The 144179-nt window shown below is 44.0% G+C and overlaps 3 protein-coding genes across 7 annotated transcripts in view; 1 reads left to right on the top strand and 2 right to left on the bottom strand.

Moving 5' to 3' along the window:
* Positions 1–41261, bottom strand: part of Map3k19 (mitogen-activated protein kinase kinase kinase 19) — a 42088-nt gene extending 827 nt beyond the window's left edge. The window contains exons 1-13 of the mRNA XM_028874935.2: positions 40998–41261; positions 36951–37146; positions 32421–32609; positions 26728–26882; positions 25604–25719; positions 23442–23554; positions 19416–19506; positions 16903–16975; positions 14233–14462; positions 13100–13143; positions 5796–8279; positions 3612–3761; positions 742–1439 (exon numbers count right to left, since the gene is read on the bottom strand). Coding sequence (XP_028730768.1) covers positions 742–1439; positions 3612–3761; positions 5796–8279; positions 13100–13143; positions 14233–14462; positions 16903–16975; positions 19416–19506; positions 23442–23554; positions 25604–25719; positions 26728–26882; positions 32421–32609; positions 36951–37146; positions 40998–41062 — 4604 coding nt within the window. The 5' untranslated portion in view covers positions 41063–41261. The remainder of the gene's footprint in view (positions 1–741; positions 1440–3611; positions 3762–5795; positions 8280–13099; positions 13144–14232; positions 14463–16902; positions 16976–19415; positions 19507–23441; positions 23555–25603; positions 25720–26727; positions 26883–32420; positions 32610–36950; positions 37147–40997) is intronic.
* Positions 41262–54234: 12973 nt separating this feature from the next.
* Positions 54235–116266, top strand: Rab3gap1 (RAB3 GTPase activating protein catalytic subunit 1). Of its 3 annotated transcripts, XM_028874937.2 has the most exons (25): positions 54235–54285; positions 54389–54444; positions 61145–61220; positions 69093–69225; positions 71489–71567; positions 77099–77218; positions 79170–79335; positions 81978–82077; positions 84577–84658; positions 86857–86925; positions 89259–89332; positions 91739–91831; positions 92288–92454; positions 94944–95033; positions 95584–95756; positions 97121–97175; positions 97434–97787; positions 101313–101450; positions 104328–104555; positions 110143–110239; positions 110334–110437; positions 110710–110825; positions 111232–111334; positions 113970–113990; positions 114722–116266. In XM_028874937.2, exons 1-25 carry the CDS (start codon positions 54268–54270, stop codon positions 114956–114958), a joined length of 2949 nt encoding a protein of 982 aa, XP_028730770.1. In that variant the 5' UTR covers positions 54235–54267; the 3' UTR covers positions 114959–116266. The 3 variants fall into 3 exon arrangements, 2 of the variants coding, with proteins under 2 accessions (XP_028730770.1, XP_028730771.1); XM_028874938.2 differs by lacking the exon at positions 113970–113990; XR_005093033.1 differs by lacking the exons at positions 111232–111334; positions 113970–113990; positions 114722–116266 and having other exon boundaries at positions 110143–110226; positions 110710–110801.
* Positions 116267–129098: 12832 nt separating this feature from the next.
* Positions 129099–144179, bottom strand: part of Zranb3 (zinc finger RANBP2-type containing 3) — a 154641-nt gene continuing 139560 nt past the window's right edge. For all 3 annotated transcript variants that reach the window (XM_028874939.2, XM_028874940.2, XM_028874941.2), the window contains 6 exons: positions 141042–141143; positions 139686–139828; positions 136104–136214; positions 134919–135315; positions 130837–130968; positions 129099–129739 (listed from right to left, as the gene is read on the bottom strand). In XM_028874939.2, coding sequence (XP_028730772.1) covers positions 129629–129739; positions 130837–130968; positions 134919–135315; positions 136104–136214; positions 139686–139828; positions 141042–141143 — 996 coding nt within the window. In that variant the 3' untranslated portion in view covers positions 129099–129628. The remainder of the gene's footprint in view (positions 129740–130836; positions 130969–134918; positions 135316–136103; positions 136215–139685; positions 139829–141041; positions 141144–144179) is intronic.

Genomic DNA, 144179 nt, shown 5'->3' with positions numbered 1-144179 from the left:
ACAAACCTTGCTCCCCTCTAAAGTGAGGATTAACAATACCTATAGACTGGGGCTATGTGCTTGTCTAGCACACACAAGGTCCTAGCAATGCACACATTGGGCTTGGTGCTCACCCATCATCCAGTACTTAGGTGGAAGCAAGAAGATGAGAAATTCAAGGCTATCCTTGACTAAGCATAAATTTGTAGAGCTTGAGACCATCCTGGGCTACATGAGACCTTGTCTCAACTTTTAAAAAAATTGTAAAACCTAACTCATTGGAAGAATTAAATAAATATGTAGCTTAAAAAAAAACTCACTGGGTAGTGGTGGCACATGCCTCTAATCCTAGCACTCAGGAGGAGAGGCAGGTGGATCTCTGTGAGTTCGAAACCAGCCTAGTCTACAGAGTGAATTGCAGAACAGCCAGGGCTACACAGAGAAACCCTGTCTCAAAAAAACAAAGAATTCATAGTTTAAGACCTTTAAAAGTAGGTATTTATACCGTTTGGGTGTGTCGATTTGTTGAGACAGGCTTTCATGTATCCCACGATGACCTTGAACTTCTGATCCTTCTACCTACATCCTGAGTGCTGAGGCTACAGGCATCCAGCATGCCCAGTGTGATGTTGGGGATCGAATCCAGGGCAAGCACTCTGCCGACTCAGATACATCCCCAGCCCTGATACAGAACTCGGAATGGGCCCCACGTTGTGAAGGGAAGATACACCAGGTATCTTCTCCCTTCTTTGACTCTCTTACCTGGTCAGGCACAGGCGCACAAAGTCTGCAGCGGATTCTGAGAATCGATCAGGTAGAGGAGGCATTAGGCCTCTGTGGGCTCCAATGTAAAACATGGCTGCCATCCTATCCATGGAAGCCAGGGGAGGCTTCCCAGTGGCCATCTCAAACACGGTACAGCCGATGCTCCATATGTCTGATTTCCTTCCATAGCCAGACTCATTGATGACCTCAGGGGCCATCCAGTATGGCGTCCCACGCATGGACTTCAGCATGTCACTGTGGGTACCGTTTAAGCCTGCCCAGGCCAAACGCTTGGCACAGCCGAAGTCAATCAGCTTTATTGTTCCGGTTGGCATGAGCATGACATTGTTCCCTTTGATGTCTCGGTGGACCACACAGTTCTCGTGGAGGTAAGCCACACCTTGCAGGATCTGCCTTGTGTATTGACAGAACACCGTCTCAGGCAGGGGCCCGAAGCGGTTTATAATACTAGAGATGGAGCCACCAGGGACAAATTCCATGAAGATGCTCACCGTGTTTTCCTCCAGGCATGTCCCTAGGTAAGCCACGATGTTTACGTGCTTCAGTGCCTTCAGCAAATCCACTTCCTCCTGCAGTTTCCGGTACTCTTTCTCAGTAGCCAATTTGTCAGAAGTGTCCAAGGCCACCTGCTTTACGGCTATGAGCTGCCCTAGGCTGGTAAGTCCGCAGTAGACCTACAAACAAGCCAATGCATATTACTAAATTTACAATAGAGCAATGTGTTCAGAAGTGCCCTGCGCTTCCCAAACACTTTCTCTCCTCTTAAATCAGCCCATCCCCAGATGGATGACTCATAGTTAAGCCAACTCTGCATTGGAGACGGGATGATGCACGTTGATTTATAGTCCCATGATTAGATCAATACAAACTGATCATCATCCCCTCCAGACAAGCATTTTTAGGTAAGTTTGTATGTTTTGTTTGTTTTTTGTTTTTTGCTTACTTGTCTTGCTTTTTAAAAAACCAGATATCTTGGCACATGTCTGCATCTTAGCCCATGGGGGCTGAAGCAGGGAGATCTCAGTCAGTTCAAGGACAACCTGGTCTAAGTTGCAGGTCAGCCAGGGCTACAGAGTGAGACCCTGTCTGGAAAAAAAAAATGGTCTTTTTATTTTCATTTATGTAATTATGTGTGTATCTTATTTATATGTATCTCTTTGTGTGTGTGGACAGAAGAGTTGTTGAGTCACCTAGAACTGGAGTTCCCGGTGGTTATGAGCTGCCCGGTGTGGATAGATGCGGGGAATGGAACTCAAGTCCTCTGGAAGAGCAGGGTATGCTTTTAACCGTGATCCAGCTCTCCACCCCTGCTCTTGTTTTTTGAAGACCATGCCTTCCGTAGCTTAGGATGCCTCAGACTCACTTTGTAGCTGACGATAGCCTTAAACTCCTGATCCTTCTTCTTTTTTCTCCTGTGTGCTAGGATTCCAGTGTGTCTCACTACAGCCAGCAGGAGTCAGATGTTTGTGTGTAGTTGTGGGTGCGAGTGGAAGCTGGGGCTTGACATCCGGTGTCTCACTCCATTGTTCTCCTACTGATTTATTTATTTATTTATTTTGAGACACAAAGTCTCTCTCTGAACATAGAGCTCCCCAGTTAGGTTAGCCACTGAGCCCCGGGGACCCTCCTGCCTCTTCCTCTGCTCTGCTGAGATTGTAGGTGCACGATAGAGCAAAAGCACCCAGTTTCTGTCGAAGCACCGGGGATCGAACTCGGGTCCTTGTGCTTACGCTTTACAAACCGAGCCGTCCCTCCAGCCTGCCATGTACGATCTTTTATCAGTTGTCCTTATCTATAAAACCGATAGAACATTTGCATCACCTATTTCTCCGATGAGAATATCAGATGCTGGTCTGGGAGAGAAGGCCCCGGGGCTAAGTCAGAATGAAGCTCTCCAGCAGAGGGAAGCAGGTCCTGCCGCCCCCCTGTAATGTGCTCTAGGGGATTTATCTCCTCCTCTTGTGCATTTCTGAAGTGTCCCCGGCTAGAGACTCCACAGATCCGCCTTAGGGTTAGTCTGTTCTTCACCTGTCTATTCAATACTCTTTAGACCACCAAAACTTTAGGGGGTCATTTATGCAAGTCCTCAAACACGAAGAACAGCACTTGACTTTGCCCCTGTGTGGTAAGTCTTCCCGTTTCCAGTGCTGTGTTGAGCCACGGGAGGGAGAGATTTCTTCCCCAATGGACTTACGATGATGGTTAGAATTGACCGTCAACTTGACAGAATCTAGATCGGTCTAGGAGACACACATCGGGGCATGTCTGTAAGGGAATTTCTACATTAGGTTAACTACGCTGGGAAGGGCCATCCTGAACGTGGCTGGAACCATCCCATGGGCTGGGGTCCTGGACTGAATAAAAAGGGAAAGTGAGCTGAGCACCAGCGTCCGTCTCTCTGCTTCCTGGCTGGGTGCCCTGTGCACAGCCGCCTCCCCCTCCTGCTGCCAGGACTTCCCCATCATGATGGACTGTGCCCTCAAACTGAGCCAGAACGAATCACTGTCTCCTTAGGTTGCTTCTGTCACGCGTCTTGTGGAAGCAATGAGAACAGTTAATGCAGGGCTTGAACTGGGAATGAAGAGAGGCTGGAAGTGCGATGGGTCGCTGCCTGAGAGCAAGAGCCAGGGGGAAAGCCTGTGAGACAGTCGATCTTGAGGAAATGGTTAAGCCTCTAAAAACATCAAATCAACTCCACACCTTTCCAATGCGTCAAGAAAGAAACGTATCCCCCCTGAAGCAAGTTCGGGTTTGTCTGTGGCTTCCAGCTGAAACTGTTCTAAGTACAGGCAGCAGGAAAAAGGACAGGTGGAGAGTTCTGGTTTCGGGGTTCAAAGTGGACTTACTGTGCCATATGCTCCTCTCCCAAGGATCTCACCCTTGGTCCAGAATATAGCCTCTTCATGTTTTAGACTCTGGTCAGAAAGTGTCTTCTTTTCATTTGAGTTAAGAAAGTTTTCCTCCTTGTCATATATCCTGAATCCATTAATACACCTCTGGGATAATGAGAAAAAAAGATCATTAAACTCTGATTTGTTATGGGGAGTTGAGAACACAAGAGATCTGTCTCCTCTTCCTCCTCCTCCTTTTTTGAGACAAGGTATCAGGTAGCCAGACTGGCCTCCAACTTACTATGTAACCAAGGATGGCCTCAAACTTCTGACTCTACTGCCTTTATGCCCCAAGTGCGGTGACTACAAATGGTGCGTCTCCACATGCAGCCCGGGGCACCTGTGTGCAGCCCACCACACCTGAGTGCAGCCCAGGACACCTGCATGCAGCCCACCATATCTGAGTGCATCCCAGGATACCTGTGTGTAGCTCAAGACACCTTCATACAGCCCAGGACACTTGCATGCAGCTTACCACACCTGTGTGCAGCCCAGGACACCTGTATGCAGCCCAGGACACCTGTATGCAGCCCACCACACCCATGTGCAGCCCAGGACACCTGCATGCAGCCCACCACACCTATATGCAGCCCACCACATCCATGTGCAACCTAGGGTAGCTATAAGTATATATGGTCCAATACAAAATCATAAACTTACTTCAAACAAAACGGGGGTTTAGTAGCTTGTTTGTTTGTTTGTTTGTTTGTTTGTTAAGCAATTGTGAGGCTCTAGAGCTGACTGTCAGCTTTGCCTGTAACTGTCTGGTGATCATTGGAAATTATCTGCTGTTGACTGAAAGTGTCATCATTGAAGAAAATACTGACCTACTTAAGTAAATAGTTTTGTTGTGTTATTTTACCCCAGGTGATCCCAAGGCCGAGAGTCAAACTAGCTAAATTCCAAAAATAAGAGCACAATGAGACCTGGGGATTTGGCTCAGCAGGTAGAGGGCCTGCTTAGCATTCACAAAGCCCTGGGTTCCATCCCCAGCACCACACAAACCGGGGAGAAGCAGGAGGTTTAGAAGTTCAAGGTCTGGAAGCCTACACGGGACCGACCGAAGTCCTCCGCACGTATGTGTCAGCTGTAGTTTGGTCTACTTGTGGGTCTCCTAACAGTGGGAACAGGGGTTGCCCCTAACGCTCTGGCTGGTTCTTGGGAACCTCATACTGGATTGCCTTGCCCAGCCTAAATACAAGGGGAGGTGCTTAGTTTTATGGCGACTTGATATGCCATGCTTTGCTGATACCCAAGGGAGGCCTGCCCCTTTCTGAACAGAACGGATGAGTGGATTCTGGAGGAGTGGAGGTGGGGAGGGAATGGGAGGAGAGGAGAGAGGGGAAACTGCACTCGGGATATAAAATAAATAAATTAATTTAAAAAGAAAAAGAAGTTCAAGGTCATCCTCAGCTACATAATGAGTTCAAGGCTAGCCTGGGCTACAAGAGACCTTGTCTCAAGAAGAAAAAAGACACAGTAAAGAATTGTAGCCTAAGCCTGGCTGTGGTAGCACACACCTTTAATCCCAGTACTCTGGGAGGCAGAGCCAGGCGGATCTCTGTGAGTTCGAGGCCAGCCTGGTCTACAGAGCGAGCTCCAGGACAGACAGGGCTACACAAAGAAACCCTGTCTCAAAAATCCAAAAAGAAAAAAATTACTATTTGGGGTTTATGATTCCTTATTTAGGAATAAGGATTTTAGGGGCCAGCAAGAAGACTCAGTGCAGTGGCCTCATATCGGATATTCGCATTACGATTCATAGCAGTATCAAAATGACAGTTATGAAGAAGCAACAAAATAATGTTATGGTTGGGGGTCACCATGACATGAGGAAGGGTCACAGCATTAGGAAGGCTGGGAACCACTGACTCAGGAGGAGGCTTTACGCCTGACGATCAAAATTTGATCCCAGGAGCTGAAGTGATGGAAGGAGAGGTTACCCGAAAGTATCCTCTGACTTCTACCCATATGTCATGTCACATGCGTGTGCACTCATGCACCCGCAAGCACACACACACACACACACACACACACACACACACACACACACACACATAGTTAAAATAAGGGTTTTGACCCAGATCGTCTCTGGGGTCCTTTCCACCCCACTGCGCCCCTGATTCTACTCAGACCGACCTGTAGTTTGACATTTGTCGTCTCTCTGTCCAGTTCTTCGATGGTATTGCCTCTCCTGCTGAAGACAAGGTTCAGGTTTTCGGCATCTGCCTCGTTTGTCATTACTTGGCAAGAGCTGTTATCTGTCTCATCGAGTGCTAATAGTTCTTCAACTAGACAGCCTAGCAACTCGTCCGTCAATTCTTCCTTCTTTCCCGGGTCTAAGATTTCTTGGGAAGTCCTTCCAAAAGTTCGATATGTGACAGAGTTATTTTCTAGGCTATCCTGATCCAAAGAGCGTGTCCAGTGTTGTTCTGGCGGGGAAGGTACGCTTTCTGGGTTCTCATGGAAAGAGAAACTTGAAAAGCTCACAAGTGTTTTAGACTTATCTGAAAGGCTGTCGAATTCTAGGTAGTCCATGGACATCTGGCCAGCATTTACTTTGTCAAGAGGTTCTCCATCCCGCTTTTCTGGCGACACGCGATGCTTGCCTGAACCCTCGTTGCTGAGCACAGCCCAGCTGTCTTCTGAAGGGACAAGCAGGGTCTGGTGGTGCAACACATGCTTGCTTGAGCTGGTGTTGCTGAGCACAGCCCAGCTGTCTTCTGAAGGGACGAGCAGGGTCTGGTGGTACAGCTCCTCAAGGTCTTTCAGATCTCCAAGGCTTTGGGTGAGTACGTCACCGTCATCCGCACACTCCTCCGTGAAGATTTCTTCAACAATGGATAGATCGGAGACAGGAGGGGTTTCTTTCTGTTGGGGGGATTGCTCAGGGATCAGCGTCAAGTTCGTGAGCTGAACTTCATCCTCGGGAGACAGAAAACCGTTTCCTGGAGATTTCACCTGCCAATCTGGTTCCGACACAGCCTCCTCTGAGTGGCTACCCATCGCCTTGCAACCTTTTTCTTTGGAAATTAACCCTCTGTGCTTTGGCTTGAGGCCAAGTGGAGGCTTTGGGGGCTTAACATGTGGCCTCTTCTGAAGAAGTCTTGCTCGGCCATTGCTGCTTCTGTCGCTTTGGGAAGACTGGCGTTTGCTGGTGACGCATCGGCCCAGGGGAGCTGTGCATACCTCACGGTGATGTCTGTGTTCGAGCCTTTCTGCCTCTCGAATGTGACTGTAAATAGGAGTCCCAAACATCTCGTAGATCCCTGGTCCGTTGGAGGTGGAATTGATTTCTTTGAACATGTCGCTATACTTCAAGTCCAGGAAATGCAGGCTTGGACCTGTTGCTTCAGCCGAGAGGGGAACACATGGCTTCTTTATACCTGAATTTTTACAGATTCGAGGAAATGCTTGCTTTTTAGGTTTCTGGGTCTGGTGCACTGAGTTCTTCTTTTCTGTCAGAGGCGCTCTCCTTTGAAACTTGGGGGATGGATGAGGTCTGGGGTCCATAAGTTCCAAAGCAGGGAAAACTTGAGTTTTTATGCTGCTTTTATGCCTGTTGGGTTTAGTGGAAGCTTGAATGGAAACCGTGAGATTAGGAGGTGGTCTGTTTCTCGCCTTCGTCCTTGAATCCAACTTGGCTCTATGAGCATTTGCCTGGAGTTTGTCCTGTTCTCGTTGCGCAAGCGTGTTGAGGTTGTGGCTGTTCGGCACCAAGGGCTTTCTCTTTTGGAGGTTGGCTTTGGCTGAGGCTGGCTCCTTGGGTGTCCCTTCTCCAGGGAATGTGATTTGGGTCGGCGGCACCATCCCATCCATTTCTGGTTTGGTTGATTCCTCTAGCGGTAGGTTTTTGTTCCGTTCCGTGTCTCTCTCACTTTCTGAGAGCTCTCCAGCACAGCCATCGGAGTCCACACCGGAGGCGTGCTTAGGAAGGCTGAGCTCTTCTAACACAGTGTGCAGTTCCTTTGCTACAGCTTGGGGTAAAGAATTGCTTCTGGAATCGGGAACTTTCTCATTTCTGACCTCTTTTTCCTCAGCTGGGGTTATTTCTGCATCCGAGGCTTCCTGGAGCTTGCCGAGCATGGGGTACACAACTTCGGGGTCTTGTTCCGCACACACTCCGACTGTTGAGCCCTCTTGTTTTCTTAATGAAAGACACTGGGAGTTCTCCTCCCCTTTCCTCTGGCGCCCACTGCCCCTTTCCCTCTCTGTGGGAATGTTGCCTTCCTCGACACTCTCACAGGAAACCACAGATGGCCCTTCTTCCAAGCCAGAGATCCCAGTCTTGTCCCATCCTTCCATTTCCCGGGGTCGCCAGCTCTCCGCCACTCCCCCCTGTCTTCTGGGATGGTTCACCTTCCGGAAAGAGCACATGTTTCTAGACCAAATGGCACTGTCAGAAGCCCTGAGGGTCTGTTCCGCTGGTCCTTTCCATGTGACTCCGGGATGGTTCTTTGATGAACTAAGCTCAGCTGATCGGCTAAGAGGCTCCAAGAGCTTAGGGCCCGAGGGGATGAGGCTTAGGACTGTTCTCTCCCTGGGTCTTGGGAACTTGTGACTTTTTTCCGCATCGAGGACACAAGACCTCATGGGCAAGAGTGATGGTGGTGGCAGAGGAATCTGAAGAGAAAGCAAGAAAGCAGTGAATGCAGAAAAATACCTAAGTACCACATTCACTGGTTTAAAAGCAGAAAGTTCTTTTTTGTTTGATTGTTTTTCTCGAGACAGGGTTTCTCTGTGTAGCTTTGGCGCCTTTCCTGGAACTCACTCTGTAGACCAGGCTAGTCTCGAACTCAGAGATCCGCCTGCCTCTGCCTCTTGAGTGCTAGGATTAAAGGCGTGTGCCACCACCTAGCTTAAATCAAAAGTTGTCATACTCATTTATGGAAAGCCTTTTTAAAGTATAAAGCCACCCTAAGATCACATTTTTTTCAGAATTGGAGATCAAACCTAGGGCCTGTGCATACTGGGTAAATCTCTACATCCAGCTACATCAGTACATCAACAGGCCAGAAAGATCATAGTTTTTAAAACCCAAATCTGTCACTGGGGGTGGAGCTCAGTTAGTAGAGTGCTTGTCTGTTTTGCACGAAGCCCTGGTTGGATCCCCAGCATCATATAAGCAGGGCACCAAGTGGACACCTATAACCTCGTACTGGGGAGGTGGAGGCAGGGGAACCAGAGAAGGGTAAGGCCATAGACTATGTACAGCCTGGGATAAAGTACTTGCCAATAAATAAAAGAACAAATAAATAATACATGCAGAAAGAAAATAAAACCTAAATCAGGACGGCAAGATGACTCGCTGGGTAAAGGTGCCTGCCACCAAGTCTGATGACCTAAGTCTGATTCCTGGGACCCACATGGTGGAAGGAGAGAGCTGACTCCCCCAAGTTGTCCTCTGATTTCTACATGTACATAGCGCCCCCCCCCCCCCTCCCCCCCCTCACACACACACACATGCAAGCAAATTAAAAACAAATACGTTAAAAAATAAATCTCAAAACTTGGGATTTGGCTCAGTGGTATAGTATATACTTAGCATACACGAAACCCTAGGTTGGATCTCCAATACCAAAAATGAGGGGAAAAAAACAACATAAAATTAAAATACCATCCTTAGTACCCTTTCAAAACCAAGATTAAGCAACTCTTTTAAAAGATACAATTAGGGGCTGCAAAGATGGCTCAGGGGTTAGCAGTAAGGATTGCTCTTGCAGCGGACTTGAGTTTGGGTCTCGGCACCCACACTGGGCAGCTAATAGATGCCTGTAAATCCAGTTCCAGGGGACCTGATGCCTCTGGCCTCCTCAGGCATGTGCGTGCACACAGCATACATACACAGATGTATATATGTAAACACAATTGAAAATAACAAAGCTAATCCCTTTTTAAAGCTAACATTAGGGGACTGGAGAGATGACTCAGTGGCTGAGTGCTGGCCGCTCTCCTGGGGCAGCATCCATAGTGGCTTACAGTCTATAATTCTAGTCCCAGGGGATCTGACACCGGCTTCCACAGGCACTAAGCATGCACATGGTGCACAGACATAAATGCAGACAACATGCTCATATTTATCATTTTTTAAAAATCAAAGCTAAAATTTATGTCAAGACTCATGGTTTTATATATATATATATGTGTATATATATATATATATATAATTTATTTGTTTGTTATTTTGTTTTGTTTTTTGTTTTTTGAGACACTTTCTCTGTGTAGCCTGACTGTCCTGGAACTCACTCTGTAGACCAGGCTAGCCTCTAACTCGGAGATCCACCTGCTCCTGCTTTCCAAGTGCTGGGATTAAAAGGTATACAGCACCACACCAGCTTAAATGTTAAGTTTTAAGGTGAAAAATATTTTCTTTCTCTTTTCCTTTTAGTTTCCAAATGATTGATTAAGATGTTTTGAAACCCTCTTGAGATCACTTCAAACTTGTTGTCACATGTTTGTCACAGTCCTTCTATGACTGATGAACTCAGGGTTTGTGGAACAGAACGCTCCTCATTGCTTTGCCGAGTTGTTTGGTTGGGAACAGCTTTAGACTTGGAAAATCAGTGACCCTACGAGCTGGGTAGGCTGCTCAGTTGCTAGTGTTTTCCTAGAATGTGCAAAGCTCTGGAAATCCCTAGCAATCCACAAATTGGATGTGGTAGTGCCTGCTTGTGATCCCAGGACTCTGGGAGTGGAGCCAAAGAATCAGGAGTTTAAGGTAATCCTCAGCCACATAGCAAGTTTGAGGACAGTCTGAACTGCATGACAACCCCTAAACAAACAAGAACAACCTCAATAGCTTTGAAAAAAAAAAAGATTTATTTAATGTCTACGAATGACCGCTTTGCCTGCATGTGTGTATCTGTACCATGTGCATGCCCAGAGGATGTCTGTTGGATCACCTGAAACTGGACTTCCAGAGGGTTGTGAGCTACCATATGTATAATAAACACTGAGCCCAGGTCCTCAAGAGTGACAGGTGCTCTTAAGTGCTAAGCCGTCTCTCCAGACTTCTCCTTTGCCCTCCAAACCATTTCAAACTCAGCTCGTTTTAATTAGTACTAACCTCTAGGGGGCAGTGTAATGCAAAGTATAGCATTTCACTTTGAGCCTGCTAAGCTATAAAGTCCTCAAGCGGGGGTTTCTTTTCTTTGTGGTGTTTTCTCATGTATACAAACTCCATACCTAATTCTGTCAGCTTATTTATAGACATGAATTGTTCATAGTGATTGAGAGCTAGAACTTGAGTTTTCAGTTGCCCGCTAGGTGTAAGCAGGTAGGAAAAAGACCCAAATATTAGACATTCAGGTGTTAGGTGATGCATCTTCCCCTCGATTTCACTGCCTGAATCTTCCCCCCATTTCTCAAAAGTAGGAAATAAAGAATGAGGGGATGACTCAGTCAGTAAGGTGCCTGCGTTGCAAGGGCAGACACCTGAGTTCAGTCCCCAGACCCCACATTTAAGAAGCTAGCCATGGCAGAACAAGTTTGGAGTCCCAGTGTTGGGGTGGGGGTGCAAAACAGAGCCCTGGAGTTTGCTGGCTGATGAGTCTGGTATAATTGGCCAGTGTCTCAAAAATCAAGGTGGATGGTGCCTGGGAAACAACACCTGAGGTTGACCTCTGGCCACATGAACACCTACACACACACACACACACACACACACACACACACACACACACACGAGAGAGAGAGAGAGAGAGAGAGAGAGACAGACAGACAGACAGACAGACAGACAGAGGCGTCTCCCAATGTTAGGAAGTCCCTTTCAAAAGCCTTCTCACATGCTGATGCACAGGTATACAAGCAGGTATCTCTCATATGTTGATGCACAGGTGTAAGGTATCTTTCATGCTGATGCACAGGTGTGCACAGGTATCTCTCACATGCTGATGCACAGATATGCATGGGTATCTCTACTGCATGATACACAGGTGTGCACAGGCATCTCTCATGTGCTGATGTACACATGTGCACATGCTTCTGTCATGTGCTGATACACAGGTGTGCACAGGCATCTCTCATGTGCTGATGTACAAATGTGTACAGGTATATCTTACATGCTGATGCACAGGTGTGCCCAGTTATTTCTCGTGTGCTGATGCACAGGTAGGCACGGGTATCTCTCCTGTGAGATACACAGGTGTGCACAGGCATCTCACATGGCTGATGCACAGGTGTACACAGGTGTCTGTCATGTGCTGATACACAGGTGTGCACAGGTGTCTGTCATGTGCTGATACACAGGTATGCACAGGTATCACTCATGTGCCGATGCACAGGTGTGCCCAGTTATTTCTCGTGTGCTGATGCACAGATGTGAACAGGCATGTCTATGTGTCCTAGGACACTGAAGGCCAGGAGAGCTGAGAAAACTGAGCAATAACAACTATCTTTCCAGAAGCTTTCCCTTTAAATTACAGAGGCAGGAAAAACTCTCCCCCATGGGGGCAGGAGGTGAACGGCAAAGAATTATCTGGGATTTGGACAAATGCAAGGTTAAGTGGTGTGGTGAACCACACACACCTTTCATTCAGCACTCAAGAGGCAGGAGGAACTGGATCTCTGTGAGTTTGAGGCCAGCCAGGGCTACATACATAGTGAGACCCTGTCTTAAAAAGTTAAATACATAAATAAACAAAGAAACAGACAAACAAAAAGAGTTGAGTGAATGAAAACCAAGAGGCAGGAAGCACAGCTTCGAAGAAGCATTGGAGAAACCAGGACTGTCAATCATGTGGGCCTGTTTTCTTCAATGGAAAAAAATGGATGACGCCTCGTCACCTGGAATGCCAGAGAGAAAAGTGTCCTCTCAACCTGGTGGCCACTCGCTATTCTATGAGCCAGCCTTCCTGAATCCCCCACTATCCTGAGCGTTGTGTAGGCCCTCCCTAACCCTGAGCTTTGTCTCTCAAGGGAAAAGAACCCATCCCTATGAAAGAGGCGCTGTGAATTTTGCATCCTCCAGTGACAGAATCCATCCTTATGCTTATCACAGATCCTTCTCTAGGCCCTAGCTCTGAGCTCTGCTTAGCAGCCAATGGAATTCCTTCTCGTTGTAAAGGTAACTAGTCACAAGTTCTACTATGTTTAAATGTGGGAGGAAAATAGACCGCGGGGTCAGTCCCTGGATGACCTGACCCAGTATGCCCAGCTTTAATTCTTACCTCTCTTTGGTCTGCTTTCCTGCCAGTGGCAATATCCGTAGGAACCCCTTCACGCTATAAGACCTGTTCATCTCACCAAGCAGGGGACAGGAAACTGCCCAGAGAAGCAACCCATAGAGCATGGGCCAATATTCTTATGAGTAATTGACTTCCCCATAAAATAGTCATTTTTTAATTTTCCTCCACACGATTGTTGCTAAGGATTTGACACCGAATAGCTTGGTAGAGCTTGTTGGTGGTTTTTAATTAAGTCAAAAATGCTGGAACTCATCTTACCTCGATTCTCCGGCTACTGTATCTCATGTCAGAAGTAGGAAATTCTACAAGAAAAAAAACAAGAATCGGGTGTTCTTTGCAGTAGGGTGAGAAGTCCGTGGACAGAGCCATGTAGATGCTAAGGTATGTGGGGAAGGGTTTCAAAGTATTTCCCCCCGTGCAGTGGCCATAGTGGTATGGAATATTCCAGAAAATCTCAGGCCAAAGACACCAGGAGGGATTGTTGTTGTGGGTCTGTTTGGTTGATTCATTTGTTTTTGAGACCTGGTCTCAAGTGGACTGGCCTTGAACTCCCTAGGTAGCCAAGGATGACCTTGAGTGTTCGGATTATGGGTATGTGTTATGTCCAGTCAGTACTAGGAAACAAACCCAGGCTTCATGCATGCTAGGCAAGCACTCTATCAACTGAACCACATGCCCAGCTCCTACACTAGCTTTTTTCCCCCTCCCCAATGAAATACTCTTCCCTGAAATATACATAGAATGCATCCCCTCTTCTTCATTTGTATGCATGTACATGTATGTGAGCATTGTCATGTATGCGTATGCGTGTGCATGTGTGTGCATGCGCCAGTGAAGGCATCCTTATTCCATGTTGTGCTTGTAGACATCAGAGGACACGCACAAACATTTACGCAAACAATGACCTTGTGTTTTGAAACAAGACCTCTCACTGGCCTGGAACTTGTCAAGTTGGCTAGGCTGGCTGGCCAGGGAGCCCTAGAGATCCTCCTGAATTAGCCACCTCTGGGCTGTGATGACCAGTACATGTGAGCATATTTGGCTTTTTAAAAAAACAAAAAAACAAAAAAACATGGGTTCTGGGGAATTGAACTCAGATCTTGTGCTTGCAAGCACTTTACTGACAAGTTATCTCTCCAGCTCCACTGTAGAATTAAATGCTCAACTTAATGTTTCCTCTTATTTGTGGTTTCTAGATTTTTTTTATAGAGATACATAAAATCATATATGTCTATATTACATAAACAGAAAAGTAAAACTGTGTAGGGTACAAAGGGGACTAACAGGAAGAGATGAGAAAAGGGAGAGCAGGGGATGGTGAGGGGATGTGGTTACCCTAGAACAGATTCTCGTATGGAAACTGTAAATGCATAAACAAATGCTTGGCTCACCTTCAGCTGTCCTTTGCTGCACGCTCGGGTCCCGAGGAACCTCCTCCCTGGCTGCAGACGTAGCAGTACCTGGGTCTAAGCCAGGTCTTGACGGGAAGAGGGCCACATCTGCACCACGGAGCTCCTCAGAACTTCCTTCCCTCTTCAGAAGGAGGCCCACCATCCCCACTGCATGCGGGGGAGAGACAGGGTGCACCTGTCCCCACTCCTGATGCACTGACATCACCTGACTGAGAGGGGAGAGATGGAGAAAAACTCATCTGCTGGCATAGTTTGTATCTCGGATGGTCCCTCTGTGTTAAAAAGTTTGGTCCCTACCATGTGATGGTGTTGGAGGAGGTGGCCTCTAATGGAAAGAAATTAACTCATTGGCAGAATGCCCTTGAAGGGGGTTTGGGTACTCCCACCCTGCCCTGGTCTCTTTGTGGTCACCATGAAGGAAGTAGCTCTCCTCCATGGTATGCTGCTGCCTGACCAGGAAGAAGCAAAAACAACAAACAAACAACAACAACAACAACATCAAAAACCCAAGCGACTGTGCTGGAACGAGCCTCTGAAACCAAAACAAGTTCCTCCTTGTTCGTTAGCTTGAATAGTCTGTCAGCTACGGAAACCTGGCTGGTCCATTCCCCCACCTCTTCCAGATCTGCAGTTCTCAGGTCAGTCTGACCTCACTGGGAAGTTGGAAAATGAGTTACCCTGTGGTCTGGCTGAGCGGGGGTGTGGAGTCCTAACAGGACCCCTGTTTCTAGGAACACAAAAGCCAGAGACAAAAGGCCGGGGCAGGAGCGGCACACTGTGTCTCAGAAGGCATGAATTAGCCAGCCCGGTCCTCCCCAGACTGTCTGCAGTGGGAAGCCAGTTTCCATTTTTGTTAGTTATTTTTATTCCTTTAGTCTTACTTTTTGAGACAGGGTCTCATGTAATTAATCCAAGCTAGTCCCAAACTAGCTCTGTAGCCAAGGGTGACATCGAACTTCTAAACCTCCCGCCTCCACCTTCCAGGTGTTGGGATTACAGGCGTGCAGCACCATATCTGGTTTACGCAGAGCGGGGAACAAACTCAGGGCTTGGCGTAAGCGAGGAAAGCACCCTGCCAGCTGAGCTCCGTCCGCGGCCCTGTTGTTTGGTTCTCTGAGAGAGCTGGGGTCTTGCTAGTGCTGTTGTGTTATCTCCCAAGCCAAACCAGCCGACATTTTCATCAGATTGGCGGTGCCTGCTTGGAAGAGGCCATCACTAGCCAGCTTACCAGGAGGGTCACGGAGCCTCACTTGAGAGTGCAGCCAATCCTCTGACCATTTGTATGCCAGGCTGCCCTGACTGCACGGGATCTTGGGAGTTGTCTAAAGTCTGGGGAAGGTTAACTCCACAGGGCTCTAGCTACCTGACTATGGGGAAGCCAACGTCTATTCTGCTTGAAGACTTTCCAGCGTGGCTGCTCTGGGTTCCCACGCTCCTGTAAGCCCCTCACTGATGCTCGGTAAGTAAACTCCCTGAACTCTTGTGGAGTTATACTTGAGTTTGTCTGTCATGGGAGCCTTATAAGGAGAAGGTAGACACTGTTTACATCTCCCCAGGGAAGGAAATTTCCCAACAGTGCTGGCTGACCTGGAACTTGATGTGTAAACCAGGCTGGACCTTAAACTTGTAGCCATCTTCCTACCTCTGGCTCCTGAATTCTAAGTGCTGGAAGGACCCCCTAACCCCCCCGGTCGCCACCTTAATCCAGCACTGGACAGACAGTGATCTCTTGAGTCGAGCCTCTGCTACCAGTGATTCCAGAGGCGCAAGCTCCAGAAACCTGTCTGAAAAAAAAAAAAACAAAAAACCTTCTAATTCATTGCAGAGTGATAACTTTGTGGACTATAATGAAAACTAATACAGAATGAAAAAAAAAATCTTGTGTTATCAAATTATAACTTTTCAGTGTTTATACTCATGTTTTATATTAACATTATCTTGTGCAGGACACAGGGCTACAGAACCACATTTGGGAACCCATTTTTCTGGAGCACTGTAGGTATGCCATGGCCCTGGAGTTAAATCAGACCTTCAGTCTTGGGGTGGCTTGAACAGGTATGGCCCCCATAGACTCATGTATTTGAATGCTTGGCCTATAGGGAGTGGCACTGTTAGGAGGTGTGGCCTTATTGGAGGAAGTGTGTCACTGTGGGGGCGGGCTTTGAGGTCTCATATATGCCAAAGCCACGCCCAGTGAGATAGTTCACTTCCTGTTGCCTGCAAATCAAGATGAAACCCTAACTAAGGCAAGCCTGTTTCTAGTGTGTGTGTGTGTGTGTGTGTGTGTGTGTGTGTCCCACCCTGACCTTCTTTGCCTTATTCCCTCAAGATAAGGGCTTTCACTAAACCCGAAGCCAGGCTGGCAGCCAGCAAGTCCCAGCAATCCTCCTGTCTCTGCTTCCCACAGTGCTGAGGTTATAGGTACACATATACACCCACGCCAAGCTTTTTACACGGATGCTGGAGATTTGAACTCTGATCCTCAGGCTTTCGAAGCAAGTGTTCCTTCAACCTGAGCTCCATCATTACAACAGACATCACCTATAATGTCTGTTTATTATCCAGCCCCTCTTCATAGCATCCATTGCCACACAACTCTCCTATCTTCTGCTTAAATTACAATCCAGTACCTTGGAAGATTTCCCTTACTTGATTTCTTTCAAATCTTCTTGGCTGGTTTCTTGGGGAGGATCTGGTGGAAATGTCACTATAATCTCGACACCTGTAAAAAGTCATGCCAGGAGGAGAAGAAAGCAAGAACACTCGTGGGTGAGGGAGAAACAGTCTATTTAGATAAGTCTATTTTTTTTTTGAGGGAGGAGTTTTCTGTGTAACAGCTCTGACTGTCCTGGAACTCACTCTGTAGACCAGGCTGGCCTTGAACTCACAGAGATCCACCTGCCTCTGCCTTCTGGAGTGCTAGGATTAAAGTCATGAGCCACCACCGCCTGGTGATAAGTCCACTCTGAATGGTTATAGAGTAAGCGTTATCTGGGGATGGAGTTTGGCCGTTTTCTCCATCACGTGACATGTTGTGTCTGGTGCACCTCCTCTCCAGCCCATGGCCTTGTGTATCGATGGACAGCAGTGACTGTGGCCATGAACACCAAATACTTGATTAAAATATCATGAAAGTGTGTGTGTGTGTGTGTGTGTGTGTGTGTGTGTGTGAGTGTGTGTGTGTGTGTGTGTGTGTGTAGCTACAAGAGCACTATTGTCGAGTGTAAACTTTGGAGATGACAATGTCATGTCACAATATCAAGGTTGGTTTTAGGATAATTTCTAAATGCAGGGTGGGATGGCTTAGAATCTGAGACCATGTTCAATGAGCCAAGTTTAATGTTTGGGACCCACATGGCGGACTGACTCTGGCAAGTTCTCCTTTGACCTCCATATATGGGCTGACATAGGTGTGTATCCACATACATAAACACACACACACACACACACACACACACACTTAAAATGGAATTTAAAAAATTTAAAACCTTTCAGATGGAAAGGACAGTCTGTGAACAGTGCCCTGGGTGGAGACAACTCTGTCCTCTGTAAGTGTAACTGATGATACCTGCCTCACAGACTATCTATATTAACTGAAATTGATCAACTGTGAGGAGAAATTTTGTCAGAAAGATCATTGATTCTTTGACTTATTAAGGTTTAAAAGCTCGGTGGAGAGAATGGAGAAATCTCACATCGCCTGTATGAATACCAAAAACATTACAAATTCATCTGAAAAGAAACCAGCCTTTCAAATAGCAAGGTGTCCCAAAGTCGAACAAAATAAATAAGACATTTAACATCACATGCCACCAAAAGTATTTCAGGAAATATTGGGCTTCTGAGAATTTGGCTTTAAAGTTTATGAAAGCCACAGGCTGAGGCTGGAGAGATGGCTCAGGGGTTAAGAGCACTGGCTGACCTTCCAGAGGACCTGGGTTCAATTCCCAGCACCCACATGGTGGTTCAGAACTGTAATTACCAGGCTGTAATTCTGGTTCCAGGGGATGTGACACCCTCAATCCAATGCACATAAAATAATAATTAAATAAATTGTATTTTTAAAAAGTCAAAAGCACTCTGAGCACAGGACTCTTCTAAGGAAGACCAGAGTTCATTTATTTTAATCCATTTTTTTTTTCAGGTTCGACGCTGTTCGTTATTTTAACTGTTACTAAATTATACTCAGCCTGGAGAGAGCTGATAAGCAAGTCTAAGGAAGACAGGAGGTTGCTTGGGACAGGGAAGCAGGGTATAGAGGGCTGAGGAAAGTATATTTGGATCTGGAAATGAACAGATTCCTGGAGGTGGGAGGTGACTACTGCCTGAGCTGGAGTGGACTCAACTACAGAAGAGCCAGGAGTAGGTGGCCCGTATGGGCAAGGGGCAAGTTGCCAAGACTCTGATTCAGAAAAAAGGATATGGCTGAAGGATGGGCGGGTTTTATTCTCTCTCTTTGAATGTGTGTGTTCATGTATGTGGACATACACATGAAGCCAGAGTGGCATTCCTCAGGCACTGTCCATCTGGGTTGTCTGTGTGCTTTGTTTTTGTTTTTTGGGTCTCTCACTGGCCTGAAACTCAGCAGTATGTAGGTTAGGGCCCTGGGGTCACAAGCACACACCACCACACCCAGCATTTTTGATGTGGGCTCTGAAGATCAAACTCAGGACCTTATATTTGCAAAGCAAGCGCTTTACCCAGCGACCAGTCCTCCAGTTTCAGTTTTTATTTTCTTCTTTTGTCTGTGCTTTCTTTCTTTCTCTCTTTCTCTCTTTCTCTCTTTCTTTCTTTCTTTCTTTCTTTCTTTCTTTCTTTCTTTCTTTCTTTCTTTCTTTCCTTCCTTCCTTCCTTCCTTCCTTCCTTCCTTCCTTCCTTCCTTCCTTCCTTCCTTCTTTCTTTCATTCATTCTTTGGTTTTCCAAACAGGGTGTCTCTGTGTAGCTTTGGAGCCTGTCCTGGAACTCACTCTGTAGACCAGACTGGCCTCGAACTCACAGAGCTCCACCTTCCTCTGCCTCCCGAGTGCTGGGATTAAAGGCGTGCGCCACCACCGTCCAGTGTGTCTGTGTTTCCCAGTTGCACCACACACTTCTGAAATTCCGAGAGAACCCCAGACATCAGTGCTATCCTTAGGGACAAGTCATGGATGGAAGTAGTTACCTTCTGTCCGGCATGGCCAGTCTTCACTCCTGGGAGCTCCTTCTTCACCATCCGGTATAGACAGGCTGTCGTCATCCTCAAGGCCAAAGTCCTGTAAGATCACAGAATGAAAGCCAGTGAGGCTATGGAGAGATGCTCAGTAAAACAGTCACCACACAATCACGAGGACCTGAGTTCAGTGTCTGGAATCCACATTAAAATGCCTGGTGTTAGCCGGGTGGTGGTGGCCCATGCCTTTAATCCCAGCACAGTCAGGTGGATTTCTGTGAGCTCTAGGCCAGCCTGGTCTACAGAGCAAGTTTGAGAACAGCCAGGGTTGTTACACAGAGGAACTCTGTCTTGGAAAAAAAGGAGGAGGAGGAGGAGGAGGAGGAGGAGGAGGAGGAGGAGGAGGAGGAGGAGGAGGAAAACCTGGTGGTGTGGCACACATTTGCAATCCCAGTACTGGGAGCCAGAAGCATGTGGATACCTGGAGCCAGCCTGGCTGAATCAAAGCACTCCAGGTACAAGAAAGAGATCCTGTCTTAAAAAAACCAGGATGGGTCGGCTCCTGAGGAACCACAATCAAGGCTGGCCTCTGGCCTCCACATGCATGAACACATACACATTCCTGTGCACACATACACACACTTGGTTTTTGTTTTTTTGTTTTTAATTTAAACATTAAAACAGTGAATGAACATACTGTTTTTTTTGGGCAGGGCAAATGCTGACTTTCCAAGGCTAAAGTTTGCCACCGACAGATTCCTTCACAATTGGATAAAGTATTAGGACTAACACAAGGAAGGTTCAGCCCCTGGAGCAGGTGTGATTAATTGCTTAATGAAAACCGAAGATCAAAGTCGCAACACAGCGCAGAGGCCCGCAGTATTTTCTACTTTGTGGATTTAGCATCCCGGCTGCTAAGCTAAGGGGAAGTGGAAAGAATGCTTCAGCTGCAGTCACAGGGGCACAACCCCAGAGGAGCAAAGCCGTTTTCACGGCTCTTCCCTGGGGCATTGCAGAAGAAATCCCTGCCCTGTGGAAGCTGCAGACAGAACCCCGGACGGAAGCAGGCAGCAAATGGGATTGCAGTTTTCACCAGAACCTCTTTCTGATCTGACTGATGGTGGCGTACAACTTCTCAAACTTCCTCCGCCTGCTAGAAAATAATCCTTAGGTTTGAAAGCCAACTTGATTTTTAAAAAGCACTTAGACCTCTTTAAAGGGAGATGTATTTCTTAGTACGATAGAAGTCATTGTGCTTTAAAATGTATTTTTTCCTGAACTTAATTTGTGGGTGTGTACATGTGAGTCCACGTGTTTGTGGCATAGAACACATGTGGAGACCAGAAGACAGTCCGTGGGATTCCGTTTTCTACTTGCACCACATGGGTCCCAGGAACTGAACTCAGGTAGCCAAGGTTGGTGATAGGCACCTTTCTTCTTTCTTTCTTTCCTCTCTTTCTCCCTTTCTCTCTCTCTCTCTCTCTCTCTCTCTCTCTCTCTCTCTTTCCTTCCTTCCTTCCTTCTTTCTTCCTTTCTTTCAATATTTTATTTTATTTTATTTTATTTTACGTGTATTGGTGTTTTGTCTGCATTCATGTCTGTGTGAGGGTGTTGTAGCTCCTGGAGCTGCAGTGACAGGCAGTTGTGAGCTGCCATGTGGGTGCTGGGAAATCGAGCCCGGGTCCTCAGGAGGAGCAGCCAGTGCTCCCAACCTCTGAGCCACCTCTCCAGCCCCGGTGGTAAGCGCCTTTACCTTCTGAAGCATCTCGCCAGCCCTTAGAGTCATTGTTGCCACAGGGAATGAAGAGAGGACTGGCTCCCAAAAGCTGTCTTCTCGTTTCACGTGTACTGTAACATGCGTGTACATGTGTACTGTAACATGCGTGTACATGTGTACTGTAACATGCATGTACATGTGTACTGTAACATGCGTGTACATGTAACACGCATATGAGTTCCACTACCCATAAATAAATTCAATTCAAAATTTTAAATACCATTAGAAGCTAAAAATGTGCTCAAAAAGTGTCCTACACTGAAAGGAAATATTAGTGAAAGAATTAAAAACTATCTAAAATAAAAGGGAATCATATGACATGGTATTGAGCACAGACAAAGCTGCAACATCCTTCTTGTTATCCACACGTGTGTGTGACAGATTACAGACAGATGGAAGGCCTGTCTCCCAACAGAGACTTGATGTTGGAGTCCTAATTCTCAAAGCGATGGTGGTAGGGAGTAGAACCTTTGGGAGGTAATTAGTTCATGATAGTGGAGGCCTTGGCAGTGGGCATAGTGACCTTATTCAAGACACCAGTGAGCCAGAATGAGGACGGAACCACAGACTTCCAGTGTGTATGTGCTGTGTAGCAATGGCCTCTGAATTGACACAGTCCCTCCTGCAGGGAGGAGGGAGAGCCTACGATCCAGGAAGCTCATAAAACTTCTAAGACTCAGGCCCATCCTGAGGTTATATAAGCAGTAAAAAAAAATGACTGGGAGAGAGACTCCGTGGTTGAGCTACCTGTAGATCATGAGTTTCAAGGATTCGGCTTTCCTGGATTCATCACCCATGCCCCTGCATATGGCCCCTCACCCATGATCATAAATAATCCCAACGAACTCACTGGTTCACCAAACTGGCGGTAAGCAGAATCTTTTCTTTGTTCTGTCTGTCATCTGTGCCCTATCAGATGACAGACATTTGTTGACATATCCCCAGGAAAAGTCACACAACAGCTGTTCTAACCCAGTAAGCCACTCTGTCCATGGTATTTTGTTGTAATGGTGGGAATAATCACACACACACACACACACACACACACACACACACACACACACACACACACACACACACAATCCAAGTTAACTAGTAAATTTACATTTAAAACATTATGTCTATGGGTGTTTTGCCTGCACGTATGTGTACCACATGTGTGCAGTACTAGCTGAGACCAGAAGAGGGATTCAGACCTCCTGGCACTGGAGTTACAGATGGTTGTGAATCCCAGGGTGGGTACCAGAAATCAAACCCAAGTCCTCTGGAAGAGCAGCCGGTGCCCTTTATTGCTGGGCCATCTCCCCAGCCCCCAACTGACATTTTAAAAATAGTTACTTTAATACTGTAATCAATCAGCTGGACATGGTGTTACATCCCACAGCATCCTGAGAAACTAGAGTAGGAGAATCAAGAGTTCAAGGCTAGCTTACACCACATAGTAAGTTCTAAAAGCGTAACAAGAGTACCTCAAAACATATGTAACATTGGTATTTATATAAATCATATGGTATTTGTATATGATTATTACAAAACATTAAGGCAATACAAATGAAGTAGTAGGTGGGTTAGGCATTCCACTTTTTTTTTTTTTAATTTTACTGTTTCCCCTTTTCAGATTTATTCATTTGATTTTATCTACACCAGTGTTTTGCTTCCTTGAGTGTACGCACACTGCCTTCACGCCTGGCGTCTGTGGCGACAGAAGAGGGTACTGGATTCCTTGCAACTGAGTTGCAGGTGATTGTGAGCTGCCATGTAGGTGCTGGGAACTGAATCTGGCTCCTTTGCAAATGCAGTGCACACTCTTAACTGCTGGTCTGCCTCTCCATCTCCTGTTTTTTCTTTTTAATGTTTTCCTTTAGCCTGTTTCTTTACGTGGGTCCTTGCTGTGGAACAATCCTTTTCTACACTACGAATATGTATTACTCGTATTTGCTAGTAAAAAGTGGATTGGCCAAGAGTTGGGCAGGAAGAGACTGAGCACGAGAGTCAGACAAGGAGAACGCTGGGAAGAAAGGGTGGAGTCAGAGAGTCACTGGCAAAGGCAGAGAAGCAAGATGAGAATGCTGTACTGAGAGAAGGTACCAAGACGTGTGGCTAAACATAGATCAGACTTATGGGTTAATTTAAGTGTAAGAGTTAACAAGTAATAAGCCTGAGCTATTGGCTGAGCAGTTATAATTTATATTCAGCCTCTGAGTCGGTTACTTAGGAACTGGCAGACAGGACAGGAAGTGTCCGTTTACAGGTCCTCTTACCTCACTGCTGCTGACACTCTGCAAGATGATGTTTTCAGTTTTGGAAACTGTCATACCCACTGGAGAAGAGCTTGTCTCATGACCAATGTCAAGTAGTGACTCCGCATGTCTTTCTGTCAAAAAGAAACAACATGTGCTTTGGTAATATTCAACAGTCTCAGAGGAAGATCTGTCTCTAGGTTTAATCAGCTCCATTTGGTCGGGTTTTCCTGAAAGGATGATCAGGCATTCTGATGAAACTTCAGGTAATAATTTTCACAAGAAAAGAAAAAGGCAAGAGCCAGGCTGGGGAGACGGCCAGGAGACAAGGCACTTGCTACACAAACATGAGGATCAGAATTCAGATTCCCAGAATCCACGTGGAAGCCAGGCAGGTGGAGCGAATGCCCGTGATCTGAGCACTCAGGAGGCCGGGTAGAGTGGGGCCCCCAGGGCAAGGTGCCTACCCAGACGAGCAGAAGCGGTGTGTTCCAGGTTTAGTGAGGGAACCTGCCTCAGTAAATAAAGTGGAATGCAATGGAGGAAGAGGCCTGATGTCAACCTCTGGCCTCACACACAGCATACATACTTCACACATATGCATGCAAGAAAAAGAGTCAGATGTTGGCTCCACATAATACACCAACTCATTCTTACTTCATTCTCTCAGCCACACCCTCTGTGAGGTGCTGGGAGCTGGGGAAGAGCTTTTCAACCATCAGACCCGTCAACAGGTACCTCAGGGTTGGTTAGAGAGCCCTTGTCTCTCAGATGATGCAGAAAGAAGAAGGATGTTTACCCTTCACCTTTCACTAAAGATGAACCCTTGAATGGACTCCGGTGGGTGGGTGGGTGGGTGGGTAGGAGAAAACCTCTCTATTCTCTTCCAAATTGATTTGCTTACAATTCTGAAGGCTGTGTTGATTGATAACTGGCCTTTTTGCTCTCTTGAGTTGCCCTGGAAGAGTGAGGGTGATCTCCCCACAGTATGATAGCAAGAGAAATCAAAGTGAAATGTAATACGGGGATTTGTGAAGGCCATGCAGTCATTTAAATGCCTCAAACTAGGCCTTGGGAGATGACTCATTTGACTAAGAGCTTTCCTGCAACATAAGGAGATGAGTTCAATCAATCCTCAACACCTGAATTTAAAAGAAGGGCTGGAGAGATGGCTCTGTAGTTAAGAGCACTGACTGCTCTTCCAGAGGACCTGGGTTTAATTCCCAGCACTCACATGGCAGCTCACAACTGTCTGTAATCTCCAGTTCCAGGAGATCTGGCACCCTCCTTTTGCCTCGATTGACACTAGGCACATATGTGGTAAACAGACATACAGGCAGGCAAAAACATCCACACACATAAAGTTAAAATAAATACATTTCAAAATAGAAAAAGGAGCCAGGCATGGTGGTGTGGATTTGTGATCCCAGTGCTGGGGAGGTGGAGAACTAGTGGATCCCTGGAGCTCACTAGCCAGTCAGCTTAGCTAAATAAGCAAGTCCTAGGAAAAAGTAAGAGATCCTAGTTTAAAAAAAAAAAAAAAAAGCTGTGGGGTCTGGAGAGGTGGCTTATTGGTTAAGAGCACTTGCTGCTACCACAGAGAATCAGGTTTGTTTTTCCCATGGAGGCTCGCAGTCACTTGTAACTCCTGTTCCAGAGGATCTGACCCTCTCTTCTGGTTCCCATGAGCACTGCGTACATGCTGTACACATACAGACAAGCAGACACACACTCATACGTGTAAATTAATAAATTAATTACTTTTTAAAAAAGCCAAAAAGCAAGATACAGTATCCTTAGAAAAACACTGGAGGTTGACCTCTGACCACCCCCCAAATACATGAGAGTGTGGGACAAGGCTACTTTGTATTCTTTACAGTGTTAGTCCTGTGCTTCAGAAGTCACTGCTCAATTAAGAGTCACTGGTTTGATTTATTTAAATGAGTGGGGTGTGAATGGCACACACCTTTGATCATAGTACTTAGAAGACAGAGGCGGGCAGATCTCTATAAGTTCAAGGCCAGCCTGCTCTCTATAGTGAGTTCTAGGCCAGCCAGGTATATATAGGTGTGATCCTGTCTCAAACAAACAAATGGAGCGATTCAACAGATGTAAGACAGAAAGATAGACTTCAAACAGGACTTTCAAACTGGGGGGATGTGCGTCTAGAAGGAAATATTGACCTGGTTTGGGCATGGAATTCATCAGGATGTCCAATAACTGCGGCTTCCTCCAACTTTCAATTTGTGACACATAATGTATTGCGGACTTGCCACTGAAGTCACAAAGCTTAGGATCTCTGGGGGGAATAGAAGAAGCATCAAAGATTAGTAGGTTAGATCTGTTAAGATGTAAAAACACTGACATCAAATAAGCAGAAAACTTAAGTTAGGGATATAATAATGATTTTAAAACACATGCACTGGAGTGTGACCACTTCTCAAAAATTTTAAAGAGGGCTAGTGATATATCTCAATTGGTAGAGTGCTTGCCTAATGTCTTAGTTAGGGTGCCTATTGCTGTGAAGAGACACCATGATCACAGCAACTCTTATAAAGGAAAACATTTAATTGGGTGGCTTATAGTTTCAAAGGTTTAGTCCATTATCATCATGGCATGCAGGTAGATATGGTGCTGGAGAAGGAGCTGAGAGTTCTATATCTTGATCTGTAGGCAACATGAAGTGAATTGAACTATGCATAGCTTGAGCATAGGAGACCTCAAAGCCTGCCCCCAGAGTGACACACTTCTTCCCACAAGGCCACACCTCCTAATAGTGCCACTCCCTATGTGCTTATGGGGGCCAATTACATTCAAACTACCACACTGAATATGCACAGAATCCTGTGTTCTATTCCTAATGCTGAAGTAGTGTGGCATGGTAGCTCATGCCTACAATTTTAGGCTGGCCTCAAACTCGGCGGTGGAGCTGAGAGCGACCTTAAACTTCTGATCCTGCCTCTACTGCCCACGTGCTGAGATCACAGATTCATACCACCACATCTGGCTGCTCTACTGGAGACTGAACCCAGTACTCTACCAACTGAGTTACATCTCCAGTGCCCAAAGAGCGATTATCTAAACCAATAAAGAACTAGATATAATGGCAATTTAAATATTAGTCTATTCCTCAAAATTACAACGAAGTCCCTTTTATAATGAATATACATACATATATATATAATATATATATATAATATATATATATATATGAGAAACAATCCACACATCTAAGTTTACATGTAGTTTTGGCAAATTGCAGAGGAAGCATTGTCTCTGCTGATGCTGACTGACCACCCGTACTCACGCACGATGCCGGAGGAGCTCGGTTAGAACTTCGGCAGGCTTGTAGACTGTTAATACATCCAGACTCTCAAATAGGTCCACGTCTCTCACAGCCAGCATCAGAGGGGTCAGGCCATGCAGGTTTGGGAAGTTTATATCCAGGAACTCTTCAGATGCCTTTAACAACAAGAGTTTGGGTTTCTGCTGTGTTCTTACTATATTGCTACTGAAACCAATCTCTGCATTTTCAATGCTTGACCAATTTCTCATTTTAACTTTTTGTCCCCCCTGGAGTGGGGATTGCACTGAACTGTACCTCAGCCTTCAATAGATTAACCCCCTCACCATATGGAGGCATTTTGTGTTATATTTTATATAGAATGCATTTTGTATATATTTTACATAGAATGCCAGGTTTTTCATCTTACTTCTTCATGGTCCATGATGCCAGCTGAAGTTGTCAGTACAATGATACAAACTGATGGGATGGGAGCAGATTGTTCTGTTAGTTTCTGGGTCTTTGCAACTGCACATCAAACCTGGAGCTGATGTCTTCACACTTGTTTAACCTCCCTGCAAGATTCGCAATGATTTTCGCAGCTCTGGGATCACTGATGATTTCAAATTTGCCTATGTAGCCATGCTTCACCATCGTAGTTGGGAATGGGACGATGATTTCTGAGCATAGCCTGCCTGATAAAGCCCTGGAGTTTGTCTCTCTTCTAAGCATTGTTGATGCCCTTGAGAGCATTGGCCGGAACATTCATTTACACCCTGATGATGGTACAGGATGATCTCAGAGTTTGTTTTGTTTTATTTTAATTTATTTATTTACATATTTTTTGTTTTATGTGCATCAGTGTTTTGCTATGGGTGTCATGTTTCCTGGAACTGGAGTTACAGACAGTTGTGAGCCACCATATGGATGCTGGGAATTGAACCCAGATCCTCTGGAAGAGCAGCCAGTGCTCTTAACCACTGAGCTATCTCTCCAGCCCCGTTTTGTTTTGTTTGCTTTTTACAAGGTCTCATGTAGGTCAAACTGGCCTTGTACTTTCTTTATAATTAAGGGTGGGTGACCTTGAATTCTTGATAATCCTGCTTCCAGCTCTGGGGTTACCAGTGTGTACCACCACATCTGGTTTATGTGGTACTGCAGGGTGAACCAAAGGCATCGTTAATGATAGGCAAGCACTCTACCAACTGAGCCACATCTGCAGCCTCCTCAATCTACTGTTTCTCAGTACCTATCCTGAGGAGCTGACAAAGCGAAAGACCACAGCCCTGGGTTTCAGTGTTGGTTCCCAAAGCTGACTATTTAACAAACGCGTAGGTTATATCGGGGATGCCCTGTTAAGTGGTTGATTTAAAAGACTCTCCTTGATAGGGCTGTAGATATGACTCAGTCAGTCAAGTGCTTGCTGAGTAAGTGTGAGGACTTGACTTCAATAACCTGGATCCACATAAAAATGCTAGGAGTGGCAGTGTGCACCCATGAGGCCAGTGATGCAGAAGCCCTGACAGGTGGATCCCTGGGCCTCAATAATCAGTCTGAACAACCTACTTGACAAGCTCTGGACAAATGAGAGACTGTCTTGAAAAAAAAAAGAAGAAAGAAGGAAAAGAGATAGAGATAGAGAGATAGATAGATAGAGAGGTCAATTGAGGAAACCCCCTATGTTACCTGGCCTCCACCTGCACACATGTGCCCATATATGCACCTGAAGATGTACACATCCACACATCCACAAGTACATGGAGAAAAAAATAACCCTGATAAAATAAAGAAGGAGAAGTTAAAGGATAAATAATTTAGCATTTTTTCATTTGGCACATACTTACACTCAAAAATAATTTGTTTATCTGAAATGTAAACTTAATGTGCTCACTTCTGTAGCTGATATACCAAACATCACTGGGTGTCCTGTAATTTTTATTTGCAAAATCTGATTGCCCTACTTTAAAATACCTTACTGTGTGTGTATGTATGATGTGTGTGTGTGTGTGTGTATGTATGAATGCAGGTGTGCACATACAACCAGAGGACAACTTCAATTAGTGTTTTCCTTCCACTCTGGGTCTTGGACATAGAACCTCAGGTGTCAGGCTTTCAGAACAAGAGCTTTTACCCACTGCGCCATCTGCTGACCCTAGCAACTCTATTTCCTGACCCTCTAAGTTGTGCTGGACAGGCGACAGACATACCAGTGTCTCCCTATAGGGTTGCTCGCATGACAGGTGACACAAACTGAAAACCACTTAGCCGTAGGACTTAAACGGGCAGCTGCTCCCTGAGCATTGATGAATGAATGATTTGCACTAGGAAAACGTGTCATGTAACTGCATGTAAATAGTCAAAGCAGAAGTGACATATGATATGACCAGTTGCTTTAGTATGAGTAAAATTTGGGCTAGGAAAATGGTTCACTTGTTAAAAATGCTTGCCTTACAAGGGTGAGGACCCAAGATCGGATCCCCAGCCCTTTCAGGAAAAGCCCAGTGTGGCGGTGTATGCCTATAATCCCAGTAGTGGGGAATCAGAGCCAGAAGATCTTAGAGCTCACTGGCCAGCTGGTCTAAGCAAACTGGTGAGCTCCAGGGTAAATGAGAGACCTTGTCTCCAAAGACAGTAAGATGGGCATTAATTGATTAAAAAACAAAAATAACAACAACAACAACAAAAAACCACCCAGTGTTGACATTTGGAAAGGAGAGAGAGAGAGAGAGAGAGAGAGAGAGAGAGAGAGAGAGAAGAGAGAGAGAGATTTAATTCAGACCATCAGAACTGAAAATCTCTTGGAAGACCAAAAACACAAACTGCTTGTTTTATAGACCAAAGTAACTTGCTGATTTTCACCTCTGTTTCGCTTTCTGCCATGGCAATACAGTCTTTACCTCAGCATCTCCAGGGGCAAAATGGAGATAATGATATTACCTCAGCAGGCTGCTATGGGAATTAGTTAATTTTTTTTCTCAGTCTCTGAGAAGAAGCTACCTCTTAGGTCAGTGCTCATTACTATCTAGAGCCAATGTGAGCGTTTTGAGCTGAGAGTCATATTACAACACATCAACTTAGCATCTCTTGATTAAGTTAGGCTTCATGTTCCAGGCAATAAATAGTTCCTTAAAGCTGGTTATTGAAACTTCAGGGGTAAAACAAATAATGTGGTTATAAAAACAGAGATTTGGTTACAGTTACATACAACAAGACTGCCATTAAGAAAAATGGATTACCTTTTGGAAATTTTTCTAAGCCTCACTCTGGAAATATGGCAGTTTAGACTATTTTTAAGTACAACAAAAGCATGGGAAATATCCTTTGGTTTTGTTACAATCGTCCTTGAACTTGACCTGGTTAGGATATCTTTAATTTCTTGATCTGTTTGTGTCTTTACCATAAGGGATTAGAAAAAAAAAAACTGTTTCCTAGCATCAATATTGCTTTTCTTTCAGTTGGAAGATCACATGGGTCTTACAGCAGCATTGAAGGTCAATGTCATGAGTGAGAAATTGCTAATAATTAAAGTCCTGGGTTATGCATATACTTTTACAAGGTGCTTTAGGGTGAAGTATCTAAAAAAAAAGAGTATCAGTTACCCCCAAAGAGAACATTTAATACATGTATTCTTGGGGGTACCAGTCTCTAAGAGGACCTGAGTTCTGTTCCCAGAACCCAGGCTGGATTACTCACAATCACCTGTAACTCCAGATCCAAAGGATCCAATTCCTGGCTGGATTCCAGAGACACTGTACTCATGTGACCAAATGCACACACAAACACCCACAATTAAAAACAAAATATATTAAATGTATATTCAGGTTGGAGAGACATCTCAGTTGGTAAAGTACTTGCCATGCACATATGAGGACCCAAATCTGATCCCCAGAGTGCATATAAAAATCCAGGCATGTGTTGTATAGTAGTTTCCTCTGAGATTAAAACCACCCATCTTGGCCCGGTGGTGGTGGTGCATGCCTTTAATCCCAGCACTCGGGAGGCAGAGGCAGGCGGATCTCTGTGAGTTCGAGGCCAGCCTGGACTACCAAGTGAGTCCCAGGAAAGGTGCCAAAGCTACACAGAGAAACCCTGTCTCGAAAAACCAAAAAAAAAAAAAAAAAAAAAAAAAAAAACCACCCATCTTGGAGGGGAGCTCATTAAGACACAGGGAATTAAAGGAAGGTAAAGCTACAGGATGTTCTAAATGGAGGTCAAGTATTCCATCTTTCAGGGAAGCTCATTAAAACAGGATGTAGACAACTCAAAATAGCTCCAGGAAGTTTCTGAAACTGACCAGATTTATTCCCCTAAGGCCTACCGAGAGTCACCCTAAGATCTGCAGTGTAGAAGAAGCAGAGCCAAGCTGAACTGCCTGGGAGAAACAGTCAGCAGCCAGCCACCTCGAAGAGGTTCAGACCACCTGAGCTGACTGCAAAGGACGTTCTCTCTAACCTGATGAGCTGCCTGCAGGTTGTGCAGTGAGCTCCAGCTTTCCAGATTTCATGAGCTGTCACCCGTGCTGGGGTGGGCTTTGGTGTTGCAGCTGCTGTTGAGACCCTTATGCTCCTAGAGTGACCTCACCCATGGTCTTGTAAGTGACCGCAATAAAACTTCCTAGTTCACCAAGCCGGACTTTGGTGGTAGCCATACTTTGGTCTGTTTTCAGTTCCCTTTCTAGGATGCGAAGATGCCTGTTCACACCTCCCTGGGAATATTGTCACACAGCAGCATGCACTTTCAACCCCAGTGCTGGGGAGGTGAAGAGGAGCCCTGGCTAGCCAGCCTATCCTACTTGGTGAGATCCAGGGAAATGTGAGACGGTCTCAGAAACAAACAAACAAACAACAACAACAAAAACAAAGTGGATGGCACTAGTGGAATGATACCTACAGCTGCTCTCTGGCCTTCACATGCATATGCAGACATGTGCACACAAACACTATACACACACACACACAAATATATTCCCCTAAAGTTCTAAAGCTGTTCTGGGCACAGCTAAATATTGTGCAGTGTGTAAGGTCTCTGATTCCCTTTTCAGGATAAAGATAATAATTGCCAGTGGCCCAAAGGGACCTAAACAGCAACTGTGCAAATGGCAGTGATATCCAGGGAACTGATCTGAGCAAGCTGACAGCGCTCCTCTGGGTCTTCCTGGGGCTCATCATTTCCCGGGGGAGCTACCTGACTTCTAGCTCATAGATAGAGGGGGTGGAAAGAGGTAGCTGCTCTTGTTTTCTATCTGTGTCCTGTCTGGTTCTGTATCTTTCTGTCTCTCCTGCCTGAGACTTTCCGGGATGGCATTTGAAAATAACTTTCTCCTTCTTTGGAAGAAGTCTTGGGCGCCGAAGAACCGGCTCAGCAGTAAAGAGTGCTTGCTACTCTTTTCACGAGGACCAGAATTCAGCTACCAAAACCCACAAGAGGCAGCTCACAACTACCTGTAACTCCAGCTCCACGGGATCTGACATCCTCTTGTGGCCTCTGTGAGTACTCATATGCCTGTATTCACACACACACACACACACACACGCACACGCACGCACGCACGCACGCACGCATTTATATATACACATGATTAAAAACAAAAATTAAAAAACTTTAAATGTAAACACAAATACATTTTAAGAAGAGTCCTGTATTGGGCATGTGAAGGCATAGTCTGTCTTCTGTCCATCTGTCCATCCCTGCCCCAGGTAAACATCACTGTAACTAACCAGCAAGTGCTGAAGCTGCTCAAGATTGCCCTGCCACGAACTTCTTAGAAGCTGCATTTGGGGAGCTTGGATTCTCCTGCCGGCCAATAGCTGTCTCCGGATGCCACCATTAGCCACATGGAGCGCAGTTTGGTTGCTGTAATTACAGAGGGTGATATCCGCTCCCTTCTCCAGAAGAATCTCAACGACCTGTAAAACAGTAACATCCTTAAAACTCCAAAGATTTGTTTTTATTTTTAGCTCTAAAATGTTCATAATTATATATGTTGAGCATATTCCCCTCCCTGCCCAATTTTTTTAAGTTGGGTTTTTTGTTTTGTTTTGTTTTGTTTTGTTTCTCTTTTGAGATAGAATCTCACTATATCACCCTGATCAGTCTGGAACTTGCTATTTAGATCAGGCTGGCCTCACGCTCAAAAAGATTTGCATGCCTCTGCTTCCTGATTGTTAGGATTCAAGACGTGTGTCACCAAGCCTGGCTTACAAAGTTATTTTTAATTTAATTAATGTGTGTGTCTGTGTGAGTGTGTCTATGTGTGTGTGTCTATGTGTGTGTATGAGTATGTGTGTGTGTGTGTGTGTGTGAGAGATGAGAGAGAGAGAGAGAGTGAGAGAGAGAGAGAGTGAGAGAGTGAGAGAGAGAGAGAGAGAGAGAGAGAGAGAGAGAGAGAGAGAGAGAGAGAGAGAGAGAGAATATGTGGGTGGCCATGCAGGTCAGAAGAGGGAATAAGATCCCTTGGTTATGTATGAGCTGTCCACTGTGGATGCTGGGCTGCCAACTTTGGTCTTCATGACTGAGCAGCAAGTGCTCTTAACTGCTAAGCCATCTCTTCAGCTCCATCCCCTGAATGCTTCATATTTTTTGAGTGGCAGCTGTACCGTTAGGGATGGATAGAAGACTAACTTAGATATGACTCTCATTCCCGATAAAGAAAAGGCAGGTAAGAGTGGGAAAAAATGGAGGACTGCAGGCTGGGGGGCATAGCTCCGTGGTGGGAGCTCACGCCTAGCATCTGTGAGGTGGTCCCCAGCACCACCACGACCAAGTATTTGAATGCAGGGAGCTGTTATTTACCTTTCTAAATGTGGAAACCAAATCTCTGTGATGGCTGGTGTGGTGGTGCACACCTTGAGTCCCAACACTTTGGGAGGCAGAGGCAAGCAGATCTTTGAGGACAACCAGGGCTAAATAGTGACACCCTGCCCCCCCCCCCACCCCACCCCACCCCACCCATCCCCCCCCCCCATCCCCCGCCACCGCCAAAAAAAGCCAAAACCAACAACAACGAAAACAACTCTGTGATATGGGTGCTTTCTGAGAACTGTATTTTTAGACAAGAGATTTAGAAATATTTTCTTCTGAGGACACATAAGCGTTGAAATCTTTTTTATTGTGAGACAAGATCAGGATCTTATGTAGTCCAGGCTGGCCTTGAGGACCCTGAACTTCTGACTCTCTTGCTCTACCTCCTGAGTGCTGGAATATAAGTGTGTGCCATGACGCCTGGTTTCTGTGGTGCTGGGACTCAAACCCAGGGCTTCATGAGTGCTAAGCAAACACTCTACCATATGAGCCACAGCCACAGCTCCCAACATCCCAGCATTGAAGTCTTATAGTAGTTTATAACTTAAAAAATGAAACTCACCGGGCGGTGGTGGCGCACGCCTTTAATCCCAGCACTCGGGAGGCAGAGGCAGGCGGATCTCTGTGAGTTGGAGGCCAGCCTGGTCTCCAAAGCGAGTTCCAGGAAAGGCGCAAAGCTACACAGAGAAACCCTGTCTCGAAAAACCAAAAAAAAAAAGAAACTCATATTATCTATCACCTACTTATCATCTGCTTACCTAGCATCATTCATCTATTATCTATCTATATACCTATCATCTCTGTCTGCCTATTGTCTACTTATCTTTTTTTATGTTCTATTTATTTATTTATTATGTATACAGTGTTCTGTCTTCATGTATGCCTGCAGGCCAAAAGAGGGCACCAGATCTCATTACAGATGGTTGTGAGCCACCATGTGGTTGCTGGGAATTGAACTCAGGACCTTTGGAAGAGCAGCTAGTGCTCTCAACCACTGAGCCATCTCTCCAGTCCCTGTCTACTTATCTTAACCAATCTACCATCTGTCTACCTATCATCTATCTATTTACTTTACGCCTCCTTTCATCCCATGATCTAGCATTTATCTACATTTCTATTAGCTATCTATAGAGCAACAAGTATTGGACTTAGGGTCTTATTTTTGCTAGGCAAGTGCACTCTATTCCAGCTCAGGTTGGCTTATAAAGTCCAGAATGTTGCAAATATTTTTTATATATTTGGAAGTAAATAAACTACATTCAAATGCTGCAGTGATTAGTTTTTCAGCAAATATGGAATAGGTGCTCAGTGTGTGTCATGACTTGTCCTTGTCTAAGCCCTAAACATGAACCAGGTAACTACCAGACTTCAAGCTACTCATAGTATGATGGGGTCACAGAGACAGATGAGAAAGCATAGTGTGGTGAATGTAAAGACGGAGATGAGCAAGGAGACTGGAGTAGTGTCATAAAAGACATGACTGTCTTTCAAAGTCCTGATTTAGGAGATCTTAAGTCTTTATTTTTTGCTAGTCAGTGATTATATAAGACGTGGTACGGCATCACACTGTCAGGCCAAGACTGCATGGGGTAGTGATTAAGCAACATAGGTTTAGTTTAATTGACGTACAATTAAATACTAAACTTCGTGCGTAGAATTCTCTTACTTGAAGATATAGAGATAACACATGAGAAGAATAACGGGCATATAGACGTAGCCCAGGAAAGAAATATAATGATATGTTTTTGAGTTAGGTGTGGTTTTTGAGTCTTACAAATGGATGGGATAGCTCGTGGATATTTCTTCTTATCTTTAGAAACAAGGCAGTATATAGTTGTAGAATAACCTAAAAACAAAAAATTTTAGCCAGGGGATTGGCCAATGAACACTAGCGGCAGTGGGTTGGGGTCGCGAGACGGCACGCCTTTAAGACTGTGAGGCACTGAAGCTCAAGAGCTGTGAAGTATCCTGATTCTTAGTGGAGGATAGTCCTTGATGGCCATATCTACTGCCTCAAAGATATTTATTTTTTTAACTGTTACCTAAATCATTGTTCTTTTATGTTTATTGCTTTATCTCATTTTTTCTTTCATGTACTGAGGCAAGAGGGCTTAATGGGTGACTTGTTGTTTTGACTCAGACCTGGAGAGCGTGCTCCACCCTCCATCCTCCAGTGCTACTATGTTAACCAATCTACATCTGTCTATATCATCTTTTTTTTTTCGTTTTCTTGTCTGCATTTTTTTTCTATTTTTTTATTTGGAAAAAAATACTTACATTTTCAAATGCAGTGCAATTATTAGTTTTTCATGCAGTGAATAAATAGGAATAGGTGCTCAGTGTGTGTCATGACTTGTCCTTTGTCTAAGCCCTAAACAATGAACCAGGTAAACCCAGACTTCAAGCTACTCATAGTATGATGGGGTCACAGAGACAGATGAGAAAGCATAGTGTGGTGAATGTAAAGACGGAGATGAGCACAGGAGACTGGAGTAGTGTCAGTGAAGAAGACCACTGAGCTGTCTTTCAAAGTCCTGGAGGACTTTAGCAGACAGTTCTCACAAAGGCAGAGGATGCAGCTCAGATGGAAGAATGCTTGCCTGGCATGCAGCAAGCCCTAGAATTTGTCCTAATATTGCAAAGACTGGGTGCGGTGACCCACACTTATAATCCCAGGGAGACAGAGGAAGGGGGATCAGAAGTTCGGGGTCATCTTTGGCTATAGCAAGCTCAGGCTAGCTTTGGTATGATAGGTAGTATTAATTATCTTAGTTTTTTTTTTTTTATCTTGTTTTTTTAAGATAGGGTTTCTCTGTGTAGTCCTGGCTGTCCTGGGACTCACTATACAAACCAGACTGGCCTTGAACTTGAGATCTGCCTGCTTCTGCCTCCCAGATGCCAGGATTAAAGAAGTGAGCCACCCTGTCCAGTGGTAGTAGTGTTAATTACCAACTTGGTAGACTCTGGAACTACCTGGGAGACAGGCATGCCCAGAGCGTTTTTGTTTTTGTTTTTTATGTCTACATTTTTTCTAGTGAGCTATTAAAAGCTTAAAAAAATAATTTAAGCCGGGCGGTGGTGGCGCACGCCTTTAATCCCAGCACTCTGGAGGCAGAACCAGGTGGATCTTTGTGAGTTCGAGGCCAGCCTGGTCTCCAAAGCGAGTTCCAGGAAAGGCGCAAAGCTACACAGAGAAACCCTGTCTCAAAAACAAAACAAAACAAAAAAATTTCAAAAAGGCTGCAAGTCCCCCAAATCTCTCAGAAAACAGAAACTGAATTAGACAGTGCTGTCGTGATAATATTGACCCCGAGCTAGGGCTTTGCAAGGCCTGGGAACAGGAATTTGTTGTGGAGGAACAGGAAGCTACCAAGCTTCAGAAAACCAAAGGCAAACCCTCCTTGCTTCCCGCCAGACTCTTTTTTTTTTCTCCCTCCCCATTGTACCTCTGATAGATTTTCTTCTGCTGCGGTAATGAGAGGTGTATTTCCGGTCTGTGGGTGCTGAAAGTCAAGGTTCCCGAGGACTGAATGGACTTCAGGAATACGGCCACAGATGCATTCCACGTCACCCCTGGAAACCACGTCCAGGAAATCATGAATCAGTTTGTTTTTGTTCATCTTGCTGGTGCCGTATAATTGCCTTAAAGAGAAAAATGGCTTAAGGACACGAAGGCCAGCAAGACAGTGGGCGGTTCCAACGTAGCGTAGTCTGCCTTCATTGTTACATGGTTCCTTCTTTTATAAAGAAAAATGGGGGGGGGGGGTAGTTCAGTGGATAAAGCACTTGCTGCTCGGTGTGTTCAAATTCTCAGACCCACATAAAAGCTAAACAGGTTTGGCAGCCACTTGTAAACCCAGCACTCAGGAGGTGATGGAGGATCCCCAGGACAAGCTATTTAGTGATAATAGCCAGACTTGGAGAGAGAGCTTGCCTCAGCAAAGTGGAGAATGCCTGAGTAAAACGCCCAGTATCAGCTTTAGGCCTCTATATGTACACACACATGCATGCATACCCACACACCATGCACACACACACATGCACACCATACACATATAGATGTAAAATGTAATCAATAGGGTCTGGGTAGGCGGCTCAGTTGGTAAGATCACCTGCTCAGCAAGCACGAGGCCCTAAGTTCAATTCTTTAGCACTCATGAAAAAAAAAGTTTGAGTTTGATCCCCGGGACCCAAATGGTAGAAAAAGAGAATTGACTCCCTAACTTCCACGTGTATGCTGTGGCACACATTTACACACAGACACAAAGACGTAGACATACATTCATACACACACAGACACACACACACACACACATACATACACACTAAATGAAAATGTCATAAAAAATAAAAATATTGGAGCTGGAGAGATGGCTCAGTGGTTAAGCATACTGGCTGCTCTACCAGAGGTCTTGAGTTAAATTCCCAGCAACGGCACAGCAGCTCACAAGTGTTTCTAACTGTAGTGCCATGGGATTTGATGCCCTCTTCTGGTGTGCAGACATTTATGCATACACATCCATAGACATAAAATACATAAATAAACAAACCTTTTTTGTTTGTTGGTTGGTTTTCAGAGACAAAGTTTCTTTGTGTAGCCCTGGCTGTCCTGGAACTAGCTCTGTAGACCAGGCTGGCCTCAAACTCAGAGATCTGCCTGTCTCTGCCTCTCAAGTCCTGGTATTGAAGGTATGCCCAGCTAATAAGTAAATCTTTAAAAATAAAATAATAAATTTACATAAGTAATAGTAATATGTCAGGCAGTGGTTGCGCACGCCTTTAATCCCAGCACTCAGGAGGCAGAGGCAGGTAGATCTCTGTGAGTTCGAGGCCAGCTTAGTCTATAGAGCTAATTCCAGGACAGTCAGGGCTACACAGAGAAACCCTGTCTTGAAAATATATATATGCACAACTTGCTACTTATTTTTAACACTTTGCTTTCAGGTACACCCATGTATTTGTGTGTAACCTCCAGTTGTTTATTACACATCTACTGTATTTTATTATTTCTTCTCTCAGTGATGGGCATCTAAATTGCCTCTAGTGTTCCACCCTGTAGACAACACTGTGATACTATCTCTACTGGAGCCTGGTAATACATAGCCCAAACGTCTGCTTGCACCTAATATGTCTAAGACATTCAGTTTCACTAAAATGTGCCAGAACGTTCTCCAGAATGACCTTAGCAAGTAACACCACCACCAACGCTGGGGGTTTTCTTGGAGTTCTAACCTGGTTGACTGCGGTGACTTAGTCACCATACTACTAATCATTAACATTTAATAAGGGTCACACTTGGAACTTCACTAAAGGTAGCAAGAACAGACCATATGTTCCAAATTGGACCACAGGAAAATTTCAAGCCAGTACACATACACACCCTATTTGGCTTTATCTTCATACGTTTGTTTTTCAAAATGCAATATCACTTCAAGGCTAGGAAATGCTTTCATAAACAGGATAATTACAGCCTGTCCTTCAATAAAGCTAAAACCCATGTATTCAAATAACAACCAGGCAAGAAAGAGGTATTTATCCCATCGGATTATTCATAGAGGAGAGCTAGAACCTCAAGAACCCAGCCATTTTTCTTCAAGGTTGTTACCTAGCAATGAATGTTTTAGAGTCTGTGCTTTAACTCTTGCTTGTAACCTCTTTGTGTGTTTGCTTCTCCACTAGGGCTCATCTTTGCGGTTCGGGCTGGCCTGGGTTCCGGGCTTGGCTCCAAACTCTCCATCCTCCTGCCTCACACTCTTGGGTGCTGATATGGCATTGTGTACCATGGCACCTGGATCTTGCATAACCTTTAAAAGAGAAGTAGTAACTACTCCCTAATATAAAAATAAATAAATTTAAAAAATGTGAATTTAGCTTCACTGTAATCTCCAAGTTATCCAGTCACTAGAAGACTGGCAATGTGATCACTATTTGGTGATCTATGTCACACTCCAAGACGCCTAGAGAAAGACAATGGCCAGTCAAGGACACTCTGTAGTGTCTCCACACATCAGTCGCTCAGGTAACATGAACTAACTCACACTGCTTCTTGTAGCTGAGTGTCATTTCCTCCTGTGACTTCCAGCCTTAACATTTCAGGTTGGTTTTTTTTTTCAATTTATAATATTTTTATATTTTACATACCAACCACAGATGCCCCCTCTCATCCCTCTTTCCGCTCCTTCCCAGCCTTCCCCCGAAGCCACCCCCCCATCGCCGCCTCCAAAAGGGTAAGGCCTTCCATGGGGCGTCAACTAAGCCTGGTACATTCAGTTTAGGCAGGACCAAGCCCCTCTCCACTGCATCAAGGGTGAGCAAGGCTTCTGACCATAGCTAATGGGATCCTGAAAGTCAGCTCATGCACCAGGGATAGATCCTGATCCCACTGCAAGGGGCCCCTCAAATAGACCAAGCTACACAACTGTCTCCCGTATGAAGACAGCATAGTCTCATCCCATGCAGGTTCCACAGCTGTTGGTCTAAAGTCCGTGAGTTCCTACAACATTTCTGTTTTAAGTTTCCCATGGAGCCGGGTGGTGGTGGCACACGCCTTTAATCCCAGCACTCGGGACAAAGCAAGTTCCAGGACAGCCAAGGCTACATAGAGGAACCATTCTGTTTCAAAAACAAAACAAAAGTTTCTCATGGAGAAAACTTTTCTCCATTTATTTAGAAGTATTATTTTGAGCAGTGATTTTTTTTTTAAGCAATAATGTTTTGTTCTATAGGGTTAAACTGGAAGGTGTATCTTCTATTGGATAACAGTCACTTTTGTTCTTAACCATGTTATCAACTTGTAAAGTCAAAACTTTTGTAACCAATCATACACAGCACAGCGTTTCATGATGACATTTTCATGCATTTATAATTTATTGTGATTGTGTTCGCTCCCTTACCCTCTTGTCTCCCTCCCACACTCACTGGCCCCCTTCCTCTTCTGATCTTTCTTCTATTCTCATGGCTTTTGTTGTCATTATTTTGTGGCCCAGTGAGTTTTGTTGGGTTGCTTTTGAGAGCATGGGCATTTTCCCAGTAAGCCTTTCTGTTATATTCTACGTTTGGTTTGGATTATTATATAGAAAAGCTTAAAGCGACTGAAACTTGATTTTAAGGTTAATAAAATGTACCCCAAAATATGTGTATACAATATTAAGTAGTTACAAAAAGTTCACAAATATTTAGGTGATCAGAGTATGAGATTATCTCTGCATGGAATTCAGTGGACGAAAGTGCTTTATATTAATAAAACTTTCTTGTCATTACTAGTTTTCCCTGTGGTCTGGAGGCACTTCCATAAAGCACCGGAAGGGATCATTTGTAAAGTCAAAACTAAATTATTACAGCTCTAAGGATAAAATTATTCAAGCTTCAGACACAGCTTCTCCCATCCGTTTACCTGATGTGCCTCCCCTGGGACACTCTTCCAGGAGGAAAACAAAAAGTTGCCACATTCGGTATTATCTAAAACAGCATGAAGAAATGGAAGCGTGGCTTACCTAGTGTGTGTTTTGCTGAGGGACGCAATTGAAGGAGCACCCAGACCAGCAGCAGCCCAAATCATCCTACTTCTTCATGGCTCTGATTTCCGGACCAGCCATCACCCCTCAGTTCAGCTAGGTTTCCGTTGACAGGCAGCATAGACTTAGGACCTTTGCTCTGATTCCGTTCCAGTGTTGTACAGTCCAAACGCTTTATTTTTAAAAAGTGTTTAAAACTGGTTCTGGGTGCACAAACCCTTTGGCTCAGTGCGAGGAGACTCGATTAGTTTACAGGCTGTCGCCCAGGCAACCAGCTGCGTTGTGTTTAGCTTGGAGAATTAAAAGCAGGACAGTCTCATGGAGGCAGGAAAACAAGCGTGGTACGAGCTTCTAAGCCGCGGTTGGAGTGGTTAGAACAGGTGCACATCCACGGCTGACTCACTGCCATTCTCTCTCTACGCAGTGAGATGCTCTTCAGAGGAGGCATGCCTCTGTATCCCTGCTGTGTGCTGAAAGGTCCCTTTTCAAACCCAAGACAGGCCAGAGGGATAATATAACTATACAAGCAGGGATGAAGACATTCTCTCGAGGCATGGTACCTCTCTCTTTGACCATCAGACTATTGAAGCAATGAACCCCAAGAAAATGAAAGTCCCATGCTGGGAAAGGGAACGGCTGGAGCCAGCCTGGGGCCAGCCAAGGAGGAGCTTGTCTCCCAGGAAGTGATTTCAATTTGAGACCACCTTGCAAGAGAGACTGGGGCCCAGACAATGGTGGGTCAGGACCAGGCAGGGCCACATGTTCCCTAGGACTGCTTAGTCATATGTACCTCTCGCCCTTTATTTAGATTAAACTTCACACCAGGATCTCAGTGACGGATTTAGGTGGGGTCACTAGACCTCTTTGTTACTCTTCCCAGCGTGGCAACGTTGACTAAACCTCCTTTCCCTGCTTTTCACTGTTACTTGCCTATTTACATGGCCTATTGAGGATGGGTGGCCCAGCCTGACTTATTAGGGATTGCCGAGACTTAGGTTCTGAACCTGATGATGTTGGTGTGGGAGACCTGCTCCCTCCACCCCCCCAGGATACTCTTAAGCAGGGAGAAGTGAGAAATATTTAGCTAGAAATATAGAGGAGAGAGACAGATAGAAACACATGATAGCCTTGGGAAGGCCTGGTCAAAACCCACCAGCCCCTCCTTATAGAAATGCCAAGGGGTGGAGCAAAAGACCCCGCCCCCCCCAGCACAGTCAAGTGCAGACCTTTCCAAACACCTAGTAACCACACACATAGTCAGTCCATCCCCCCTACGAAGCCCTGATGTGTAAAGCAAGCTCAGATCTCACTAGGAAACCTCTGTGGACCCCAACACGTTGGTAATAAGAATTCAATCCAATAGATTGTCCCTGGACTAGTGGTGTTCATTGACCCAAACTTGAGGAATGCTTTCATTAAGACACATTTATTCTTTCTCCTTCTCCTTTTCCTCCTCCTCCTCTTCGTTATTTGAGACAGGGTCTCACTTTGTCACTCTGGCTGTCCTGTAACTCACTATATAGGCCAGGCTGGTCTCAAACTCACGGAGATTCACTTGCCCCTATTCCTGGGTGCTACATTTCTTGTCTAGAGAGGCTTGTAGTATATTCTAACACAAAGGCTTCAGCAGATTGGATGCATTTTTGTCTGACTCAGACTACAACTACCCCAACCTTGAGAGAGACCATGAAAACAAACATACTCATAAGGAACATACTAGAACGTAAGACTAGCTGGCATTTGGAGCTGCTGGTCTTTCCTACCATCCACTGAAGGGTGTGGAGGTCTCCTCTTTAAAGATGTGCTATTGTATATTTTCACTGAAATGAGGTGCAGCTGTGCAGTCAATAATCACTTCCAGTGCCTTTGGAACATGAAGCTTAGGCTGGAGCGAGGACTCAGCAATCACAAGCACTTGTGTCTCTTACAGAGGACCCAGGTTCAGTTCCCAACTCCCTGGGTGGGTGGGTGGGTCACATCTTCAGTGGGTCTGACACCTTCTTCTGGCTTCAGTAGGCACCGGTATACAGGTGGCATACACTAACACAGATATACACATACACAAAAATAATTATTTGTAAAAACAACAACAAAGCTTAGTTTCTATTGTGGGGTTTTCTCTCCATTTATTCATACTTATCTTTCTAAAGGTTACATACGGAGTTTTGATCAATGTTGATTAATGCTTGCTGTGTCTTTGACTGCCCTAAAATCCACTTTTATTAATTACAATAGTTTTTGTTGTATTTGTTTTGTGGTTCTTTTAAATTTTCTTCAATCAAAACAACCATTCAAGAAACACACCATTATTCCAGCTGTTTAGCTGAGGATTCGGAAGGTCTGCAAGTGGGTTGCCAGACTACAAAAGTAAACACAGGGTAAGTTCTGTCTCACACAGTGTAGGCTAGCCTCTACTTTGCTAGGTAGCCTAGAATGGCCTTGAACTTAGAATCCTCCTGTCTCTACTTTCCGAGTGTTGGGATTACGAGTGTGGACCATTATCCACCAGTAGGGGGTGCTTAGGCTTGAAACCAAGGATTCACACATGCTAGGCAAACACTCTACCAAGTGAGCCACATCCCCAGCATGGGAATTATTTTCACATAAACAAACCAGCAAGTACTGGTCACCTTTACTACAAAATATACAACAGGAAGTTCCTCACCATGGCAGGAAATGACATTAGTTCTAAAGTGGTATTTTAGAAGTTGAATTGATGGGATATGCTAAGAAGATTGAAATTGGCAGACATAGGAAGGTATTGAGGAAAACTTTCCTTTGGGACTTAGCCAAAAATGTAAATGTTGTTGTCATTTACTGGCCAGAAATGGTAGGAGAATGCTTGGGCTAAAACAAAAAGAGTTATTATGGACCTACTTAAGTTTGAGTTGCTTATTAATCTCCCAAGAGTTGATATTTAGTAAAGCAAATGGATCTGTAAAAGTTTATGGGAAGATGGGTACTATGTAGGTGAGAGATAAAAAGTTGAGTCACTGGGGCAGCCTTGGGATGGATATCCCAGAGGACTTCCGGTGAGGATCCAATGATGACGGTGGACCAGAAACCAGAAGCCTTGAACTAGACTAGTGACTAATTGCAATGAACATTGGCAAGTAAGGCTGATTGGACAAAAGTGTGTGCTACGTGACACACTGAGGCCCCCAACGCCACCAGGACGAGTGAAGAGGTGTTGGGGAGGCGGGAAAGATGGAGACATGAATAGGTTTTGTTTGTTTTGGTTTGTCTGTTTGTTTGCTTGTTTTGTTTTGGTTTTTTAAAATTTTCTTTTGGGGGAGGCGCTGCAGGGTTGAGGGGAAGATATGAGGGGACTGGGAGGTGAGTGGAATTAGGGTGCATGATGTGAAATTCCCAAAGAATCAATAAATTATGTTAAATAAAAAAAAATTGAGTCACATATATATGCATGGCAAATGAGTTCAGTGACTGAATGAGATTGAATGAAGATTGAATCTGAAGAGAAAAATGTGAGGTCGTTTTCCCGTTTATTTTTATTTTTATTTAGACAAAGTCTAATGTATTTCAGATAGGCCTCAAGCTTGATATTTAGCTGAATATATACAAAAGAGAAGTGGGGTTTCCTTTCATTCACTCAGGATCATTTTTCGTGTGTGTGTGTGTGTGTGTTGTGTGTGTGTGTGTATGTGTTGCACATGTGAAGGTCAGAAACTTGTGGGAGTCAGTTCTTACCTTCTGCCATGTAGGTCCCAAGGATCAAACTTAGGTCCTCAGGTTTGGTAGGAAGTTTCTTTACGGGATGATTTGTGTTCATGTGTAAGTGCGAAGTATGCATCTCAGCACTGAGTTATCAGATAAACAAGACAGGTCTCATAAAGCCGTAAGTGGTCATGGAGTTAGATAACTGTAAATGCTATGAAGAAAATTTCAGCAAGGGAGGCTGAGAGTTGTGAGTCAAGGGTGGGGGTGGGGGGTGGGGAGGTGGGGGCGGGCATTATCAGACTGTGCTCATGGAAGATCTCCTTAAGAGGTGGCTTTGGGGGGGGGTGTTACTCGTTCTGCTTTTGAGATTGATTTATTTATTATGGTTGTGTGTGTGTGAGTATGTGGGCGCATGAGTACGTCAGCAAGCGTGTGGAGGTCAGAGGATAACTTTTAGGCATCGATTCTCTCTTTCCATGGTGGGATCCAGGGATCAAACTCAGATTCTCAGGTTTGCATGGCGAATGTTGAGCCCTATCACAGGCCCCCCGAGAGATGACCGCTCATCTCTCACTGGAAAGGAAAGGCAGCAGCTGTCCTTTTGGTGGGTTGTGCACAGAGTTCCAGGCTGCGTGTGCAGCTGGCACAGAGGCTCTGAAGCGTGTACGTGGTAAGTGCTCAACTTCAGGAAGGTGGCTGGGCAAAGGCATCAGAACTGATGTAAGAAGGTGTACAGAGGCCAGATCTTCAAGGGCCCAACAGGAGCAGTAAGGAGTTTGAGTCTATTCCAAATGAAGAATTATAGCATACCATGTCACTCAGGGAGTATCGGGATCTAACTTGCTTTCTGGTTTTTTATTATTATTTTTTTTTTTGGCATTTGTTTATTTATTTGTTTGGTTGTTTTTTTGTTGCTGTATGTGAAGGTAAGAGGACAACTTGCAGAAACTGGTTCTTTCTTCCACCATGTGGGTTCTGGGGATCTGGGGGTGGGCCTCGTAGTCAGGCTTGTTGTAAGTACTTCTAGCTGCTAAATCCACTCACTGGACTGATTAGTAAAATTTGATACTATGTAAGATCTGTTTGTGTGTGCCTTGATAACGTGATCCTCTGTGTACACACACACACACACACACACACACACACACACACACACACACACACACACGGAGGAGGAGGGGGAGAAGCGGCAGAACAAGACACAAGATAGTGGTCAAGACTTCCCTCTGGTGGCCAACATGTTGGGAAGCTTGCCCTCACTGGAGTACGCTCCTCCAGGCTCTAGTGCTTTCTCAGCCTCGTTGGCTGGCTAGTTTTTATGTAACTTGACCCAGCTAGAGTCACATTGGAAGTGGGAACCTCAGCTGAGAAAATGCCTGGGGGCAGGCCTGTGGTGAATTTTCTTGATTGATAATTGACACGAGAGGACCCAACTCCCCCTGGGTGGTGTCATCTTTTCGCTTGGTGGTCCCGAGTGCTACAAGAAAGCAGGCTGAGCAAGCCCTGGGGAGTAAACCAAGAAGCAGGACTTCTCATGGACTCTGCATCAGCTCCTGCCTCCAGGTCCCTGCCTTGAGTTCCTGCCCTGACTTCCCTCGGTGATGGAGTGTGACCCGCTAATTGTAAGATGAAATAAACTCTTTCTTCTTTAAGTTGCTTTTGGTCATGGTATTTTATCACAGAAATAGAAATCCTCAGACACCCAGTGAACTTCTCCAATATATTCCCCTAATACGCTCTAGTCTTACATCATTTTGTATTTCTTTATGATAATATTTATTTCTTCTCTCTGTCCACGGAGACGCCCTGTTTTTCCTGCCCTCTGTCTGTCATCTTCTTCCCAAGTAGAAGAGAAGACAGTTAGAACAAAGCTCCCAGGAATGTCATGTTCCAGTGCAAGCATGAGCCTGGAGTCCAATCCCCAGAACCTGCATGAAGAAGACAGGCATGATGCCATGCACGTGTGTTCCCAGTGCCTGGGAGGCTGAGACAAGTGGGTACCTGGAGCTTGCTGACCAGCCGGTCTAGCCTGTTCAGTGAGTTCCAGGTTAGTGAGAGATTCTGTCTCAAAAAAAAAAAAAAAAAAAAAAAAAAAGCTGGGCAGCATCTGAGGATGACACAGGAGGCTGGCCTCTGGTCTCCATATACACATATATGTACACATATGTTCGTACACATATATAATGTATATCACATATATTTAAATCAATGTATCTTTTTATATATAATATAACCAAATATTTATCAATATATAAAGATAGAATATGTTATATGATATACAATTAATTAATTACATATATAATTAAGACATGCACAAACACACAACAACAGGCTCCTTCATGATCTTTCTGCATCACCCTTAACATGCCCGCGACGCAGCTCACCTTGACAGTACTGCTGCGTCAGCAGCAAAGCTTCTTAAACTGGAAACACCCTTCAGTCCTGTCCCTGCTGAATGGCCTGAGGCTGCCCAAGCATTCCTAAAGTATTCACGGGGCTCTCCTAAAACTGAGGCCGGAGTCAAAACTACAGTTGCCCTCCTTTCAAACCTGTCCTTACAGCATTTCACGAGGCATTAATGTTTCCCGAAATGATTTCTCCTCTCTACATAGACAAGATGCAATAAAAACACAGCTCCTGTTAAGAATCTGGGTTCTCCTTTAGTGAGCCAAATGCTAGTGTGTGAAATTCACAGTCTTTAAAGTTCTCCTGGGCATATGATCAGTTCTAGAAACATCCACCAAGAATCGAAACACAATAGAGGAAATAAAATAATTAAGGCACATCCCTTGTCTTCCAGAAAGTAGAACGTACTGGAAATATAAAATAACTAAAAGATAGGGCTCACACTGTTGCTCTGTGGTAGGATGCTTGCCCAGCATTTGCGAGTCCTGTAATCCTCAGTACAGAAAGAGAAAGGAAGAAATGAAGGAGGGGAGGAGGGGAGGGGAGAGAAGAGGAGGGGAGGGGAAGGGAGGTGAGAGGAGAGGAGTCGGCAGACTAATCATTCAATTTGACTTTTCTATTTTATGGAGTAAAACTTAAATTCTCTGGGGTTGGTGAGTGGGGCAAAACTTAACTCTTTGGGGCCAGCAGAAACACTCAACACACACACAACACACATACACAACACACACACACATACACAACACACACACACACACACACACACACACACACACACACACACACACACACCTTTAGGGTCTTTCTATCATCTCTCTCATCTCTTTATTTCTTTTCTTACTTCTATCCAGATGTATCCCTTCTGTACCTCACTTGATATCTTCCTTCTAACTTCTATTTTTTTTCCTTACAGCTTATATACCCCAGCAAAAATCTTTCAAGTAGTATAAAAGTTGCAATGTGCTTACATTCTATTTTTGAAGTGAATGGTTACAATGAATGCAAGTAAAAAGCAATGTTTTCCATATCCCTTACATGATTAAACATTTTAAGTGTTACAGGTGAAAAACAAATTATCCCCGAGGACCCACATACACTCATGTCCATGTTATAGATTAACAGAGTATAAACAAGCAAGGCATTTTTCTCAGCCAGTTCTTTTACTGGCAGGCTGCATTTTGCAGTTACAAGGAAAGACTCAATCACTTTACTATTTATCTTCAATGGTAATCTTATTTAAAAAATCTTAAAAGAGCCGGGCGGTGGTGGCGCACGCCTTTAATCCCAGCACTCGGGAGGCAGAGCCAGGCGGATCTCTGTGAGTTCGAGGCCAGCCTGGGCTACCAAGTGAGCTCCAGGAAAGGCGCAAAGCTACACAGAGAAACCCTGTCTCGAAAAACAAAAAAAAAAAAAAAAAAAAAAAAAAAAAGATAAAAAATCTTAAAAGAATCACAAATCTAAACTTTCATATATGAAAAACAATCAGTCAGCTCTACTTTAACTCCTCAGGGTGCATACCCACTCATCAACAGTTTTTATGAGGAAACTGAGGGCAGAAATGGGTACAAGGAATTAATCATCACCCTTGATCACCAACCCATCCTAGCAAGAAAGGCCCATCAGCTAATCAATAACTGGGCTGCCTTGTTCTTGTTTCTTGACCTCAACGAGTCCCTCATTCAACTATGTGCCTTTCTAAGCTTTAAATTGTTCCCCAAGGTTTTCTACCTCAAAGCCATCAACAAAAACATCTTAACCTAACCTTACTGACAATTCTACATGTCTAAATTCTTTCTAAGGGTGGTGGTTGAGTCATTAATCTGCTCCAGCAGCAATGCTTGGAAAAAGTCAATCACTATTATTGTAAGTACCAGTAACACTGCCCAGTGAGGGACTAAAAGCTCCCTGAGAGTCTTCATATAACCCAGAGATTGTGAGGGACATAGTGCCCAGGAAGACAACAGTCGAAGCTGTGCTCAATGACAGCAGGAGGTCCGCAGGACACATAGTCCTCGGGGCTTTGCCTCTCCAAGGCTCACTCAGGTGTGGCTTTGTCAACCGCCCATGAGTTCCAAAGCTGCCTGTTGGCCCCCCTTGCATGGCCCCCAACATTTTGTTTTTGTTTGTTTGTATGCCTCCCCACCCCAAGTCAGGGCTTCTCTGTATAGCCCTGGCTGTCCTGGAACTCACTCTGTAGACCAGATTTGCCTCCACCTCAGAGATCCACTTGCCTCTGCTTCCCAAGTGCTGGGATCAAAGGCATGCACCACCACTGCCCAGCTAGGAGTGGTTATTTAAAAAAAAAAAAAAATGTTTACTGAATGAAGAGGTAGCTGAATGAATGGTGAATGACTGAGTTCAGATTTATCTGGCCTCACATTCTCTGGAGATTCCACACTTGAGAATCTTGTTTTTTGTTCAGTAAACAGAGGGATTACTCATGCTTATAAAGAAACTGAGGCAGAGGGATCACTCATGCTTATAAAGCTAGCATGGATGACATGATGAGTTCCAAGTCAACCTGTGTTGTAGAATGGGGATCCTGTCTGAAAAATGCAAAAAAACAAAAACCAGTAGGGCTGGAGCACAGGTTATTCAGTATAATAATTGCCTTATAAGTAGGAGGACTTCAGTCCAGCCCAGAAGCCACTTTAAAAAAAAAAAAAGCTGGGTATCGTATAATAATCCCAGTGCTGGAGAGGCAAAGCTAGGAGGATCCTGTGGCTGTCTGGTCAGCCAGCCTCACCTAGATTTACAGTACCAGGTACAAATTCCCTCTTTTGAACCAGGTTTCTGATCCAATCAGAAAGCGGTTGGTTATCCCCCAAACCTTCATGCCACTGTTTTATCCACGGGCACATCTTACTAGCAAGTCAGAGCTGCAACATGCAGGGTCCGGTGCTGGCTATGACCATTGGTGTCTTTTCTCTCCAGGCGGCTTGCACAGCACTTTCTGGCACTATGAAAACTAGCAGCCACCAAGGAGGAAGTTTTCAGGTCAACTCCAGCCCAGTTTCTCTAGGTCCTGCAACCCAAGTGTGTTGTGTCTTCAGCTACAGGGTCTTGCCATCTAGGTATGGTTGGCCACAAAGAGCAATTGTAATAGCTTGTGTTGTTTTGTGGGGAGTCTGAGGTCTTCCTGACCAATAATTCATAGGGAGCTCTCCCATGCCTAACACTGAGATTTTCATTTATTAACCCACATCTTCTGGCGGAAATGGTCTCCACCTAGGCCAGTCTAACCTGATGGGCTAGCTCCAGGCCAGTCTATGAGAGGCCTTGTCTCAAGAAAAAAGTGGACAGCATTTCTGAGGAATAACACCTGAGGTTGTCCTCTGAGTTACACACACCCACACACCCTTGAACACGTGTGCACAAAACAACGGAACAACACAAAAGTGGGCTTCGTTTTTTAGGATGCAAGTGTGTTCTGAAAGTCACTTGGATATTTTCCTAGCACTGATTTTTAAAAGAGTTTTAAGAGATTGAATAAACATCACACAATCCTTTCTAAACCCTATTATCATTACTTGTGTCTTATCTCTGTCCTCAGATGGCGAACACAGAGAGCGGGAGGGGATTATTCTTCACTGAATCCCTCCACAGGATCAACTACACGGTAGATGCTTAACAAATGAGCAAACACTCCCAGGCAATTTTGACTTTTTAGAGAACCTCTCTTTGAAGATTTTTGTTCTCATGGTCCTCCTCTTCCAGTTGCAGCTTCTATTGGAGGCATTCTGGGACAGCATCATGGAGAGGTCCTATTTTGTCCTGCACAGTGCCGTCAAGACAGATAGACGAGAACAGCGGAGTCCCACACAAACGATGTTTTCTTTGTCATCATGACCTAATTAAACTGTTATGCCCCCATGGTCCCTTGAGGTCCCAGCTGAGGGTGATTTTTCCAAAGCTTCTAATCTCTTAAATTGCTTGTGCGTCAAAATAGCTCCCTGTGGCCATTATTGGTAACACCTTGAAATAACTGAATTATACTAGTGAGGAAACAAGTTTCTAAGGAGAAGCTGTTGCCTCAGGATGTAGATGGAAACAGCCCTTCATCCCAGAGAAATAGGATCTTTTCTGCTTTTTGAGGCAGCGGGGGAGGAAAAAAAAAGTCTAATAAAAGTGTGTTTCCCATGGGTTTCTACATCATTAGCATCCTGGCTTCACACTTCACTGTAACAAATAATTTATTTTAAAATTTTCTCCAGGGAGAGGACAAGAAGCCAAAAATATCTTGGAAGAAACCTTGCCTTAGCAACCTCATTCGGCAGCTTCGTGCGTTGTCTAAAATTTAACTTCAGGAAGCAAAGTCTTTGAGACTGTTTTATTTTCTGAACCATCTTCAAAACTCATCAAGGAGGGAGAACAGTAATGCCTTGTATGTAAGTAGTGTTTCGTAGTTTTCATGGGACATTCATTATAAAGACTACTACTACATTGCTCACCTATCTCAGGCTGGACATTGGGTTGTTTTTATGTGAACTCAATCTTGAATACAATCCTACATAGTAAATGGTATTATAGAGTCCTTTTTACTAATATGAACAGGGTTAGGGAAGCTAAAAAATTTAAAAAGTTAAATAGTAAATAGCTAAAATCAGATCAGTCTGACCCTAAGACCCAAAGACCTACTTCACTTTAAAGACCTTAAATGTGAAAAAGAGAATCTTTTCAGGAGCAGAAGAGATGGCTCGGTTAAGAACACTCACTGCTCATGTAGAGGACCCAGGTTCAATTCCTGGCCACTCACAGCGTGGAGGAGCTGATGCCCTCTTCTGACTTCTGGGCTCTGTGGGTACCTGTGATGCAGGCAAAGTCCTACATAAGAAGAAATGAAAAGAAATCCTTTTCCATGTACAAATTTCCCCAGGTCTCTATCCATTGTTTACTCTCCTCTTTTTAGTCTTTTGTGGAGCTTATTGATTTGCCTAAACTGGCTGGCCAGAAAGTGCTAGAATGACAGGTGCGCACTGCTGCATCCAATGATTCTAGGAGTGAACCCAGAACTTCATGCATGCTGGGCATTCTACCAACCGAGCTACATCCCCTTATTCCTTTTATGTTTTTAACTATGAAAACTTACTGTCACTGTGTTTCCATCGTCAAGATTTATGATCTTGGACTTTCATTCTTGTTTTTATATCCAGCCAAAAGAGACCCATTGGCTACTTTACCAGGCTTCAAATGAAGTCAAGGGGTTGGAGATGTAGCCCAGTTAATACCATGTTTGTCAAGCATGCTCGAGTCTCGGGGTTTGATCTGGAGCACCACATACACTGAGCTCATGTACAATATTTCATTATTTATGACAGAATTCTTCACAGCTTATTATTTATTTATTTATTTATTTGGGGGAGGGCTGGCAGAATTGTGGAGGTCAGAGAATAACTTGCAGGAGTTGGTTTTTTCCTTCCACCATTCAGGTCCCTGAGATGGACTTTAGGTTTTCAGCCTTGGCAGCAGGTGCCATTACTTGCTGAGTTATCTCGCTGGCTTGAGAGAGATGTTTTTTTTTCTTTTTAAGATTTATTATTTAAAGGCTGGGTGTGATGGCATCTGCCTTTAATCTCAGTACTCTGGTGGAGGCAGAGGCAGGTGGATTTCTTTGAGTTTGAGACTAGCCTAGTTTACACAGTGAGTTCCTGGAGAGCTAGAACTACACACTAGAAAGACCTTATCTTTGAAAGAAAAAGATTTATTATTTAATTCTTATGTGTCTGAGTGTTTTGGCTGCTTGAATATATGTGGCCAGAAGAGGATACTGGATCCTCTAAAACTAGAGGTATGGAGGGCAGCCGTGTGGATGCTGGGAACGGAATCCAGGTCCTCTACAAGAGCACTCAATGCTCTTAACTGCCGAGCCGTCTGTCACTCCAGTCCCCAGCAGAACTCTCAACTGCTAGTTGGCCACTCCTGTCCTTCAGTAGTTTAAAAAGTGAAACATTCGTCAAACAGCATGCTGCTCTCTTCAGAAAATATGTAACTTGTATGACTTTTTAAAATTTAACTTTAATTGTATAGTTCTCCCCTCAGGGTGGTTTAGGATAAAGAGATGGTGGGTTTATAGGACTTTGGTCAGTGTCTACAAGTCAGTAAAGTTTGAACAAGGTCTGAGGTTATAGCTCAGATATAGTTCAGGTAGAGCATTTACCTAGCATGCACAGAGTCCTGGGTTCCAGCTCTGCTGCATAATCCAAACCTGGTGCTACATGCCTATAGTCAGGATACTCAGAAGGTGGATCAGAAACTCCAGGTCATCCTTCTCACCACAGTGAATTTGAGGCTGGCTTGGGAACCCCGTCTCAACAACAACAAAACAAAAAGCATTTCAATGAAAACAAACACAGAGTGCTTTAGATTTTTAAATACAATTTGACCACACACATCTAGGGTCTTTACTATACAGGACTGTATATGTCCGGGGACATCTATGAATGTGGCTCAACACATTTGTAGATGACAATATCATGTGACAATGTCAAAAGGTTCAACAGCTCTGCTTGAGTCCACAGAATACTTTTATTTTTTAAATTCTTTTAAAAATATTTCTGAAGGGGCTGGAGAGATGGCTCATCAGTTAAGAGCACTGGCTGCTCTTCCAGAGGACCCTGGTTCAATTCCCAGCACCCACATGGCAGCTCACAGTTGTCTGTAACTCCAGTTCCAGGAAACCTGACACCTTCACACCAATGCACCTAAAATAAATTTTTAAAAAATTCTTAAATTTAATTTAATGTGTGTGTTTGTCAGAATGTATGTCTGTGTGCATCCACGTGCATGCCTGGTGTCAGTGGAGGCCAGAAGCGGGCATATGATTGATCCCTTTGGAGTGGAGTTACAAACAGTTGGGAACTGTCCTGTGGGTGCTGGAAATCGAACCTAGGTCCCCTGGAAGAGCACCGGGTAGTCTTAACCGCAGAGCCATCTCCCCAGCCACTATAGGGTTTAAAAAAATATTATTAAACAACCTAGAGGGAGCGTTGAAGTCACTCTAAGATCTTTCTGCCTGGAGAAAAGGCACCACGCCCTCCGGGGGCGGACCTGCGCCGAGGCCACACCCACTCTACACGAAGCCACGCCCCCTGGCACACAGCGCCCGCCTCCTAGCTCCCTCCTTCCCGGCAGCCTTCGCGCGCGGCCTGGCACTCCGCTCCGCAAGATGGCGGCGGACAGCGAGGTGAGCTCCGCGCCCCGGTGGCGTCTGTCACAGGGTTCTGCCGCCCACGGCAGTCGCCCCGCGGCTTTAATGCCTGTGCTCTTCTCTCTCTCTCTCCCCGCAGCCCGAGTCCGAGGTGTTTGAGATCACGGACTTCACCACGGCTTCCGAGTGGGAAAGGTGAGTGGCGCCGTGGGTCCCCAACCCAGGTGACGCGGGCTCTGAGGGAGACGCCCACGTCCCGTGTCTCTCCCTGGCCAGCTGTGGCTCCTTCCGCCTCACTCATCGGGGCAGGTCAGACAAACCTTCGGACTTCGCCTTTGGAAAAAAAAAATAATAAGTAAACGACAAGTTGTGTTGACTTCCCGACCCCTCCCCGGACACCGAACACCGCCTCCGAAGTCGTCCCCGTGTCTCCTGCCCTTCTGTCAGTCTGCCTCACTGGCAGAGGCTTTCCTGGAGCGCACCGATCGCTGTCCATCTGCTTTCCTCCCACCGCCTCCACCCTGTCTTCCAGAATCATCTATTTACAGATTTAAAATTTTATTATTTCCTCATTCCTTTCCTTTGTGCCTTCCTTCCTCCTCCTCTTCTTTATTTTTGCAAACAGCGGGTCTTCGGGATGTTCTGATTCACACGTCATTAAATTTTAAACTTGGTTATGCGCCCGGGCTGCCTGAGCTCGTCAAACTCAGATGAACAGCTGTTCCGGTGCCATGGTGTGACCACTGAAGTTAGTGGAAAGCTAAGTTTGTGGACTTGATGGCTTAGACTGTGATTTTTCTATTCATTGTCACAGAAACCCTTTAGTTATGGGTATGGAGGTCGTTTTATTATCGCAATGTTTGTAGGCTTGCCAAGTTTGTGGCTCTCAGAATATCAAATGGTGGCAGAGGAATATATTAACGATCCTTGATGAAATAGTGCTTTGACCTGTATGCCCATCCCCACACTTCAGAGAGGCAGTAAGACTAACACACTAGCAAGACGTTATGGGCAAGTACTCTGTGCCCCGAGCTATCCTGAAGATGGGGAAAGGTATACCTTTTAAATAGCCCAGCAAGCCTGGTAGTCTGGAGGCAGAGCCAGGCGGATCTCTGTGAGTTCGAGGCTAGCCTGGTCTACAGTGTGAGCTCTAGGAAGGCACCAAAACTACACAGAGAAACCCTGTCTCATAAAACCAAAAAAAAAAAAAAAAAAAAAAAAAAGCCCAAAAAATAAGTTAGTTGATACTGCAGAGAACCATTTAAAAAGAGTAATGTGGACTACAAAATTGTTGAAGACATTTTTGTAGGAAAAAGACAGGACATACCCTGCTTTGAAAACCAGAGGGAAATGGAAGCTGGTGAGGTGGCACTTGCCTGTCATCTTGGCTCCTGGGAAGGCTGAGTTGGAAGGATCTCTTGATCTAAGGAAATTAAGACTATAGCCTGAGCAATCTGTCAAGAAAGAAAATGGAAAATGGTTAAGGGTTTGGTTCAGACAGAGAAGGGACTGATATTGCTAGACATGTAAGTGAGGAGCTATCACTGGGAAATAAATACAAGTAAGGAAGAGACCCCCTTCCAGAGCCAAGTGGAGGAATCTAGAGTTGCTGTATTGGACTAAAAAGACTCATACTTGACTATGCATCAGAATTTGCTGGTCTCAACTCTCAGCATTTCCCATTAATGTAGGTTTTAGGTCAGATCCACATAGATGCTTTTCTAACATGGTCCCAGGTAATACAGTTGCTGCTGGTCAGAAGACTGGGTTTAGAAAGAATTGCTGCTTAAGAAAGGGGTAAGATTTTGGCCAGATGGTATAAGGATTGTTTAGTAAGTTGTTACATTGTGGTAAAATGAAGTAAGCAACTTACCTTGATTCATAAAGTAGAACTGTAATTAGTTGAATAAAATGAATTAGATTTAGGAAGATGAGCTTGATGTAAGTCTGAGGGGGAAGGCTCAACTATGAAACTTAAGGGATGAAGAGAAGCATCAAAGTAACCAGAGTGCAGTTTGGGGCGTATTGACTCTAAGGTAGATATTTTGAAGGTAATTAGAAAATATAATTGATCTTGGAGGATGAGTGATAAGGAAACAGTTTTTGGAATGAAAAGTGATAGTTTTCCCCTAGTTAAATAGCTTAAAATTTCCTGAGGGGAGCTAGAGAAATGGGTCAGTGGTTAAGAGCACTGACTGCTCTTCCAGAGGTCCCAGGTTCAATTCTGAGCACCCACATGGCAGTTCCCAACCATTTGTAACTTGTTTCAGAGGATTTGTCACACTCCATGGGCACTAGGTACACACCTAGTACACAGACATACATGCAGGCAAAACACCCACATGCATATAAATAAATTAATTTAATGGGGTTAGAGAGATAGATGGCTCAGCAGTTAAGAGCAGGCTGCTCTTCCGGAGACCCAGGTTCCATTCCCAGCACCCACACTCCAGTTCCAGGTGATCCAATACCCTCACATAGACTTATATGCAGGCAAAACACCAATGTGTTAAAAAAAAAAAGCCTTTTCTCCTGCTGCCTCTGAGCTGGGTAGAGGTGGAGTCTCGGGTGCATTCAAGATTAGAACTTGCCTATAATCCACCACCATGGCGGAGGAAAGCATTGCTGCTTGAGGTGTAATAGATGCCAGTATTGCCTTACAAGAGGTGCTAAAGACCACCCTTGTCTGTGATGGCCCAACACGGCATGGTATTCATGAAGTGCCAAGCCCATCTCTTTGTGCTTGTGTGCAATTGTGATGAGTCTGTGGATGTCAAGTAAGTGAAGGCACTTTGTGCTGAGCATCACATCAACCTAATTAAGATTGATGACAGGAAACTAGGGGGGTGGGTGGCCTCCTTGAACTTGATCAAGAGGGGAAGCTTCTTAAAGTAACAGTTGGTTGCAGATGTGTAATGGTTAGGGACTATGGCAAAGAATATCAGGTCAAAGATGTCATCAAAAGTACTTCAAATGCCAAGAAATGAATAAAAAAATTTTGGCTCCAAAAGAATTTCCTGAGGGGAGTATTAAATTCTTTGGTTGCTCATGTGGAAATAATTGTTAGCACAGTTAGGAGGATTGCCACAAAGTAGGAAGTTAGCTTCTCTTTCTCTTTGTAGAATAAAACCAGTATTTTGTAATTCATGAGGCAAATGTGGAGACTTTGAAGGTTTTTTTGTTTTGTTTTGGTTTTTTGAGACAGGGTTTCTCTATAGATGCCTGGCTGTCCTGGAACTTGCTCTGTAGATCAGGCTGGTCTCTAACTCAGAGATCCATTTGCCTCTACCTCCCGAGTGCTGGGATTAAAGGGGTTTGCCACCACCGCCTGGCAACTGAGGTTTCTTAGGCCTTGATTTTAATATTTGGATGAAAAGTTCTTTTCAGTATTGAATGCAGATGAGGACAGGACTGAGGAGAAGGCTTATTGTAGACGTGAGGGAGAGAACAGCGAGGGGCATCTGGAAGAGTCCAGACTGAACTAGCCCTGAAAGGAGGAGGTGGTGGAGAGGAAGAGAAGAGGGAATAAAAAGACCACATGGGAACCAGGAGACCAAGAGAATGTGCGGCAAAATAGCTGTTAACACAGGGAAAGAGACTAGGGGAGGTGAAGAGAAGCTCAGGGCAGGGAGAGGTGGAGGGGAGGGGCAGGGCATGCCAGCCCAGATGACTGTGACAAATACTTGTTAGTTGGGATGAGGGAGCCTAGTGGTTAGTATAGACCTCGCTCTGCTAGTAAGTACCACAAGCAGAGTTTAATGGAAGAGCCACAAGTCCCTTTTTGCCAGAGATGAGGAGATGACTCCCTTTAGCAAGTAGGAACTGTCTTCTTAAGTCCCCGAGGCAGTGCTGCTGGCTTTTGTCTGATTGCCAGAATGGCAAAAGGAACTTATTGAGACCTAACAAGTGTGTTATAAAGTGGGGAAAAAAAAAAAAAGAGGAACATGACTGCTTCTAGGTATGATGGAGGAGAAAGCTTATTATAGATATGTGGGAGAGCATAGCCAGAGGCAGGGGCATCTGGGAGAGCCCGAGTGGTCATGATCAGACTGAGCTGGGCCATGTGAGGAGACGGAGACGGAGAGGGAAAGGGAGAGGGGAGAGGGGAGAGAGGAAAACCAGATGCAGCTGCCAGGAGGCCCAAAAGAAAGCTGTCCAAAAGACCAGGTGACCAAAATGGTTGGTTATATAGGGAAGGGCATCCCAGCCTCAGGGCTGGAGAGTTCAGGGTAGGGGTGGGGTGTGCCAGCTGGGAGGGCCCTGTAACAGGTGGAGGCGGAGGGGCGCAGGGAGAATCCGGCAGCCAGTGCCTGCTTTATATGTTAGATAGGCACCTCAGCCTTTGTCCACATTTGAAACCTAACAGTTATGTACCATACAGATAATTTATTGAGAAGACTAAATAGAAACCTAAAATTATTATTTTTTCAGTTGAAAAAATAATCCATGTGTAAGACACTGTGTAAGACCTTAGGGATTTAGTAGCTAGTAAAGACAAACAAGGCTTAGCATGTTTATACCCCACTACTGCAGTAAACAAGCAAAAAATGAAAAAAATAAGGTTCCTGTTCTTATTGAAAGTATAGTCTAGCAGGAGAGACAGACATGAGTCAGATAGTATGACCGAGTCTGTAATTACATGTTGACCTAAAAGCTATGAAGGGAAATGGAAAGAAACCTCTTTCTTCCAAAACCATGTACAAAAGAACCTAATATACTAATATAGGAGAAGGAGTTAAGTGACTCATCAGCTGAGATATGGAGAATTGTTAAAGAAAAATGTTACTAAATTTTTCTAGTCAAATCTCAGTATTTGTAGGGTATAATTGTCTCCTAGCAAGTACTGCTAGAGTTCATAAGTAGTTGAAGATGGCTCTTTTACTCTGAAAATTATATTTTAAATTATTTTTATTGTAGCAATAATACCTTGTAAAATTAAAAAATACTTTTGAACCTTCCACTGAATATAGCTATTAAATTTTTGACATACTTCTTTTAATTGTATGTGTAAACTTTTTAGGTCAAACTGTATGAATGATTGTTTCTTCAACTTTCTTTTTTCATTTAACATATAGACATCGTTCTTATTTCCTCAGATGTTCTTCAGAACAATTTTTAGTAGGTACATAGTAGTCTAGTAAGTGGATGTGTCATAAACTTATGACTGTTTGCTGCAATTGCATATGAAAGTAGCTTCCAGTTTTTACTTTTATAAAAAGTGCAGTGTAGTTTAGTGCTTTTCTGTGCAGTTAGGGGTTGCTTGGGATGGGACTCAGGCTTTTTGGTAAGTACTGTACCACTGGGCTGTATACCTAGACCACTCTACTGTATGTTTAATGTACATTTTTGCTCCCCATTGAATATAGTTTTTTTGTTTTTTGTTTTTGTTTTTCAGAGACAGGGTTTCTCTGTGTAGTTTTGGTGCCTGTCCTGGATCTTGCTCTGTAGACCAGGCAGGCCTCGAACTCACAGAGATGCACCTGGCTCTGCCTCCCGAGTACTGGGATTAAAGGCATGTGCCACCGCCGTCACCTGGCTAGTTTACATTTTTATTTGTTTGGTAAACGTAAACTTATTTTTAGTTCATTTTAAATTTAGTAATTGTCATTTGTTTAAACTCCCCCAAAGTGAATTCATATATGAATAATTATTATTTTAATTTTAAGGAGTTAATGAGAAGATTCAGTGAAATCACAAGCTGATTATTATTATTATTATTATTATTATTATTATTATTATTACCTGGTGTCATTACTTTCTTAAATGCATTAACTCATAATGCTCTGCAAGGAAAAATCTGATGCCTTTGAAAACAGTTAACGTTAATTACTCTAGAAGCACTTTCTAGATGTTTTAGGTAGCAGTGCTGTTGCTAGATTGCACCGTATTTCTCTCAATGTAAGCAGCTTGACATTTTTCATTTGTTGATGCTGTGTTAATTAGATACTGATCAAATTTAGCCCACTTTTAAAGATTTACTTATTTGTTTTATTGTCTGTAAAAGCGTTTTCACCTGCATGCATGTCTGCATCACGTGTGTGCCTGGTATCTTCAGGCCAGAAGAAGGCATTGGATCTTCTAGAACTAGAGTTACAGGTAATGTGAGCCACTATGTGGGTGCTGGGGATGGAAATTTTGAAGGTAGGGGGAAGTGATCAGTTGTATAATTGTCCTTAAGTATCATTTTAATCTGTCAGTTTTTGCTTCTCTTCTATTTATTTATTATGTATACAGTGTTCTGTCTGCATGTATGCCTGCAGACCAGAAGAGGGCATCAGATCTCATTACAAATGGTTGTGAGCCACCATGTGCTTGCTGGGAATTGAACTCAGGATCTTTGGAAGAGCAGCCAGTGCTCTTAACCACTGAGCCATCTCTCCAGCCCTGTTGCTTCTCTTCTAAATGTATTGTATCATATTAAGGAGGATTTTTTCACCAGGAGGTGGTGCATGTCTCTAATCCCAGCACTCAGGAGGCAGAAAGTAGTCTGATCTATGTGAGTTTGAGGCCAGCCTGGTCTACAGAGCTAGTTCCAGGACAGCCAGAGCTGTTGTTACACAGAGAAACCCTGTCTCAAAAAAAATAAAAAGAAAGAAAGAAAAAAGGAAAAAAAAAGAAAGAGGATGGATTGTTTTTCGTTTATATTTTGTGGAAAGAAGACTTTTATTGAGTTAAATAGATTTAAATGAATCAAAAATTAAGAGTAATTCAACTAAACAACATTGTTTCTGCTTTTATTCTATATCCCTAAGTTAGGCTCATAGTATTAAACTTGTTGAGAATTCTCTAATCATCTCTAATGTTAGGATGTAAGGAAATGTCTTTCTAAAGAAATTGTATAGTAATAGAAAAAAATGTATGGTTATGTATTTAGAAAGTTTTCCCTTCTTCTTAGGTTTATTTCCAAAGTTGAAGAAGTCTTGAATGACTGGAAACTAATTGGAAACTGTCTGGGAAAGCCACTTGAAAAGGTCAGATCTGTTTGCTTGTGTCTCTAGTTTGGGATTTACTTTGAGATCCTATTTTTATGCCCTTAATTACACATGGTGCAATTGAATTAAATGTTTAAATTTTAAGTTATATATAGTCTTTATGAGCATCAAATATCATCTAAAATAATTTGGATTGGAATTTGTAGCAAATGATATATGTAAGGCATTTGTAAAGTTATTTACTTATTGATTGATTTGGTTTTTTTGAGACAGTGTCGCACTGTGTAGCTCTGGTTGTCCTGGAACTCACTATGTAGACCAGGCTAACTTTGAACTCAGAGATCTGCCTGCCTCTGCCTCCCCAGTACCAGGATTGTCACCAGGGCTTGCTTTCGAAACATTTTTTTTTTTTTCCGAAACATTTTTTAAATCATAAAGTTTTACATATTATGAATGTCTTTGTGTGGTTTCATTAATTTCTTCTGAGTTTACTTTTCTCAAAATCTAAGTTTTCTTTTAACCAATAAATATTTTTCCAAAGTTTTGTTTTGTTTTGTTGGTTTTTCAAGACAGGGTTTCTCTGTGTAGTTTTGGTGCCTGTCGTGGATCTCTGTAGACCAGACAGGGCCTTGAACTCACAGAGATCCACCTGGCTCTACCTCCACAGTGCTGGGATTAAAGGCATATGCCACCACCACCAGACTTTTTCAAAGTTTTTAATTGATCAGAGGAAATTGGACTTATCAAGAATTCATTAAGAGAAAAACATCTTAGTATAACAACTCTTGATGTAATTACCAGCTGCAGTTACCTTACTCAATTTATATTGATACTGTACTAATAATAACCACACTCTAGATGTTTCCTCAAGAGAATATTCTGAGAACAGACTTCTTGATTTACTGAAGGGATGTAATTTGATCTAAAGCTTATCCAGATGTGGATGCTTAGGAAATCTTTAAAAAAAATTATATTTGTTTGTAGGCATTGGTTCTTTCCTTCTTCCAAGTGGGTCCTGGGGTTCAAAGTAGGTCATTGGGCTTGGTGGCAAGTGTTTTTACATGTTGAGTCATCTTGTTGTCCCTGAATTCTTTTAAAGTAAAATTGATCATCTTTTTTTTTATTATTATCCTGAAAAGACCTTGAAATCCCAATATTTGCTAGGGATTTCAACTTCATGGTAGTGATAACAGAATTTAGGCAGTAAGATATTTTTTCCCATATGAATATGAGCAAAAAAGCAACTGTGTTGCATGAAATCTAAATGAGCTTATAATAAGAACCTGGAGACACATATTGGGGTAAATGCTGAAAGATGAGAGAGACGAAGGAACGAGCCACTAGAGAAACTTCTCACCACTCCCAAATCCTCAGGAGATCCTGTCTCCATGAATCCTCAGACTGATTGCCTTTGGGTCCTCAGCTGAAAGTCGTAGTTCCTATCTCCTCACACTTTATATGCCTTTCTCCGCCCAGCCATATCACTTCCTTCCTAGTGCTGGGATTAATGGTATGTGTGCTTCCCAAATACTGGTAGCAAAGGCATGAGATCTCAAGTGCTGGGATCCCAAGTACTGAGATTAAAGGTATGTACCACCACTGCCTGGTTCTGTTTCTCTCCTAGACTGAATCAATATCATGTAGTTAAGGGTGGCTTTGAACTCACGGAGATCCAGATGGATCTCTGCCTCCTGAGTGCTAGGATTAAAGGTGTGTGCCACCACTGCCTGGCTTCTATGTTTAATCTAGTGGCTGGCTCTGTCCTCTGATCGTCAGGCAAGCTTTATTTGATATACAATATATCACCACACAACTGCATATAGAAATCACAGTATTAAAGATATGTTGGAATATACAGAATAAATTGGTGTTCTATGTTAAAACTCTCATTTAAATTTTTGAATAAGGAAAATGTGAAGTTCTCAAATGTAGCTCTTTCTGCTGCCCTTGAAACACATGCATAGACATATGTATGTGTTTATGAAGTTTGTATAGACTCCAACAAGGTCAAAGGCACAATGAGCTGGATGTATCTGGAAGGCAAAAAGATTTGTATTTTAAAAACAAGAGCTATCTCAGGTACTTGTAAGATCTGATACTGCATTCTTGAATCCTTTGATTTATATGTATTTACTGAGTACTTGGTATGTATCAGTGACAGTGAGAGATAGTAAGATCCTTCTCGTGAGAGAAAGAAGTCATGAGGAAATAAGAGTAAGATAGTAGATGTTGGGGTTTAAGTTAGTAGTATGTTTATAGTAGGTTCATACTACAGACATAGTTGAGGCTGAAGAGATGTTAGCTCGGACCCTTTTCTCTCTCTTAGTGCATCAACAGGTAGAGGAAGAAGCTGATTTTAAGAGAAGCTGCAGTTGGTAGGATTAAAGAAAGTATAGATGAAAGGGATTATTTGGTAGAAAAGAAGTTTAGACTGGACAGTGGTGGCACACACCTTTAATCCCACCATTTGGGAGGCAGAGGCAGGTGGAGCTTTATTAGTTCCAGGCCAGCCAGCTCAACAATGTGAGTTCCAGGACAGCCAAAGCTACACAGAGAAACTGTCTCAGGGGGGAAAAAAGTCTAGATAATGCCTAAGTTTTCATACATGTAAAGGACAGTGATTACCAGTTCTCATCTGAGAAGGAATTTAAAATAAATTTCTGTTTCAAAATTTTAATTCTGGGGCTGGGCGGTGGTGGCACACACCTTTAATCCCAGCAGATCTCTTTAAGTTCGAGGCCAGCCTGGTCTACAGAGTGAGTTCCAGGACAGCCCCAAGGCTGTCATGGAGAAACCCTGTCTTGAAAACCCAAAAAAAAAGGGCCTGGAGAGATGGCTCAGCAGTTAAGAGCACTGGCTGCTCTTCCAGAGGACCAGGGTTCAATTCCCAGCACACACATGGCAGCTCACAACTGTAACTCCAGTTTCAGGAGATCTGACACCTTTACACCAATGCTCATAAAATAAAGTTAAATAAATTAAAAAAATTTTAATTATAGGGACTGGAGAGATGGCTCCGCTAGGCACTGGAGTTTGAGTCTCACATTCATGATGGGCTCCTCATAGCTCTCTGTCTCCAGCTTTAGGGAATATGTATGACATCCTTTTCTGTATTCTGTGGGCACACTCACTCACACGTGCATGTACTCATGCCATACATATACATGAAATTAAAAATCTTAAACATGTAATTATAGACAATTTCAAAATAAAATTTATAAGATAGTGTAATGAACTCCCATGTGCCCATCACCTATATTCAGCAAAATTAATCTTTTTCCATTTCTTGTTCAGTCATACCCCTGTCTACTTCCTTTACTGCTTACTAAATTTTTAAAATAGGCTCCTTTGCCCAGAGGCAGGTTTTGTTTGCTAGGTAAACACACACACACACACACACACACACACACACACACACACACACACAGTAAAATTTAAAAACTGGATAGATTCACTTTTATCCAAAGGAGGTTTTGTAACTGAGCTACTTGACTGTTAGAGAACCTGAAGTGCTGAGAAATGGATTTAAGAGGGGATTGCAATTATTGAGCAAACACTGTGGTACTATCTATACACTATTACTGGGTCTATGTCTGTTGGCTTAGTTAATCCTTAAATAAACTTTATTGATGAGGTATTACCCTAGTCAGTGAATGTGGGATGAGGTCTGGAGTTCATGTAGTAGTTTGCTTGATTATTTTGCTAGCAGTTGATGAAGTAGGGCTAAAGCTAGGTTTCATCTTTCAAATGCATATTGTTTTTCTGTTTTACTTGGTGAGGTTTTGCTATGATGAAATTTAAGTAAATGTAACTTACTTAAGAATTGAGGTAGATTTCTAAGGGAGCCCTTTGAATTTTAGTGTTTTGGGCTTTATAAAACAAATGAACCTATAATCTTACTTGAAGTTGGGGGAAAATTAAAGAAATGGTCTTTGAAATTCTTTTTTTTTTTTGGTATTTTGGTTTTTCGAGACAGGGTTTCTCTGTGTAGCTTTGCGCCTTTCTTGGAACTCGCTTTGTAGACCAGGCTGGCCTCGAACTCACAGAGATCCTCCTGCTTCTGCCTCCCGAGTGCTGGGATTAAAGGTGTGCGCCACTACCACCCGGCCTTTGAAATTCTTTTAGTTTTAGAATTTTATGATTCTATGTAGCTGGCAAAAATTGCAAGTACTTTTTATCAAATTTAGATATGTCATGATCTGGTAATAGATCAACTCTCACCCCTTTGAAAAATTAATGAAGAAGAATCATTAACTTTAGAATATTAATAGAAAACTAATGGACCCCCACAGCATTGAAGTGAGTTTGGATTTTTCACACTCACTTGGCAGATTGGAGCGACACTGACTTCCATACTTAGAAGTTCCTATGGTAAATGTGCAATGACTTTAACTGTAGTTTTTCTCTAGCTTTCTGTAAGTCAAATTTGGGACAGATACAAACTGTAAATATCCGGGATTTCTTTAAGAACTTAGATGAAGATCATTCACTGAGAATTCAGTGTCTCTAAAATGAAGTGAAAAATAAAAGCAGTGTTGAGCTGCTCATAATTTTTTTAGGGGTGGGGGGAATAGGACTATTTAAAATAAGATCTTTTTATTTTATGTTTTTTAATTTTCATTTGTTTAAAGAGTAGCCATAGTGTTGACTGTGTCTTTGGTTGGTATTTTATTATGTTTCCTACTATCAGATTTGAACTTTGGAGAAGATTTTTGTTATATTTGGTAATGGTTTATTTTTATTTTTGTTGTGTAGATGGCAATAGAGCTCATTTTAATAGCAGTGATACCTGTGGGCTGTAAAGTCACACTGATTGTCAGAGTTCTGGTACTGTTGCTCATCTGTTAATGACACTGCGTTCTCAGTCAGCATTAGCTGTTAGTACTGCCACTTTATTACGTATGTTCAGAGACTAGAAAATGATACACAAGTAAAGAAGACTACAATAGGATATAAGTATAAAAACAACTTAACACATTTTTGACAATAAATGAATCATTATTCCTTGGAGCACCTAGCTGTTAAACACCTAGCTCCTAACAGGGGTATTATATAATGAACCCATGAAATGCTTAAGTTTAATTAAGATAGATGAGAGGTCTCTGTGGACATTTTCAGATGTTTCTCATTATTGCATATTTTTTAAAGACTGCTTACCAATTATAGTGTAAATAAATAAGTGATAAGTAAAATTTTCAGCATGAACGTTGTCAATATGTATTTTGAAACTTAATCTTGTCTGAGACATATGCCACAAAACCCAATAAAACCATGCAAACAATTTTTTTCCTTTTTGAGAATTTAATGACAACATTTCTTCCTTCGCTTCCCTCTCTCCAAACCCTCACATATACCCTCCCTGCTCTCCTTCAGATTCGTGGCCTCTTTTTATATGTGTGTTTTGTCTTTTTTTTTTTTTTTTTTTTTTTTTTTTTTTTTCACTTTTTTTTTTTTTTTTTTTTTTTTTTTTTTTTTTTTTTTTTTGTGTCTTGTGTTCATAGCATCACAGCTGGTAGACTGTTGTTGCCTTCCTCTGAACTACATGACCCTTCTGGTACCTGAAGCTAGTCTCAGGAGGCATTCAGGTCTGTTGCAGGAGGGCTCTGGCTCTTTTTTGAGTGCATGGTATCTTAGCAATGACATATACTTCTGTTTGTAGTAGTCAAGACAACAGAATAGCTATATTTTAGAGTCTCGTGACAGCCTGACCAACAGTAAAAAGGTCTCAGTCTAGTATTGAGTTTTTGTGCTTTGGCTTGGAGGAGCCTAGCTACATGAGAAGGTTCATTGAAACTGTAATTATTCATGAAGTTACTTGTATTATAGATGTGTGTGTGTGTGTGTGTGTGTGTGTGTGTGTGTGTGTGTGTGTGAATTGTTGGTAGTTATTCCTTGTGACTTTCTCAGGCATCCTTGTTATTTTATTCACCTCCTTCCTTCCCTGTTTACCTCCTTCCCCTTTCCTAAAGAGCTCCTCCTTTTCCTATTTATCCAATTAGATCATTTGTATCCTGCATTTCCCTTTACCCTCCTTAAAAGATCTTTCTAAATTCTTAAGAAATGTCTTAGACCAAACTATTTATTCACTTACTTTTGGCAATGTTTTATGTAATGAAATTACTCTACAACTTATTGTAAGCAACATAAATATTATATATTAGCTATTCATAAACATGCAATTTGTATGCAATTTGATTACAGAAACTAATATTCCTTAAATAATGAAAAATTAATAGTTTTATTAAATGATGTCTTGACTCATGTTTTCCTTCTTGGCTTGATATAGATTACATTTTGTTATAATAAATGCAATAGAAGTTTTTTTTTTGTTTGTTTTTTTTGGTTTTTCGAGACAGGGTTTCTTTGTGTAGCTTTGTGCCTTTTCCTGGAACTCACTTGGTAGTCCGGGCTGGCCTCGAACTCACAGAGATCCTCCTGGCTCTGCCTCCCGAGTGCTGGGATTAAAGGCGTGCGCCACCACCGCCGGGCTAGAAGTATTCTTTATAAAAATAATTTAAAACCATAGTAATTTTGTGAGGATTTTAGCAATTACATTTGTTTTGTTTTCAAGACAAGATTTTTCTGTGCAGTCCTGGCTGTCCTGGAACTCACTTTGTAGACGAGGCTCACCTCAAACTCACAGAGATCCATCTGCCTCTGCCTCCAAAGTGCTGGGATTAAAGTCATGTGCCACCACTGCCCAGTGGCGATTACATTTTTATTGCTATGAGTTTTGGGGTTTTTTTTTTGTGTGTGTGTTTTGAGACAGTGTTTGACTCTGTAGTCCAGGCTGTCTTAACACTAAATAACCCACGCTGGTCTTGAACATGTCGTAACTTTGATTGTCGGTTTATTTTTAATCTAGCATACAGAAGATGTGAATTTTTTTTAAAGATTGTTTTGTGTGTGTGAGTGCCTGCATGTATGTCCATGTACCATATATCTGCCTGGAGCCTCTGAGGCCAAATGAGGTTGGGTCCTCTGAAACTAGAGTTAGAGGCAGTTTTGTGAACCACTATGTATGTGGGTGTTGGGAACTGAACTCAGGTTTTGTGCCATGGCAGCAAGTGCTCTTAACAGCTGAGCCATCTCTCTCTGGCCCTGATGTAGATGTGGACCAGTAACACATTCATTGTCTGGTATATTCTCAATAAATGTTGATTGTCTTCCCAAAATATATGATTAATCCCTTGCTTTGTTGTGTGTTGCATAAAGCACACAGTTTAAACAGATTATATTTAGTTGACTAGTTTTTTGTTTGTTTTTTTTTTTTTGGTTTTTCGAGACAGGGTTTCTCTGTGTAGCTTTGCGCCTTTCCTGGAACTCACTTGGTAGCCCAGGCTGGCCTCGAACTCACAGAGATCCGCCTGCCTCTGCCTCCCAAGTGCTGGGATTAAAGGCGTGTGCCACCACCGCCCAGCTAGTTTTTTTTTTTTTAAATAAACAAATAATGAGATTTTTCTGTTTATTTATGATTTCAAACATGGCATAAAGTTATTTGAAAGTTAGGGTTTTTGTAAGTCACTTGGTATTTAATACTCTGGAATATTTTTTAAAATCACATTTATTTAGTTATTTATTTGTCTCTCTGTGTGTGTGCTTGTGTGTGCTTGTATATGCGCATGTGCTCCTGTGTGCTCATGCTGTGGTATGCAGGTGGAAGTTAGAGGACAACTTGGTCAGTTCTCTCTTTCCATATGGCTCCAAGACTCTTCTTTTTAAATAGCCACTGGGTTTTTGTTTTTTGTTTGTTTGTTTGTTTTTGTTGTTGTTGTTGCCTTTATTATGTAGAGGACAACTGTAGATTGCGATTTTCTGATTAGTGAGTAGAAGGGGGGAATCACTGCATAGTAAACACTGTAATGACTTGAATAAGTTGGGTTTTTTTTCCCATTCTGCTGTTAAATGCAGGGTATATTTACTTCTGGCACATGGGAAGAAAGAGCAGATGAAATTTCCTTTGCTGACTTCAAGTTTTCAGTCACTCATCACTATCTTGTCCAAGAGTCCACTGATAAAGAAGGAAAGGATGAAGAGTCAGAGGGTAAGTAAGTTCTCCTAACTCAGTAATATCCATAGAAAATGGTTTTTTACCGCATCTGAAGTAGATTATGAGCTAGTGCTGCATCTGAAGTAGAGGAAGAACTACTGTGACCGTCACTTTAAATTGGTTGAATCGGCACATATTTAATGTGTAACTAATGTGCTAAGTGTTCTGCTAAGTCTTTCTGAATGACATCTTACATGAGATGTGCATTTCAGTTGGGAAGATAAGGTGTTTAAGTGACTGTAAAAGGAGGTAGAAAGGCATAAATAACATCACAAGGACAGATGAAATTCCACTGAAGTTTACATCGGATGACTTATTCAGGAGAGATCAGGTAAGGTTATTTGGAGATTGAAGCAAGTGAGCTGGCCCGTGAAGGAGTGCAAGTAAAGGGAATTTATTGGCTAATAGTACGGTACAATATTTTAGGTCTATTTGTAGGAAGTGCATTAAAATTCTGATTGTGTGGACTTTCTAGTTACCTTTCTAAATGTGTGTTATTTCATTTATAAAGTAAATACTGAGTACCTGGAGGTTAATGTGAAGACTTAATGAGCTATTGTACCTAAGCCCTTATCCCAGTTTGACCTATGCTCAGTATTTAGTCAGTAGATCTTGTAATTGTAGTAGGTCATGTAATCTAAAGTCTGTTCTGAGATTCACTAGTGTGGAACAATGAGCAGAGTGTTGAATAAGCATGAATTTCAGCCGCTAATCAAACACAGTAGTTCCCCTTTTGTCTTAGGGGATTCATCCCAAGATACTTGAAACCATTTATGGTACCAAACCTTCTATATAGTATGTTCTACAAATACACAAATCTGTGACAAAGTATATTTATCAATTATCATTATAAGAGATTGCCAAAGTAAATAGTAAAATAGAGCAGTTATAGTGATATGTTATACATAAAACTTATTTAAAATTAATTGTTTTTTAAATTTACCATTAAATGTCATTGGACCATATTTGGTTGGAAACTCCAGAAAGCAAAACAAAACCATAGATAAGATGAAAGAACTCTACCCATCATAGTCTTTCCAAAATAAATTCGGCACAATGTTTGTTACTTGTTTTTTGGTCAAAGCAGGTTATCATTTATAAGCATGGGCCTGCTTTTCCTAGATAGGCATCATATGATACCTTTTCTGTTAAACATATTCCTACCGACAAAGCTCTGTAACTTCTGATTTAGATTTAGAGAGTGATAACATTAACCAGATAGACACATATGGAGCAAAATAAAACAAGCAGAAGATAAGTATCTGTTCTGGGAGATAGAAGAGGAAGTAAATGTGTGCATTTTGTTGGATAATAATCCAAGGATAGCAGAGTCCAGTGTTATACTGATGAATGAAGGAAACTGTTCAAAATAAAGTTTTGTTGATTTTAAGAAAGACCTTTTTATTGAGATGGGCTGCTAGAGTAAGGGTGCTTCAGAACATTCTGAGATGGCAGATGAAGAGGGCTGGTGTAAGAGAAGATAAATGAATTGAAGGTAGTTAAGGCATTGTTGCTTGTGCTGGTGTACTGTGAAGTCTCCTTTTTATTTGGTTGTGATCAAAACTGTAACAAATGGAAAGAGTTAGAAGTAAAACTTTAGTTAACACATTTAAAGCTACATTACCAACAGTCAGAAGATTGAGAGCTGACTTTATTGTTTTGGAGTTCTTCATTATTTTTTGGTTATTCAGGGTTTCAAAATGTTGATGCTTTTTTATTTATTTTAGAATATTAGTAAAATATATAATAAATTTGCTAAGAAATTATAACTACAAAGGATGCATTTTATAAGCAAATATTTTATGCTTTAAATTTGTTATGTATTCATGAATGTATATAATGATAATTTGTGTCAGTGCCTGATTATGGAATAAAATGTAAGTGCTAAAGATACATGGGTTAGAAATGAGAAACTAAATAGAGAAAGGTTTTATAAAAAATTTTAAAGATGTCTAGGGGCAGTGGTGGTGTATGCCTTTAAATCCCACAGGAGGCAGAAACAGGTAGATCTCTGAGTTTGAGGGCAGCCGAAGCTACACAGAGAAACCTTGTCTCAACGCCCCCACCAAAAATAGAGAGAGAGAGAGAGATGTCTTAGAAAGGATACCTTTAAGAGCTGATAAGGATTTTATAGTAATCTTTAGCAATTGCAAGTCTGCAGTCCAGTAAGACAAACTTTCATCAAAAGCATGTATAAAATGGCTTTAAAATTTAAAGCTTAAATGGACATACTTTTTATTATCAAATGTTTCTGTAGATGCTATTCCACAGTCAATGCAAGATTTGCTGTGTATGAATAATGACTTTCCTCCAAGAGCACATTGCCTGGTAAGATGGTACGTATCTTTTTTATTTAGATGTTTTTTGTGTGTGGGTGTGCGTGTGCGTGCGTGCGTGCGTGCGTGCGTGCGTGCGTGCGTGCGTGTGTGTGTGTTGTTGTTGTTGCTTTGAGACAGGGTATCTCTACATAGCCCTGATTGTCCTCAAATTCTATGCAGACCAAGCTGGCCTGAAACTCACAGAAATTCCCCTGCCTCTGCCTCCCAAGTGGTGGGATTAAAGGTGTGTGTCACTATGCCCAGGTCGTGTGTGTTCAGTGATGGACTAGGGGGCTGAAAGGACCGGCATCTGGCTGTACTTAGAGCTGTTTAATCATAGCAGCAGGTGCAAAGCACAGTCAATAGAGGAAGAAGAGAGGAGTTAAAAACCTGCAGACATCAAGCTTGGAAGAGCTTTTTCTGATGAGATCCTATGGGTTGTACTCAGCTCCCTCAGCAACAAATGATGACAGCATATGAAACATTGTCTCTCAGGAAAGCTTTTTAGAGGCTAACTACTCAAAGCTTTAAAGGACTTGGTCAGTAGGCATCCTCTGTCTGCATAATGTATACCAAAATTCGGACTTCTCAAAGGACAACAGGTGTAGACATAAATCATATTATTTGCACAAGGAATTTAGACACACTAAGTCTTCATCAACCTGGGAATGATGAGAACCCTCTCTAAATCCAGATTCCCAGATGTTAACCGAGAGCCAACTTGATAGGCATCTCTCAGGGCTGCTGTCTTAGGCTTGCTCTGAGCTCTTTTGCACACTGCACTTCATAACCCAGAGTAGTACCTAATTTCAGTTCTGATGAACAGCAGAGAACACTTAAATATAGAATATTTAGTGTGCATTATTGTAAATTTAAGTAAAATATTGACTTCAGCCGGACGGTGGTGGCACACGCCTTTAATCCCAGCACTCGAGAGGCAGAGGCAGGCAGGTCTCTGTGAGTTCGAGGCCAGCCTGGGTTACAGAGTGAGATCCAGGAAAGGCGCAAAGCTACACAGAGAAACCCTGTCTCCAAAAACAAAAACAAAAACAAAAAACAAAAAAATATTGACTTCAAAAAGTTACATGATAAAATCAAAACCCATATGTCTAAGTATCTGTAAATGTGAAAACTCAGTGCAAGAGGCATCTCACATTTGAAGGATTTCTTTGATCTTTGTCAGCTACTCATTCCTAGAGTCTCTGACCTTTATATTGAAGGGACACAGTAAAGAGTACTGTCTAGGGAACACAACTCAGCGAGTAGAGTACTTGCTTACCACGTGTGAGACTCTCAGTTTGATCCATAGGACCTCATAAACCAGATGTGGCAGTACATGCCTGTAATCCTAGTGTTGGTGGGGTGGAAGCAGGAGAGACCCTGTAATAAAATGTTTGCCATATCTCTGGTAGTTGCTTGGAGATTTTTCTCTTTCATCTTCCCTAAAAATTAGAAAAACAACAGCCAAGCATTTGAAAATTAAACATATTAAATGTGCCTGTATTTTCTTTCCTTTAAAAAACATTATTTTAAAATACTTAGATGAGCCAGACAGAGCCATACCAAAGTATATTTTCTACATCAGTGCCTTAGTTAGGGTTTCTATTGCTGTGAAGAGACACCATGACCATGGCAACTCTTATAAAGGAAAATATTTAATTGGGGTGCATTAGATTTTCAGAGTTTAGTCCATTATCATCATGGTGCAGCGTGGTGGCATGCAGGCAGACTTGGTGCTGGAGAAGTAGCTATGAGTCCTACATCTGTTGTTGGCTTGAAGGCAACAGGAAGTGAACTGACAGTGGGTGTGGCTTGAGCATATATGAGACCTCAAAGCCTGCCTTCACAATGATATACTTCCTTCAACAAGGCCACACCCATTCTAACAAAGCCACACCTCCTAATAGTGGTACTCCCTTTAGTGGCCATTTTCTTTCAGACCACCACAATCAGTAATCTAGCTATGGCTTTAGTAAGGAAAAAGGCAGTGGCCCCACTGTGTGACAAGTGTACATTACAGATTTGATGGGGGCGTATATCCCTCTAATGCACGTAGATCAAGTCAGGAAAATGTTTCTTAGAAGAACTGATAATGCACCCTAATCCTCAAGAACACATGAGAGTAAGCCAGGCTGTTTTGGTTAGAATATGAAATGCCCCCCATAGCCATTAGTTAACTGGCATTCCTTCTATAAGCTTTGGTAAACCAGTATTTATTTCCCATCTGTATGAATTTTCATCCTTTTAGTAACTCATAAAAGTGGAGTATTTATCCTTTTGTGACTTACTGGCTTACTGTGTTTTCAAGGTTCATTTATGTGCATTCAGTCTGTTTTAAGGGCTACTGTTCCATTGTATGATATAATCCATTGTATTTTGTGTTGGCTCAAGGTGTTTATGGGCCTTCAGGTTGTTTCTTTGTTTGGATGGCTTGAACAGGAGCGCTTGTTTTTGTTTTTTTTTGATCTGTACCCAGAATTGGGATTGCTAGTATGAGTAGTAGTTCATTTTTAATTGAAAACATTTTATTGTCATTCTTGAGCTGGGCTTTCACAGTGTAGTCCTGGCTGGCCTAGAACTTGCTATATAGACCAGAAAAAGACTTCCATACTGTTTTTCACAGCAGCTTCACTACATTCTGTTCCCACCATTACAACCAGAGTTCAGGTTTCTTTTTCTTTTCATTTGGTAATAGCATCCTAATGATTGTCAAGTACTGTCTCATGATGACTCTCTGATTTATGTGCCTCCTACTAACTACTGATATTCATCATCATTTCATGTGATTTTTTTTTTTTTTTTTTTTTTTTTTTGGTTTTTCGAGACAGGGTTTCTCTGTGTAGCTTTGCGCCTCTCCTGGAACTCACTTGGTAGCCCAGGCTGGCCTCGAACTCACAGAGATCCGCCTGCCTCTGCCTCCCAAGTGCTGGGATTAAAGGCGTGCGCCACCACCGCCCGGCGTGATTTTTTTTTAAACCATTTGTGTAACCTTTTGGGAGATGATAGTTGTCCAGATTCTTTGTTTATTTTTAAATACAGTTGCCTAGCTGGCCAGGGTGTGTGCGCCTTTCATTCTGGCACTAGGAGGCAGATCTTTGTGAGTTCTAGGCCAGCCAGTATTACACAGTAAGACCCTGTCGAAAGAAACTAGAAAAACTTAGTTGTTTACTTTTTGTTGTTGTTGGTTTTTGCACACGTTCTTTCTCTCTCTTTTAATGCCTCCGCCAGTGTTTGTTGACTTGGTGAGAGAATGATTCCAGGTCTCAAGTAGAGCTTGTGAGGAAATTTAAACCAGGGAGTTATTTTGATAGCTTTACAGATCATAATGATAGGAAAAAAGATGCTAAAAATTCAGAGAAGGGTGTATGTTTAATGCAGGTTATCAGTTGATATTTAAGCTAACTCCTTAAGAAAATAGTGCATGCATGTGTGTGTGTGTGTGTGTATTTCACACAGAAAACAATGCATGGGAATAGAAGACATTGCAGATATACTCAAGCATTGCCCTTTACTCAAGCAGACAACAATTTATTAAAACAGGGTTATTTGGCAGCAGATATCAGTGTCAGAAAGGCAATGGTTGTTCTTGTTATTCAGGAACTTAACTTCCATGAATGTACTGTACAGATGAATTTCTAGAATTCACCCTTTAAGTTATTTCAACACCAGTGACATGGGAGCAGAAATGGTCAGTAGAGATTGGTCCATGAAAGTCAGGAACACACAGAACATTTCTGGAAGAACAACAAAGAAACCCAAGGATAATTCACTCACTTCATGGATTCTTTTAGTTGCCTGCTGCTGCCCCCACATGATGAATCTTGATTTCATGGGTCAGAGGGTGGTGGTGAGCTGAGGAATAAGATAAATTTTGCTCATGAAACCCACAAACAAACTATCAGAATCATAGCAGCATCTAAATAGTGAACAGAGTGTGAATTAGACTTTAAGGAGAGTTTTTATATACTGCACTCCAAGGGATTTCTTCAGAAAGTTCGATAAATCAGCATTTATAACTACACACTCAGAGACTATCATAAAATAGGCAAGTAAGTTTGAGAAATTTCTTTTATAAATTATCTTCTTTATTTAAAAATTATTAACTAAAAATTATTAAATACTCTTTGTTTTTGTTTTTTTGGTATTTCGAGACAGGTTTTCTCTGTGTAACAGCTCTGGCTGTCCTGGAACTCACTCTGTAGACCAGGCTGGCCTCGAACTCACAGAGATCTGCCTGCCTCCGCCTCCTGTGCATTGGGATTAAAAGTATGTACCACCACTGTCCGGCTTAATAATTACTATTTTTTAAAAGTTAGGCAGCAGAGGCTGGAGCAATAGCTTAGCTATTAAGAGCACTGCCAGAGGAACTGGGTTTGGTTCCCAGCACCCACAGGCAGCTCCCAACCATCCACAACTCCAGTTCCAGGGGATCCAACACCCTCTTCTGGCCTGTGTTGGCACCAGGCCTGCATGTGGTACATAGAGACACATGCAGACAAATCATTCATACATACACAGAGACACACAAGCAGCAAATTGGTGGCTTAAATGACTTGGCAACTAAATGAGAAAATGTCATTGTTGTGGTTACAATAATAAGAGGAAGCCATAGCCCAATAATTTTATAACCCTTATCTAATATGTATTCTTGAATGAAGACATGCAAGAAATCTTTGTAACCGTGTTTCATTTTAAACAGTATATATATATGTCAGGGCTGGCAATTATTTTCCTACCATTTATGTCATCTATCTAACTTATTTTCTATATTGCTGTATACTATACCATCAGTTATTTTAGGTGTGATTTCACTTATTCTTTCCTATTATAAACTGAAGTTTTATTGTGTGTGGTATGTAGTGTGTGTGTGTGTGTGTGTGTGTGTGACATGTGCCGTGGCATACTTGTGGATGTCATAGGAAAGCTTTGTGGAGTTATTGTTTTCCTTTACTTTTATGTGGGTTCTGGGATTGGACTTAGGTTCCAGACTTGTGTGACAAGACTCTTTTTGCTGGCCTTGTAAAGTGAATTTTTAAGACAAAAAATGTTACTTAGCGGTTACCATAATTTCAACAAATGACTTCACTTATAATGAAGAGAGGGGCTGGAGAAGATGCTCAGTGGTAGAGTAGTTACCTAGCAAGCATGAGACCCTGTTTTTTGACCTAAACCTCCAAGGAGGAAAATGAAAAGAAGTTCAGATGGAGACCATGGCATGAGAGCTCTGCAGGTAGAAATGCTTGGGGCATAAGCCTGACAACCTACGTTCAATCCCTGGAACCCGATCAAAGAGACCTGACTTCTAGAAGTTACACAGAGAAACCCTTCACGTGTGCATTGTGGCAGAGTCATGACCACACACACACCACACTGATTTTATTTGTTTTTTTTTTTAAAGATTCAAATGTATATGCCTCCGGTTGCCATGTGGGGTAGGAAGAGGGGAAAGTGAGAATTCTGGCAGTACAAATTTGGCTTAAATTTTCCGTGGGGAAACTGCTCATATTTTCCAAATTATGGTGTCCTTACTGGGTGATTGTCTCTTGAAGGTACGGCCTGCGTGAGTTTGTGGTGATTGCTCCTGCCGCACACAGTGACGCGGTTCTCAGTGAGTCCAAGTGCAACCTCCTCCTTAGTTCCATTTCTATTGCTCTGGGAAACACTGGCTGGTAGGTACACTTGAAAATATGTTAAAATGATTTTAGTGATATAATTAAGGAAGGTAAATGATTATTAAATGTTACTTTTTTCCTATAATAAAGAATTTAGTGCCTACCCTTGCATATTATTAGGCTAGAATTTGGTATGAGAGGATGAAATTAAAGCTGTGCATGGTGGAGCAACTCTTTAATTCCGGGACTCAAGGGGCTTGGGTAAGAGGATCATAAATTCAAGGCCAGCCTGGACTGCATAGTGAAACCTTGTCTCAAGAAAAATAACAAACCAAAACCCCCAAAAGGAATATAATTAATTAGTAAAATATTTTTGGGTCATTTCTAAAAAAATACAATATTTTGTGTATATTTCAAATGAAGGATGAATTTTGCTGCAAAATCTAATTTTAAAATTTTTATAATATTAGATATTATTTTGGGATTGACTTTTTTTTGTGTGTTTTTTTTCGAGACAGGGTTTCTCTGTGTAGCTTTGGTGCCTGTCCTGGAACTCATTCTGTAGACCAGGCTGGCCTGGAACTCACAGAGATCTGCCTGCCTCTGCCTCCTGAGTGCTGGGATTAAAAGCATGCGCCACCACTGCCTCTTGTTTTTATGTATTTTTATGGCACCCCCTCGCCTCTTTTTTTTTTTTTTTTTCCTTTGAGACAGGATCTCACTGTGTAGGCCTGTCTGATCTGGAACACTGACCAGGCCAGCCTTGAACTCACAGAGATCTGCCTTGCCTCTTCCTCCTTTCAGTACTGGGATTAGAAGGTATGTACCGTACTACCATGCTCAACACCTCCCTATTCTTAGGTGTAAGTAGTTAAGAACATGATGTTAGCTCTATCCATATTCTGCTGTTTTTAGTTGTATTTCCTTTGCATATCAGATAGACCAAGAAACTAAACGTAAATTTACTAGCAGAAAAATTAATGTACTAGAGTAACCTAAGTGCCCTAAGAAACAATTTGGACCTCTAATTTTTTTAAGTGTTTGGTAGTGTAAGCCTAGCTTTCAATGGTGGAACCATCTTTCTAGCCCCTTCCTCCCTTAAAGAAAACCTGGCAAAGCTGGAGTATTTACCAATGTAGCAATATTAACTAAATAATAATAAAATAATATTAACGCATTTTATAGCCTGTTCTTTGTTATGTACTATATTTGTGTTCAATAAATACCATAGATATCGTATTACATCAACCATTGTTCCTAGGGGGAAATGCATAGGTTCTTGTGAGCTTTTGGTCATATTCTTATCAACTGTATACTTTATGATCTTGTTTCATGTGTGTTTCTATTTAAAGATGCCAGATTATGCTCTTATATATGAATATATATTGTTGATTTACTAAGATTGAGTTCACAGCCAACTCATGAAAGCGTGTAATCCATGTTTGAATGAAGCATTTATTATGCATGTAATCTGTCTGTAAGACACATTACACCTTTCTGGCACTTAGAAAGACTGCCTTCAGATCCACCTAGATCATGAAAGTCTGAGAGTTGAACTGGAAGGCATATCATTACCTAGTTTGAGTTCATCTGGAAACATACTTTAGATACATGACTCTTGCTGCTCTGCATTTCTGCAAATAACTCAGTACTTACTGGTATTGATTTGGGGGTTACAGATAAAATTTTAGTGAGTAGGCTGATTTTCAGACGCAGAAATCTGTGAATAGTGAGAATCAGCACTACCTACCATTAAATGATAAAGTAAAAAGTATTTCACCACAAAGTTGGTTTAAGACAGTTTCCCTGCTAAAGTGCTAGTGAGAGTGAGGAGAGGAGGAACTAAGTGTATCTTTGTTATAAATGAGAATCTGTGACTTAGAAGTTTTCTTTATTGAGTATTTTTAATATTTCCAATTAAAGTAAGTAACAGGAACAGTTTTGAGGTTTAGGATTATTTACTGTTTAATGAGCTTGATTTCTGTTCCTTTTTATCCATGTCCTGTAGCCAAGTACCATTGTTTGTACAAATACATCACAAATGGCGAAGGATGTACATGGGAGAATGTCAAGGTCCTGGTGTTCGAACTGACTTTGAAATGGTTCATCTTCGAAAAGTACCAAATCAGTACACTCACTTGTCAGGCCTGCTGGACATCTTCAAATCAAAGATTGTGAGTTGCTATTGGTATTTCAGTCTTATTTCAGATCCAGATAAGTAGAAGTTTGGTAATTTGAGCATATAGAATATCTTATACCTTCTTATATCAATAATGTAATGAATTATAAGAAAACTAATAGATTATATGTTACTATGTATATTTAAAGAAAATAACTAATAAAGGACCTGACTTTTTTTTTTTTTTTTTTTGGTATGGTCAGTTAACATTCACTGATTCTGTTCTTCTGTAGGAATAGTTTTGATGGTCCACCAGTTTAGTAAGCTTCAGGTAACTGCTTGTGTGAGACATTGCCTTTGAGCATCTTGAGTCTGAGTTTGTAGGATGCTGAATAGCCCTTCTCTGTTCTTTCAGAAGTACTTTTTCCCCTGAGTCTTCATCCTCTTTATCTTTAGGTTTACTATCTGTACTGTGGCTGAAAGCTGCAGGGCTAATTAGGTGTACCGAATATATCCATGGTATTCTATAAAACCATTGGCCAGCAAGATGACTCAGCTGGTGAAGGCACTTGCTGCCAGGCATGAGACCCAGGACTCACATGGTAGAAGAAGAAAACCGAATTCACCAAGTTGTCCTCTGGCCTTTGCCAGTGCATAATGGTGCATGTGTGCAATTCCTCCCCAATGGAAGGAATGCGTATGAGTGTTGTGCCTGTATGTATGTTGTGTGTATGTCTGTGTACCACGTGCGTGTCTCGTTCCTGCGGAAACCAGAGTGGGCATTGGCGTTACAGATGGTCGTGAGCCACCATGTAGGTTCTGGGAACTAAACATGAGTCTTGTACAAGAGAGACAGAAAGTGCTCTTAATTGCTGAGCTATCTCCCCATCAGCAAAAGCATTTTTTTTTTTTTTTTTTTTTTTTTTAATAAATAGCAAAACACTGTCACGAGATGGCAGTCTTGCATAACCTGCTCTTGGGCTTGATGTAGGCTCAACAGGAAGAGAAGTCAGGGTCATTGAATTTTTATTATTGCTAGAGAACTTAAGGATAGTTCTAGGTCTTCTTTTGCTAACTCATTTATTTAATATAAGCTTTCGTGTGAGTTATCATGGTTAAATATTGAAACCTGATTTTGACTTCCATTTTAGTTAAAAAGAAAGGTATCATTTTCCTAAATGTACTGATGTGCTTTAAAAAGAATACTACTCTCTATAACATTCAGTGTCTAAAATGGATAGTAAAAAATTATATTTTAGGGGCTAGAGAGATGGTTCAGCAGTTAAGGGCATTGTCTGCTTTTCTAAAGGACCCAAGTTTTATTCCGAACACATGCACGCATGCACGCACGCACACGCACAGCAGCTTAAAGCCATCTGTTACTACAGTTCCAGAGAATCTGAGCCCTCTTCTGGTCTCCATAAGTACTTTATGCACATGCATAGTTAGGCATTGCAGACAACACACATATTTGTTTTATAACAAAGTTGAAGATCATTTTGCTTAATGGGACTTAGTATTTTCCTATCTGGTAGTAGTGTAAGCACTTTATTTTAAAGTAATTGTTCCCTGGAATTGTTTTTAGACCTTTGTGTTTGTGTCTTTGGATTTTGACATGGAGTCTCACTGTATTGCCTGGGCTGGCCTGGAATGCCCTGGGACTGTAAGAACACCGCGGCTTAATTTTTTTTTTAACCTACATAGTTTTTGATCAGATGAAAACATTTGTGGAAAAAGTATGCAGAAATTACAGAGCTCTCTTGCTCTACAAATACACAGCCAAATAATAGTGACTCTTCACGGAGCTGACTTTTCCAGTTTTTAGAACAAGGTCTGACCCTTGCCAGTGCTGTCCCTTCCCGTAGTCTCTTCCTTTTTGTTTTCTTTCCATAAAAAGTTTATTAGCGTAAAAAGAGTTACTTTTCACTGTGGTGTGTTTTTTAAATTGCCTTTTTCTGCTTCTCCCCTTCCCTGTGCTCCTCTACCTCCAACAGCCCCTTTCCACTTTAATGTCATAGAAGACATGCTGCCTTCCCCCTCACTCAGCAGCTCCCTATCTAGTTTCATAAGCTATACCTATTCCTGCAACCCCTTACTTATATGCATACAAACATTAAAAGATCTGACTTACAATCTGTCCACCCCCTTTTCCATGATGCTCTCTGAGCCTAGATGTAGGGGCTGCATAGATGTGTCGGTTGGGATTGCAGTCTTTCCCCTTTTTTTTTTCTTTTTGAGACAGGGTTTCTCTGTATAATAGCTCTGCCTGTCCTGGAACTCACTTTGTAGACCAGACCGGCTCAAACTCAGAGATCCTCCTACCTCTGCCTCCTGAGTGCTGGGTTTAAAGGCATGTGCCACCACTGCCTGGCCTAAAAATCTGTGTACTTATTTATTTTTGAGACAAGGTGTCACTATGCAGCTGGCCTGGAACTTGCTGTGTAGACCATTAGACCTCGAACTCGCAGAGATCTGTCTGTCTCTACTTCTTGAGTGCTATGGTTAAAGGTGTACACCATGCTCAAAGTTACACACTACTAGTTCAGGCTCAGTTTTCCTCCTCGTGGTTCAACTCTACAACTGTTGTCTGACCCTGTAGATATAAATTCTGTTCCATAACTTTGAAATGTTGGTGCCGACATTTTTAGAACACAGGCTAAAACATTTACATGCTGTTGTCTTTGCATGTGTTTCTAGGGCTGCCCTTTGACTCCATTGCCTCCAGTTAGCATTGCTATTCGATTCACGTATGTGCTTCAGGATTGGCAGCAGTACTTTTGGCCTCAGCAGCCACCAGGTGAGAACATGTGGAACTCTGTTTAACCTATTGAATATAAATTGAAAAGAACATGTACTAAGAAATTCAAATTATCTAATGGTGCTTCAGTCTAGAAATACCTGTACTCACTGGAAATGTTATTGCTGATATTTTGTCTGTGTAATTTTTTTCTCCTAAAGAAATTTCTTGTCTTTTAGAGACTGTTATTTTATATTTGACAATCTGTCTATGAAATATAAAGCATCCCCTGTGATGGAATACTGTGTGCATGCATTACCATATATGAGTGGTTAAAATACCTTTTTTAGAGTATTAAGAGAAACCACCCTCATAAGCTGAAAACAGTAATGTAGAAACCTTAGGCCCCTTGAGGATCAAACGATTCTTTCACAGGGGTCACCTAAGGCCATAAGAAAACACAGATATTTACATTATGATTCATAACAGTAGCAAATTTACAGTTATGGAGTAGAAATGAAAATAATGTAATTGTGGGTCATCATAACATGAGGAACTTATTAAAGGGTCTCAGCATTAGGAAGGTGGAGAACCACTGCCATAGAGTATTGGGAGGAAAAAAGAAAAATAAGTTTGTATATAGTCTTATGGAAGAAGATTGTAGAATATTTAATATGGACTTAGTAAAATTTCATCAGAATTAGTTTCTTGACTGTTCATTGATTAATTTATTCATTAGTTACTAGCCTGTAGTATCCCAGGCCATACCAAGGACTCAGATATGAACAAGGCATCACCTAAGTTCTAGAAAAGCTCAACCAGAAGGACATAGAACCTAATTGTAGGGGTTTTTTTCCTGCTTAATTTGTTGGATATAATTAATTGTTCATAATATTCCTTTTAAAAACATTTAATGTTTTATATATGTGTGTGGGGGGTGCGTGCATGTGCCTTGGTGTGTGACAAAAATCAGCTCCAAATTCCTTCTTCCAGTTGCAGGGCACCCTGCATAGGATATTCTGGGTCTGGGCCGTAAAGGGGCTCTCTTGGAAACCCACTCTGCAGTCCTTACTGCTGAGAGTGCAGGACCCCTAGTCCACTCCATGCCTCGTCCCCCAGGCAGCCCTTTTTCATCTTATCTCCTTTTTGAGACAGAGTCTCTCACTGAACTTGGAGCTCATGGTTTTGGCTAGACTGACTGGCCAGCAAGCCCTCGGGATCTGCCCGACTCTCCCCTCCAGTTGGTTACAAGTGTCCACCATTGTGCCCAGCTTTACGTCTGTGTTGCTCAAACTCAAGTCCTTATGTAGGCACAGCCAGCACTTTGCCTATTGAGCTGTCGGCCCAGCCCCACTCCATTTTTAAAGACAGGGTCTCCTGTAGGCCAGATCTGTGAGGGCATTTATATGTCAGACACATTTAATAAGAAATAAAGATTTGTTAAGAAACTAGAAGGCTTATCACCCCACCCTGCTCCCACTCACTCTTTCTTTTTTTTTTTTTTTTTCTTTTTTGAGACAGGGTTTCTCTGTGTAGTTTTGCATCTTTCCTAGAACTTGCTTTGTAGACCAGACTGACCTTGAACTCACAGAGATCCACCTGCCTCTGCTTCCCAAGTGCTGGGATTAAAGGTGTGCGCCACCACCGCCCGGCTCCCACTCACTCTTTTTGAGACAGGATCTTGCTATGTGAATTTCTGACTGGCCAGGAACTGACTTTGTAGCCCAGGCTGGCATTGAACTTATGCTCCTGCCTCAGCATCCCAAATGCTGAGATTTAGGTATGAGCCACCACACCCATGTATTAATAAATTTCTAGACTAAAAACATTTTTTTCAAGTGTACTGCCTCCAAGAAATCAATATTTTTCATGGTTTATTTTGTTCTAACTCTTTGGCAATAAGATTCAGAATAATTGCTAGGTTAGAGATGATACTGAAATTACTATTATACAGTCAGCTTTTGGCAGTTATGTGTACCACTACTGTTTTTATACTATTGAGTAACTTAGAACTCTAATGTGCAGTGAAAGAGCTACATCTAAACTACAGCAAAGGGGACGTAAGAGCTAAGCTATTGGTTTCCACACAGCAGGACCACTGGGTGGTTTATAATCTGCTTCTCCTGACAAGTTTCCATTCCTCTTCTGTTCCTTTTTCCAAGGCTACTGTACTCATCAGTTTAAATCTTTCCCAACGTAGAACCTTTGAGAGAGTATAGACTTAGCATGTGTGAGGTGGGCTAGACTCTTACATTGTAATTCTGATAGCTAATTAGGTGCTTGATGATGTTCTGTTGCCAGGTTTTTAAAGTGTGGATAAAAATATTAACATCCCTAGGAGGCTGGAGTCTGTATAATCTCTTAGCCTTTTCTTTTCTAACTTGCTGTCAGCACTGTCACAGGCGCCTCAAAGCTGTTACCTTCTGAAAGGGTTAACTTAACTAGTCTTTCCCCAACCCCAAGGCGAGATCTGTGTAGTTCTGGCTGGCCTGGAATTCACTGTGTAGTGTTTATTTCTACTTTTTGCCAAATAAAGGAATACATTTTTCCTTTGTTTAGATATTGATGCCCTTGTGGGAGGAGAAGTTGGAGGCCTGGAGTTTGGCAAGTTGCCATTTGGTGCCTGTGAAGATCCTATCAGGTAAGAATTTCAGCCTTTTACTTTATTAAATTACAGAATTGTTTTGCTTTTTAAGTTTATACTGATGTTCATTTTATGACACTTTAGGCTGTTGAAGTAATTAATGCTAGAAATAACTAGCCTGGCCCTCTTTAGTTTGTAACTTCACATGAGAACTCTTCCTAAGGTTTGGCAGACTGGGCTGGGATGTGGCTTAGTGGTAGAGTGCCTGAGGAGCATGCACAAGCCCTGGCTTCAGTGTCTGGCTTATGGGCCATATCTGGCCAGTGTCTGTTTTTGTGTGGCTCATAATAGGTTTTACATTTTTAAAAGTTCGCATTAAAAAAAAAAAAACACAAGAAGATAGCAGATTGTACATGGCTCAGAACACCAAAATATTTGTTATTTGGCTTTTGCATGAAAAGTTTGCCATCTCATCTCTGTAACATGATGTTTTTCATAACTGAGAAAATTCATCTGCCATGAAGTTTAGCACTTCAAAGTGTATAGTTTGGTGGCTTTTATTAGAGATTTGTGCAGCCATCATCAGTGTATAAATCTAAAACATTTTAATACCTCAGAGAGAAACTGTTCTTTTAAAATTTGTATTATTTATGTTTTCTCATGTCTTTTAAACTATTTGAATTCTGTGATAAAGTTTGTGATTGTTCCTGTGTCCAGGGGTTTATCTAGGTAATTCTCATCAGCAAACATTTTTGTTGGAGTAGTGGGTTTCATGGGAAGCATGCTGTATTAGCCATTCATGTTGTGTTGATTTTTTGTGATGTAACCTGGACATGTGGACTTCTTTGCTTGTGTGTTTGATGTGAGGATCTGGCCTGCTTTAGTCAGGGCCAGTGTAGGAGTTTTGTGACTGGAGCTAGGTGGATAAAGCTGGTGTACACACTGTTTAATTGGACCAGGCAAAGGCTCCTGAACCACTGCTCTGGGCCTAGGCCCTTGGGAAGGATGGCAGAGGGAAGGGGCGACTCAGCAGGCTAAAGTGGCTCACAGACAAAGCAGGATCTAGGGCCTTGGGTTGTAGCTTGATCTGTGGATGTTGAGAAGCAGCAGACAGGGAGGAGTAGGAAGGAAAGGAACTGCTTACCCTGCCATGAGTATGTAGTGTATAAATTGGTTTGGGGCTAGCAGAGTATGGAGGTAGGCCTGGGGATGGAGATGAGGGAGGGCTACAGAGGCTCATATGTGTTACAGCATGAAGCAGTTACTTTAAAAAGAAGTCCTTTCAAGCCTAGTGGTGGTGGCACACACCTTTAATCCCAGCACTCGGGCAGCAGAGGCAGGCGGATCTCTGTGAGTTCGAGGCCAGCCTGGTCTACAAATCGAGTTCCAGGAAAGGCGCAAAACTACACAGAGAAACCCTGTCTTGAAAAACAAAAACAAAAAAAAGAAATCCTTTCTAAATATGCCATTATATGGATATGCATTATATGCTTACTATATATCACATTTTTGTTCATCCATTCATCAACTGATGGACATTTTACTTGTTTGTTTGGTTTTGGTTTTTTGAGACAGGGTTTTACTGTGTAACAGCCCTAGCTGTCCTAAAACTCGCTCTGTAGACCAGGCTGTTCTGAACTCACTTAGATCTTCCTGCCTCTGCCTCCTGAGTGCGGGATTAAAAGTGTGAGCCACCGCCATGCCTGGCTCTTGCTTATATGTTTTGTTTACTATATAATGTAACATTTTATATCCATAAGACAACTTCATATGGATATGCTTTCCCTTCTTAAACTAGTTGTTTTCAGTTTATTTTACATAGCGCCACTTTTTAAAAGTTTTCTTTTATTAGCATATATTAATTATACATGATGGGTTTCATAGATTTATGTCTTTTGATTGTATTCACCTCTCCCATTATCCTCTTATCTCTTCCATTCCTGAGGATCCCTTCCTCCCCTAACTACTCCCCTTTCCTCTTTCATTACTTCTATCTTGTCTTTTTCTTTGGGTGACTCAGTGAGTTGTTCCCAGGAGCATAGGTGTGCGTGTAGGTGAAGGATTATTTGCAGGAGTATAGGCAACTCACCACTGAAGAAAATGTCTCCCTCCCTGACAACCACTACATACATCACTTTATATACATCTTTAGTCTTTTAGGACACATTTCTAGAAATAGAATTACTGGGTCAGAGGACATACAGATATTTTGGGTGTATTTTATGTTTTTAATTTTTTTTTTTTTTTTATTTTAGTGAACTCCATTTAGCAACGACATGGCCTCATCTGACAGAAGGGATCATTGTGGACAATGATGTTTATTCGTAAGTATGTTAAGAACTTGATTCTAATACATTAACCACCAAGTCTTGGAACAAGGTTTCATTTCTTGAAAGATCAGTCTCTACCATCTGTCGTGTCATTCGCTTTTAAGAATCGTTGTGGGGCTGGAGTATAGCTCGGTGGTAGAGTACTTGCCCGCTGTGCGATTTGACACTCAGCACACACACACACACACACACACACACACACACACACACACAAATTCATGAACTGCTTCTAAGAAGTAGGGGTGCTGGAGAGATGGCCCAGCGGTCAAGACTACTGGCTGCTCTTTGAGGACCTGGGTTCAATTCCCAGCACCTATATGGCAGCTCACAACTGTCTGTAACTGTAGTTCTAGGGGATCTGGCACCCTCACACAGACATATATTCAGGTACAACACCAATGCACATGAAAAGTGAATAAATTGAAAAAGAAGTAATGAGAATCCAGAAGTATATGATTTGTTGTTGTGTGTATATGGTATGATTGTGGATAGGCACACACATGTGATGGCACATGTATGGAGATCAGAGAACAACCTTGAGGAGTCAGTTTTTTCCACTCTGGGTTCCAGGGATCAAATTCAGGTTGTCAAGACTTTTAGCATTTTGCTGGCCTGGATATTTGATCACTGAGTGTTCTAAGTAAGAAAATAACTATGCCCTGTGTTCGGTGTAGAGGGAACAACTTGAACATTTCAGCAAAGCTAGGAATATAGTGAAAGAAAAAAAAAACAAAAAACGTTTTAGTTGCTTTTTATTCTGGGTGCAAAACAGTGAGAAATAGACACTTTCTCTTTTTACAGTTAAAGGAAACTCATTGTATTTGTTGATGGTAAAAGTAACAACATGAATGTTCTCACTTAAGCAATTAGGTGTAAAGAAGAAAATAAAGGCATAGTTTTCAAGGGCCCACTAAACTTTAGTGTAGTTGTTTTTAAAGTTTAAATTTATCAATTTGCTTTATTCTTTTAGTACCTTATGTCTTTTGTGGTGTTTGTGTACCACAGTGCAAGTATGGAAGTCAGAGAGTAACTGTGGGTTGTCTCTTCCTACCATATGGGCCCTGGAGGTTGACATCAGGGCGTCAGGTTTGGTGGCAAGTACCTTTTCCTGCCATCTTGCTGGTCATGAATTAAAAAAAAAAAAAAAAAAAAAAAAAAAAAAAAAAAAAAATTGTGCATAGTACTTCATTGAGTAGATCCTCTGTAGTATATTTAAGGAACAGGATGCTTTCAGTTTTGTCCAAGATTTGTAATCCCGGGCTAGAGAGATGGCTCAGAGGTTAAGAGCACTGGCTGCTCTTCCAGAGGTCCTGAGTTCAACTCACCAACCACATGGTGGCTCACAACCATCTATAATGAGATCTGGTCCCCTCTTCTGGCATTCACCAAACATGCAGGCAGAACACTGAGTATGTAATAAATAAATAAATCTTTAAAAAAAAAAAAGATTTGTAGTCCCTATTTTTGTTAGTAGTGATACTCAGTTAAAAAGGTGATTACACAGGGACTAGGAAAAACAAATCTAAAAAAGACAATTGTGCATACTCGTTTCTTATTTTCTATTGTATTTTTTTTAAAGATTTACTTATTTATTTATTATGTATACAGCATGTATGACTGCAGGCCAGAAGAGGGCACCAGATCTCATTACAGATGGTTGTGAGCCACCATGTGGTTGCTGGGAATTGAACTCAGGACCTCTGGAAGAGCAATCAGTGCTCTTAACCACTAAGCCATCTCTCCAGCCCTTCTATTGTATTTTTTAATGTATTTGTCTCATTTGGTTGTTAATGTGAATCTCTTAATTTTTATATTTTGTTTTGATCTTGGTAATCTATTTGTTTATTTTGGTCTTAGAGTTTCATGTCTTAAGATTTTATATTTTTAACAACTTGCTTAAATGGTAGTATATGTCTGGATAATAGTAAGTTTAAGCGAAGCAAAATGTAGCTGGGTGTGGTAGAGTATACCGGCGATCCCAGCACATGAGAGACTGAGGCTGAAGACTTAAGAGGTAGAGGCTAGCTTGTCTCCAGAAGATAGGGGAGGGGATGAAAGATGAACTGCTTTTCCCCTTATAGAACGTAGTTAGATAAACTGCATTTTATTTTGCTGGTTTTTTTTTTTTTTTTTTTTTTTTTTTTTTTTTTTTTTGGTAGACAAGGTCAATATGTAGCCCTGTTTGGCTTCCTATTGGTGAGCCTCCTGCCCAGCCTCCCAGGTGCTCCAGTTCCAGGGGTGTGGACTCTCTAGTTCTCATTCCATTGCATAGTGACACATTTATGAGTCTCAGAGATGGTCATAATTACTGTCTCATTCCGTTCCAGTGATTTGGATCCTGTTCAAGCTCCCCATTGGTCTGTTAGAGTTCGAAAAGCTGATAACCCCCAGTGTTTACTAGGTAAGGTACTTCATTATGTCCCTTTCTGAAATGTCACATATCTACCTCTTTTCCAGATTGGAACCCTGAATACATTCTTTATACTTTATTTCACCTCTTTTTTTTTTTTTTTAAAGATTTATTTATTTATTATGTATAGTGTTCTGCCTGCATGTATGTCTGCAGGCCAGAAGAGGGCACCAGATCTCATTACACAGGGACTAGGAAAAACAAATCTAAAAAAGACAATTGTGCATACTTGTTTCTTATTTTCTATTGTATTTTTTTAAAGATTTATTTATTTATTTATTTATTATGTATACAGCATGTATGACTGCAGGCCAGAAGAGGGCACCAGATCTCATTACAGATGGTTGTGAGCCACCATGTGGTTTCTGGGAATTGAACTTGGGACCTCTGGAAAAGCAGTTGGTGCTCTTAACCACTGAGCCATCTTTCCAGCCCTATTTCACCTATTCAAAATACTATTTTACATTTTTATGACCTCCTCAGTTAATACATTATAAAAAAAAGTCTTTACCAATTACAGAGAATCTTTTTGGTTTTTCAAAGACAGGGTTTCTTGTGTAGCTTTGGTGCCTGTCCTAGAACTTGCTCTGTAGCCCAGGCTGGCCTCGAACTCACAGAGACCCTCCTGCCTCTGCCTGCCGAGTGCTGGGATTAAAGGCATGCGCCACCACCGCCCGGATGCAATGAATCTTTTATTAACCGGAATAGCAGGGTTTCTGTAGTGAATCTGTACTTCAGCATTCTCTATTATAGTCTCACATCTGGTTTTGCTTTTCTTAGGTTACTATGTCACCTTTTTTCCATCACAGTCTGCATCCTCAGTTGAGTCCTCTTTGTCTTTTGATGTCCTTCTGGGTCTGTGCTGTGGGGGCACAGAGCATGACTTAGTGTGCCCTGGAGCAGGGCTGCTCCAACTCCCTCCACTCTTGTCCCTTTTTCATGGAGGCATCTTTACATGATACTAGCTATCTATGAAATAGGTATAGAGAGCAAACGTACTGAGAAGGTTACTCAAGCTGATTCTTTGGGGTGTGTGTGTGTGTGTGTGTGTGTAGAAATCATTCAATTATGTGACCACAGTTTGAGAAGTTGGGCATTAATGCCGGAGTGCTCACCCTGGTGGTGAAGGTGGGGGAGAGCTGGTGGGCTGACCAACCCAGCTGTCACCTAGGCCTAGAACTAGGGTTATGAGTTGGCCCACCTAAATGCCCACCCCATCTGTGATCTGCTGGAGCACATGAAGGGGCTCGTCCTGCAGACCCAAAGCTGCAGGATCTCCACAACACAGGGCAACAACAGGATATCCTAGAGGAGTCCCAGTGAGGGCCCAGCATCAATAGTGCAGCAGAAGCCAGAGGATTTGAACCAGACCATGACTCTGCAATGAACAATTGCAAGTATAGATGTATGGATAAAAAGGGTTTACTGTGTGACTCGAGTGACTCACTACAGCTTCCACAACGAGATTGATTTTTCCTTTATTTTTTTCCTCTTAAATTTTATTTTGTTTTATGGGGAAGGTTGCAAGGGCAGAGGGCAGATACAAAGGGATGGGGAATGAATGGGGTTGAGATTGCATGATGTGAAAGATACAAAGAATTAAAAAAGAAGAAGCAGCTAGGCATTAAACCAAGTTGTATCACATCTGCAAAACTATTTTATGGAGAAAGGGGTATGTAAATATACTTTGGTTCACCTAGCAGATTATTTGAAGATTATGTGAAATATAAAGTACCTTGAAAAATAGTAATTGCCATTTAGAATCTGTGTCTAGAATTGTTTCTCTTTTTTATATTTTCTTTATCCTTTTTCCCCCTTTGAGATAGGATCTCTCTGTGTAGCCTGGCTAGTCTTGAATTCACTGTGTAGACTTGGCTCAGGCTGGCCTTGAACTCAAAGAGAGAGTTGCCTGCCTCTGCTTCTTGGGTGCGGAGATTATATGATTCTATGCCCCTTTTTTAAGCGTTATCTCTGCAGGTCTTCTGAAACCTTTCCTTACTTCCCTCTTACGTTTAGTACACATGGAGATGTTTTCTCTTTCTTCTAGTCAGTCATGCCCACCTTTACTCTGTATCACCTAATATGTCACACTCAGCTGATGGTGTTAGAGTAATACTTATTAATGACAGTATGTTCCTTTAAAAATTTTTTTTTAAATTTTCAAAACAAGATTTCTCTGTGTAGCCCTAGCTTTCCTAGAGCTCACTTTGTAGACCAGGCTGGCCTCAAATTCACAGAGACCTACCTGCCTCTGCCTCCGGAGTGCTGGGATTAAAGGTGTTCACTCCTACCACCTGGCTTCCCAACCATATCTTACCTATAGCTTTTGTTAAAAGACATGCACTTAGGTTCTTGGACTTAAATGTCAAGAATGAGTAATTTTTTTTTTCTTTGTAGGTGATTTTGTCAATGAATTTTTAAAAATTTGCCGTCGAAAGGAATCAACTGATGAGATTCTTGGACGATCCACATTTGAAGAAGAAGGAAAAGGTGACCTAATTTTCCTTTTTTACATTCCTCACAAGCCTTGCCCTTGCTCTTTGGCAGATATTCTGGCAACATTGTATCACTTTGAGTTAAGTTGGAGGAGCAAGTGTAGATGGACTGCACAGCTGCCTTTCTCTCCAGGCTGTACCCAGAGCTTGTTAAGACAGCAAATGCATTTAGTCACTTCTTCCCACCAAAAGCAGAGTAATAAGGTATTCTGAAAAGCAGAGTTTTAGATACTCATTTTGAAGTCCCATGAGGGAAAATAATTTGTGTGATATCTATGATACCCACACTTTCATGTAAAACTGAATATTTGAGTCAGAACTTTATAATTTTATAATTCTGAGAGCATGTAACCTTTGTGTAAAGAACTGAAGCATGTAAATGTCATCAGTTTACTGATCACTTTTCCTGCCACTTTTGGTGATATAATTTGCTTTTCTTTCTACTTTGTAGAAGTTGCTGATATAACTCATGCTCTGTCCAAGCTGACCGAACCAGCACCAGTTCCAATTCATAAATTATCAGTTTCAAATATGGTACATACTGCAAAGAAGAAAATACGGAAGCACAGAGGAGAAGAGTCGCCACTGAACAACGATGTTCTCAATACCATTCTGTTGGTGGGTAGCTGCCTTGCTTTTATGTGTGTTTGCATAAGCACGTGTTCATTGTCTGTTCGGTTCTTCTTTATGTCGAGCACTGGATTGGGAGCTTAGAGTATAAAACTAAGTTCCACATTCAGAGACCATCGCTGGTTAGTGGAGAGAAGGGAGTAGAGTTACAGTCAAACAGAACAAGGAGGCAGTGAGAAGAGAGCAGAAAGAGTGTGTGTAGTCCCGTGTGGGAGTCGGGATGCTTCCTCAAGAGGGTGCAGGGTGCTAAGTCAAGCACGGGACTGGGAGCTGAGGATTTGCTCTGCAGTGCTGGGGACCACACCTAGGGCTTCTCCTGCCTGCGGGCATGTTGAACAGTGGTGTTTGTCGAGTGCTTCCGCGGGAGTGACGGGGTCAGGACGGGCAGGTAGCAGAGAGCCTGCATGAGGTAGCACTGCGCTTTTGTCTTACAGTCTAACCCTCTTAAAACACATTTGTGATAGAGATTGAGCTTTCAAAATGTTCTTAGAACAGTCTAGGAAAATCTGCGCAGTATGGACTAGAGGGACAAAGAAGAGGGTTAAATGGGTCCTGGGCATAATGTAATTGGAGTGGTGCAGGCTGGGGGCCACTGACTTCCCGCCTGACATCAAACAAGTCGCTTCGGCTTTCTCTTCTCTCACATGAAGCTGATAGTCGAGCATGGTGGCGCACGCATTTAATCCCAACACTCAGGAGGCAGAGGCAGGCGGATCTCTGTGAGTTCTGGTCTACATAGCCAGTCTAGGACAGCATCATAGAGAGACCTTGCCTCAAAATGACCAGGAAAAAAAAATGAAGCTAGAGATTGTTGTAAAATTAAAGGGCCATGTGTGGTACTATCTGACATGTAATAGGCCTTTTATTTAATGATAGCTGTTCGTATTTTAGTTGTAGTTATAGTCGTGAGGGAAACTCTTCAAGTATAGTGTAATGAAGGGAAGGGAATGCTGTATGTGGACTGGAAGCTGACCTTAGCATATGTTTTGACATTTTTCTGAACAAGGTACATTATAAATACAGGTAACATGAGAACGAGATAGTGTTTGTAAATGTCCCTCTACTGGCTCTTAGTACTTAGTAGTTACTTTAATTTTTATAAGTCTGTTAAATATTGGTTAAAAAACTAAAAGGTCGCTGGGCAGTGGTGGTGCACACCTTTAATCCCAATACTCAGGAGGCAGAGGCAGATGGATCTCTATGAGTTCAAGGCCAGCCTGGTCTACAGACTGAGTTCCAGAACAGCCAGGGCTACACAAAGAAACCTGTCTTGAAAAAAACAAACAAAAAAATTCCTAAGAAGTCTGAGCATGTTTTATGTGGCAGAGAAGATAGATTATTGGGTAACAATATCAGAAAAGTTTGGATACTAATAAAAGAAAGTAATTAAAGAAGACTCCTTAAAAATGTATCCTTACAGCCTGGTAAGGTGGCATAAGCCTAGTACTTGGAAGGCTAAGTCAGTCAGATCATGAGTTCTAGTCTCCCCTAGGCTTTATAGTGAAACTTTATCTTCAAAAACAGTACCTTAAAGGTTTTGAGTGCAGATTAAACAGTCACTCGTCATTGACACTGAAACCTCCCATCACATTGCTGTCTGTCTGAACACACACACACCGTGCTAACTTAGAGAAGATATATTCATTGGCCATTGCAGGCTCACGCTCCTCATTTTCTAAGGGGTCTGTCAGACCATGCCTTTAGTATTTCATACATGAAACCCTGTGGATAAATTACCACAGGTTCAGCCTAAATACAGAGGTGCTTTTAGGTTGTCTGTTACAGTTTTGACTCTATAGATATTCACTTTTTTTTTTTAGAGATTTATTTATTTTATGTACATGAGTGCTCTATCTGCATGTGCACCCTAATGCCAGAAGAGGGCATCAGATCGCACTGTAGATGGTTGTGAGCCACCAGGTGGTTGTTGCAGATTGAACTCAGGCCTCTGGAAGAACAGCAGATGCTCTCAATGGATGAGCCATCTCTCCAGCCCCCTCAATTTTTTACTTACACAAGATGTAGTATTATTTGATGAGTATGAAATCAGGGTGATGAGATTTTTGCTTCTCTGTTGTTCAGCTCACAGAAACAAGTGATTATTTGAATGAAATTTTTTTGAAATTTTGTATATTACTGAAAACATTTTTCTCTTGACAGAATATAGAATCAGCTGGACACCACAGTAAGAACATTTCCATAATTTTAACAGCAAATCCATTGGAAAGTCTGACAATGTCTTCTATGGGTCATAAAAATCAACAGAATAGCCAGGTGTGGTTGATAGCTCACACACTTAGTCCCAGCACCTGGGAGGCAGAGCAGGCGCATCTCTGTGAGTTCTTTGCCATCCTGGTCTACATATTGAGTTCCAAGTTAGCCAAAGCTATGCAGTGAGACCCTGTCTCTTAAAGAAAAGAAAGAAAACGAAAACTCAGCAAAGCAGGCAAGTTTAACCCGTACTATCCCTTCCCCAGTTCTTGTTCCCAGACGCTGCCTCTGAGAAGCCACTAGATGCAGCTGCTTCAGTAGACACTAGCAACCCTCCACCAGAGGGTGAAGACTATGTAAGTTGGAGTTCCACATATTTTAAATGCACTTAATTTCTAGAGGTTTGCTGAATGTATGGTAACTTAGTATGGTAACTTAAGTATCTCTTCATTTTCAAAACTGTCTTGGAGCCAGGTAGTGGTGGCTCATGCCTTTAATCCCAGCATTTGGGAGGCAGGGGCAGGTGGGGCTCTGAGTTCAAGGCCAGCCTGGTCTACAGAACAGCCAGGGCTGTTACACAGAGAAACTCTGTCTTGAATCAAGCCCTATCCCATCTACCCTTCAAAAATAAAATCTTAGAAAATTGAGTGGAGTTCACAGCCACTCATAACGACCTGCTTAGAATGTTTGCGGAGATCCCTGTTTTGGGTAACAAGAGCTTTTAGGAGGCAAAAGGTACTAGTATCCTGTGCATAGCTGATTTTAGAGTTCCTGTCAAATCATTAAGTTTGTTCTGCGGCAGATTCTCACTGGTTACCTTTGATGGGACTCTTCTCTCCGACTGTTTATTCGTGCATACAGATTTGCTGTTAACAGCCTTGTTTGTTTCTCTTTTGTTACGTTTAGACTCTGTACAATCAGTTCAAGTCTGCGCCCTCTGACAGTTTAACCTACAAACTGGCCCTGTGTCTCTGTATGATCAATTTCTACCACGGAGGGCTGAAGGGAGTGGCACATCTCTGGCAGGAATTTGTTCTTGAAATGCGCTTCAGATGGGAGAACAACTTTTTGATTCCAGGGTAATAATTGTAATTTCCAATTGTTTAGATAGTTTTTTTTTTTTTTTTAAATCAGCAAATACCTGACTTTTAGGAATTCTTCCTGTAAAAGTAGTAAGAAATGTGGATCCAGCGTGACTTAGAGGTGTTCAGTGCAGTCCATTTATATTAGGAGAAAAGGCCTGACAACCACATGTCAGCAGAATGGTTAAATTGTGCTGCGTGTCTACAAGGTCTTTTTCTAGAATCTTTTTTGTTTTGTTTAAGGTGGTGTATTTGGGATTGAACCCAGAGCCTCATACATGCTAGGCAAGTGCTCTACCACTGAGCTACATCTGCAGCCCTCAAGAACCTTAACATAGAAACTATGTTGGGCATGGCCACATGCCTTTTTCCCAGCACTCAGGAGGCAAGAGGCAGAGGCAGGCAGATCTCTGTGAGTTCCAGGTCAGTGTGCTCCGCATAGCAAGTTCCAGGCCAGCCACAGCTACAGTGAGACCCTGTCTCAACGAACAAACAAGATTAAGTCATAGAAACTGTATTAGTGATTAGGTATGGTAATTCATCACAGGATGCTTTCAGTTATGCTGATATGTAGGTGTAGCAAAAAAGATTGGAGAAAAGGCAATTGTTAATAGTTTTCCCAGGTGTGAAAGTACTTCTTTCTTCTTCTTTGTATTTCTTAAGTCATCTGTACATATATTTTAAAAGTTCAGGCACTAAACATTACCCTGAATGTTTGTATATGGACACTTCACTAACTGAATAGACCGTTTACTGAGCATACATGCCTGTCCTTAGGCTAGTGCTGTCTACCCGTGCTAAGGAGACAGTGGTGTGAATAGTGGAACATGGCCACTGACCCAACAGGGCTTTGTGTTAGGAGGTGTGCAGGCTCTGGTGATCTGGGTTTTCTCTTGACTGTGTGCTCTGGAAGTTATCACACATGCAGAAGCACAGAGTAGAAGAACCTAGTGGTTTAGAACCAGAGGGAGTCCAGGGAGAGAGACCTTGGTTTGTATAAGGAGAATCCACCTAATAATTGAAAGCTGAACGCACAGATGACGTTAGTTTGTGTGATTTGCAAAGTACTGCGCACTTGGTACTTCTGTGGGGGGTTTAGAGACTCAGGTTTCTCATTAGCTTGGAAGCTGTTGTGAGTTTGCCCTTAGGTTTCACGTGTCTCTTACTTGCTGTTGATTGTGAGCTAGGAGGATAAACTAAGTTTAAACTTTTAATCATATATACCTACCTGGAAGCTGGCTTGCTTATGTAAAGAAACCTAGTTTTAGCTTTGTAACAATATAGCTAAAAATATGGCCGTGTATAAGTAGGCTTATCTGATAGAATTTTACTAAACTAAGCTGTTTCTCTTTATTTGGTAGACTAACAAGTGGCCCACCAGATCTAAGATGTTGTTTACTCCATCAGAAACTACAGGTAACTGTTTCCCGGCGCGCGCGCACACACGCACACGCACACACACACACACACACACACACACACACACAGCTTAAGGTAACACTTAAGTACAGTAATGGCTTATATAGGCTGTTTTCCTTGTGCTGCTCCTGGGTTGCTTATAATCCCTATAATTCTTAGCAAGGTCCTGGGAAAGAGTAGAAAGAAATACCCAAGTAGTTGATACATTTTGCTTTTCTCTAATTCAGCCATAAATGTTATTTCTCTTTTCTTCAGATGTTAAATTGTTGTATTGAAAGAAAGAAAGCACGTGATGAGGGGAAAAAGACGAGCCCTTCAGATAATGTAACTAATGCATATTCAGGGGGCCAGCTTGGCCTGGACCATCTCAGAGACACAGAGAAGGAAAAGGGAGAAGTGGGGAAATCCTGGGATTCCTGGAGCGATAGTGAAGAAGAATTCTTTGAATGCCTCAGTGATACTGAAGACCTTAAAGGAAATGGGCAAGAGGGTGGTAAGAAAGGAGGCCCCAAGGAGACGGCCAACTTCAAGCCGGAAGGACGCCTGCACCAGCACGGGAAGCTCACGCTGCTGCAGAACGGGGAGCCTCTCTACATTCCCGTGACCCAGGTGTGTGCGCCAGGCCTTCCAACTCAGTGTCCTTTGGTGGTAGGGGAGATCCTTTAGTCTCTTTAGGTTTGGGATTGAAGTGAACTGTGGAACTTTCAGGTCTGTCACTCTGAAATTGAGTGGTGGTTTGAGGCTTCAGTAGATAGTACTCACCATATATAAGGTGATTTATTAGTTCGAGAATTCCATTCAGTGTGTTTTGATCATACTCACTCTCACCTCCTCCCCCTGACTTATAGAATCTGGACCTTCCCTACCCTCCCTAGCTTTGTATCCTCTTTTTTTTTTTTTTTTTTTAATAGCCCATCAACTCCTTTTTTTTTTTTTTTTTTTTTTTTTTTTTTTTGCCCATATACTCCTGGGTCTGGAGCCATCCACTGGAACATGGTCGGCCTACCAGGAGCCACACCCTTAAAGGAAAACTGACTCTCTTCTCTTTGGAAGCCACCGCCTATCCATGGCTCCTCATGGGTGGGAGCTCATGAACTCCTTCCCACTCCATGCTGGAATGTTGACTGGCTTGGTCCTAAGCAGGCAGCTACAGCTGCTGTGAACCAGTGAGTGCAGTGGCCTGTCATGTCCAGAGATGCTAATTAGGTTAGGTTTTCCTCTTCCACAGTGGTCCCTGAGCCTCGTGGAATTATTATTTCTTAAACTGAGTATGGAATACTCCAAGAATATGGAATGGAAAGAACAAAAATAATAGCCCTTCAATTAGGATGGTTTTTATTTCTTCAAACATTTTTTAAAACCACTTTAAACCATTAGGACAGAACTTGGTGTCTAGGGAAGAACAATTCATTTTTGGTGGTTGACTTTTGCATAAGTGATATGTGAGTACTTATTATTGTAAAAATAGCAAGCTACTGCCCACTGGTTCAGCTCTTATCCTCAGAAGTAACTCTTATTTCTAGTTTGAGTTAATGTTTCTGCTTGTTTCTTTGCATTCATGTGAGCATATTGATACTTAGGATTTTATTTGTTTCTGAATGTGTGCACTGATATTCAGCTCTTTGTTTATCCTGTTTTGAGGGTCACTTCTTACCATTGTATGTACATCTGTGCCATTTATGATTGCTGCATAATATTCTAATATATGGAAGAGCCATAGCTTATTTAATTATTCCTATTCATCATGGTGCATGTCATTTGCGAGGTTTTGTTCTTTTATGGTTTGTATCATGAGTCCCTGCCGTTACATAAGAAAAATGGCATTCCTAGGTAAGTGGATAGATGTTTTCAAGCTCCCTTTAAAAAGGTTGTACCTGTTTTACATTCTCATCGGTGGTAAATTAAAGGGTGTGGAAACATAAGCTCGCACTTTCTTCCTTTCTCATATGATGCCATGTTTAGTGTGTGCAGTTCAGCAAGAAAGTACAGTAAGGTTCTAGCACTGAAATTACTTATTGAGAAAGGGTTTACTATGTAGCCCTGATCACTATGATGATCAGGCTGGCCCTGAACTCATTGAGATCTGCTTGCTTGTGTTACCTGACTGCTGATTTAAAGTGTACACCACCATGCCTGGCTATTTTCCTGACTTTTGATGAACCTAAGCATTCTTCAATGTTATTGCCCATGATTTCCTGTGAACTGACTGGTTTATATATCATGGAATGTTTTCGTAGCTATTACGAAACTCTGTCTCTAATCTGATTTGTATCCTCACCAACAGTGCATGTGATTATTGTATGTGATCCCCTTTGCTTGATATGTCATGGGTCCACATACAGTAATAAATAAATAAAATATAAATGGAACATTTGTATTATATGTTCACAGGATAATACAGTTTTGTTCTGATTAGTTTTTGTCAATGTGGGCACAAAGAGTCACCAGGGAAGAGGAAACCTCACTGGAGGAATTATCTCCATAAGACATTTTCCTGGTGAATGATTGATGTTGGGACGGAAGCTCAGCCTGCTGGATGGTGCCACCTTTAGGCAGGTGGTCCTGGGCTGTATAAGAAAGCAGGCTGAGCAAGTCAGAGAGCAGCCAGTTGAAACAGCTTGACTCCGTGGCCTCAGCTTCAGTTTCTGCCGCTAGGTTCCAGCCCTGAATACCTGCCCTGACTTGCCTCAGCCATGGATTTTGACTTGAGAATTATAAGATAAAATACTTTCCTCCTCAAGGTGGTTTTGGTCAGCATTGCTACAGCAAACCTAACTAGGACAGAAATATTCTTGGCTTTTGATGTGGGGAGAAAGGAATAAAGTTGAGTCAGGTTTCATGTAGACCCCGTTGGTGTTAAATTGTCTTTGAAGCTGAGGATGATCTTAAACCCCAGATCTTTTAGCCTCCATCTCCCAAGTGCTAGGATTACAGGCGTGTACCATCATGCCTAGCTACACGTGTCTTTATATGGCTAACCCTTTCAGCATAGTTTTTTTTTTTTTTTTTTTTTTTTTGGTTTGGTTTTTCAAGACAGGGTTTCTCTGTGTAGCTTTGCGCCTTTCCTGGATCTCACTCTGTAGCCTAGGCTGGCCTCAAACTCACAGAGATCCGCCTGCTCTGCCTCCCGAGAGCTGGGATTAAAGGCGTGCACCACCACCGCCGCTGCTGCTGCCGCTGCCGCCGCCACCACCGCCGCCGCCGCCGCCGCCGCCGGCGGGCTTAAGCATAGTTTTTATTTTGGATTCATGTATATTATTGTACTAGTGGTTCATTCATATTTATTATTTAGTAATTTTTCTAAACCTTCTCTTCCCTCCTGTGACTTCACAGCTATAAAAATAGCTCTGTAATAGCAAGAGTGAAGGCCTCTGCTCAGAAGTGTGGTGTTTCAGTAGAAGCTCATGTAATTTGTAAACCTGTCTGCTTAATAATCATACTTAGTTTGAGGGAGAGAATGAGGTTTATATGTGTTTTTCTTATAACTGCTAGTGTTTACTAAGTGCGTACCAGGACTTAGCCTTCAGAAAGAGCCTCTGAAAGGAATGAGGTCCCATAATGGGATTCCAGTATAGACTTACTGCCTTGGGGACTGTTTATGTGAACCACTATGCCATGCTGCCTCACCAGTCATTGTCCACCCTGTGTGTCAGCGAGGCTTACCTGGTACTTAATTGTTGTTAATTAAAAGTGGTGGATGGTAGCTCTAGAACAAAGAAACAGACCTTTGTGACCTCCCATCAGGACTGGTCATTCTAACAGTGATCAGTCTCAGCCCATTTTTTGCACTAAAACCTTTTGTTGCAGTTTGTGATGACATAATCATTAGGACTTCATTTCTCCACCATTAATAGGCAGAAACGTATGCAGTAAATGCCAGTCCCTGTCTTAGCTTTGAGTTCTTGACAAGGGAAACTTGGTAGTCTTGTCCATCAGGGATAGGACACCAGAGAGTCATTTATTCTTAATTTGTTACTTTTTAAATGGAGGATTGTTAAGCTTTGCATTTCTCTGAATTCTTTCAAATTTGTATGCTATGGCGACATGAGCAGAAATAACTCTTTATTCTATTTTTATGGTTCTACTTTGTCTAACCGGGGCCACTGGTAACTTTTGTCCTTTGGTGCTTCACAGGAACCAGCACCCATGACAGAAGACCTGCTGGAAGAGCAGTCTGAGGTCTTAGCTAAATTAGGGACATCTGCTGAGGGGGCGCACCTCCGCGCACGCATGCAGAGTGCCTGTCTGCTTTCCGACATGGAGTCCTTCAAGGTGGGCCACACTTCAGAGCGCTGGGGCCACTTTCAGCTATTCTGGGATGAAACTGTGACGTGGAGGCCGTGTCTTTTTTAAGTGTTTGTTACAAAATGCTATCTCAGCCCCCAAAGGACATATCAGACACAACTTCTTAGGTTTGAAAAAAGAAAATTAACCTGCTTTCCAAAATTGAGAATTGAATAAATTCTCTTTGTGGTAGGGATGTTTTTTCATTTGTTTGTGCTTAACCAATTTAAGGCTTTTTTTTTTTTTGTTGTTTTTCGAGACAGGGTTTCTCTGTAATTTTGGTGCCTGTCCTGGATCTCACTCTGTAGACCAGGCTGGATGGCCAATTTAAGGCTTTTAGGAAACTCTTGGGGTTTAATGTGAATTTTATTACTCAACAAACATTTGGGCGCCACACACGGAGTAGGTAGAGGGAGATATACAGTATTTAGTCTATTGAGCTTATGAGAGAAGATTTATGTCTAACTGACTAGTCGTCAAAGAATGCATGGTCAGAGACGTAACTGACTTGTTGACCAGTTATGGGAAGTTTCTCAGAAGAGTCAGTGTTTGCTACCTGGAGGAGGTTATGGTGGGCCTGGATGAATGCTTGGGTGTACAACACCCAGCATTCGGGTAACAGTGACGTTTGATTTGTCCTTAACTGTAAGATACTACGTGATCCAATATCTGAAACTTTTTAATTTTATGTGTGTAGCTATTTTGCTTGCATATATATCTGTGTACCATAGGAGAGCTGGGAATTGAACCAGTGTCCTCCGGAAGAGCAGGTAGTGCTCTTAATTGCTGAGCCATCTCTCCAGCCCTCAGCATCTGACACTTTAAAGTGCTGGCCTAACACCATAAGTAGAAATTCCACACTGTGAGACTTCCACACACAAAATTATCATAGTGTGTATATATATATGTGGTGTACATGAAAAGTAAGTGAATTTCATGTTTAGACTTGATTCTAAGCTCATTTTGTGTCTATAAAAATTCACAAATCTAAAACAAGTTCAAAACACTTCCAGCCCCATGTATTTTGGATTACAGAATGCTCAACCTGAATGTGAACAAGAACTCAGATGAGGAGGCCAGTGGGCCAAAGGCTTCCCTCTCTACTCGTGAACTTCTGAACTTCTCTTCCATCACAGTGGCCTCTGTCTCCCCAGTTCATAGCCCGTCTCAGTCCACATCTGTCCTGCAGGATGGCCTGAGTTTGGTTTCTTTCTGAAATACTTGTGTTTTCTTTTTAAACATAAGCACCACATGACTGCCTTTCCCACTTTCTTCCCTACCTGCTAGAGGTCAGTGACGAGAAAAGGGGGCCTTTTCTTCTCGGCTTGAAAATAACAGAAATTGGTGGCTTTTATTCTGCTGTGCAGTATTGAAAATAGTTGACAAGGTGGATAAGAGAAGCCAAATTTCTCTCTGGATAAGACCAAGAAGAAGGGAGTCAGCTGGTGTGGATGGGTACAGCAAGAAATGTGCACCCCCGCTGCAGTTTTCCTTCCGACCTCCAGCTGTCTTCTAGTTTAGTTTCTCTGTGCAGAGGTATGCACAGGAAGATATTACAGACTGGGACTGTGCAGTTCTTTCTACCTTGTGCAGGGACAGAACTGCGGCTGGTTAAATGCTTTTGGATGAAGCCGGGCACCTCCAAATCTATGACATTGTTTTAACCAGTAGGTAGAGGCACACGTGTAAGGGGGTTCTTAGAAACACAGCTGTGTGGGAGAGATGCTTTTAAAAGTAAATAGTTGCTCTAAATATATGGATTGCCTTTCTCTTTCTGCATAGGAGCAATTTATTATTAAAGCTGCTTAGAGATTCCAGGGTGGGGCTGGATGTGTGCCACAAAGCAGCCGTACATCATAAGGATTTACTCTGGGCCACCCCTTGTGATAAATCCTTTAACGGCTAAGAGAAGATAAGCCATGGCTGTAGTGTCGCCCAGCCTGGTGTATTACTAAGAACTTAGGGCAGGGGAGGGCTGTAACACAGGAGTTGAATATTGTTTTCTATTAAGCTTACTTTGTGTATGAGTCAGGGTTCAAAGATAGCCATCACACTGTCTTTACTCAGATGTGTGTGCCTCCTGGGTAGGATCCAGACCTCTGTGCATAAATCCCTAGTCACTGTCACACACTGTGGCGCTGCCTTACAAGAATAGATTCTAGAATTAGTGAAGAACTCCTTAGTTGAGGGATGCTCAGGCTAGACTTTAAACCCCATAAGTTTAGCCATCACATTTGAAACAGACCGTTCTCACCATCAGTGCTTACCATGCCCACCCTTAGTACTCTGTGAATAATACTGGACACTTGACCACAAGCATTGTGAGGTTCTTTTATCTTCGAGGCTTGAAAGTAGAATTGCTGAAAAGAGTTTGGCATAAATAATTGTTAATTCTAGGTACTTGTGCAGTGATTGGAACTTTAATGTTTGCTTTTAGAAGCCTGAACAATGGTAGTGGGATTTCAGTTCCTTAACAGCATGGAAGCTTAGATGCTGGTGTTTTTCCACTAAACCTTAGAGTTTGGTTGCATAATAGAACATGGGTAAGGCTAGCTGATATTTATTGCAGTGCTGGTGTTGACTAACTGAGATGAAAAATACAGTGTCTGTCACTGTGGTATTCTGATTGAGCTGTGCATTATTTAATTTACCACACTTTACATTAACTGCTTTGTTAAGTACTTTGTTAAGTACTACAAAGTTTGTACAAAGTCATCATATGAAAATGTTCCTCCTGTAAACATCTCCCATTTTAAATGTGCTTATTCAAACTTAAAGTGTGAATATGATTTTGCAAATAGGCTTGTCAGTAAATGTTGATTTTTTTTTTTTTTTAAACTTTCTTTTGCTGAATTTTCGCCTTAGGCAGCTAATCCAGGTTGTGTTCTAGAAGATTTTGTGAGGTGGTACTCGCCCAGGGACTACATTGAAGAGGAGGTGACTGACGAGAAGGGCAATGTGGTGCTGAAGGGAGAGCTGAGTGCCCGCATGAAGATCCCCAGCAACATGTGGGTGGAAGCTTGGGAAACGGCTAAGCCCATTCCAGCGAGACGCCAGAGGAGACTGTTTGATGACACCCGAGAGGCTGAAAAGGTAATAGGAAATTATTACTAAATCTTAGACATGACAGTTTGCACACACTTAACCAGCAAAACACTGAAATTCTATAAGCTTTTGGGCACCTAGTATCATAGTTAATGTGTTAGAGCTAGTTGTAAAGACAGTTGTGGTTTATATAGAACTCTTGCATCATAGTGTCTCATACTTTATATCAGAAGTGATAAAAATGAGCACGTCCTAAGAAATTCATTGAAAGTTACTAGGGAAATATTGAGACGCGGGGATCTGAGTACACGAGTCTTGTTCAAAGTCTTCAGTTGAAAAGGGAAAAACAATCAGACTTTATGTGTATAAAAATGCTTTCAGGCTGGGTGGTGGCGGCCCACGCCTTTAATCCCAGCACTTGAGGGGCAGAGGCAGGTGGATGTCTGTAAGGTCGAGGCCAGCCTGGTCTACAGAATGAGATCCAGGACAACCAGCGCTATGGAGAGAAACCCTGTCTCAAAAAACAAAACAAAACAAAAAATGCTTGTGCTTGTAGAGAATAGGGGCCTCCCTGGTTCCTGATTGACCCTTCTATCATCCGCATGGGTAAATTTAACAGTGAGTAAATCCATGCCTCCAGCATTATTAGAGATAGAAATGATAGAGATCTTCAGACTGACAGTGAGTAAGGAAATGAGCCAGATCCCAGTGGCGCTGCCTCTGCCGTAAGCTTGTGGATGCAGGAAGAGGGGCAGCAGTCCTCAGAGTCAAGAGAGGGACAACCGTGGAGCCTTGGAGAGAATCCATCACTGTTAGATGCTGCGTCATGATACTGCAGGACCCCAGAGGTCAGGATGGTCACAGAAGATAAGACCTTGTTGCCCCATTGTGTTTTAGTTATCAGAACATCAGAGGGCCAGGCTCTTACACACCTGTGTGAGGTTCTGCCAGCTGTGTGAAAGTATTGCACATCCAGCCTTGTGTGTACATGATACTTGGTTATAATAGTAGACAACTGTGTTACTGGGGTGCATTTCCTGTAGTTAACTAAGCCATGATATCGTGGCCCCAGCCTCGGATATCTGTTGTTCACGTGCCTTTGGTTGATCAAGAGGCTGGACTGTGTCCCGTGATTGACACATCCTTTGGGTTTGTCCTAAGTGGTCTTTCATGTTCATGCATAATGAAGTCAGTGGTGAATTTCTCAGGACCTGTTTCCATCTTTAAGTAATACATGGCTGTCTGTAGAAAAGAGAGGGTACCCCTTAGGGACAGAGAAAGAAGTAAATAAGGGGAGAATTAAGTACTCTACAGAAACGAAAGGTGACGGTCCACCTCCCACTGCTTACTTGGTTAAAGAAACCGGAGAAGATGGCACTTTCCAGTTGTGATGTTGCCAGAGTAGAGAAGGGCAGGGCGCACACGTATAAAACATGTTTAAAAGCAAAAATGCAGCATTGGTATTGTAAGCACCACATATACATAGTTTCATTTTACATAAGCATCATAGCAGACAAGGTCTGTAGGCCAGCACAGGCCTTTTAAAGAAGAGGAGGGAGGAGTGACAGGCTCGAGTCGTCTCTACCCCAGACTTACCCTGGGTAAATCTCACTCTTGGGAAATTCGGAGCAAGTGTTCAAGTGTTACGTTCATACTGCAACCTGCCAGTAAGATGCCTCTTGACTGTGGGAAAGGAACTCGGCATGAGAACCCCACAGTGCTAAGGTGAAATGTAATCAGAAACGATCTGTAAAGAAATTAGACAGGTTTCAAATGGTGTGCCAACATCAGAGTGACAGCTCAGAGGTGGAGCCGCCATTCTCCCCCAGGCAACTGTATGACTGTTCAGAGGAAGGAGCAGCATCGTCACCTGACCTGTGGAGGACTGCCCACTGACAGAGCCAACATCGGTTACCTGAACTTGACCTTGAAAAGATTACAGACACAGTCCAGGCCCTCCAGATTTGTTCAGGGCTGTGACCAGCCATCTGTGAACTGATCTGAGAAGGCTTACCCAGGGGTATGACAAGCCTTGTGGAGCCCAGAAGGGAATGGCAAAAGAATCCAGGCTCCAACGAGCAGTCACAGTATTCTCTTTTCAGGGACATACAGGGGGCTGGGCCTCGTGCCTTGAACACCACTCTAGCAGAGAAAACCCTCCAATAACCTAGTCTCTCGTTAACATTGTAAACACGTCAGTGAGCAAATAAGGGCATTTAACTCCAGATGCATAAATCTCAACACAAAACACAAGAAACAGGAAGAAACCATAGCAACCTGAGTGCTTAAAAAAATCATGAATCCAGTAGTCATGTCCTCCAACATGAGTGAATCAGGTGAGATCTGAAGTAATTAAAAAGAATGATTGTAAGTACGTTTAAAGAAGTCTTAAAGCTGGTGCTGGCGGCTCAGCTGTTAGTGGCACTTGCTCTTTAAGAGGACCTGGATTTGGCCAGGCGGTGGTGGCGCACACCTTTAATCCCAGCACTCGGGAGGCTGGGCTACAGAGTGAGTTCCAGGAAAGGCCCTAAAGCTACACAGAGAAACCCTGTCTCAAAAAAAAAAAAAAAAAAAAAGAGGACTTGGATTTATTTCTACCATTCACATGGTGGCTGACAGCCGTCTGTGACTCCAGTGGTGCACATATACACATAAAGTCAGAGGTCACAAAGTCCTGAATGAATTCCAAGACACCACTAAAGAGCTGAATGAACTAGGAAGGTAACAAAAGATATGAAATTGAAATTCAGTAAAGGGAAAAAATGCTGGAAACAAAAATTTAGTAGGAAGGTGCTAACAGAACATTTGAGGTTGTGGGACCCTATGAAAAGACCACATCTATGAATTATTCATAGACGAAGAATTTCATGCTAAAGGCACAGAAAATATTTTCATTTAAAGTACAGCAGAAATTTCCCCAAATATAGGTGAAGAGGTGCCCACCCATAAACAGGAGGCCTTTAGAATTTCAGACAGACAACACCAAAGAACAACTACTTTCCATGTTGTATGATAATCCAGATAGTAAACATACAGAACCAAGAAAGGACATGGAAAGCTGCAAGAGAGAAATGGCAAGGTGCATGTAGTCAGGCCCGTCAGTCACGCTGACTCTCAACAGAAGCCTTCAAGGCTAGCGTGGCTGGAAGAATGTATTTGAAGCTCTGAAAGGACAGCTGCCAACCTAGACTACTGTACCCACAAAACTGTCTTTCCTAATTAAAGGAGAAATTAAAACTCCACATGGAAAATCAAATTAAAGGGGACATGAAGTCAGGAGGGATAGACTTGGTGGGTCCTGAGTTGGAAGGAGGGAGTAGGGGTGGATGAGATAATAAATTGTATACATAGATAAAATTTTCAAAGAATTTTTTTTTAAAATCAGTTTGAAGGAATTCATGGCCTCCAAACTAGTTCTATAGGAGATATTTGAAAGATTCATTTTGACTGAAGAGAAAGAAACATACTCATGGGGCTCCAAGAAGAATAAACCACACGTTAGTGATATCATAGAGAGGACTAGAAAACTACCACTCATCACGTAGTGCTGGGAAACCTGGATATCAGCATATGTAACAATGAAACTTGATCCTTGACTTTGACTATGTATAAAAATCAACTCCAAGCTGGGCAGTGGTGGTGCATGCATTTAATCCCAGCACTCAGGAGGCAGAGCCAGGTGGATCTCTGTGAGTTCGAGGCCAGCCTGGGCTACAGGGTGAGTTCCAGGAAAGGCGCAAAGCTACACAGAGAAACCCTGTCTTGAAAAACCAAAAAAAAAAAAAAGAAGAAGAAGAAAAAGAAAGAAGAGAAAAGTTAAGGGGAAACAGTTCAGGATAGAAGCATAGGTAAGGACTTCCTGACAAGGACTCCAGTCACTCAAGAAAGAGGCTAGCAATTGACTCTTGAGACCTCATGAGAGTGAAGAGCTTCAGAAGGTCTTCATGTTTCAGAGAATTCATGTCTAGAATGTACAAAGAACTCAAAAAAACTTAAACAGTAAATCAAACAGCCCAATCAGAACATGGGCCCATAACATAGTTGTCTGTATAGCAATTAGTAGAACTTCTGTATACAAATAAATAGCCACTCAGAAGATGTATATTAATTTTCTCATCATTATATAAGTGAGAGGAATATAAAATAACTAGTCATAAACTTAACAGGAAATACTTAAAATCTGAAGAAAACCATAAAAACACTTAATACATAGAACATCATTAAAATCATCTTACTGGGCCAGACATGGTGGCGCTCGCCTTTAATCCCAGCACTCAGGAGGCAGAGCCAGGTGGATCTCTGTGAGTTCAAGGCTATCCTGAGTTCCAGGACAGGCTCCAAAGCTACAGGGAAACCCTGTCTCAAAAAAGGTCATTTTACCTTCAGTTAATCAGTAAGTTCACCATAATTACAACAAAAATACCAAAAGATGTTATTATGTAGCCAGTTTAGTTGATACTAATGTTCATTTGGGAAAGTAAACATAACAGCCTCAGATGTGGAGTTGATACACAGTTGGCCTTAAATGGATTTCTTTTGAGAGTGGTGTTTGGCTGTCCTACTGATTGTACAGTGTTGAATTGTGTTAAGTGAGTGAACTCTTCTTTTTAATAAGCATGTAAAAACAGCTCAAACTTGACTGAAAAGGAAGAATCATCAGGGAACAGGACTGGGTTTGTATTTAAACAGTGTGGTATTTGTGCTTCAATATTCTAATGAAACAGACTACTAAATTTGCCAATCCATGTAGAAATCTAGTATGCAGTAAAGATGGCTTCTCGGCGTCTCTGTGACACATAGTTGTTGGTGCAACTAGATAGCTGTTTGTGGAAGGTCACATGGCATCCAGTCAGGAAGCAGAGAGTGAATGCTGGTGCTCTGCTCACTTCTTCAGCCCATGGGATGGTGCCGCTTACAGTTAGGTCCAGGCTCACACCTCAGTCAGTCTAGTTGAGATAGACAACCCTCACAGACGAGCCAAGAGGTTTGTCTTCTGAGTGACCAACAGTAATAAAAGTAATAAAAGATCATCATTAAATGATCAAACTATAAAAAGTACATACATTATTCTTTAAGGAAGAAATTCCATCTGTATTTCTGTGTGTGAGTGGACGTAAGACAGAGGGTCCGCATGTTCTGGGAGATATCTGTTTTGTGGTGAAGCCCATGAACATCTTCATAGCCCCACTGTGAGATGATGCCTGTATTTCCTGCTGCCAACTAAAGGGAGGGTCCGTGTATTACACATGTCTCTGTGTTTACAAGAAGAAATGATAGAGTTTCTGTTAGAAAAGAAGCAGCTTGTGGAAGGCCACTGACAATGTTTACAAATACTGAGAAAATAGTTACAAGATAGTATTTACACATTCAGCATTAGTGGCTATATCTAATGCCCTCAAAAACTCCTAGGTTGGAAGCACTCTGCTGTTAGCTGTCGTGTCATGTTGTGATTACAGACAGATCATCCTCATTCTCTCTGCATGGTCCTCGTTTGCACGCATACCATACAGACACAGGAGCTGTATAAAAGTAGTCACTACATCCCCAAGTGGTTTAGCGCAGACCCTCGCCTCTGCCAGGCTGCCGTGCCCTAGGGACGCCACCGCAGTTTCTGTGTCCTCTGCGTCTCCTGCAGGTGCTGCACTACCTGGCCATGCAGAAGCCTGCAGACCTGGCTCGGCACCTCCTGCCGTGTGTGATTCATGCAGCTGTTCTCAAGGTAAAGGAAGAAGGTAAATGTCGCCGCAATTGATTAGTCCCTAAGTGCGTTTCCAGAGAAGTGTTTTTGGTTTCCATTTTAACTGTCTCTTTATCTTTCCATAACAGAAAGTCTGGAAAACATTCCTTCAGTTAAGAAGATTATAAAGCAGATCATAGCCCATTCCAGCAAAGTTCTGCACTTTCCCAGTCCCGAAGACAAGAAGTTGGAAGTAAGTGTTGTGTCAGGGTCTTGCCAAGAGTTCTCTCCCCACCTAGCAGTAATTACTTTAAAATTTTCTTTCTACATTTATTTATGGGATGGTGAAGATGGTGTGCGTACATGTCATGGAGGTCAGAGGTCAGGAAGGAATTGGTTCTCCTTCCACCCTTGACGTGGGGTGGTGAGTGCCTTCCCCTGCTGAGCCGGCTCCTTGGCTCCTAAAGGTTTTTAAAGACGCCGCATCTCAGTTATCCTCAGTGCTTGTGCCTCTCTCTCCACTAGGAAATCATCCTGCAGATCACTAACGTGGAAGCCATCATAGCCCGAGCCCGGTCCCTGAAGGCCAAGTTTGGAACTGAGAAATGTGAGCAAGAGGAAGAAAAAGAAGACCTTGAGAGGTACTGTTCCTTGTGTGCCTCGGGCTGTCTGCAGGACAAGCTGCTAGTCTACTAGAAAAAGTATAAAAATTCTGAGGTGTGATGGCATGGTGGCTCTTGGCTATAAACCCAGCACTTGGAAAGCTGAGTCAGCAGGAGGTTTACTTTGAATTTAAGGCCAGCCTGGGGTACATGGTTAGCTGTCCAGGTTAGCCAGGGCTATTGATGGAAACCCAGGAATGAAAGAACAAAATGAAGAAGTCCTGCCCCTCTGACTAGAGACAGAGACATTCAGTTCTCTTAGGATCAGGCATTTCTGTCATTCCCGCTTTCCGTGGGTGGGTTTAGGAGTTGTCATTGGAATCCACCCGGATGAGGCTCAGGCCGCCTCACGAGCACCCCCTTCCTTCCCATCTGCCTCCTCTAGGTTTGTCAGCTGCCTGCTGGAGCACCCCGAAGTGTCCGTCACCGGAGCTGGAAGAGGCCATGCGGGCCGCATCATCCACAAGCTCTTTGTGAATGCTCAGCGGGTATGTGAGTCCCTTGCCTGCCTTTGCCAGGATGACATTCTGAGTCCCACAGCAGGCTGACAGCACACAAGAGTCAGACTCCGGGGCTTCCAAGGCTTTGAGATCCACTGAGTTAAGGAAAAGGACAAGTGTGTTCAGACCTAAACTTTGGAGATTAGGAGGATCTCACACTCATTGTTCTAGAAGCTAGTGGGGACTTAGTTAGCAAGGGCAGAGCTATGGTATGGGAAACTGTTTATACCTTCCCGTTTCTAACTAGTCTGTGGTAGAGATTGACTTGAGAGGAAAAGGATTTCAGACTGTGAGGTCTGTGGAAACAGGCTTTAGCACAGAAGGAAATCCAGTTTAGAAAATTATCTTTGCCAGGCGCTGGTGGCGCACGCCTTTAATCCCAGCACGTGTGAGGCAGAGCCAGGTGGATCTCTGTGAGTTCGAGGCCAGCCTGGGCTACCAAGTGAGCTCCAGGAAAGGCGCAAAGCTACGAAGAGAAACCCTGTCTCGAAAAACCAAAAAAAAAAAAGAAAATTATCTTCATCATCCCCTCCACTCCTGAAAGTAGGAGGTTAAGATATGTAGCCACTCCACTACTGATTAAGGGGTAGTGGTCAAGCACACATGTGCACATGCATACACACATACATGCACACTCATGTGCTGGTACCCACAGGTGAATACAGAGACCCAGGTGAAAATATTATGATGTGCACTAAATATAATTCTCCCTAACCTGGAATGTGACGGCACTAGAAAAAAGAACACCAGCTCAGCTTTCAGACAGTCATTCTCTACCAAGTAGAATTGTCTTTGGTGCACACATAGGCTGTCTGAGGGTTGCTATTGCTGAGATAAAACACCGTGACCAAAAAAAGCAAGTCAGAGCAGGAAGGACCTCAAGCAGGGCAGGAACCTGGAGGCAGGAGCTGATGCAGAGGCCACGGAGGGGTGCTGCTTACTGGATTGTTCCTCATGGTGTGTTCAGCTGCTTTCTTACAGAACTCAGGACCACCAGCCCAGGGATGACACCAGCCATAGAGGGCTGAGCTCTCCTCACCAATCATTAAGAAAATACACCACAAGGTTGCCTGCAGCCTGATCTTAGGGAGGCATTTTCTCAATTGAGGCTCCCTCTGATGACTCTAGCCTGTGTCAAGTTGACATAAAAAACAACAACAAAAAACAAAACAAAACAACTTAGCACATGGGCTAAGAGTTGCCAGTCCGAATTGAGAAACTCAGAATTATAGTCAAATACATTACATTGTTCTGAATTTATAGTAGTTGAAAGTTAATATATATGGGGGTAGTTTAAGTTTTCAAGTTAAAGACCAAATTACTTTATTTGCTTATAAATGAATGACTTCTAGGAGACAGTAATGCCTGCCTTTTGTCCCTCCCCGGCACCTCTGCTCACATGCTGTGCATCTCCACCAGTGAAACATTTAATACGCAGAGGTGGACAGGCAGCATCCTCAACAGGGAAGACTCACTCTCCAGTGATTTTAAGAAAATCATGAGTTAAGGAGCCTTAAAACCAGAACTGTCCAGATTTTCAGTGCTCGTCAGAGTGATTCCCCTAAACTGGAGTGGTCTCCTTAGTCTCCCCTAACCACACAGAGGCTAGAAAAACAGGCCAGTCCTTCTTTCCTCCTGTCAGCATTCACTGCTGACGTACCAGCATGCGCTTCGTCACTCAGGCTGGAGACCCTGCTCGTCAGATCTCAGGAGGACGCTGGCTTGGCAGGTCTTCCTCATGACTAAGGTGACAAAGTCTCCAGGGTCCAGCCTGGTAGGGAGTGCTCTCGGGGGCCCCTGTGATGACGAGCACATGGCTGCATTTTGACTCAGCTCCAATGAACTGTCGTGTTTTATTCATGTAACTTTTCATGATGAGCTGATACTTTGTACCAATTTTACTAATGAAGATTTAATTATATGGAAGACTTAGCTAAATTGTTATAGCATATATTAACTTACATATTAGAACTTTTCTTCACAATTATAAACTGTAGGACGGTGAGATGGCTCAGTGTGTAAACACTTGCTGCCAAGTCTGATGACCTTAGTTCAGTCCCCAGAACCTACATGGTAGAGAAAAGCCACTCCTGAAAGTTGTCCTCTGACTACCAGATGCTGCTGTGGTGTAAGCATGTGCACGCACACACCCCAAAACAAATGTAAATATGAAAATCTGAACTGTTTGTTATAAAGTTGGCCCTGACTCGGTAGGTTTGGGTCTGTACACATTTAAATGGAATTCAGCAGAATTAGCCAACTCTGCTCCAGTTTTGCTAAGTTGAATTGTTCCTAGACACCAGTTCTTAAATTCATGGTTTATCTGTCAACTCACTTTTTAAACAGCATCTTCTTCAGAAAGAGTGAGGGTTTTCAGTCATTTCCTCATAACTGACCCACTCTGCACATCACCCATCAGGCCATCAGGTGCATGAGCCTGAGGCACTGACCACGTCAGCAGCCTGGTGTCCTTGTGGTGTGGCTCTGTGCACCTTCAGAGTGTCCCCCAGTGGAGTCTTGCCCACACAGTGCATGCTGTCCCCCAGTGACCTGGAGTCGCCCAGCTCCTTAACCACCTCACCCGCTCCCTTTCATCACTGTTTCTTTTCTCACTTTTCTCAAGCTGACTGAGTCTTCTGATGAGGTAACAAAATGGCCTTTGTCCCTCATAGTTCCTCGTCCGTCCCCATCCCTCTAACTTCATAAGGTCATCTTAACTAACCGGCTGGATCTGGCATCCCCTGGCTGTGCAGCTTAAGGTGACTTCATGTTTCCATTGCCCAGAGAACTTCCTGAGCAATGGCATCATGAGTGGAGGACAGTATTGAGTCACGAAGGCTCTGTTGGGCTGCACTTGGTGCAGTGGATGTCAAAGCGGATGCCCTCAACAAACTTTTCCTTTGTGGCCATTGCCATGGGCATCTGTCAGCTCACAGTCACGTTAGTGCCCAGCAAACAAAGCCAGTGTTTCTGGTTCTGATTTGGCAAGAGAATCTAAAAAGAACTTACTGAGAGAGTAGAGATTAAAAAAAAAAAAAAAAAATCAGCTTTTCAGACTTGAGCAAGTCTGGCCTGTTAACCTCTGCCTGAAGAAATGCAGACCCCAGGGCAGCTCCACCATTGCTGAGGCGCCACGATGCCCTCGCTTTTCAGAGCAGAGTGCCAGCCCCCCGCCTCTGCCTGCCTCGCTAGTGCTCACGCTGCCTCCAGCTTCCTGCTTCTCCATTTTGTTCTTTTGAGCAATCATAACACACAGTGGACATGATGCATTTCCAAGTCCCGCAGGACATTGTGTGTTTCTCGTGTTTACTCATCCGCCCTTCGGTAGTGTGGCTTCCAGCTGGCTCTTGAGTTTGGCATTTGGTTCTGTTCAAGGCTGCCGCAGTGGCTCTGCCAGAGGAGGAGCTGAAGAGGTCAGGCTGCCCAGAGGAGAGGAGACAGAACTCGGTTTCAGACTTCCCACCTCCTGCAGGCCGGGAGCTCATCCTGAGGGCCACTGTGCCTCGGCCTGCACCCTACTCCAAAGCCCTCCCACAGCGCATGTACAGCGTGTTCACCAAGGAGGACTTCAGACTTGCAGGTGCCTTTTCCTCAGACACCTCCTTCTTCTAGTGGGGAGGAGGAGAGGCAGCTCCTGCCATGGACACCTGAGGGCCACCAAGAGGACCTCGTCCAGCCAGCAGCAGGAGTCACACCAGCATTGAGGGCCATCTCCAGCACCAAGCTTGAGCCAGAGGGGCAGATTTGAGGTATCAAAGACTTCTGCCTGGGGGAGATGGCCTGTGTGGAGGAAACCACACAGTGTGGGCCTCACTTTGGGGGACAGAGTTTGTTCACTGTCCTGCGACAGTCATCTGTGTAAACACTTAGTGGTTGTCCTCTTTAGTATCACATATGCAAACTAGAGTATCTGTTAGCTCAGGTTCCGGATAGGGCGGAGGTAGCAGTTAGTCCCAGGATCTGTTCTCAAGCTGCCATGTGACAGTCTGTTTATCCAGTCACCGGAGGTCAGCTTATTATGCTATGTGATGAACATTGGAACATTCTAGTAGAAAGACTAGAATTGCAGCTTGGTTTTCCACAACACTGTAGCCAAATGTATTCCTTCTGATCAATCTGTACCTGAGATGTGGCTGCAAATTAGCTCTGTGTGTGCGTGTCCGTCTGTCTATCTGTCTGTCTATCTGTCTGGATCTCCCTCCTCCGTTGCACCCCTGCCTTTGCACTTTACTTCTGTGTCCTGCCTGGGGGCGGTATTCAATGGCGTCATGTGAGCACATGCTAACCACACAGCCTGGGAACGTCGATCTCCCTGCAGTGAGCGCGCCCTGGTGTGTGTGCTGACGCCAGAGGGCAGGACGCGATGGCGGCTTGGCTCCTGGAGCTGTGAGCGCTGGGGGCTGCAGCGGCCGGCACAGGGGGATGGCCCGTCCCGTGTGCGGCTCAGCACGCCTGAGTGTGTCACTGCACGACCTCTGTCTGGTGATTGTAAATTATTCGGGGACCTAAAATTCCCCCTGGAATCCAAAGTAAAAATGGTTATGGTGAAGTGTAAATTCTGCCTGTGTGATTTTTAAAAACTGATAGAACTGCACAAACCCTGTGTTATTTTTGTAAGAAACAAAACAAAAAGCTATTTACATTTATCGGTTTAGTGTTCGCAGACACATCTGTGTGTGAATAGGGGCCTGTGTGTGGGGGCCAGGTGCTGACCCCTAGGCTTCACAGCACTTTTCTCTGAGGTGCTGGACTTTGCTTCTTAGAAACCCACAGATACTGATGAGGCCTGAGTGTCAGGCCAAGCAGAAGATGGTTCCCGAAGGACAGTGGCGTCTGCTTTCCTGGGTGTAGACGGAACTCTACGGTGAGGGTTGGTCTAAAGTGGAATTGTTTATCTAATAAAAGGACTGCTGTCTATGGCGTGCTGTGTTTCTCTCTCCAGGGTATTCCTGCCGCCTCACTCGGTTCCCACTGCTTCAGCTCTTCCTGGGTTACAAGGCACTGTCTCAGAATGTTCTTTATGCCTTTTGAAGTGTGGGTATCTGTTCATTTGGGACATTAGAAAATACCTACTGGGGGGGGTGAGAGGGGGATCTGTGGTTGGCATGTAAAATGAATAAAAAAAGAAAAGACCTCCCGTATCAGCAGCGCACTGAGGAATGACATGCAGGCAAATGCCGCAGTGTGCACAAAGCTCCAGTGGGGACTGAGCTAAGGTCACCCAAGCACAGTTCGTGAGTCCATGGCACGTGGGGCACAGTCCGCTCTGAGGTGTGGTTAGAGATCCTTCATGTATCACATGAGCCCAGCAGAGACCACACAGTGGTGATCGTGGGTGTAAAGTTGAGGGGGCTTCAAAGGCTTGGGACCGAGACCTCCTGAGAAACAATACCTGAGGCTGTAACCGCAGAGCGGCACTGGCTGCTCTGGTGCGGGGCCCAGTCTCGGGCCCCAGCACCCATACGGTGGCTCACACCCACCCCAATGCTGTTCCAGGGACCTGACACCCTCTTTCGACTCTGTGGGCACCAGACACGCATGTGCACATATATGCAGGCCCTCACACACACGAAATGAAAGCATCTGTTAAACAGGTAATGTTTCAAAGTGTCCTGGAGGGTAGTTAGTTATCAGCAAAGACAGTTGTAAAACTAGGAAGGGCTGGAGCTCAGTTGTGGAGTGCTTGCCTACCAAGCACGAGGTGCAGAGTCTGTTCCCAGCACCAGAAAAGAAGAAAAGGCAAAGTACCCCAGTGGCAAGTTGTGCACAAAGCTCCAGTGGGACGAGCAGGCCCGCACGGGAGTCCTGGCACGTGGGGCAGTCGGGGGTGGTAGAGATCCTCATGTATCACATGAGCAGAGACCACACAGTGGTGATCGTGGGTGTAAAGTTGAGGGGGCTTCAAAGGCTTGGACCGAGACTCCTGAGAAACAATACCTGAGGCTGTAACCGCAGAGCGGCACTGGCTGCTCTGGTGCGGGGCCCAGTCTCGGGCCCCAGCACCCATACGGTGGCTCACACCCACCCCAATGCTGTTCCAGGGACCTGACACCCTCTTTCGACTCTGTGGGCACCAGACACGCATGTGCACATATATGCAGGCCCTCACACACACGATGAAGTCACAGTGCAGTCTAGAGTAGGCAGGTAATGGCTCAGTGGGGCGAAAGCACGAGTGCAGAGCCCCAGCACCAGAAAAGAAAAAACAAAGACCCAGGGTCCTGTAAAATATTTGCAGCTGCCCAGATGCTCAGCTCCACCACCTCAACAACTCGTCATCTCTACCCGCACTGGGCTTTAAGCAACGGGGCTCGTTGATGGCAGTAGAGGTCTCAGCCCATCCTGACAGGCGGGGTGTGGCTCACACTCATCCTGACAGGTGGGGTGTGGCTCACGCTCACACAGCTGACAGGGAAGGGAGGGAGTGAACAAGAACGTCTGCTCACAGGCTGTCTCCTCTTCCTCTCCATTCCTTGGGCCCCTGGTCTGTGGAACGGTGTCACACACACACACACACACACACCATTCACATTCTTGTCCTATTGGCCCTTCTGTAAAATCCCCCTAAACACCCAGTCTCGTCACTTCTCAGTCCACTCATGGAGAATTTACCGCCCCATCCTCTCCCCCAAGCATCCTGAGCCTCCGTAGTCACCTGTGTGCCGCTGTGGGGCAGGGCACGGGTGACCATGCTGTGATCTGTCCTTCAGTAGCTGACTCTGAACAACTTCTGCTTATGGCAAGAGACAGGTGTCTTCTTCCAGCCACAACAGGGACTCAAAGAACACGTGACTGGAGGTTGACCAGAACTCCAGGTTCCCTCGCCCCTGGGCAGTTTCAGTAAGCAAAGACTTACAAGGACTATTGATCGACCTTTCTGGATTCTGATTTTGTCCCAGAACAGGTTTTACTTCTGCCAGTTATGTAAGAAGGAACTGTATTCTTCTTTAAAAAAAAAAAAAAAGATTTATGTGTGTGATTGCTCTGTCTGCTGTTCAGGGATATTATTTTAGGTGTGTTACTTTTGTTTGTGTTGTCCCAGTGGCACTGTCCTCTACGCAGAGCCCAGGGATTCACTTCTGTCTCCTCTTAAAAGAGACAGGGTCTTGCTATGTTGCCAAGGCTAGCCCAGTACTCTTGGGCTCCACAGACCCTCCAGCCTCAGCCTTTGAGGACCAGGGACAGCAGGTAAGCCAGCACACCCATGTACTTCACCTTTCTTTACTCCTGTTACTCCAGGGGAGGACCGTAAACAGTGCCTTTTGTCCCATCCCCTCAAATCCTTGTGATTCACACAAGAGAAAGTCCTGGGCCGAGCCAGGGCAGGGTCAGCTCTATTCAATTGTAGGTACTGGATGAAGTGTGTTACATCTGTGGCAAATGATCACTTGTCATTTGGCTAACAAAACTGGTCAGAGGCAGAAGGCTGCCCAGTGAATCCGGCTGACGCCCCAACGTGGGGTGGGTGCTTGGTGTCCACAGCGGCATCTCTCCAACAGGATCTATACAAAGACAAGCCCTTAGGCTGTCCAGACCTCAAAGCTGTGACTGCTTACTGCAGACCAGTGCACCTGGGAGATACCACCTAGCTAGAATATTAACCACCCCAGGGTGACCTGGTATGAGTCTGGAGGGTAGGAATACCTGCTCAGCCCACAGGCTGCAAAGCTAAGTGTTGCCAGCAGAGGCCACTCTGGGGGACATCACTTGTCCAATACACGTCAACACCAGCATAAGCCACAGGAAAGACATCATCTCTTTCTCTTCATGTGAGATCCTGAAGCTGCCAGGTGAGAGCATAAGCTTTAAAGCACTCAAGATACAGGCATATGTCAGGATTTCTTTTTTTTTTTTTTTTAAAGATTTATTTATTATGTATACAGTGTTCTGTTTGCATGTAACCCTGCAGGCAAGAAGAGGGAGTCAGATCTCATTACAGATGGTTGTGAGCCACCATATGGGTGCTGGGAATTGAACTCAGGACCTCTGGAAGAACAGCCAGTGTTCTTAACCTCTGAGCCATCCAGCCAGCCAGGTTTTCTTAGGACTTGAACATCACAAAAAACGATCCTAACCAGGCAGTGGTGACACATGCCTTTAATCCCAGCACTTGGGAGGCAGAGGCAGGCAGATCTCTGAGTTTGAGGCCAGTCTGGTCTGTAGAGCAAGTTCCAGGACAGGTCTCAAAACTAAACAGAGAAACCTTGTCTTGAAAAAAAAAATTATCCTAAGAATTGACATATAGAATTATATGCAACCAAGAAGTTTCTGCACCACAAAGCAAGCACTCAGCAGAGTAAAGAGGGCCTATAGTGCCTATGTCTGGTTTTTGTTGTGCTGGAGATGAAATCCAGGGCCTCGGACATGCTGGGCAAGCACCGTACCACTGAGCTAGGCCCCAGAAAAGAGGTGATGGGTTAGAAATCACTGGCTGTTCTTGCAGAGGAAGATTAAAGTCTACAACAGAAAATTTAGATCTCTCCTCATATCACCAAGAAAAAACTGAACAATTCATGAGCCAGGCAGGAGGAGAGGCCACCTCACACACAAAGGAGACAGGAGCCCAGCACACAGGCAAGTCAGATGGCACTCCAGTGTGACAGCTTTCCACGGCTGGCTGAGGTGTAGTTGGTACAACTCCTGAAATGACTTTGTATTACCGAAGATGTCAAACAAGCACGCTCACATCCCAGAAACTGGGCTGTGACTCTAAAGCCAGGGTCCTAGGCCAGCGGTCAGTATCACCTGGGTGCTTACGAGCAAGGGGAGATGGCTCCGTTGATAGTTTCTGCCCCGTGAAGACAACCCAATAAAAAGCTAGGTGTGGCTGTTGTGCTGGTGAGACTGAGACAAGCAGATGCTCACCCTAGCTCCAGGTTCAATGAGAAAGCCTGTCGCAAAAGGTGAGCAGGAGAAATGGCTTTTGGTTTTGTTTGGGGTTTTTGTTTGTTTTTTTTTTTGTTTTTTGAGACAGGATTTCTCTGTGTAACAGCCCGGCCTCGAACTCACAGAGATCTGCCTGCCTCTGCCTCCTGGGTGCTGGGATTAAAGGTGTGCGCCACCACGAGTCTTTATTCCCAGCACTCAAAAGGCAGAGGCAGGCAGACCTCTGAATTCAAGGCTAGCCTGGTCTATATAGTGAATCCAAGCCAACAAGGGCTATATAGTGAGACTCTGTATCAGGGAAAGAAAAAGGTGGAGAGTGATTGAAGAAGACACCCAGCATGGACTTCTGATCTTCACACCTGTGTGCACACACCCACACTAACAAGTACAAACACTCACAGAGGCAAAAGAAGGAAGGAAGGAAGATACTAATTCCTCAGTCACCCAGCACTCCTGAGCAGGAAGCTCTGGAGTAGGGCCCAATGTCTGGGTAAGCCCTCTGGAATGTAGGCTAGTCTGAGAGCCTCTTTGTTACAGACCTTTCTGTGGGGGATCAGGACAGCTCCGACACACTACATGTCGTTCAGAGTCTGAAAACCCTGACATCCTTGGACTGTGGCAAAGGTAATATCTACAAAGCAACAAAAAATAAAATCAACATGATATTAAAAGCATAGCCCTGGGCTGGAGAGAGGGCTCAGCAGGTAAGAGCACTGACTGCTCATGGAGGACCGCGTTTTGACTCCCAGCACCCACATGGGTCTGTAACTGACGCCCTGTTCTGGCCTCCAAGGGCACTGCATGCACAGTGCACAGCTATGCACACAGAACACCATGCACATAATAACAAAGCAGAGCGCTGAGAGGAAAACAGCCCGTCAGTGGAGTCATGCCACCAGAGGCCGTCCATCTACGGGGACCCTCAACAGGAAGTTGCTTAGCAACATTGAGGGAGAAATTTCCTCCAATCAATTCATTTGAGCAAAACTGAATCAAACTGCAAATCTGGAAATTCCCTGCACCAGAGCACTGTGGGAACTCCAACCAGCAACAGGTTCACAGCCCTGAGAGAAACAGAGGTGAAGCCAATATGCTTCACACCTGTATAATCCTCACACTCAGGAGGCCACAGCAGGGGGTGGGTTGGAGGCCAGTCTGCACTATCTAGCAAGACCCTGTTTCAAAAAGAAAACAAACAAAGCCCAGAAACAGTCACAACAAAAAGCAGCGTTGAAACTCAGAACAAAACTAGTGAGATGAGGAATTCAAGTCCAGCACCCATCTGTGCAGCGATGGACCCTCTCCACGGCCAACACAACTGCTCAGTTCTGCACGCCTGTGGCACACTCCTCCAGGGGAGGGGCTGCACTTATGCCCTCTGTCACTGTGTTCCTGACTCTAGCATCCTCAGAACACCGTGAGGTGACTATCTGTCACCTCAAGTGACTCAGACCACCGCTCAATTTTAGTCAGGACACAGTCCACATTTCACACGAAGGTGGTGAACAGTTTTCCTTACACGGTTAGAGGGAGTGGCCTGTCCCGCTCATTAGGCGGTGAGGAAATCCTTTGCTGAGAACCACGTTTATGCCGTTATGAGTTTAACTTAAAAAAAAACGGCTCCTGTGCTGATTCAAACATGAACAACCTTAAAACCTGAGGCTGCTGAGAGATTTCCCCAAATTGTGAGCCGCTCACTTTGGTTGGCATCTGTTCACATTCACCTAATTGATGCATGAGTCGCTGGCTAAGCCAGTCAGTGGGCTTTGGGTAGAGCTTAGTAGTAGAGCATCCACTTAGCATGTCTGAGGCATTGGGTTGACCGGTTCCCCTCCCCCCCGCAGGGCATTCCAGGAATTCACAGGAATTATACTGACACCAGAGAATGCAGCCCACTACAAAAATCATAAACTGAGAACATCACACGTCTTTTTGCATTTTTTTTTTTTTTTTTTGATAACTGTGAGTCCTCAAGTGTGAACTTTTTTTTTTTTTTTTTGGTTTTTTGAGACAGGGTTTCTCTGTGTAGCTTTGCCTTTCTGGGACTCACTTGTAGCCAGGCTGGCCTCGAACTCACAGAGATCCCTGGCTCTGCCTTCCGAGTGCTGGGATTAAAGGTGTGCGCCACCACCGCCCGGCCAAGTGTGAACTTTTGTAGATGACAATACTTACTCCAATGCTCAGAGGCTGGACACACTTGCTTTACAACCAATACCCTCAGGACGCACCAAAATCTAAGGTTCTGCCTTCTGCATGTACTTCCGATGGGTCTGGCCTGTCAGTCCTGTGAAGGCTCCTCAGAGGAGTCCCCCACGCCTCTGTGTCCAGCGTCTGTCCCCAGGGCCTGTTCACTTGCTGATCAGATGCCATTCCTAAGCACATTTTCCTCACTACCCACAGTGCCGACTCGAAGGAAGGACACTCACCTCAGTTCTCAAGCCTGCTGCCTACCAAGACACGGCAGCGTAACCAGGAAGCCGCGCCAGACTCCGGTGAGGCTCACCCGAGCGAGGCTCTCCTCTTTCCACTGCAGTGGCTGCCCTGATTCCTGGTGCAGACCGGGACCCCTCCCTCCACGGGTGAAGCTGCCTCACCAGAAACACGCCAGTTAACAGACAGCAGCAGCCAGTGCAGGGCTGTCCGGGCGTGCCATTGGAAGACACGATGGGTCCAAGTGCAGCGTTTTTGCAGAGAGGAGCTTGCTAAGTCGATTTCAAATTTCTGAGCTCAAGTGTTTTCAGTCAAACAGCTTTGCCTCAAATTTTCGTTATTTCTGCCAAGGTTAACCTATTTCTGTAAGTCAAGTGCAGTTATGTTTTCTGGATGCTGCTTTTTAACTACTTTAAGCTGTGTACGTCGTGCTCTGTAGTGTGATGTGTATGATGTTTTTTTTTGTGTGTGTGTGTGTGTTTAAGACAGGATTTCTCTGTGTAGCTCTGGCTGTCCTGGAACTCACTCTGTAGACCAGGCTGGCCTTAAACTCAGAGATCTGCCAGCTTCTGCTTCTTGAGTGCTGGAATCAAAGGCATGTGCCACCACTGCCCGGCTTGTGCTTTTTAACTTTTATTGTTTTGTTTTTTTTGTTTGTTTGTTTTGTTGTTGTTGTTGGTTTGTTTGTGTTTTTTTGAGACAAAGTCACATATAGCGTAGGCTGGCTTTGAACTCTATATGTGGCTAAAGATGACCTTGAACTTCTGATCCCCCTGCCTCCACTTCTGCTAACGAGGCTGTAGGCGTGTTCTACCTTTTTTTATGCAGCCTGAGGATCAGACTCAGGGCTTCATGCTTGCTGGAGAAGCTGCTTACACTCAGCTGCATCCTCAGCCAGTGTCTGGGGTTCAGGGAGAGTAAACTGTGGGGTTCCAGACAGCCTGGACACAGGCTAGTTTCTGCCCGGCAGGGCAAGTCACTGAAAATCCCTCAAGGCCTACTCACAGCATAGGGTGGCCTCTTCCCGCCCTTCCGTGTTCTCTGGCACCAGGAGACAGGCTGGGTGAAGTGGCGGGCAGTAGGCTCGCAGCTCCCTGGCTGTGGCTCACACTGGAGTTCTGTCTGGAGTAGTCTCCCCTTCTGAACCCGGGAGGTTCATTTTTTATCTGACCCCCATCAGACACCAAGGCCTCTCTACTCATCAGGCCTGTTCCTGCTGCTCCCTATTCAAATTGCGTGTGACCCAGACAGCTTTTGTCCAGACCAAGATGGCACCTTAAACTCAGTTTAAAAACCCAGATCCAAAGAACACTTACCCATGCCCCCAGATAGGCAGGAAAACTGGGCCTCGCCTGGCAGGGTCCACGCCTGTGACCGATGCTCATGGTTTGCCTCAGTCCTGCTTCAGAACCTGGTGATAATGTCGAAACTGTGAAGGGGGGAAAACCTGGAGCAGCTAACCTGGGTAGAGTTGCAGCAAACCAAAGTCGATCTGTGAACCCAAGAGCCGGCAGAGCGGATCCCGAGCATCTAACCAACGTGCTCAGAGAACACTGGCGGAAACCAGTTCAAGAGGCCACAGCCTGGCCGACCAGCCAGCTGGAGATGGCTCAGCTGGGGTTTCACAGCTTAATTAGCCACAGGCTCTTCTCCAGCCCCCCGAGGCTCAGCCACTGAGAATAAGCTGCAGGGGTTCGGACATTCAGTTAAAACCCATGGTTTCCGCCACTAACAAGAGCGCGTGCCTACGTAGGACTCAGCTGCAAATAATCAAGGAAAGACGTTCTCTTCCAGGACTGTGCTCTTTGTACAAGAGGAAAGAGGAGGTGACGGGAGAGCATTTGTGTGTGTGTGTGTGTGTGTGTGTGTGTGTGTGTGTGTGTGTGTGCGTGTGTGTGTTTCTGCATGTGTGAGGGTCCGTGGGGGTGGGGGTTTATGCACGTGTATGCATGTAAAGGGATTGGTGGAATTTTGGCCACTTCTTTCTTTCTTGTGATCGTTGATGAGGTGAGTGTTTGGCTCTGTCACATGAGTACCATGGTTACTATGGTTACTGTGTGGTACTAGGATTACCGTGATGTTGTGTGCTGTGTCTCAAAACAAAGGGGCCAAGTGAGCATGATCTAGAAACTACAACGTGATGGGCCGAGAATACTTTTGTTTCAAAGCTGATTACTTCAGGTTTTTTGTTTGACAGGAAGCTGACTAACCCGGTTACTGTCCAGAGATTGGTGTTTGAAGTTCTGCAATCTAACACTGAAATGTGGTTATATGTAACTGCAGAAAGGCTGTAAAACATACTAGTCATACGTGCATAATTATATTTATTCACCTACCAACTTAGCTACCCATCTCTCTTTTTGAGACAGGGTCTCTCTGTGTAACCCTGGCCATCCTGGAACTCACTCTGTAGACCAGGCTGGCCTCGAACTCACTGAGATCCAGCTGCCTCTGCCCCTTGAGTGCCTGGCCATTCCCCACCCACCTCTGTTTGTGTGTTCATAGGTTCACGGGTGTCATGGCTGTAAGGAAAGGTAGGTCGGAGGACAATCAAGGGTCCTCTTCACCTTCCACCGAGTTTAAGACAGGGTCTCGACTGTTTATGCCTGGGTACACCAAGCTGGCTTGCAAGCTTCTCCTGTCTTTACCTCCCTATTGCTGAAGGAGAGCTGGGATTATAGGTGTGTACTACCTCATTAAGCTTTACTTGGGTTCTGGGGACCCAAACTCAGGTCCTTACACCCATATCCCCAGCCCCACAGTGCTATTTTTGTGTTCTAATGGCCGGTTTCCAGGAAGCATCCTTCCTGACTCCTGGAAAGACATTAGTCAGTGGCCTGAGAGTGAGGAGGGAACCTCGAAGGCAGAGAAGCAGATGGTTAGAACCCAGAATACGAGCAGAGACAGTGGGTGTTTCTAGCTGCTAGATAAGAACATGCCACGGCTGGGTGCGCCCCCCCTCCCAGCAGAGAGCAGCTGAAAAGCAGAGGAGACAGCAGAATGGTACCTCAGTGAGAAGCTTGAGTTTTCCAGTTCGTAAGAATAAAAGGTCGGAAAGTGAGAGGCTGGTAAAAACTGCCCCAGACCACGAGCTGCTGTTTGCCGTCTAGTTTTGATGGCCGATTTCCATGGAGCACCCTTTCCGTTTTACTCAGCACTGGCTTCCTCCACATGTGATCTCAAGTGTTTCTTCACACCTTTATTTCTGAAGCGTCCGTGTTTTAGATGTTTCACTGAAGGGCCGGAAGAAGAGGTCTGATTTGTTAGGGGGATGTGTGGGCGGGAAGCTTCCCCATATGGGTGCCTATTCATTTGTCAAAAAGATCTCCGAAAACACCCCTTGGCTGTCACTGACTCTGAGCAGAAGCCTTTTTTTTTGGGGGGGGGGGAGGGCACGGGGGAGGGTGTTCATGGTCTCACTGTGTAGACCAGGCTAGCCTTGAACTCACGTAGATCTGCCTGCCTCTGCCTCCAGAGCACTGGCGTAAATGTGTGACTTCCTTCCTGCCACAGGAGGGTTCCGAAGAGAGGCTTCATAATCACCCGGGGACTCGGATTCATGTCGCTCAGACACGGCAGCAGGCCGGTGTGACACCAGGCCTGGGGGGCTTGGGTGTGAGCCCACCTGGCTCAGGAAGTTCGCTCCCCTAGTTCACAGCAGCCCCACGTGGCTGAGCATCCACGCCAGGCCCAGGCCACACAGTTCGCACGGCAAGAGGGCTCGCTCCGCGGCTACCACGTCCCTTTCTAGTCCCGGGGTCCAGACGTGTTTCGTCTTCTTTTCTCAGGGTCGGGGCCTTTCAGAGCTGAGCCATCCCTCCATCCCTCTATACGGTTTGGTTTGGTTTTGAAGTCCCCGCGGGTTTGGCTCTTTCGGCACTGACTGGGTGGCCACAGCTGTCCCCTTCCACTTCTGCACACGGGTGTGCCCCCTTCCACGCTTTCCTGCTCTCTCTCGGGCCCCCTCTCATTCTTGGTTAGTAGTTTCTTCGGGAGACAGAATCATGCACCACAGGCTGGCATCGAATCCGCTATGAGGTCAGAGACACCCGACTCCTGATCCTCAGTCTCGGCCTCTCCAGTGCTGGGATTACAGGCCTGCACCCCTCCGCCCCGGGGTCTGTGGTACTAGGGACGGACCCCAGGGCTCTGTGCCTTCTAGGCAAGCATTCTGCAATCCCAACCGTACACAGGAATCCACTTTTCTCCCCCGCCGCCGCAGTCCTGGGGACTGAACCCAGGGCCGCCTCACACATCCTCCGCACTTCCTCTTCCAGTCTCCGCCCCCCAGTGCTCCCCTTGGAATACATGCAGGGCAGCTTTTGTTCAGACGGACAGGACATCCCTGGGGTCCCCCTCTCTCTATTTTCAGTCTCCCAACCATTCCTATCAGTGCACCTGGTGGGAAAAGCAGAGCAAGCCAGCGAGGGGAAGCAGCTTAGCTGTGTCAGGGAGACGCGGAGCTGAGCAGCCGGGCGCCTGCACGGCAAATGTTCCTCCTGGGTATTTCCCACCACAGGCGAGAAGAGAGCAAGCCCCTCTGACTAACCCACTCAGACCCCATGCTGGAGGGGAGCGGCGGTGAGTTGGGCTTTCACCTATGAACCCCATGATGCCCAGGTTACTGGAAATGAGGCAGAAAACTGCCAAGAGGCAAGTGTGTGAAGCAGAAGAGGCCAGACAACACCGGATCTCATTTACAAGAGAGAGGGCCACTTGATCTCTCAGTGAGTCCGTTATAGACTTGATAACAGCCTTCTAAAAATAAGGTGTAAACTACTAGCTGCTAATTAAGACGGTAAAATGCTGGCACTAAACATTTTACATGGGTTTGCATCCCAACGGCATTTATAAACAGGAGCCTTGGGGATGTATTCTTCCTAGGACCAGAAGGTGATGTTCTTCTGACTCTTGGCTCTTCCTGATAGTGACATGCGGCAGGGATGGCTTCTCTGTTTCATTTCATTATCACTGTTTCCTTTTATTTTTGTTTGTAAAGGTTACTTTTTAATTCTATTTTATTCTTACGTGCATGGGTGCTTTGCCTGTATGTATGTCTATGCGCCATGTGTGTGCAGTGTCCAAGATCAGAAGAGGAAACTGGATTCACGGAACTGGAGAGACAGATGATTGTGAGCTGCCATGTGGGGCTAGATTCAAACCCAGGTCCTCTGGAAAAGCAGCCAGTGCTCTTCCCACTGATGTCTCCTGTCCATCATTATCACTTATTTCTTTAATGTTACCATTGTAGTTTGTGTGTTTAACCTTCTGATTGTGTTATTATATAGTGGATTTTATCACAGTGCGCCATTGTGACATCATAGTGCTCCATTGTGACATCACAGTTCTTCATTTTAATATCACAGTGCTCCATTGTGACATCACAGTTCTCCATTGTGACATCACAGTGCGCCATTGTGACATCACAGTGCTCCATTGTGACATCACAGTTCTCCATTGTGACATCACAGTTCTCCATTGTGACATCACAGTGCTCCATTGTGACATCACAGTTCTCCATTGTGACATCACAGTTCTCCATTTTAATATCACAGTGCTCCACTGTGACATCACAGTGCTCCATTGTGACATCACAGTGCTCCATTGTGACATCACAGTGCTCCATTTTAATATCACAGTGCTCCATTGTGACATCACAGTTCTCCATTGTGACATCACAGAGATCCTTCTGTTTCAGTCTACTCAGCATGGGGTTATAGGTACACCCCACACCCAGGTTTTCACACAGGTTTGGGGGCTTAGACTCAAGCTATCATGCCTGTGTGGCCAACACCTATCAAGTGAGTCATCTCCCAATCCCATCTTCACTTCCTTTTGGAGACAGAGTCTTACTACATGGCCCTGCCTGGCCTGGAACTCAATATATAGATCAAGCTGGCCTCAAACTCACAGAGACTCACCAGCCTCTGCCTCCTGAGGGCTGGATTAAAGGTGTGCATCCCCATGACTGGGTTGTCATCTTTTTAAAAGAGTACCAGAAATAAACTTAACAAAATAGGATTCAGAAATGGAGAGATGGTCCAGTGGTTAGGAGCGCTTGCTGTTCTTTCAGAAGACCTGTTTCCAGAGCCATGCTGAACGGCTCATAGCTCCCTGTAACTCCAGGTCTGGAGATAAAAGGCCTCTGGCGTCTGCAGGCACCTGCACTCATGTGCACATATCCCACACAGGGACACACATACACATAATTTTAAAAAGTTTATTTAAAAAACAAAACAAGATATACCAGGATTTTAAAACCAGAATGAAGACCAGGAGACAATTAGCCTGGTTTTACACATAAAAAAAAAAAAAAGAAAAAGAAAAAAAAAAAGAAAAACCAGAGAACCAGACCCCAAGGCTTTGGTGGCATTATACTTTATGTTATATCATTTGTTCTCACAATTGCCCAGAGCACACAAATTCTACATGGATCCCATGGTTACAATTAGTTTATTTATGAAAGTATCTTTTCAATAAAGATGCCTGGCCCAGAAGGAGGCAACATCCAAAACACACACCCAAGCTCATTTTGGAGGCTCTTGTACAGGAAGCAGGCTGGTCGTGGTCTGCCCAGAATTCCGTAGTAATGATGGCTTACCTCCAAAATTTCCCTGACTTTTCTGGAATGTTCCACACAATCCAGAAGCAAGACAAATCAAGAGGCAATTGTCCGGTGATTGGGAATAGATTTATCACATGTTACTATGCACAATGCAGGGATGAAAGTGTATTAGGGAAAACAAAAGCTGAACAAAATCTTGCTGAAACATAATTGACAATCTGCATGAAGTTACAAGACCACAGAAGCGCTTCCGGTCACACCTCAGTATCTGCTAGGTACTTAAGCACAAAATCTAAATTTCAGTTCTTGATTATGCTTAAAAGCTTTTCACTATTGGAATACTAGAGAAACATGAAGAGACATCGTGTCCAATCCCTCTACCTGCAGGCCATTCGCTCTGTTTACACCTCACTCTGCTTCTTCACCAGGAACCGAGTGATGTCTGATCCGTGCTTCGATGCCAGGGAGCGTCGTCTCGCCTGACTCCTTTCCTTGGCTTGTCGGGCAGTTCTCTAGAAGTCAGCAAATGCAAGGTGCAGGTTAGGGGAAGACTGTGCTGTAGTCTGGAAAATGTGCATTATCCACATGTGCAGAGTTTAACCCAGAGGAGGTGCTCCATGCCATGGGTGGAGTCTGCAGCACTGGCCAGCGCCCTGAGATCCTGGGTTTACTGGTCTCCAGAGAAAGCGGGTTTTCTCACCAGGCGAGAAAACGTATTTTTGTGGAGAATGTCTCACTGCCCAGTAGACTACAAATCCTGTGTTTGGGGACTAAGAGAAGCCATGTATCTCCTCATCTAAGTAGATGCTTATAACACATCTAAACATCCCCATCATTCAGTGGGTAAAAAGTTTGTCCTCTTATTATCTGGGCCCAGCTCAGAAAATTCATTCCCAACTCAATACTTAAGACACTGTAGAAAGTCAAATAGGATAGAATCGATTCTTCTGCTAAGTCTAAGTAAAAATTTTCACGAGAATCCAAAAAACAAACACAGGAAAGACGGCATCCCTTTTGGTGATGTCTGTATGCCTTTAGATACAGGTCTCATGTAGCCAGCCCCACACTCACCAAGCAGCTGAGAATGGCCTTGGACTCTTTTTTTGTGGGTGGTGGTGTTGAGATGGGTGCTCACTGTCTAGCTCTGGCTGTCCCAGAGCTTATTCTAGAGACCAGGCTGGTCCTGAACTCAGAGATCACCTGCCTCTCGAGTGCTGTGCTACCATGTCTGGCTGACCTAGAACTTTTTTTTTCCCTAGACAGAGTCTCTGTGTAGCTCTGCTGTCCTGGAACTCACTATGTAGACCAGGCTGGCCTCACTCTTCATCCTCCTGCTTCTGCCTCCCGAGGGTACTAACACAGCCAGTTTGTGCAGTGTGGGATGGAGCCCAGGCCCTCCTGTGTGTTCAGTGAGTGCTCTCCGCACTGAGCAGCATCCTCTGCCCAGAGAGTGAATTAAGAGGGTCCCAGGGTCCTCGCGTCTGTGACTACGAACTTCCACAGAGCCAAGAGTCAGAATGACGAAAGCAGCAGCGTGCATTCCGCTCCGAGATGGGGCACGCCCAGCCTCGCCCACCTGTGTGCAGCCCCCCAGGAACGTGTCACTCACCTCCCTGTGGCACACTGTGCAGAGCGTCTGCAGGTTGTCCAGAGAGCACTGCCCCCCTCCCTCATACACCGGCTTGATGTGATCCACCTGCCAGAAGTGGCCTTCTCCCGGGCTCCTCAGCATTTCATTTAGCTGCAGGAAGCACACATGATCAGCAACTCCCCAGATTTGCCACAGGAACTGTGGCCTGTGCACTTTGCAATCCCTTTATACAGCAAAATCACAGGGAGAAACACATTAGGATGCCTTTTATAGCTTTTGTTGTGAGTAAAAAAAAAAAAAACCCACAAAATGCTAGGTTAGCAATTTGAAAGCAATAAACTGTCTTTCTAAAAGAGTTTTTCCCCCTAACATATTTGGAAAACCTTAAAACCAAATATAAGATACCAAGGCTCCTGACAGATTGAGGGGAAAATGGTTGGTTTTTGACCCTTGAAGTTGCTTTATATATTTATGAAACCAAAAGTGAGAAAGTAAGAACAGATTGGAAATTAAAAGCTTCTCAATATTAATAACCAAGTAACCATTCATTGTTGAACTAAATACATTTGTTCCTACATCAACAGCAGGCTAACACTAGCATCCACAGTGTTGTGTTGCTTTTATTTTCTCGGTAAGATCTCTTGTGTCCCAGGCTGGTATCAAACTAATCATGTAGCCAAGGATGACCTTGAACTCCTGGCCCTCCTCTTCCACCTCCCTGAGCTGGGCTTCCAGCATGCAGCACCATGCTGGGTTTATGCAGCGCTGGGACTAGAACCAGGCTTCCTTCCGTGTGTGCTAGGCAAGCTCCCTACTAATTGAGTCGCATCCCCAGGTCCGGCCAGAACTTGGCTATTTCCCAGACGGTTTCCCTGCTTCCATGGACTGGCATGGCAGGAAATCTCCACGACAAACTTCTGTACCTTGCATATTTGGAATATTTGCATATTTGGAGCTCTTTCAAACAGCCAGCATGTAGGCCAGGCTACCCCCACACTTAGCCCTCGATCCCTATGCACAGATGAGATCCATCTGAACGTTTTACCTGAGATAGTAAAAGCAGCATGCACTAGAACACTGCAACTGTCTAGACATCAGAGATTAGTAAGTAAGATGTTTTTGTTTTTTTAGTCTTGGATAAGAAAGAAATTATAATTAACTTCATGAATGCTGGCCATAGGAACCCATGATTATTTCAACCTAAAGCAGAAAGAAACACAGCCAGAGGCATCATAGTCCTGACCTCAGAGTGACAAAGACAGTATACTGTGGCACAAACCAGACACACAGACCAGTGGAACACAACAGAGGACCCAGAAACAGACCCATACAACCATGGACCCCTAATATTTGACAAAGGTGTTGTGGTGGTTTGAACAGCTATGGCCCCCACAGACTCATGTGTTTGACTGCTTGGCCCACAGGGAGTGGCACTGTTAGGAGGTGTGGCCTTGTTGGAGAAAGGCTTTGAGGTCTCTATGCTCAAGCTATGCCCAGTGTGGCTCACAGTCTCCTTCTGCCTGCGGATCAAGATGTAGGACTCTGAGTTTCTTCTTCAGCACCATGTCTGCCTACACACTACCATGTTTCCTGCCATGACGATAATGAACTAAACTTCTGAACTGTAAGCCAGCCCCAATTAAGTGTTTTCCTTTATAAGAGTTGCTGTGATCATAGTGTCTCTTCACAGTAATAGAAACCCTAACTAAGACAGGTGTCAAACATGAGCCCTGGAAAAAAGACAACCCATTGAGTAAATGGTGCTGGCCAAACTGGACATTTGTGAGGAAAGCACTTTTAAGAAAGTGTATAGGAGCTGGGTGGCAGTGGTGGCGCACTCCTTTAATCCCAGCACTCAGGAGGCAGAGGCAGGCGGATCTCTGTGAGTTCGAGGCCAGCCTGGACTACCAAGTGAGATCCAGGAAAGGCGCAAAGCTACACAGAGAAACCCTGTCTCGGAAAAAAAAAAAAGAAAGAAAGGAAGAAAGAAAAAGAAAGAAAGAAAGAAAGAAAGAAAGAAAGAAAGAAAGAAAGAAAGAAAGAAAGAAAGAAAGAAAGAATGAATGAATGAATGAATGTATAGGGCTCTGGGATGGACCAGTGACCTGACCAATAGTGCCGACCCCCAGGGAGTGTTTCCAGACAGCCAGCTGGTGCAGGGAAGTCTGTCCTGCTGATGTCTGTCACTGCCTGCCTTTCTCTCTTCTGTACTGAACTTGCAGCCTTTTGTTAGAAGGTACAGATTGAGTTTTAGAAGTAACTACAAATGTCATTCTAAATGGCATATTCTTAGAAGAAAAGGATCCATTTGGTTCTGCTTTTTGCAGCCAATTCTTTCTCTCTGAGCATCTTTAACTGACAGACTCAATGATCCAGAAGACGTGTCTTTATTTTCCCTGGTAAATGTGCAGCAGCTCCCTGGAGACCAGCTTTCAACATGCTGAATTTGCCTCAGGAAAGACTCCTGCTAAGACTTCTTCCCTCAGCCCTCCTGGGTGCGGTGTCTACCATGTGACTGCTACGTTCCTAGACAGGTCACTTTCAAGATGATCCTCAGTCATTTCAGCACTCAGCTTTAGGAAGCCCGCATGCCCAGGCAGCAGGCGGTATGGGAGCTTGACGGACATCCCTCCCAAGGGTTCAACTTCTCCCTCATCAGTTAGAGCAAGGGGGATCTCAGGAATCGTGTTAGAGAAACATGTGTTTCTCTAGATCCAAGAGCTACATTAATTCATCTTTCAGAAATGAATGTTAGCTAACTAGTTCTATCATTATGTAGCAGGGAAATTAAAATATATAAAAATTTTAAAATAATACATTAAGTTATTAATTAATTTTAGACAGGGTCTCACTATGTAGCCCCGGCTGTCCTGGAACTCACTCTGCAGGCCAGGCTGGCCTTGAACTCACAGAGATCCGCCTGCCTCTAACTCCCAAGTGCTGGGATTAAAGGCATGCGCCACCATATATGGTTAAAAATATAGTTTGTTCAGCTGACAGGAATTCATTGGATATTTCAGTGGGCAGAGATTGCTTGAGTGACCCTTTTTTGATTAAGCATACCACAAAACGAAATATTTTCCTTTAGTTGGAAACTTAGAATAGTTTTTGTAAGATTAGACTTCTGATGGTGCTTTGGGAAGCTAGTGATTATTGTTGAGTGTGCTAGGCACAATAACTGGCCATAGACTTTTACTAAAACTGTATTATACAGTGGACACACACAGAGCCTTCTCACCGTGAGCTGCATTTTGGGGTCCCCCTTAAGCCCCATCTTAAGATGCTGATATACCGGAAGTAGCTCAGTGTCTGTGTTTGCAGCATTCGCCACTGCGTAACCTCTGCAAACAGAATCAGAATCCAAGCACACCCTAGACCATACGGCCACAGCCCAGGGGACACCGTGTGGATCGGTGAGACACACAGAGTGAAGGAAACTCCAGGGAAATGATCCCGTTTCCTTCCCCATCAAGGTATAAAAAGGGAGGGGTGCTAGAGACCCAACAAAGACAACCAGCATTCCAACCAGAAAGAAGACGACGGATTTCCATCCTAATCTGAACAAAGTAAAGGAGACGGTCTGGAGACGCAAACATGCACTTCCTGTAATGGAGGAATTCTGATTCTTAGTCGTGCACCGTGATTATACTGTAAAACAGGAAGAGCGAGAGAAGAGCGGGGAGGGAAGGCTGAGGAAGAGGGAGGGGCAGGGTGAGAGGCAGAATGGCGGCGGGAAGGAAGGAGTGGGAAAGGATGGAGGGAGGAAGGGGAGAGAAGGAGGGAAGGAGAAAGAAAGGGAAGGAGGGAGGAGGGCGGGAGGAGAAGGCAGAGTGGAGACAAGAGAGCAGGCAGGCGTTACCCACCAGAGGCATAACCAAGACGAGCTGACTGAACGACGAAGGGAGACAGAGGGAAGCCAACATGGTGAGTGCGGACGCCGGATGATGGCGCATGGCTCCGTATTTGAGTGCGGACGCCAGATGATGGCGTGTGGCTCCGTATTCTCCCCCTTTGCCCGTGTTTTAACGAGGTTAGAAGCTGACAGAGCCGCCCGCACCCCGCTGACCGCACCGCTGCCCTGACGGGCCGTGACGACGTACCTGCTCCAGTGGGAGCTTCGCAGTCCAGGCAGCATCTAGAAGATTCTTCCTCTGACTTTTAGGGGCATCTCTCACCCGCAGAAAGAGCTCCTGGGCATTCACACCGCACAGCTGACACACGCCATGTTCCACGGCAAACACCTGGGCTCTCAGGTAGCCGTTACTGGATCGGATCCAGAATTCCTCCTGGCATTTCAGGGAGCAGAACCGTGAGTCCCAGGCGCTGGCTTTGGACCCCCGCTCAGCCTGGCAGGTGGGATGCTGGCAGCGGAGACAGAGCGGCCTGCCTTCCTTATCCACAGCCTGGATGTAGCCTTTGGACGGGGATGACTCAACAGTGAGATCAGCCGGGCCGGGATTCAGAGACGGGACGCAGGCGCTGTCCAGCTTTCTACAACTGAACAAAAGACCGCGGAGATAAGCAACGAAGCTGGGTCACTGCTCTGTAGAGAGGCCTCAGATCTGGTGTTCGGTCAGGAGGCGAAATAGCTGTGGTCAGGACCCCATAGTCCAGCCAACTTGAGAAAAGCCATGACACCAAAGTGAATTTGACACAAGCGGCCTCTTTCAGGCGCTGAAGTGACCCACTGAGCACCTCCAGACACCAGAGGATGCTGCACAATGAGAACTACCAAAATGCTCATTCAAACTAATGTGAAAGCTCCAGAACCCTAGTGGATGCGCTGTAACCTAGACACCTCCTCAGCCTCAGGGCACCACAGAGTGAATCTTCCTGTTTTTTTGCTGCCTTACAAGATTAGAACAGAACACTTGCTAAATACCGGGTTTCTCCAGGTAAACTCCAAGTTGATCAGATAACAAACAGAAGTGAAACGCAGCAGGACACGCTCACTTGATCAGGACCCCCACCGTCCAGGCTGATATTGACCGGAACAGTGCCAGGCTGGCAGACCGTGCAGGTCTGAGATCAGGTCTCCCGGCATCTTTACTCAGGCTTGGGGCAGGCCACAGAGGCTCCTGGATTTGGGTATTCCTCAACTCTGATGTCTAAGATGATGAGCTCATGGGCCTATGAGGGTGGTCAGAAGGCCTAAAAAGCTATTAAATCATGACACTGTCTTGTGACCTCTAAGTGGTCACACCATGGGGGCTGTTATCACAGGAACTGCTGTGTAAGTCTGAAGTAGTACTCTCTCCTGTGTCGAAGTACCAGGGGGCACTTACTGTGAAGAAGGGTCCTGCGGCCTGGACTCCCTGGTGATCAGACGGATGTGGCCCCCGTCAGTTTTCACCTTGGTCATGGAGGCCGTGGCAACATCTTCTTTAGTGATGTATCTAGAACAGTTAGATGTTAAACAGATTTTTCTCACATAGGAGTTTCTGGGGGAGGAAGAGACATTGCTCGGTGTGTAGCCACTGATGAGGTGTCCATGCTCCAGTAACTACATCAGCCATGCTCATGTCAGCAACCCTGAGTAGGTTCATAGGTCACACACAGGTGTGGATGCAGAAGACAGACTAGTTGGGAAGAGGAAGGAGGTCAGTGGGAGTGGGAAGGGGACAGGAGAGGGTGATGGGGGGTGAGAATGAACAAATGTATTTTCTGCATTGTATACATGTATGAAAATGTCACAATGAAACCCACTATTATGTGCAATTAATTTATAGTAATAAAACATAAAAGGAAAAAAACATAAAAAGAAAAAGAGTTTCTATATACTTTTCTGTTTTGAGTTCTACTTTGTAGGCCTGGTTGGCTTGGAACTCCCTATGTAGACCAAACTGGCCTTGAAATCAGAGATCTGCTTGGCCCTGCTTCCAAAGTGCTGGTATTAAAAATATGCACTACCAGCCGGGCGTTGGTGGCGCACGCCTTTAATCCCAGCACTCGGGAGGCAGAGGCAGGTGGATCTCTGTGAATTCGAGGCTAGCCTGGTCTCCAAAGCGAGTTCCAGCAAAGCTACACAGAGAAACCCTGTCTCGAAAACAAACAAACAAACAAAAAATGCACTACCGGGCAGGAGAGATGGCTCAGAGGTTAAGAGCACTGACTGCTCTTCCAGAGGTCCTGAGTTCAATTCCCAGCAACCACATGGTGGCTCACAACCATCTGTAATGAGATCTGGTGCCCTCTTCTGGCTGCAGACATACAGAACATTGTATACATAATAAATAAATAAATCTTTAAAAAATATGCACTACCATGATCAGTTATTTTCTGTATTTTCAGACACTCACTGTGCATGCAGTACCTACAGAGGCCAGAAGAGAGCATCAGACCCTGCCCCCCCTAGAAATGGCAATTGTGAGCTGTCCAATGTGGGTGCTGGAAACCAAACCCAGATCCTCTGTAAGTAGCAAGTACTCTTAACCACCAAGTCAGCTCTATAGCCCCTTAAATCTTATAAGAAATGATATCTCTCTCTCTCTCTGTCTCTGTCTCTCTCTGTTGCAAGTCAGGGGTTGGTTTTCTCCTTCTAACGTGGGCTCTAGGAACTGAACTGAGCTTCGGTGGCAGATGCCCTCCTCCCCCACCAACAAAGACTGACTGGAAGCTCCCTCCCTCACACCAATCAAGTGTGTACTAAGTTACATTCTCAGGAAGTACCTGTCACTTATGTTCAAAGTGCTCCTGGAGAAAGGAAAGGAACAAAGCAAGATGCAATGATGTTTCCTGTGCTGACCACCAAGTTTGGAAACGTGCCTGTCCTTGTGGCTGCTATTTGTTCTGTGGGAAACATGTATCTTTGCTCCAAATCAGTTGTCACAATATTTACTTCTCCAAGAAATTCAAGAGTCCCTCGTGATTTTTAATTGTCAACTAGACACAGTCTAGAATTATCTGAAAGGAAGGCCTGGTTGAGGAATTGCCTAGATCTGCCTAGCCTGTGGGCGTGTCCGTGGGGGATGGTCTTGATAGGCCATGGGTGCAGGAGGTCCCAGGCCACTGTGGGCGGTCCCATATCGTATAGGAAAGCCAGCATGCACACACGCAGCAGGAGCCAGAGAGCTGACCAGCAAGAGCAGCAACCCTCCATGGTTCCTGCCTCAAGTTCCTGCCTCAAGTTCCCAACCTCCCTCCCTCACTGATGGAGTGTGACCTGCAACTCTAAACCGGACAAATCCTTTCCTGTCCAAGTTACTACTGGTCAGAGTATTCTACTGTAGCAAGAAAACTAGAATACACAATTTTTCAAAATCTGGGGGAAGAAAAGAGTGGTTGCGGGCCTAAGAAATGATCAACTCTGCGGCCGACCGACAGTCTTAAGGAGGCTGACTTCAAGCTGCACAGAAACTGCTCCCCTCTGCGGCTGCAAAGGTTTACCTGCAAGACCTCCCTTTCTGTGGTCAGTCAGCAAGGTGTCTGATGAACCCTGGGAACAGCTTTCTTCATTCTCCTCCTTCTGTTCCCACGACTGACCCCATAATCAAAGCGGGTGGTCCCTAGGTGTGCTCTGTAGCTGTGATAATCTAAAAGGGCTCCAGACAGTTTGACTCTCAGGAACAAACCTGACCCTTAGAGCAGTTATTTCCCACTTCTGGGAACATGGTGCCTATGGAGGCCAGAGGAGGGCACGAGATCTCCCTGAACTGGAGTTACAGATGGTTGTGAGCTGTTACGTGGGTGCTGGGAACCAAACCCAGGTCCTCGGCAAGAGCAGCCAGTGCACATAACCACTGGACCATCCCTCCGGTCCCTCATTTCCTAAGGCAGATGTAGCCTTATGGAGGAAGGTGTACTGGGTAGGTCTGTCACTCTGTGACTTCCTTCAAAGAAAGAACTTTACTACAGAGCAGCTGGCAACTTCTCCTGGCGCTCTTTGTTCCATGCTGAGAGAACCAGGGTTGAAGATCACAGAGGAAGTCACTGAAGCAAGGCGCAGATGCTTACAAGGTCACACACAGGTATTAGAACTGGACTTCTGGGGAAGACAGCAGGTGACGGTGAAAACGTGTCACAATTAACCTTTATTCCAACCACAGACCTGACCGTTCCCTTCCTCTTCCGGGAACACGATGGTGTGCTACCATAGGAACAGGCCCCTGCTGCATGGCAGAGAAGTCCCAGGGCCTGCTCTGTGGCTCTCAGGTAAGAGGTCTCTCTGTTCTAACTGCCCGGGCTTAGCAGGTCCCAGGTGCACCAACCTCTTTGTTAATGAGCAGGATTCCCAATAAGCAAAATCCAGACAATCTGATGTCTTCCAGCAGGTCTTGTTTTTTTTTTTTTTTTTTTTTTTTTTTTTTTTTTTTTTTTTTTCGAGACAGGGTTTCTCTGTGTAGCTTTGCACCTTTCCTGGAACTCACCCTGTAGCCCAGGCTGGCCTGCCTCTGCCTCCCGAGTGCTGGGATTAAAGGCCTGTGCCACCACTGCCCGGCTCAGCAGATCTTATTGAATCCACTACATACATAACTATGTTGCTATGAAATGATGTAACTATTATTTTAAGTATAATTCTTTCTCCCTCCCTCCTTCTCTTAAAAAGGTTTCATATTGCCCAGACTAGCTTTGAACTCCCATATAGCTGAGAATGACCTTGAATTCCTGATCCTCATTCCTGATTCCTCTGCCTCCTCTTGAGGGATGTAATTACAAGTGCGTGCCCTGCAACTGGCTAATTCAGTGCTACGAAGGAACCCAGGGCTTGTATATGCCAGGCAAGCACTCTATCTACAAACTACATCCTCAGCATAATTTCTTCAACTTACTGAAATTTCATTCATGGTTCCATGAGGTACCTCAGATGCCCACAGAAGCAGCCAGGGAAAGCAATATCCTACAAGACGCAAGGGAAAGGCCACTGTCACCTTTTAGCACTGTTTCCTTTGGCCTGTTGTCTTGTGATCTCTTCCAAGGCCAGGGCTGGGCTGCAGAACAGCTGTCCACTTTTCCTGATCATCCTCTGCTTCATGGCAGTCAGACTATTCCATTCTCGGACAAACCTCAAAATCTGGTAGAAAAGAAATGACGCGGAGTTAACTGCTCTCCATGTCCCTTCCTTCGAAAGTCGGGTCGTGTACAACACGAGAAAACCGATGTCTCACAGCATCCCTCAACAGGTTGAGTCCTACAGTGTGTTGTTCTTCAACTTGATACTACGCTCGTGTTATGAATTGCCTATGCCAAGTGCAATCCAGAGTCTCTAACGGCAGGCAGTTCAGCAGCCCAGCACACGCTCTGAACACAGGCGCCCACAGTGAGAATGTGCTCACAGAGAGCAGAGCAGGTAGAAGAAGACCCTTGCAACAGCCCAGGAAAGCTGGCCTCAGGGAGGCAGACTCTGCAGGGGCCACAGGGGATGGTGCAACCTCCACGATCACACTGTATTAGAGGTCGCAGACACCACAGGACAAAGCCAGCAATAAATTGAGAATTATCACAACTGTTCTTTATCAATCAGTTATAGATAATAGATTTTATTATCTATCTATCTATCTATCTATCTATCTATCTATCTATCTATCTACTACTTACCATCTATGTAGCTCTATCATTCATATATCTATGTATCTGTATCTGCTTCTATTCAGTCCATCTAATCTATCATCTTCCTGAATCTGAGCATCAGTACTAACTGATACCAAAGACAACAGCTCCCTGCTCCCTCTTCCTACTAGAGGGGTGCAGCTGACCCCCGGCACTGCTTCACTTCCACTAACAGGGTAGTAAAAACACAAATAAAAGCCCACTACTTTCTTGAAAATGTAAATGGTGGCGTGCACATGGAGGATGGAGGTTAAGGTCTACCTGGCGGCTGCCTGGCCTGCAGCTGCAGCACCCGGGTCACTGGCAGTGAGTCCAGAGTCACAGTGTGGTGTTACCCTGGCTCTTGGGATGTGCCAGTGTTAGAATTTAGCCTTAGAAGACAGTGTGATTCTGACAGATGCGTCACAGCTGCTAATCCGACGGATGAGAGTGAGGAGATGTGAGGATGACTCTGTGCTCAGCAGCCACGCCAGGTGTGATCACTCAGCAAGGGAACAGATTTATTCTTAGCACCGGTGGAATTAATAGACACTGCCTGGGTGGATAAAAATGCAGCCTGCAACCTGACTCTGCCACAGCCATAAGGTTTGCTTCATTTAACTAAAAATGACGTCTAAAATTACTAAAATAGTTTTCTTTCAGATAAATGCAAGTGTATTATTTAGAACTGTTCTTACCAGTGAGCGATTCTGTTTTAGTTGAAAGCTTGCTGGCAAGTCTTCCCAAAGGTCTAATTTTATATCCAAAGGAATGAAATTACAGCTCATCGGTTTCCCATCCTGATAACAGATGAGGAGACATTGTTAGGGCAATTAATCTGTAGGTACTAGTAACTACTGTATAAGAAAAGTTTAGTTATGATGTAGCATGACCAATCTCCTAAAAAAAAACACTAGGAGGCACATTCTAGACAAGGGTGTACCCAACATGAGTCCCCTGCAGAGCTGAGGTGGGTGGAAGAGGCTTTACTCTTGTACCCAGAGTCCCCCAAAGACCATCAAGAGACCACATCTGATGCATAAGCAAAGAGTCTTTTTATTGTTGCACTCGGGTCTTTTTATTGTTAGCTCGGGCCTCTCCATCCCTCTGAGGCAGCAGCAGAGCGGGAGAGATCCTGAGTACCAATGGGGCAGGTTTTTATAGGGGGTAAAGGAAGGGGGCTTGGGGTCTACAGACGACATAGGAACACACTCAGGATTGGTTTATGCAAGTGGCAATCAGCTTAGTAACTTTTAATTGGCTAGGGTTGGTCGGGGGTACAGTTATCCATTTTGGGCAGGCCTGGACAAGTCCCAGGCTCTGTCCTTGAGCTGCCGTGGAGGCTGGCTGGCCTAGCACATACTGACTGTGGGGGCTGACTCAGTGGCCCAGGCTTGGTGCATCCTATCTCCCTGTCCCTGGTGACAGGGACATCAGTGATTAATCATCTTTTGTTCATGAGCCTCTCAGAAACTGCTTGCTCAGTCTCAGGAAATGGAAATTGAGGCCTGATCTCCGAGAAAAGACTGAGCAGCCTGTTATGGAGTCTGCTTGGTCCTCTCACTCGCCTGTACACAGTCCAAGCTTTCTGTTGTCAGCCTGGAGGCTGTACTTACTGCCTCGACATACTTCTCTACTGCCTGACCTTGGAAACATACATGGAGATGATGGAAAACTGTAAGCTAATCCAGAAGAACTGCACATCCTTGACATTACACAACCACCTCCAAATCCCAAGTGATCTCCTTTATAGTATCAAAGACATAACTCCTGTCAAACAACAGCTCGATAAACATCTGTCTGTCCCTTCCCAGTGGGCTGACACAGCTGCCCATTGTTACTGGCAGGAGGGGAAGGGAGACAGAGAAAGTCTAGAGACTTATTGAAAACGCGGCTTCTCAAAGTCATGTTACACTGCTGCTCCATGAAGGGCAGGGGTCCATGCCCCTGCCTGGAGAGGAAACCGCATTGAGGAGCGTCATCTCTCAAGCACGAGTGAGTGAATGTCATCTCCTTTTTAAAGGGGGAGACGACTGCCATATGAAAATTCACTATATCAACAACACTTGCTCATGTTCACGTCTCTTCGTCAAAACAGTGCTGGCGGACCATTGGAAGAAGAAAACGATGGAAGCCTTTATGACATGATATTTACTCGTGTATGTAATTACATAATTCTAAAGTTGCGAGATAGAATTCCAAACCTTGGATTTGGGATTCTCCTGGCAATAATCAGTTCTCTGTGACATAGGATGTTAAGCTTCTGTTACTGACTTCTCCTTTATGGGGTTCACTCGTAGGCAGTGAACTAGGGATTTTACAGACTTCTAGACGTGCTGGGGTGAAAAGGTAAACTTTCATCTCCATGCAGTCTCAGCTGTGAAAAGATGTCACATTCCATCCATCTACATCTGTTAGGAAACAGCAGTAGCTGAATGACGCCTTTTTATGGTAATGGATATGTCAGTATTTAGAGCAGCCATAAACATGTCTGTGAGACTGTGGACAGAAATGGTGAGGACAGGAAGCCCAGGCAGGAGGCTGGCAGGCTCTTAGCTGCTCCCCCTTTTATGAGGCTTGTTGTCTCTCCCTGTCCCCACCTCAAGGGGAAAAACACTGATGATATGATAGAGCGTTCACAGACCCAAGGGCTTCGGAGGCCCTGCTGTGTTCTGACTGGGCAGTCTCTTGGCTCCTCATCTTCACATATCCATGAGGGGGTCACCATTCTGTTCCCTCCCGGTGATGGCGAGAGGCACAGCCTGGACCCCATGAAGAGGTTGGCACAGGCACTAAAGACTGCTTGGAGATGAGCGGAGAGGTCCCACGTGCTCTCCAGTCTGCCTCCCTCAGGTAGAGGCTCCACAGGGCGGGCTGGGATTCAGGCCCACAAGGGTAACAAGTCCCGCCTTGCATGGTCTCTGGTGACTCAAGGTCATTTTGGTCTGACAGTGGATGCTGTGTGGTGATTTGGTATCTGTACAAACCTTTCCTTCTGACTGAATATGATTGTACAGCACAGCATATATCAAATCTGCTTTAGCAGAAAACACAGTTGAAAGCAGTTTGGTTGTCTCTCTCTCTCTCTCTCTCTCTCTCTCTCTCTCTCTCTCTCTCTCTCTCTCTCTCTCTCTCCAGTGCTGGATATTAAACTTGGGGCCTTGTGCACGCCCAGCAGATTCCGTTTCATGAAGCAGCACCCTCAGCTCCATAGTCACGTTTTAAAAAGCATCTCACTTCCCTGAACCCACATGACAGAACAAGAGAACGGAGCCCTGCGAGTTATCTTCTCACCTCCACACACTTGCTGTGGCACAAGAATGCCCCCGACTAAAGAAATCTAATAGTGAAGAGACAAAAAGTATTCTTTCAATAGAACAGACCACGTAGTTATAGAATTATAGTTTGTACAGCTAAACTTATTACAAGTTCAAAACTGAAGAAACAGGTATTTTAAATCTCTGCCAACTTCTCCATACTTCTATTGGTGTAGTTAGGATAACGATCCTCACATGGTCTCCAAGACCTTCTCGTGGGGGCCACAAAGTCGCACATTGTAATGAAAGGCCCTAACCCTTCAGGCTTACACCCCCAAGCCCCAGGAAATGAGAAACTAAAAATCCAGTTCCAAGGGCCACCTGACTCAGCCATTATTCAACCTGTAACAATGTAAAGAGATTTCTGTTAAGAGAGGTGCTCAACTGTGACTGGGATAGTTGGAAGTGTTCCAGGAAGGACCACTGCCACCTTTGTGTAAACTCCACTCCGGCCCTGATACCCCTCTTGAGGTTTCGGGAAAAATGTACCTGTTGACGTAACTGTACCCCCTCTGTGAT

The sequence above is a fragment of the Peromyscus leucopus genome, chromosome 15 (assembly GCF_004664715.2).
Source record: "Peromyscus leucopus breed LL Stock chromosome 15, UCI_PerLeu_2.1, whole genome shotgun sequence".
In the NCBI taxonomy this organism is placed as follows: domain Eukaryota; kingdom Metazoa; phylum Chordata; class Mammalia; order Rodentia; family Cricetidae; genus Peromyscus; species Peromyscus leucopus.
Note: the sequence above shows the minus strand (reverse complement) of the source record. Positions and strands in the feature narration are given on the sequence as shown.

What these genes read in the sequence shown, in the direction of transcription:
- Rab3gap1 (XM_028874937.2), top strand. An exon ending in TGGGAAAGCCACTTGAAAAG is followed by an intron (nt 61,221 to 69,092) that starts GTCAGATCTGTT and finishes TGTTAAATGCAG; the next exon opens with GGTATATTTACTTCTGGCAC. An exon ending in TTCTCAATACCATTCTGTTG is followed by an intron (nt 92,455 to 94,943) that starts GTGGGTAGCTGC and finishes TCCCTTCCCCAG; the next exon opens with TTCTTGTTCCCAGACGCTGC.